General features: G+C 38.4%; 1 non-coding gene across 1 annotated transcript; it reads left to right on the top strand.

Annotated features, from left to right (window-relative positions):
* The first annotated feature begins 68785 nt into the window (after positions 1-68785).
* Positions 68786-68891, top strand: LOC118624775. Its single transcript, XR_004958446.1, has one exon. It is a non-coding gene; the product is annotated as a U6 spliceosomal RNA (small nuclear RNA).
* Positions 68892-144179: the final 75288 nt, after the last annotated feature.

The following is a 144179-nucleotide window of genomic DNA, read 5'->3' as shown; positions in this document are numbered from 1 at the left end:
GCTCTTATGGGCCGCTGGGTCACACAGGCCCCTATGGATCCCCGGCTTCCCACTGCTCTTATGGGCCGCTGGGTCACACAGGCCCCTATGGATCCCCGGCTTCCCACTGCTCTTGTGGGCAACTGTGTTGCACAGGCCCCGATGAAGCCCCAGGTGGTGGCTGGGGAGTGCTGCTGCCCAGTGGGCTCAGCTTCTGCTCAGCCTTTGCTATAGTTTTTAGGGATGGTTCTGTGCTGCTGGTCTGTGCTTCTGTTGCCTGGGTATGGATGTCTGCTCCCCAGCCTCGGTTGCTGGGGGGTTATCTTGACTCTAATCGGGCTGCTACTGTGGGGAATGGTGCTGGCTCCCAGCCGTTTGTGGCTTCCACAACTGGCACCTTGGCAGCTCCACTACTGTGCACTGCTCTGTGTTGACACAGGGTGTCTACTGGTCCAATGGTGCCAGGTGCACTGGTGGGCTCAGGTTGCTGGGCCCTAGCCGCTCCCACTGCCTCCTCCCAGGGAAGACCCGGGATCTTCCAAAATGGTGGGACCTTCCGGTGTCGCAGGGAGAAGCACCCTGAAGAGCTGCTTACTGCGGTAGCCAGCTGTTCCCGTCCACAGCACAGGAACTGTCACTGCAGGAGTTTGGTCGTCCACTCACTCTTTTTCACACACTAGCTCATTCTCTCACACACTCACCCTCCCTCAGGTCCTGCCTGCTGCCATCTTTATTTTTATTCCATATTCATAATTTATTCCATGAAGAAGAGGGTTTTGGATTGCCGAAGACAAGAAACAAAAGTGGCTGAGTGTCCTTCATAGTGCTTTTAAAACCGAGGGATTATCAGATGCATTACAACTTCGTTAAGCTCAAAGCACCTTAGTAACTTGCACACTCCAAATGATAAGAACATATAAAACAACTGAGACAGTAGCAGCTTAAGTGGGCTATTTCCTTTCTAAACACTGAGCAGTAGTAGCATTAGCCTGAGTCATAATGGAACTAAAACTCTACTCCTATACTTTGACCTTGGAAATCACTTAAGATTGTGAAACTGTAGTTATTGGCTAGGTTATCTTTGAGTCTTAGCAAGTACTTCTCTTGCATATATCATCAGAAGTGTGCGTGATATAATGATGGAGTCATATGTGAGAAACTTAGATTTGGGTCATGAGGTTATGTTACTAATGTCCCCTCTTGGGGACACATGCTTTTATATTTAATACTACCCCCTTTTGTAGGACTTCTGCTATGGCAACAAGAGGTACACGAGTTGGGTGTAAGCCTTAAGATTTTTCTATTTTTTAAAAATTTATTGGGGTGACATTGGTTAATAAAATTATATAGATCTCAAGTGTACAAATCTATGATACATCATCTGTATATTGCATTGTGTGTGTACCACCCAAAGTAAAATCTTCTTTTGTCCCCATATACTTGACCCCCTTTACCCTTTACTATCTTTATGATTTTTGTGAGTTCTAAATCTAGAAAGCAAAACTGCAGTATACATGTTTTCTTGTACTGGGATTCATGATAATAGGACTAAAGGCTCGTATAATTGAATGCATTTCCCTGTAAGCCGTATTCTTTCCTATTATCTGTCCCAATAACTCCTGAAAAGGGCTTAAGTAGAAGTTCAAGTATTGTAATTTTTCTATCCATGGTTTCTAAGTAGCTCTTTATTCAGCTGTATTTAATGACCACATCTAGGAGCTGTTTTAGTCCAACTATGTGTAACTAAGATTGTCTTCAAGGGATGTGTTTATCAGCATGACGTTTTTACCATCCAATAAGATGTTAAGGGCATATTTTTGTTGATGGGACCTTTCTGGACTTTGGCAGAACTTGAAAGTTCAGAAAGTAAGACAATGTTGTTTATCTTTGAATTACTTTTTTCCTTGACTGTTGTATTTTTGTGTTTTATGTGCGCTTAGCAGCTCTGTGCAGCTTTATTGACTTCCAAACTAAGCAAATAGAACCATCTCTGTGGTATAAAGTGCTAAGTGAATGAGCCTCAGGGAACACATTATACGAAGCCTCTTCACTCACTGGGCTCTGGCTGACAATTTGCTCTCAAGTGCAATTCAGGAAGCTGGTTATGGTCTATCAGGCCCTAAATAATTTTAGCCTTGTTCACCTCAGAAATTAGCTTCTTCTTTTTTATACCATCACCACAATTAATCATGGCCCATTCTCCTGTCGTATGTGGGAAGCTTTTGCAAATATTTTCTTGGTGAGCTTTTCCTATACTATGTCTCCCTTGTTTATAATGAGTTGCAGAGTGGAAGGGTGGTTAGGAGATGGACCTCTTTTGAGACTGGGGCTCAAACCTCAGTTTGTGTTTTTGTTTTTTAAATCCTGGCCCGAACATAGTTTTCCATTTATTTTCAGACAGAGTGTGTGTGCGTGTGTGTGGGGGGTGGGGTGGGGGGGGCGTGTGTGTGTGTGTGTGTGTGTGTGTGAAAGAGACACATCGACTGGTTGCCTCCAGCACGGCCCTGACCAGGACCGGGGACCGAACTGCAACCTAGGTACATGCCCTTGACTGGAATCGAACCTATGACCCTTCGGTCCATGGGTCGATGCTCTAACTGCTGAGCCAAACCAGCCAGGGCTCAAACTTCAGTTTTACTGCATAATAGCTTTGCGATGTTGGTCAATATGCTACAACCAATGCTGCTATTAATTATTCAAGCAGACACAGTACTTCTATGTGTGAGGTAGTATTGTAAATTTTAACAAATTTCCTTTCGTTTACAACTCCAAATCCTATCCCGCTGGTATTTTGTTTCCCCATTTTGTAGGTGAGGGCACCAAGAAAAAAACACCGAAATACTAATTTTCAGATTTCTCAACTGGAAACTGTATACCAATAAAAGTTTCATAAACATCTTCAAAATAAGAAAAGATTCCTCAACTGGAAAGTGAGAATAACAGTACTAACCTAATAGGAATGTGGTGAGGATTAAATGAGATTTTTGTATACAATAGTATCTTTCACTAAATATGTGCTAAATAAATGTTAGCTATGAACATTATTATCACAGTTGTATTTGGGTTCTCCAGAGAAACAGAACCAATAGGGATATATAGATATATTAGAATATTACATATAATTAGGATTAATTATAGTATAATTAATTTAATATAGTTAGGATACAGAAGACCCATTGAGGAGATGCCATAGGAACTTAACTCCCGTTTTATCTATTATATTGCCATAAAATTGGTTTCATTACATGTCGTTTTGCTTAAAGGCATGGCACTTATTAACAACATCAAATGAAGACTTACTATATATATATACACACACACACACATATATATATGCACACACACACATATATATTTATACACATATACATTTATTATAAGTAAGTGGCTTATGTGATTATTGATGCTGGTAAGTCTAAAATCTTCTGGTGGGCTGGTGATATGGAAGACCCAGGGAGAGCTAATATTTTAGTTCAAAGGCTGTCAGGTATTAAGAATCAATGTAGATGAAGTTCAAGGTAGCTACCTGGAGAATTCTCTTACTTGGGGGAGGGTCAGTCTGTTCAGGCCTTCAACTGATTGGGTGAGGCCCACCCATTAGAAGAGCAATCTGCTTTACTCTAATGATTAAAATGTTTATTTAATCTGATGTTAAAGTCTTCCCATTTAAATGTTAACCTTACCTAAGAACACGTTAGAAGAAACACCCAGAATGATGTTTGATCAAATATCTGGACACCCATGGCCCATCAAGTTGACATTTAAAGTCAGCCATCACAATAGTATATCTGATATAATAATTTATATGATAAATATATATTTTCCCACTAAATATAATTTTCTTAGGAAAGTGACCATGTCTAATTAATTTTTGATATTTCAGGGCTTTATTTTTACCTGAGATAAAAAACTGTGTGTGTGTGTGTGTGTGTATACATGGTTTTAAAACCATATATATATATGATTTTAAATCTAAAATTAATTTCATTTCTGCAGACAAGTATATTGCGTTTTGTTTTAATAATTTGGGAGAAGGAATATTCTTCTTAAGTCCTGGATTCCTGGGAATTTGGGCAATTATGAGGGATTTTGATTAGTGACTCTTTTTTCCTCTAGATGAGACTGTTGTCAGGTGGAGATGTACACTACTGTCATCTGCATGTGTTTGTTCTAAGGCTGAGACCCAATAGAGCATATCAAAAATATTTAACCAGGAGTTGATTTTATAAGGTCACCTTAATATTTGCAAGGACTCAGTCAACATCCACACTTTTAATACTCTATTGCAGTTCAATTCTTCAATGTTAGTTGTTTAAAAAAAAAGGAGAGGAAATAATATTTTCTATTGATTAAACTTTCCATGTTCTATAATGCTCTTGTCACTGCAACAGCATCTAGTTTTTTCTAGGCCTTGAAATGACCCTGGAAGATGTAATTTAACTGGCTTTGTGTATAAACATGTAACCATAATGAAATAAATGTGTTATCTGGTTCTCTATAACCACACAGTAAAATGTATCTTTGTATGCAATTGGAGTAATTTGAAACAAAACACCATTTAATCAGAAGACCTCTGGTAATTAATCATTTCCTATATCTATATCCCCTCCCTCCATAAACTTGTTTGCAAAAACTAATGCTCTCAAATATTCACTTCAACTGTATTTGGCTCACTGTTTAGTAGCTCATTTTCATTGCTAAAGATGTTCTTTAACTTAGTCTTTTATGTAATAATCATCCATTTTCTCCCCCCAAGCTGTTTTTGGATATTCAGAACTGTACTAATATTGAAATTGCTGCTTGTAAGAGAAACGTCAGAAGAAGGGATGAAATAATTGAAAATTTGGCTTCATACAGCAGATTGAAATGCTATTAAAAATAAGACTAGACCAGCCAGTGTGGCTCAGTGGTTGAGCATCGACCCATGCACCAAGAGATTACTGGTTTGATTCCTGGTCAGGGCACATGCCCAGGTTGTGGGCCCGATCCCCAATGGGAGGCATGCAGGAGGCGGCCAATGGATGATCTCTCTCATTGGTGTTTCTATCTCTCTCCCTCTCCCTTCTTCTCTGTCTAGAAATCAAAAGAGGAACCCTGGCCAGTTTTTCTCAGTGATTAGAGCATCGGCCCATGGTCCAGAGAGATCCAGGTTTGGTTCCCGCTAAGGGCATGTACCTCAGTTACAGTTTGTCCCTGCCCCGATTGGGGTTGTGTGGGTGGCAACCAGTCGATGTGTCTCTCTCACATCGATGTTTCTCTCTCTCTCTCTTCCTCTCTCTCTCTTTCCCTCTCGCTCAATGCAAAAATGTCCTTGGGTGAGGATAAAAAAAAAAAGAAATCAATAGAGGAAAAAATAAAAATAAAAAGAATAGAATGTGGCAAGTGGGGCGGCCACTATCTTACTTTGGGGAAGCCACGGTAGAAAGACTATGGAGAGTATGGACAGTTTAATAATGTTAGTTCTTCCAATCCACTAACACAGTATATTCTTCTACTTGTTTGTGTCTTACTCTATCTCCTTTCTCATTGTCCTATAGTTTTCCAAGTACAGGTCTTTTACTTCCTTGGTTAAGTTTATTCCTAGGTATCTTTTTGTTGTTGTTGTTGTTACAATAGTAAAAGGGATTTTTTTGTTTTTAGTTTCTTTTTCAGAGAGATCATTATTGGTGTATAAAAATGCTATCAATTTCTGGATGTTAATTTTATATTCTGCTACTTTGCCAAATTTATTGATCAACTCTAGTAGTTTTCTGGTCTGTCCACACTGCCCAAAGCAATCTGTAGATTCAGTGCAATCCCTATTCAAATACCAATGGGATATTTCACAGATCTAGAACAAATACTCCAAAAATTTTTATGGGACCAAAATAATCCCAAATAGCTGCAGCAATCTTAAGAAAGAAGGACAAAGTAGGAGGGATCACAATACCTGATATCATATTATACTTCAAAACCATTGTAATCAAAGCAGCCTGGTAGTGGCACAGAAACAGGTATATCGATCAATGGAACAGAACAGAGAACCCAGAAACTGACCCACAACATTATGCTTAGTTAATATTTGACAAAGGTGGCAAGAGCATACCATGGAGTAAAGACACTCTCTTCAATAAATGGTGTTGGGAAAATTAGACAGGTACATGCAAAAAAATGAAACTAGACCAACTTACACCATTCACAGGAATAAACTCAAAATGGATAAAAGACTTAAATGTAAGTCGTGAAACCATAAAAATCCTAAAAAGCCTATAGATAGAATCCATAGAAAGAAAAAAAAAGAACAAAACAAAACCCCTAAAAAAGGGCCAGTAATCTTGCAGTTCTGTTGGTCTCTATTTTATGCAAAAGGATTCTGCCTTATTCTCCTTTAAAATCCTTTTAGTAAACAACTGTAGGAAGCAAAAGGGATAAAAAGAAAACATCATTAATAAAGAAAGTTTCTCTCTAGCATATATAATGCCCAACTTTGTTATCTTAGAAACAATATTGTGCTCTTTTGTGACTTTCTGTGTGTTACATGATTCTTTGTGTGTATGGATTCCCAGTTGATTCTAATCTGTAGTTGGCTAAAAAGAATATTACTTTCTTCCTTTGAGATTCTGGTGGGATGCAGATTTAAGGACAATGCCTGATGACTCTTTCGGTGATGCATCTAATAGTTCTAGCTTTTGGCAGTCACTCTGAAGAGAATGTCTTAAGTTTATCAGTAACTCATTGTGACCCCTTAATGATGAGCACCCTTTGGTGTTCATGACCATAGTCTTGAGTAAGAACTCATCTTTGTGGTGAAAAATGAGCAAAGGATAAATAGAGTAGAATCTATTTTTATTAGTTGTTGTTTTTGTTTGTTTGTTTGTTTTTAAACACAATGTCTGGGTAGAGAAAGACCTATAAATAATTTAACAGGTTGACTGCTGCTATTGACCTTAAAAGTCTTCTTGACAACCATCCCTAACAATAAACTTTGGGGAAACCTTAATAATCTCTACCCCATTTTTTTTTTTTTTTTTTGGATAAAATCCCAGTTCACCAGTTTTCTAAACAAATGGAGTAGATTCATCATACCCATGGTGAGAAAAAACCAACCTAACTATTGGTGAGGTGAGATTGTTGTGGAGGTTTGAGATGTAATAAACACATTGGCCCATTTTGTGCACTCCACTGCAGTAGAGCATGATTGTGTTAATTGATGTAGGTTCTTGATTGAGACTTTTGGCTCTATATGCAGCAATAAGAAATAGAAAGCTCTCCCTGAAGACTCACACTGCATATTGGCAAAACAGTTTCTGTTGGTACCTGCTCCCCTGTTATGATCATTCCGGGAGAAAAACTACTCCAGTGGTCCCAGAGGCTCCTCCTGCCTTAGGGCTCTGAACTTAATACTCTCTTCCCCGGAAGCTCTTGACCCACATCTTCTCTAAGCCCGTGCCTTTCTGTTGTCTGGAACTCAGCTCAAATATGTACTTTTCAGAGGCTCCTTTCGTGACCCCAGCTGAAGCGGCACTTCCTGACTCTGTGACCTCAGCGGTTTTAGCACAGCACCCTTACTGCTGCTTGGTGTGTCTGCGGTCTGTGCGGCTCCATCCTACCACTAGAATGAATGAATCATAGTAACAACAGCACTGGAACATATTTTGAGGGCTGTTGACCAGGCGCTATGCCTCAGAACAGTGCTTTACCTTCATTTTCTCACATCAGCCTCAAAATAATCTTAAAATGGAGAAACTCATTATTCCCATTTTATTGATGCACAAACTGAGGTCTAGAAAGATCCCTACCAATTGGCGAAGCTCACATAGCTGCTAAGGGGTAAAGCTAGGCTGAAAAAAAGACCATCTGATTCTGAAGTCTTTGCAGTTAATGAGGTTTTTCAGGTCCAGAGGCATTTTTCTCTGGAATATGACACAGTTCCTGAACTTGACTTTTATATGAATAATAAAGAATACTTGATGCTTAGCAGTATGATGTATTATGATTATTTCCTAATTTCTGTCTGAGTTATATTGAATAACAGTCTGTGAAGATGGTTCTTTTTCCCCTTACAGACTCTACTTCCATGTTCTTAACCTTTTGCCGACTGTGCAAATGGTAATTGTTCTTCAAGTCATATTATGAAGCAAATGTTTCCTGTCTTCTGTTGTCTACTGGCAAGTTGTTTTCTATTTACGTATATCAATTATTTATACAATAGGATGCTCCATTACTTTTTGAGGCTTGTAGTAATGTTGCCTAATTGGATGGAAGTTTCTTCTTCTTCTGTTTAATTGATTTTTTTTTTTGGACAGAGAGATATGATAGAAACATCTATGTGAGAGAGAAACATCAATTGGCTGCCTCCTGCACGACCCCTGCTGGGGATCGAGCAGGCAACTCAGGCATGTGCTCTAACCTGGAATCAAACCAGGACCTCTCAGTCCATGGGACAAAGCTCAATCCACTGAGCCACACTGGCTGGGGTGGAAGTTTCTTTTTAGTTGTTACAACAGTTAAATTTGGTTCAGTCAAGGGCTTTAGGAAGAATTTACTTGTGATCTTCACATATAAGCAAACCAAAGGTAATATATTCTGTTAGAAATCCCTCAAATCTCTATGTTGAGACACTTGTCATACTTGTGTCATATGTAAGTAGTAGTGCTCCAGAGTGGTGACTCTGTTTGAATGATACTATGACATGAAAAATGTACCTTTAGCTGACCCACAAAATCATCAAGTGCCCTAATCTTCCATGAAGCTAGGATGGTGACATGGATTAACAGAACAGCTATTTGATTTTGACAGACTCTCAGAAAAAATATCAAAGTAGGTGGCTGTTCTGTATCACCATTCATAAACTCAAATGTATGGAAAATACTGCATTTCTTCATATTGTAACTAACAGAATCCCAATTAGCAGAACCCAGTTATGTGGTAGGAATTTCACACTCATGTTAAAATTTTATGTGCTCTCTGTCCTCCATGGTTGTGCAGAAAGGTCCCAGTACTATGCAACCCAGTAAGATGATGGTGTGGCCCTCCTGTCATTGATCATCAGTATAATGATGGTGACTATGAGTGACACCCTCATTTACAGACCAGATGTTTCCTTGGGATCCTCATTTTATTATTTCCATGCTATAATTGGAGCTCAGGAATCTTAAACAATGTTGAGAGTCTGGGAGCCGTGGTAGCTAGGACCTGCTCCCCCTTTTCCTCCCACACAGCAGTCCTCCTACTTGGCTCTGCCATCTGTCTGAGGCAGAGCAAGTTACCAGTCACCAGACCTGTGTCCCCTTTCTAGTCCAAGGACATTTTCCTTCCCTACCTCAGGTCCTCTCAGAATTACTTGTATTGATCTAGTCCAAATCTCCAAAATAAGAAATTATAGGAAAAGATAAATAATATTTTTTATAATTTTTTTTTCTTTATTGATTTTAGAGAAAGAGGAAGGGAGAGAAAGAGAGAGAAACATGGATGAGAGGGAACATCGATTGGCACCCCACTGGGGATTTGGCCCACAACCTGGGCCTGTGCCCTGATCGGGAATCGAACTGGCAACCTCTTGGTGCATGAGTCAATACTCAACTACTGAGCCACACCGGCCAGGGAGATAAATATTTCAACAGATTATATTGTCACGGCAAAGTGAACCCCTGTTAGAAAATGAATCTAGATACTAGGGTTCAAGATATGGTCTTAGAAAATGCTGTTGTATTCAGAGCCCTTTTCTCATCGTGCGAGAAGTCAGTATATTGGATAGTACTGAAAAGCAAATAAACAAACCAGGAAAAGCATTGGTCTTTTACCAGGGAGGACTTCATGGCTCCCACATTATTTCAGCCAATCTTCCTCTCCATAAATGAGCAGACAACTAAAGAATTCCAAGTGGTTAACATTCCTCTTAACTGGGAATTTAGAACTCACTGGCACAGATCAGAGCGGCTGGTGGTGGGGTAGGGGGAGAGCCCCACAGCACACCACTGGCCTCTTCAGGAATAGGATGCTTTGGAGATGCAATTTCTTGCATTAAGAGTGTTGAAAAGGCAAGGCTACAGACATTCAACAGTTATAATCCCACAAATACCAGCTGGCCATAGACAAATATAAAATATACCTAGACAAAAGGGCTTTCTATTGGTGTTCATGAACACTTCATTAGAGAAACTTCAAACTTATTTTCTTTAAAAATTATTTTTATTTTAAATGTTCTCATGTGTTAGGCATTTGGATAAGAATGAGTATCATTCACATTATTTACTTGTAGCTGTTCTCTTGCTTTGTTTCAATTGTTATTTAAGCCTTATTTCTAATTTCACTTTGAAAAGCAAATGATAATGGAATTAATTTTGCTTTGATCTGGGGCCTTCTCTGATGACTGAATACTATAATTTACCCAGTGCATTGACTTTGAGATGTATTTCCTGGTTAAGTTTACATGGGTATTGCATGTCACAACTGGTGTGGCTATAATAATTTTACTGTTCACTGAATGTCAAAATAGAAATGTATATGAGCTAGTTATAAAGATCCTATCCATTCATTATTCTGTTGGGATTTCTGAAATTCTCTGTCAATCAGCTGAAACATTCTGAAGACCAAATGCCTGAGTGTTTTAAAAGGGAGAGTGAGAAAATAGGCAAACTGGAAAATGCACATGAAGGAGAGTAAGATAAAAATAAATAAATATGGTGCAGTCATTTATTTCCTTTTTTTCCTTTTTCTCAATGAGGCAGTTGCCTACTTTTAGGGATGAAATCACTCTTGCTATTAATCCAAATCACTTAGTGTGCTAGTGGCTAAATTGTCATACACTGATATAACCTTCCTGTGGAAACAGATCTAGCCTCTTCATTGGATTGTAGTGCATGCTACCTTTCAGGTGAATGAATGAATGAATGAATGAGCAAATCCACAGGTTCTTTAGTCTATTGCTCTGAATCATTTTTTGATTAATTGAAACCTACGAAAGATCATGAGCTTTGACATCAGAAATCCAAAGTCTTCTCCTCATTCCAAAACTAGGGCAAGTCATTTACTTCTCTGAACCACTGTTTCATCATTTATAAAACAGGGAAAATGATTCCTACCTCCTGGTGGTTGAGATTCCAATATGTTTATTAATGTATAGTTACTATACACATTCTAAAGTGCTTTGAAATATTTTTTTTAACCTTTTCATTTGGGTTTAAATATTATTGTGCCCTGGCCAGTGTGGCTTAGTGGTTAAGTACTGTCTCATGCACCGAAAGGTCACTGGTTTGATTCTGAGTCAGGATATATGACCAGGTTGTGGGTTCAGTCCCCCATCAAGTGCGTATGGGAGGCATCTGATTGATGTTTCTCTCTTACATTGATGTTTCTCTCGCTCTCTCTCCCCCTTTCCCTTCCTCTCTCTGTAAAATCAATAAAATCATAAAAAGATACTGTTGCAATTTCCCAACATTCCATGGCCATTCTGATTCAACACAGGGTGCCTTGTAGAGTGTCTGTTCTGTGGTACTTGCCTAGTTCATCAAAGGATAATCTGAGAATTGCTTTTACTATTATGATATAGAAATAGTCACTGTGAAGTGTAGCTTCAACAGTTTAGTTTTGGGGAGAAAAAATAGACTAGAGGAAAGAATATATAATAAGAATTCCAGAGACATTATGGAAAGTTTGAGTTTGGTAGTCATGGTGATAGGATTTTTCTGTAAGTAGCCAGGTGGTCTCATATGGCAGAGAGGACCATTCTAAATTAAAGCTTTATTTTTGAAACTGCAGAGAATCTTCATTTTTAATATTTCATTCATTCTATCATATGAGTCCCCAAAAGCTTTACCCAGAAATTTGTAGATGGCTGGGCTTGGCTGGATGTCTAAATTATTCAGTTATAACATGCAGTTTTATTCTGAGAGTAAAATATCACAAAGGATTACATGATGTAATCCTGTATTGACTGTTTCTGGAGCAGTGAAGATTTTCATTTATATCATTTTATTTTTATGCACTCTGAAAATTAAGTAAAAGCAAAAGGATGGTAGAAAAGTTATATGGGCTTCCAGTGGTTAGGAGGAGCATGGGCTAAAAGCTGACAGGATCTTAGCTATCTGTCGTTTCTTATCTAAGTCTTTAAAGGCGACATTAAAGAATTAGACAGTTAAAGAAATCTAAAGAATATTGAAGATACTTTTTTGCATAATTTGAATTATTTGGGAAGAGAAGGTCGATCTCCACAGAGTTCCTTTATGCTGTGCATGCCCCCGGGGTCCAGGCTGCAGGTGCTCTGGCATGGACTGCCCTGCAATGGCCTGGAGCTCCATCTTTGGCGCTCTCCCTGCCTCTGTGGCATTCCTACCCTGGGACCTTTAACCTCCTGCTACATTGTATGTAGCGCGGTACTCGATCTGAACCTTCGCCTTCATCTGAATGTACTCATGGTTACCTTGCAGTTCTTTTTCTTCCATCTTTTCCAAACATGTCTGAAAAAAAAATGTCATATTCTTACCTTCCAGTGAAATTGTATACTGTTTGAAAGCAGATTTTCTATGAAGTTACTGATGCATTAAACTTCATTGACATGAATCTTTTCCTAGGTGTTCATAAGGAGCTGGCTATATAATTTTATATACATAATTTTGTTCTTTAAAAATTTTTTGGTTATATGTTTTTATTAATTTTTTTTTTTTAGAGAGAGAGAAACATCGATTGGCCGCCTCCTGTACGCCTCCCACTGGCCATTAAGCCCACTACCTGGGCATGTGCCCTGACGGGAATCGAACTGGGACCTCTCAGTTCATGGGATGATGCTCAAACCACTGAGCCACACTGGCCGGGCACAATTTTGTTCTTTTAAAGGGGACTCTGAAACGGGTTAATTTTTAGGTCCTACAAAATCTGTATTTGTCATGACCTCTATTGCCACACACTACTGAAGTGTTGCTAAAATTATCCGTGACTATAGGGTTTTAAATTTTGCCTCACTGGACTTGTATAGAACACTGCTCAGTAATCTCCTTTCCACAAACATCTCTTTTATTGGGTTCCTATTTTTTCCCCTTTTCTGTGGATTTTTGAAAGTTTCTCCCCATCTAGTTGTAAGCTGGTTTCCCATCATATCTACTGGTGTTTTCCAGGATTCTATTTTTAGTTCCTTCCTATTCTTTTGACACGTTTGGCGTGATACACCCATTCTCAAGTCTTCAACAACCTTCAGGCTGCAGTGTACAGTCCAGTAGCCCATAGCCACATGTGCTACTTAGCACTTGAAATGTGGCTAGTGCTATGTGCTGAAAAATGGTTTTGGATACATTAGTAAAATAAAATAAAAGTTCACTTGTTTCTTTTTACTTTTTGAATATGTTGCTTCTAGACAAGTTTAAATTTGACTACCCCTCTGTTGCTACTCTTCTATAGTGTCAGTTCTCAGTATTTCAGACTGTAAGAGCCCAGAATGTAGAGACTGAGATTGTTTAAACAATGTAATTCATGTTGGAAATTAATAAACTTATTTTAATTATGATGATCATGTTGTCATATTATTTATTAAGGCAAGCACTAAAGGAAGTGACCATTCAAATCTTCAACTAGAAGGTTCTTGGTGAGAAAAACTAAATAGCTAATCAACCGGGTATCTTCTTCAATGGTTAATTCCTGGCATATTAAAATTCCCCTCTTCTTTAGCAATGCATGAGCTCCTCCATGCCTTCACTGATTTTCTCTTTAGAGTCTGTTTTTCATGGTTAACATTCATTTTGAACCCTGCTCTGAAATAAAATTGGTACCTGGCACCTAGTGATTCAGACTTCATTGAGGTAAAAACACTGGTGATACTGCACCATCCTTACCTGATTTGGAGAAAGACAGTTGTTTTATTCATAGAAGATGCCTAGCATAGTGAAAACATTTAAAAAGGAGCAGTCATCCTCAGATGTAGAAATAAGTGATCTTGATTGTATGTCATGAATACAGTGGTACATGGCTGCAATCATGTTTTGTCTTTTAAAGGGTATAAAAGATTTCTGTTCTCCATTGACGTCCCTCTACTTTGGTGTGATTCATTTCAATTAAAAATTTTAAAATCACATATGCATTCAATTATTTTGATTTCAATACAGTTTAATAAGTATTCTTATTAACATTCTCTATTGTGAACCCTTCCATTTTTCTTCTGCGCTGAACCTGACTTACTGGAATGATTACATTAATAATACATTGCTATCCAAAATTAAAGTGCCAAGTAGGGAACATGCTAATAGATTTCATTGATTTCAACTTGGAAATGGGTGCAGGCAATCAGAAAGCAGGTTCAAACCTGACTAGCAATGAACTACTGTGGGGATATTGAGCCAGGATCAGTGGTAAGATTCATAGCTGTGATCTGAGTTGGAAAAATGTTAAGTATCATGATATTGGAGCAATTAAAGCTGCCTAGGAGAACTGTGAATGCTTCGTTGTGCTGCCTTTGAGTGACAAGAGTTCTAAACTCTGGCTGAGGAATTTTCTTGGCTTTCTTCTCTTTTTCCTTGGTGTTGTTAGCTGCACATAGATTCATTGGCATTTTAGTTTTCTACAAACTTCAAAGATGAGGTTGAAGACATAGCTCAAAATATCCAAACATCCTAACAGCAGTGCATTGTGCTTGAAAAATAATTTGGATTAACTTTCAACACTTGATGTGTCATTAAGGATACTTGTGGAATTGAGTGTATATTTGCTTTTTTATTTGTGGCTTAAAATTTGGAAAGAATAGATGATATTATAAATAAAAAGTGATTTTAGAGTTAGTTGGAGGAGGAAGTGTGTTTCAAAATGCAAGGCAAAAATAGTCATATTCCTAATTTCTCTTTTGTATTCCTCAATCCTAGATTCTTTTTTTTTTTAATACTCCTCACTGGAGGATATGTTTTTATTGATTTTAGAGAGGAAGTGGGGGGGAGAGAGAGAGAAACATCTATTGGTTGCCTCCTGTATGTGCCCTGACCAGGGATTGAACCCACAGCCTATGTATGTGCCCTAACTGGGACTTGAACCCGCAAACTTTTGGTGTGTGGGATGACACTGCAACCAACTGAGATACCTGGCCAGAGCCTAGATTCTTTTCTCTTTGAAGTATACCCCTTCTGCTTGATACACACACTTTCAGGCATTGTCCTTCTTGATGATCCTATACAGGTAATAGTTAAAATCAGCCCTGGCCGGTTTGGTTCAACAGTTATTGCATCCCCTGGACCAAAGAGTCTCTCCCAGTCAAGGGCATGTACCTGGGTTGCAGGTTTGTCTCTCTCGCTTCGATGTCTCTCTCTCTCTATCTCTCCCTTTCCATTCTACTCTATCTAAAAATCAATGGAAAAATATCCTTGGGTGAGAGTTAATGCACACACAAAAAAGTTAAAATGATTATTATTAGAAACATTTAATAACACACAGAAATTGATTCACTCACTAGAAACTAAGATGATCACTTGGTTTCTTCAAGCAGTTGACAATGAGTGATGGAAGGAAGAGACTACTACAGGTCAGACCTCTGTATTCTATACCTGAAAATATCACATATGGAGGAGGGGCTACTGTATGGGCATTGTCTTTGGAATTTGGAGCAAATACTTGGAATCAAGGTAACCTGGGTTTTAATCCCTGCTCAACCATTTGCTAGCTGTTACTTTGTGTCACAGTTTTTCAGTTAAGAAATGGGCCTAACATTGACACCTACATATGGAGTTGTTATGAAGATTAAATGAGTTAGTGCATTTAAATCTCTTGGAGCAATGCCTGGCACTTGGTAAGCACCCTATAAAGATTAATATGGCCCTGGCCGGTTTGGCTCAGCGGTTGGAGCGTCAGCCTGCGGACCAGAGAGTTCCGGGTTCGGTTCCCACTAAGGGCACATATCAAAAAAAAAAAAAAAAAAAAAAAAAAAAAGATTAATATGTATAGTAGTTACTGTTGCTGCTGTTATTATTGTTATTGTTATTATTATAAAATCCCTGTACCCTACTTTCATAGAGAATAGACTGACAAGCCTTAGAGGGAAGGAGCAGGAATAGATAAACCAAAGAATTCCTATGCATATATGCGTAACCAATGGACACAGACAACAGTGCAGTGAAGGTGGGTGGGGAGGGCAGGAGTGGGGAGGAGGGTGTCAATGGGGTATAAAAAGGAGAGGCATCTGTAATGCTTTCACCGACAAAGATAGATTTTTTTTTTTTTTTGTGGGCTAAAGGAAGATACCAAGGTGCTTATCTTAGGGTAAAATGTATCCTTCTTCAAAAATGTACAGCTTACTTACTGCCTCCTGCCTCTGGACGTCCCTCTGCAGATGCAGCCACCACCAGGGTTTCCGTGGGGCTCCCCAGCTTTGGTAGCTGTGGAACCAGCATGTTATAGGAAGACGGAGAAAGGCTGCTGGGTAGGAGAGAGGGGCTACCTGCCCAGACTTCCCAAGATGTCATCTCAGACCCTCTGCTGCAGTGACCCTGGCGCCACGTGGCTGGCTGCCCCATGTGACTATGGTCTCCCAAGGGCCAAAAGGCTCTCTGGGAAGCTTTTTGCATCCTGATGTTAGAAGGAACCCCAGGTAGAGTGACTTGCCTAGAGGGAACCCTTGGCTTTCCTAGCAGCAAGGAGGGGTGAGTGACCGCCAGCCGGTGGTAAGTGAAAACTGGGCGGTCTCGGCTAGTGTGTTCCCTCCTCCTGCTGGGTCTGTCTGCAGGGAGGGTGAGTTCTGGTGTGATGCCTGGTGACGTGGGAGCCTAGTGGGGCAGAGCTGCAGGGGAAGCCTGGCATTCGGAAGGTAAAAAAAAGTTGGCATTCTGATACCCTCCCCCCCGAAAAAGATATATTTTTAAAAAATCTCTGTAGCTGCTTCCCGTACTGGCCTTACAGCAGGTGTTACTCCATGTCGACACAGTTCCCATTGCCTTTCATTCCAGCTAAATCTCTTCCTTTTGCATTCCCGCTGAAATGCCACCCTGCATCTAGTTTCCCTTCATTCCTCAGCAGTGTGAATTTAACTTCTGACCTCGCTACCAAATCCTGAAGAGCGATGTGGATGGTGCGCGGGAATGCATTTTATTCACTTTGTTAAATGGGAAGACTGTTTTTGCTTGGGCAAGGGCCAAGTCTGCCTCCATGGCTGATTCTTACACTGGGAACGGTGGAAGCATGAAAACGGAATAATTTATTTGGTCACAAACAGGACCTGCACTCCTGAGGCTGCCTTCCTAAATCTTCTCAGGTATTATTTTATTGGTGTAACTTGAGCTCTCGATGGTCTTTTATGTACCTAAACAATAGGAGATCTCTTTGGTTGTTCATGCTACTTAGAATTTGTGTGGTTTTAATAAACTAACTTAACCTCTCTGAGGCTGTTTGCTAATCTATAAAATAAAAGATTAAAAATAGTATCTACTTTATAGGATTGTAGCTAGGATTCACGGATTCAATGAATATGAGATGCCTAGTACGTTATATAGTTCTAATCAATTGTCACTGTTATTCACCCAGAAATATCCTTTATAGTTAGATTCTTGGCAGCAGCTCTACTTCTGGAAGTGGCCTCAGAACCGGGCATGGGGAAATACACTGAGGCCAGCTCCAGACGGAGGTCTGTGCAAAGCTCATTCTGGGGGCCCCACCTTCTAACCTGCTGCCCCTGCTGGCTAAAAAGGATCCTGATCACTTCTGCTTTCTTGACACTTGATTGTGAATATTATTAATGTGTTAAGCTATCTAACTGTAAGCACTGGTCTTGGTCCGCCACTGCTCCATCTTTACTTTCTTCAGAAAAGGAAATAAGATGTTCATAGAAAGTAGTGAAAGCAAGAAAAACGTGAAGAGTAATCTTAAATGAAGAGGTAAAGGTAGCTTGATACATGGTGCCAGTAATCTTATTTGTTCCACAACCAAAAGCAGGAGTAGACAAAGCAGACTCTCACAGATCTGTATTCTTGATTATGTTCAATCAGAGGCTGGAGTTATCGTGGTAAAACATTTCCCAAGGTTCTCCTGCCTGTTTTACCTGCTGATGACTAAATACAAGTGAAGATATTGAGGCCTCTTCTCCTGTGTCAAATTTTCTCTATAGCAAGTGTAAAACCAGAAATTCAGACGTGGATTCAGTGTAATCAAATGATTCCCTTGTGGATTTCGTCTTCTGTATTGGAAAGTGCTTAGTGCCATTATTGAGCATCTTATCAAACCCTGTGTCATTGTTATTTAATTCATTGGATGGTAATGCTCATTAGAGAGTTTGTGAGGTGTAGATGAAAGGTAAAATTATCTGTTGTTAAGCTGCTGGTACACATGCCATAGCTTTCAATTATATAATAATTCCTCCAATTATTCACTTTAATTTTCTAAAGCAAGGGTCACAAGAACACATTTCCCTTGAATGAATAAGCACTAGGGAAATAATTTGAGGCCACTGTTAAAATAAACAGTAATAGTCCATTTTTCTACTCGTGCAGAGAATTTACGAAGCTTTGAGAAATAACTGTTTGATACTTTAATAAATATCTGAAGGGGAAAACAAGCTTGCAAATGATTGACATTTTCTTAGCTACATTTGAGAAAGAAGTTCAACTTGGTCAATTATGGATACATGTACTCTTCAGATATATTGTTCTCTATCAATTAGATATTTGTAGACGTAGTCTTAATTTTGTAATGCCAAAGTGAATTAGATAAAATTGTGGAGAATACCTCTGTAAGCTATGACCACTATTAGAAACAAGATTTATTACATGAATATATACATACTTATTTTCAATTTTACTCTTTCCATTAGGTGTGTGTGTGTGTGTGTGTGTATTTGTGTTATCTCACTTTGTCTTGGATTCCCTTCCTTGACCGCAATTCAGTTGAGGGAGAATCTCTGTTTTCTATTGATATTTGATTGTTCTTTTCATTTCTGTGTCTTCACTTTTGTTTGCAGTACATGTAGAAAGTATCATAGGGTAAATTTGTTTTCCTTCCAAATCATTAAATTAAAAATATGAAACAACAGACACAAAGCAGATTTGCTGGTAAGCCACTCACTGCTCCAGGAAACAGATGTTGTAAAGTTGACTTGCTATATTTTTCACCCTCCCGGCCTCCACCTCTCTGTATACTCATTGATGCTCAGTTAAGTGATGTTTTGGAAAATTTCTGCACCTCATTGTCTAGGGGAAAAGGACCTAGTGAGAATCTACATTGGGCCTGTACAGCAAAATTTATTAGTAGTTTTCAACAAACGTTGTTTAAAGAAAAATTCAGGACTCTGTACTTTGGAATTTATTTAACATTCAGCCACTTATTCATTCAACAAACAATTACTGAGTACTTGTGTGCCACTAGGTATTATATAGGTAAAATTATGTTTATGGAGTGTGGCTACATGACATTCATTTTAGTGTATCTGTTCTAAATTTTAATTTTTATTAAAAAAAGTAAACATATTTTTGGTCTATTCTGATATAGAAAAGATACAGGAATTAGAATATATAAATATAAATATAAAATTCATGTGTACAGCAACAAGTAATATGGCAGTCTCACATTTTCTTGTTTAATAATTTTCTAACACGTACACGTAGGATACTGTTGTGATTGCTGGAAAAATCTTACATTGGTAGATTTCAAAAAGTGGCAATAGTTTATCCTGTGCTTTTATTTTCCTCTGTCATGTTTTTATTTACTTATCTTGCGGTGTCTAAAGGTTTTTGTTGTTGTTGCTTTTATTGCAGTTGCCTTTATGTGAGTATCTACCTCTTGACAAGTACTGTTTCATGCCCGAGTGCGTAGATATAGACCTTGCGCAGACTCTTGCAGATGTTTCAGAGGAAAACAGTGAAATGGGAGATGGTGCGTGAACTGCCGCAGCGGTATCGATTGCCCTACCACACGGACAGGAACAAACCGAATTACTGCCATTACCTGGGCCTTTTATAATTATGGGCAAAGGCCAGGGTGAAGCTGGAAGGTGAATTGCTTTCAGAATATTATATGACATACGGATTTTTTTAAAGAAAGGATAGAGATTGAAGACTTGGAGAAATTGTGAACTTGACCCTGTTACATGAACACATTTGTTAGACCAAGATTAAAAATCAGTTGTAACAGGCAGACATACCCCCTTGCTAAATGCTATCCAAGAATTGTAAACAAGGTGTTTAAGAATTATTACCTAGAAAAAAGTCACACAGCTGGTGATTTTACACATGACTGACAAAGGTTTGTGAACCTTGCCTGGCCGGCGTGGCTCAGTCATTGAGAGTGGATTCATGCACTAGCAGGTCGCTGGTTCAATTTCTGGTCAGGGCACATGCCCAGGTTGTGCGCCCCATCTCCAGTGGGGGGCGTGCAGGAGGCAGCCAATCGATGTTCTCTCTCATTGATGTTTCTATCTCTCTCTCCCTCTCCCTCTCCCTTCCTCTCTCTCTAAAATCAATAAAGAAAAATTTTTTTTTAAAGTTTATGAACCAACATGAGTTGACCAGTTTCAAGATATATCAAACAAAACTTTGGGCGAAGTAATAGTTTATCCACTTAGGTCTATAGCAGTTGGACCTCTGGCTTATATCCTTTTAAATTTTAAATGAAAAATTTTCAGTTTTTTTCTTTGAAATTTCTTCAGAATATTTTTCTTTCAGTTCTCTGGGATCTGAATTCTTCACATGCAAACATTCCATTTGCTTACAAGCAGTGTTTAAAAATCTTGACTTTGTATGTGAGCATATAACATCTGAGACAATATCCAAGTCATTGCTTGCAGTCATCAGAATGTTGAGGTCAGCCCTGGCCTGCGTGGAGAGTGTTGGCCCGTGGACCAATGAGTTGCGTGTTTGATTCTGGTCGAGGGCACCTCGGTTGCGGAGTTGCGGTTCGTCCCCAGTCCTGGTTGGGTCATATGAGAGACAACCAGTCGGTGTGTCTCTTTCACATCGATGTTTCTCTCTCCTTCCCTCCTTCCCTTCTACCCTCCCTCCCTGTATTCTATCTGATGATAAATGGAAAAATATCCTCAGGCGAGGAATTTAAAAAAAATGTTGATAAAACATTTTTCTCTTGTTTTTCTGTAAATCAATATTTTCCTAATTTTTTTCACATTTCAGTTAAATGATCTGGAACAGTATAGAAACAGCCCTGTTGACTCTGTGGTCCTGGAATTGACATTGCAGATGTTAGGTAATACAAAGGAGCTGTGGTTATGGTCCATCCCACACATTTCAAGATTTGACTGCATTCATCTTTTAAATTCTGTCTTGCTGTTCTATATTTGAATGTCTTATCTCATACAGGGTGGTAAACTTCTTCAGGGCAGAGAGCATAGAAAATCCCCAGTATTACCAGCTTTTCTGAGGACAGTGCTCTATTATATAAATCGTGTCATGCTAAGAAAAAATGAGAAAGGGAATGAAAGAATACTAAGTCCAACAAGGTTTTAATTGGCCATAGGGCCAAGGATTGAAGGGCTTTGAGAGTAGGAATATTCCAGTCTTCTAGTGCTGGACAGGAGTGGCAGGAACTGATGGGTTACATGGCCAGGAGCAGACAAAGATGGAAGATAAGGAGGCATAGGTAAGAGGAGGCATTGGTGGTAGTGATGGAGGAGGAAGGGGACAAGGCAGTCAGCGATGGCAGTGGTTCACATCCATACATTAGAAATGCACCCTAAGTCAGGTGTGGGATTATTACCTCTAGGGGGAAGGTCATGACAATCCAAATGTATTGCAGGATTAGGTATATAATGAATAACTATTGATTTACTTGTCTAGACCAGCACTATCCAGAAATACAACACAAGCCACATAGGCAATTTAAAATATTCTAGTAGCTACATCTCAAAAATAAAAAAGAAACAGGAAGTAATTTTAATCAAATAATTTACTTTATTTAATATTTCCAAAGTGTGACATTTTTATTTTCTAGTTAAATGAAAATAATTAATGAGAGACTTTAAATGTTTTTGGTACTAAACTTTATAAATCTGGTTAATTAACACTTAATGATCATTTCAGTTTAGACTGGTCACATTTTCAGTGCTCAGTTTCTCCATGTGGCTAGTAGTGTCTGTTTTAGACAACGAAGGTATGGATTTTTAAAAAATAAAAAGTATTCTTTCCTATCTTCTAAAAATGGGTGGAATTATACATAGTTTCTGGTATTTCTCACAGTTGTACATTGCCATTTGCAGTCTTAGAAGGATAGTGTGAAAGCCTGTTTAGAAATATTAACAAAATAGCCCCAGTGTTATTAATGTCACATGGTGACCTTGGGTCTTATCCTGGCCATGGATAATTACAAGCCCTGGGAAATCCCTGAAATTGCAGGTAACATTCTGTGTTTGTGTAAAAAGCCCAGAAACTAAAGTAAAATAAAGTTGGTGAAATGAAAAATCAGGATCACAGTTAAAAATTGATCAGAAAGCTGCCATGATGACCCAAATACACGTTACAGCAAACGCAGAATCAGGAGTCTGTGTGTTTGTCTGACGTACAAAATGAATTAAATCATGAGATCCTACATGGTTATGTTCATCATTAAAATATGATAGGTAACGGTTTAGTTCTTTACAGTTTTTGCTTAGGTTTTTATGTAACTTGCAAATGATACATTAGTGAATATAACTGGTCTGGGCTCCACATTTTTTTAATGGCATATTTTTGGCAAGGCTGTTCCTTCAAAGAGTGTGAGGAGGATAACTTCAGTTCATCCAGGGTGCTTCATTTCTGGTTTAGTTTACACTCTATGGTTTTCAATCTGACCTTTCTGTGGAAGAAAAAAATAAATTCTTCAGTTCCAGCATCTGTTGTCTAAAATCTGTGTTACATTGTTTTCAAAGAGAGATTTTGCTTGTTTAAAGAGATCAGAATTACAGCAGAGTCCCACCTTTATGCATTCGGGATGACGAGAAGGCTGTATTCCATTATTTATGTACAAGAAGCATCGAGTGACAAAGCCTTCTTTTCCTTTGTAAATCGCCATTTATAAGCGTATTTGAATTGCAGTGATTGGCAAACATTTTTTTTCTTTTTTTTTTTTTAGTAATTTGTAATTATTAATTGATTACATCTGTATTATACAAACTCCCTAGTGACTTGTCTGGAGACAACTGTAATAAATCCCAGCATTAGCATAAATTAATCATGAAAGGAAATATGAGATATGCGAAGAGCTGAAAATAAGATTAGAGGTGACATTTCCTCTAGAAAATACAAAGAAAGAACAAAGGTTTTAGGAAGAATGGAAGTAGATAATCTCACATGCGAGGAAACAGCAAAGCAAAGCACAAAGGCCGGGCCATGCTGCGGGAGGAGCGCGTGGAGCGGGAGAGAGAGGTCTGCCTTGTGTGAACAGGTTGCAAAGGAGGTGGAGGAGAGTGAAAAGCCACTCAGGGGATCCAAAGGTGAGAAGTCTTATACAAAGCAATTTGGAACGGATTAGAACGTACGAAAGATAACTGTAATGGAGAAAAAAGAAGGAAATGACACAGAATACAAAAGAGGAAATTCGGGAACTAGGAGCTGAGGTCCCCAGCTTGGCAGGGCGGGGTCTGCGGAAGAGAGCTGGTGGGCTGCTTTGTTCGGGCTTCTCCGTGGGGCGGGCGTCTCCTCCACGCCTTCGGGAGGGAGAGAGGCTGCAGCCATGCTTGTGACGACGAGAAATGGGTTTGGAATAGTGTTTGTATCTTAGTTTGTCCACGCTGCTGTCACGGAACACCACGGCCTGAATGGCTGATAAAGAACAGAGAGGTCTCTCATTTCTGGAGGCTGAGAAGGCCAAGATCAAGGGGCCAGCAGATTCTTAGTCTAGTGAGGGCCCGACTCCTGGTTCACAGGAAGCCGTCTTCTTGCTGTGTCCCCACAATGGCAGAGGGGCGCGAGAACCTCCTGGGTCTCTCTCTCTCTTTTTTATCCTCGTCTGAGGATATGTTGACTGATATCAGAGAGAGAAACATTGATGTGAGAGAAACATGCCTCTCATATGTACCCCAACCTGGCACCAAACCTGCAACCTAGGTATGTGCCCTGACCAGGAATTGAACCTGTGATCCTTCAGTGTACAGGATGACACTCCACCCAACTGACCCACACCAGCCAGGGGTGGGGTCTCTTTTATCAGGGCTCTAATTCCATGCATGAGGACTCTGCCTTCATGAGTTATAACCTGCTAAAGGCTCCATCTCCTAATATCATAACGCTGAGAATTAAGTTTCACCATATGAATTGGCTTGGCGGGGTGGGGAGCACAAACAGTCTATTACAATTTGCTAGTTTTCCCCCCTGTAATTCTATTCAAGGGGTTAACTTTGAAACTCATGTTGAACACAGACACACACACTCATACACTAGCACTGAGATTTTCTGGGCTTGAAGGGATTCGAAGTGTCCGTCACTGGGCAGTGTGGCCATGCCTGCACCTGACAGATTTCATGGAGTCCAGGAGCCGAGGTGGCAGGGCCTTTCCTGCACTCACGTGACTGTTTGTGGACTGTGGGCTATGGATAGGAATTCAGCTTTAAGGTCGTCAGAATTATTAACAAGGAGATGCATTTAGTTGACAATTTAAACATTATTAAACCATCGCAGTCTCTTCCCCCTGGTGTGTGTGTGTGTGTGTGTGTGTGTGTGTGTGTATGTGTAAATAATGGCTTGGAAAGGGGAATGGATAGCTGCATATCCATCTGTCTCTCTAAACCAACACTTAGACAGACAGATGGATAATCTGCCTGGGTGTTGATTTATTAGGAGGAGTTTAGCAAGGCGGATACTCATATTTTTATAGCAAATATTGATGCATTAGAATTACAGCCAGAGAAGTCTGAATCCAGCCAGTTCCCGTAGGAGCAGTCAGAAATCAGTGCTCTGGGCCCCCGGGCGGGCGCAGGGGAAAGCTGCTATCAGAAGGTTTAGTTGTATTGTGTGTGCTCTTTCCCTCCTCTTCCAACGCTGGATTGTTTCATTTTGTTAAAATAATCCAGCAGGGATCTGAGTAGATTCTCTGAAACGCCATTGGAAGGTTCTCAACAAAACCTTGGTTAACTTCTCCCTCCCACGATGAGCATGAGATTCTCCGTAGCTCACAGCACCTCTGAGACCCCAACAATAAAGTTCTGAGAGAGACGATCTGTAGATAACCTGTTACAACTCCCATGAGCATTAATTAATTCGTTGTCTCACATCCAGAAGTTCCTAGAGACATTTATACCCGCTAAATTTTGTAGTTGTATCTTGTTAAATTTTCAATTGTTTCTTTTGGTTCTTTCCAGCTTCATTGAGATATAATCAGCATATAATATTATGTAGGTTTAAGGTATGCGACAGGATGATTTGATTTGTATTATTTCTTTTGTCATTAGTGTATATGTTTCTTCTACCTAATATCTTTGTGGAATGTGGATTGTTAGCATGTTCTGGAAGGTGGAGGCTTGTTAGATTGCCTAATAAAATATGAACATGTCAATCACCCCATCTGTCATTAATATATTTGACTTGGCATACCTAAAGGTGGATGGTGGAGCTGTGTTTTTATGTTTAGCTACTATCTGATATTTCAAGAAAGAAAATGTGTGCGGGTGAAGTCTATAACATTTAAAAACATAATAACAAAATAATAATTTCCATCACTAATAACAATAGTAAATAAGTTCAGATATTTTGGTACACAGAAATAACTGACCTCAGACATGGCAGCAGAAAAGCTATTTTGCCCTGGTCACAAAGTAATGTGCATAATCTTTTTTTTTTTTTAATCCTCAACTGAGGATATTTTCCCACTTATCTCAGAGAGAGAGAGACATTGATCAATTGCCCCTTGCATGACCCCAACCAGGGCTGGGGATCAAACTGCAAGCGAGGTATATGCCCTTGACCAGAATTGAACCTGTGAGTTTTTGTTCTGCGGGCCGACGGTCTAAACACTGAGCAAAACCTGTCAGGGCATCATAATCTTTAAAAGCTGATAAAAGCCATAAAATGCAAACCTGTCCGACCACTTTTAACGTCTAAGGTACGGAGTCAATGCAATGCGATTTGTTTTCTTCTGTTGTACTTGGTAAATAAAGTCTGAGTAGAATATAACTGTGTCTTAAAAAATAAGATTAATGAAAGTGGATAATCAATTTATCATACTCTGGATAATAAAGTTTTCCAATAGAAAATTTTCTTTCCAGTAACCTTGTCAAAGTAATATTTATTAATTTTCCCCATGTACATGGTTTGTGCTGTGGAAAAAGAATTTTTGCTCAATACTTCAATAGATTACATATTTTCTACTTAGCATGTGGTATATTTTAAGAGAGTATTGGTTTTGCTATTTTAAAATATTGTGTGTCTATAAATAATATAATCTTTCAACTTAAGCCAAAATATTTGCATTTGAGAAATAGCCCATTTGTTTTATTTATTGTCTCCCATTTATTCCTGACTGTGTCTGGTTAGTTACAAGCTCAGAAAAAGAAAAAAAAAATTATTAAGGGTACTAAGGTCTTGAATGTGGTCTACTCAAGCCAGTTGGATTTGTGTTCATTTTGCAGTGTGTTAGACAGATTGTGTTCACATGACTAATTGTAGAGAAAGGACGGAAAATAATTTAAAATTTAGATAGTATAATTTTACTTCTAATTGGGACCAACAAGTAGGATCTCTTGTACAATCTCCCTTTCACTGAATAAGGAAAAAATATATTGATTTTACTGAGTATCCGAACAGCTCTTCATCAGAAAAGAGTAAAATAAATTCACATTCTCCTCCGTTTCCAAATATTTTTGGACACTGTGTAGTGTAATAACAATTGTACCCACTGCTATAAATTTAGAGGTACTTTTCCCAAAATTATTTTTAGGAGTAGAAGGAAAATACATTGAGCATATTATATTTAAAAATGTTAACTAGCTAATTTAAAAATAAGTATTTCCTTTATCTTCTTATTTTTCAGATATTCTGTATCTATAAAACTATATTGCTTGACATGCACAGTTGAAAGATATTACCAAAGTCTCCTATTTAGGTAAATATGAATGGTAATTTTAAAAATTAGCTCCAAGGATAATCTGGACTGGCAAACAGACTATGTTGGGAAGGGAATTCAGAGTTAGTCTAAAATGAGTTTTATAAGGTCAGGATAGATTCTAGAGGGATATTTCCCCTGCACCCTACCGTTGCGTAGATATTTCCTATGTGTTCCATCAGTACCATACAATTCCCTACACTGGGATCTTCCAGATTCCCCCAGCTTGCTTACTAACGACAATCTCCTGACCTAGGTGTGTGCATAGAACCCCCCGACAGCAAGACATCCAGCCAGCAGCTTCTGTGGAGCCAGAGAATTCAGAAAACAAATATAATCAGAAATTAAAGGAACAGCCTGCCTATCAAGCATGAATGTAAATTCTAGGGACAGGCCCTCTTCTGAGTAATATACCCAGAGGAAATGAAATCAGTACCTCAAAAAGATACCTGCACTCCTATGTTTAATTGTGGCATTATTCACAGTAGCCAAGTTATGGCTACAACCTAAGTGTCTGTCTGAGGATGAATGGATAAAGAAATTGTGATATATACATAATATTTCATGTAATATATATGTATGTATATATATGATCAAATTATATATATATTTTGGAATATATATGAGATCAAATTTTATATATATGAAGTATTATTCAGCCTTAAAAAGTGAGATCCTGCCATTTGTGACAACATGGAGGAACATGGATGATATAACACTAAGTAAAATAAGCCAGACGTAGAAATAAAAATACTGTATGTTCTCACTTCTATGTGGAATATAAAAACATGGAATACATAAAAGCAACAGGAACAGGGTTCACCGGCAATGGGGAGGTAGAGGAAACGGAGAGATGTTGGTCACAGTGTACAAAAGTACAATTATACAGGATGAATATATCTAAAGCTATAATGTACAACATGATGACTGTAGTTAATAATACTGTTTTGAACTAGAAATTTGGTCAGAAAGTAATTTCAGGTGCTCTTGACACACACAAAAAAGGTAACTAACTATATGAATAGATGGACACCTTAATTAGCCTAACTGCAGTGGTCTTTTCACTGTGGATATCAAAGCATCATGCTGTACAACTTAAAATTATATTTATTTTAAAAATAAAGTACAGTTCTCCAGTCTTACCAAATTGTAACTGATTGCATCATTTCCAATAGAGTATAACTTAGAATTTGAAATCAAGATTTTTTTTCTTTATTTTTCAGCTATTGTCATTTTTAGATAATAAAGATATTTTATGAAAACTGTCCCACTCAGAGCCTGATGAAGTAGAGACTAATATTAAAATAAGCAGCTTGGAGGTCAACTGAAACTTTGTAAAATAATAGAAATGGAGTTTACCCAACAGGTATTTGGGAGAAAGAATGAAAAATATGAGTCATACAACTCTCCTAGTTTGGTCCACACATTTCTGGCAGCCAGATAAATACAAAATGGTGCAGCTGCTATATTAAATAAAGGGATTATCTCATGTAAAATAAGTCCAGGGAGTGTCTTTGGTGCCTTTTTGCAGAAAAACAAAATTCAGAACAGATCTTTTGTATTGATTTCTAGTTGAAAATGTGAAGGATGCTTACTTACCCTTTGGGATGACACTTAGTTTGAACCAGAATTTGCAAACTTGAGACTAAGAGTCCCAGTTTGTCTTAGGGAGATGTTTAGGAAAAACAATTAAAGCTGACATTTAAAAATTAGAGGTTTTAATGTAAACACTTGGGCGTCTGGCTTCCTGGAAGACTTGGAAGATCAACCACGTTGAACCTGCATTCTTACATGGCAGTATTTTTTCTGAAGTCTCTCTCACTGTCACCTTTATTTTATTTATTTATTTTAAACTTTTTTTTTTGTTTTATCGATGTTAGAGAGAGGGAGGGAGAGGGAAAGAGAGAGAGAAACATCGATGAGAGAGAACATCGATTGGCTGCCTTCTGCATACTCCCCACTGGGAATCAGGCCTACAACCTGGGCATGTGCCCTGACCGGGAATTGAACCAGCGACCTCTTAGTGCATGGGTCGATGCTCAACCACTGAGCCATACTGGCCAGGCTCTTACTGTCACCTTTAAAGGAAACATTCTCTTCAGGCCCCTAAAATCTTCTGTTGTCTTTCTCACCGAGACTATGTGCAGTGTTGTGGCAGCTGATGTTTACTACAGGACTCTAGAGAAGATCAAAACTTGATTTGTAGCATTTGATGATTTCCCATCATGGCCAATTTTAAGTTAGCAGTATGTTGTCATTGAATATGGAGTAGAGAAGACACACATACATTCTAATACGAGCTGGTTCTAGCATACCACAGGCAGTTTCATTTATCATCACACTTATATTCTTTTTCTTATGGTAAAGTAATATTTTTTCATTCTTTGATCTATCAAAGTTGGACACATGAAGGACAAATGGGTAAACCATATGTTCCCTGCCCCCCTCCCCAAAATGGAAGTATGCTTTGCTGTGGTCTAATATTCAGATAGCTCCCACAATTTACTAGTTTTTCTCCCTGTCCAGGCCTTCTGGGTATTTGTTTGCTACCTGTGGTCGAAAGGACTCTGAGGATCAAAAAGGATTCTAGGGAGTTTAGAAGAAATTGTGGTGTAGTAGAAAGAACACCAGACAAGCTCTCAGGAATTTCGAGTTTCAGTCTCTGCTAAGTCACTGTTTGATCTGCAGCAGGTCATTAACTCTGCTGGGAGGTTTTGAATCATAGGCCATTAGAAATGGAAGGAGCATAGGTTATCTGTACTGGGCCCAGCTCTGCGCTTCTTTCTTGGTAACTTGCCTGATGGAAGGCCTTGCCACCATTGCCGGACCCCCCCTCATCTCATGCTATCTCTGCTGGGGAAAGGCCTGGCCACAGTGGCTTAGACACCCAGGTCCGACCTCTAGGACTCACACAGGGTCTCTCACATCTGCAGGCTTAGAGAAGTGCATCTGCCCAGAAGGTAGGATCTGGCTTCTGTCCCAGCAGTTATGCAGAGGGCAGGATAAAGAAAACAGACCAGCCCTGGCCAGTTTGGCTCAGTGGTTAGAGTGTTGACCCTTGGACCAAAGAGGCGTGGGTTTGATTCCGGTCAAGGGCACGTACCTTGGGCCCTGCAGGAGGCAACCAGTCAATGTGTCTTTCTCATACTGATGTTTCTCTCTCTCGCTCTCCTTTCCTCCCTCCCACTCTATCTGAAGATAAATGGAAGAATATCCTTGGGTGAGGATTAAAAAAAGAAGAAAGAAAACAGGCCCTATCAGAGGTTTTACCAGGACATGGGGCTGGCTTTAGGCAGCGAGGGTGATGAGTGGAAGAAATGTGTATTTAAAATACTCTTCTAAATGATTGTCCCGAGGTGCCGTGTTCCAAATGGCCTAAGGAAATCCCCACTGTGTGCCTGAGCCACTGACTCTGTCTTCTTGTGAAGCCTTGTGTTTGCACCTTGTGTTTTCTCTCCCTCCTTCCCTCTGTGCCCTTCCCACACTTTTGCTGCGTTGGAACTGGACCTTCCACGAAGCCTCCACTGGTGACATTTGCTTCAGACTTGGGTTTTTAAAGAATCGGGATCAAGATACAAGCCATTTACCAAAACAGGAATTCTAATAGACAATCCGGTGACTTCCTCTTGAATATTCACTGTATTTTAATAAAACAATTTTAATTATTCAGAAACTATGCTTCCAATAGGTGTATAAAATAAATGTAATTTTTATTTATATGTATTTAAAGACACAGGAGATACTGCAAAAAATGGTTGAGCATGGGGACTATTGAGATCAAATCCTCTTTCCCGTGCTTGAAGGTGCGTGATCAGAGGCCAATGTACAAAATCTCTCCAAGCTTCAATTTCATGAAGATATAAGCCGTGATATTTGACTCTGCATCCCTGGTTGCTGATGGGAACTTCCATGGGCTCGAGGAACTAGGCCTTTCTATGAATCAGGGAAGGAAGGGGAGTGGTTGTGAGGTGTGGTCCAGCCTGCCTTCTGCCTCGTCAGATGGGTTCTCGTAGGTAGAGGCTCTAACACCAGAATCCGTACTGAGGACTGGAAATAAAAAGGAAATTGCAATCAAAACTAGAAACCTCTTGTCTTCAGCTTGTTAGCTGAAAAGCAAATAAGAGGTTAGCCAATGGCATCCAGGCATGGAGATGAGATTAGATGCGATAGCTTTGCCAGGAGGTCTTCTTGGGGCTGTGGGAAAAGGAGCAACAGAATAACACCCTGGAGTTGCTCTCCCCTCTTTGAGGCACAGTCTGGGGAAACATCACCTGTTTTTTCCAGACAGTTTACTAATCATTGTTTTATTTTTTTAAATGTTGAATATTTTATTTGAAAATATCCAAAGTTCTAAGAGGAGAAAAGAGATGAGAGAAAAAAACTACTTGGACATAGATTCATTTTTTTTCTGTCTGGCTGATATCAGTTAAAAGGAATCTTTGTGAAGCAGCACTCATTACTTTAGTTTATTAGATTATTATTATTATTTTTTTTATCCTCACCCGAGGACACTTTCCCATTTTTTGTTCAGGTAGAGTGGGAGGGAGAGAGAGGAACAGAGAGAGAGAGAGAAACATCGATGTGAAAGGAACACATCGAGTGGCTGCCACCCGCACGACCGACCAGGGCCGGGGACAAACTGCAACCGAGGTACGCGCCCTTAGCGGGAACCGAACCCAGGTCTCTCAGGACCGCAGGTCGACGCTCTAACCGCTGAGCCAAACCGGCCAGGGCTAGTTTATTAGATTATTAAGAATTATGAAATTGGAGCTCCATTACAAAACAATACATGTGAGGTGAAAAAAATCTCAGAAAATCTGTATATATGTATATGATATATATCTATGCTATATGATAATCTATGCTAAGTAAAACATTTTTGAAATATCTCCATTTTTTATTTTACAAAGAAGGAAATATTGAGTCTCTATTGATATTTATTGGTCCTAATACTAGGTATTTGGGTGATATTTGGCAGGGTTCTTAGGTTCAAATCTCAGAATTCATTCTAGCAGAAAGGAATTTATTATAGGATATTAGGTCACCCATTGAACATTTGAGCAACTAGAGACGGAGAACTCAAGGCTCCAGTTCCTGGGACACTGAATGAAGTCACGTTGCTTAACTGGCCTGTTTAGGAAGTTGCTGAACCAAGTAATAAATGCCAGAAACTTGACCTTGTTGCACTGATACCCCCTGAACATTGGGAACTTGACCTTGAAGTCAGCGAAGCCCCAGGAAATCGGATGTCTGCCGTTCATGATGACAAAGTATGGACGCTGCCCACAGGGCCTGTTTCTACACCGTGTACACTACTGACTTGACAGCTCCCTGGGTACATCTGATTAGTGAAGCACAGGTCACATCTCTGGAATCTGGCTGCAGTCTGAGTTTGACTTCAACCCTGGGAACATGAGATTGATTATATGGGAGTACCCCCAAATATGAAAAAGTTATTGTAAAGAAGATAGACCACTATTAATATGCCAGACTGAGTACAGTTGGGGAGCCCTCATCTAACCTGTGTGTCTGCTCCACAGCTTGTGCTCATTATCATGATGCTATGCATCCCCGGACCTGCCTTTGCCTATGCCAGTGCTCTGCAAAGTGTAGTTCTTGGACCATCAGTGTCACTCTAATACTTGTAGAAGTGCAAATGCTTGATTGTGCCCCAGTTCTACTGAATAAGAGACTCTGGGGGTGGACCTCAGCAATCAGTGTTTAAGTAGCCCATGGGGTGATCCTAAAGCCACTGAGGTTTGAGAACTGCTGCCCTATGCAATACTCTACACTTTACCACAGCTTTCTCTTCAGGAACTTTCTACTTTTTAGAAGTTGAGGAAAAAGAACAATGATTCATGTGCATTTGATGTTTTCATTTATTAGGGCTTTATAAAGTAGTAGGGACTACCACTGTTGAACTATATCGAATGGACAAATTTCTTGAGCTGAGCTTTTAAATGAAGATGATGGAGTGCCAGAGACTTCTAACTTTCTGTGTTGAAGGCCAGATGTCCCCTGTATAACTGCACTTTAGAAGCTAAATCGTTAACTTTGCATAAGACCTAGAGGAATTTTCTAGTTTGATTACTAGAAAATTTGATTCTACTCTATTATCTTCTCTCCCATTCATTGTAGATGTGGCTAAGAATTTATAGCAAACCAGCAGTTCTAAATTCATAAAGACCAAATACACACACAGTAGAGTAGACTAAAAAGTCCTCATTCATTATCCATCCATCCATCCATCCATCCATCCATCCATCCATCCATCCATCCACTATTTATCAAGCAACCAGTATTTGGAAAGCATTGTTCTAGTGGCAACCTTTAGGCTACAATTGAAAAAAAAAATTAATGCAGAACTGAATTACCCCATATGTATCATATATGACTTGATGTTCAAAGAGAAAGAATCAAGTAAAATACTTAATACAAAAGATATGTCTAAAGGCTTAGCCCAGCCTTACTTTGTGGAACAGAAGAGGAAGGTATGATTTGAGGGGCACTGGTAGTTACTGAGTCTCCTTTGGGCTGAGCTGTTCACTAGTCACTGTCAAAGATATTGTTCCATGTATTCTGCAGTCCATGTGATGTAGGCATGCTGCATGCTGAGCACTGGTGGAGCACAGACGAGGAACAGCCCATTGCCCTTGTCCTCCAGGGATTTACCCTCAAGTGTGCACAGGCATGGCTAATTTCATTATAACATCTGAGTCTCACAAGAATATTAATCTAGACCTATAGATATTTTTAGCAAAGGAGGTCACATGTTAGACATATCTGACTCTCAGCCAAGGCCCAGGGACACTGTTTTATTTGAATGTACGTGTGAGGGGCTAAGTAGTTTGTCCAAAGTCAGTGTCTCAAGGGACATTCTGCTGTTTGGGTGCTGGAGAATGAGAACCCGGGGGAAAGAGATACAGATATGTGATTCAATATCTGCAGAGGGGATGGAGGGTAGGCTCTGAGTCAGCCAGGGGGGCTCCTCGTAGCCTTGGAACAATGAGAGCATTGGGGCACGTTGCCAGGATAGGAGGAGTTAGTAAGAGTTATGATGGGGTATCTGCCTACCAGGCACTTTTGGAGTCAAAACTAATTAGTAGGCACCCCTGAGATACAGAGATAAAGTGATTTGACAAAGGTTACACAACCAGTTAGTGGTGGGGCCAGGATTACTCTAGAATGTCTGCTCTTAGCCATTCTATTAAACTGTCCATTTAATCACATCAACCTGTACCCATTTTACAGGTAGAGGAAACTGAGGTTTAGAGAGATTAAATAAGACCTCTTGCTTGGGTTCTTACAGCTCTCAAGTCTAGATCCATTGTGTTTCAAAGCCATACCATTCTTTGGCAAGTTATTATGAAGAAAAACATTTTTTACTTCAACTATGCCAAGTGTAGATTATTGTTTTGGGCATGAATTATCCAAACTCATATGGCCAAGAATTAATCATTCCTTTCAGTGGCATCACTGGGAAGACAACTTGCATGTCACTTTTGGGGCTGATGCATTCTGCCAGGCCTTTCAAGAGGTGGTTTTGTTTGCTAGGGTGGCCATAAAGGATAGTAACGTCTTCCTGTCCAATTTACTGTTTTCATTGTGTTCTCTGATACAGAACTGTGTATTCTTCGTTTAGACTTGCCTCATTACTTGAACCATTCAAACTTTTATTTCTTTAGAAAAAATTTGGCCTTTCTTCCTTGGCAACCTGTTAAAAGCTGAAATAACCTGTCATCTGGGTGGAACCAGATGCTATGGTTTTCACTGTCAAATGTCTGCTTGCCATTTCCCTTGTTTCTGAAGGCTTTTACCCTCCCTTCAATACAATATTATGTTTGTACTTTGGGCACTTACTGGAAACCATATTCTGAATTTACTCCTAGATAGGCTACTTTAAACACACATGATTCATGATTCCTGCAATATTTTAGGCAGGACTGGCTACATAGTTCCTGGGGCCCAGTGCAAATGAAACCATTGGGCTTATTGTTTTTCATGAGAATTCAAGATGATAATCAGAGGCTGTTAAACTCCAAGTGAGAGGCCCTCCTGGGTGCAGGGCCCTCTGAGCTTATCCATGAAGCTGACCCTGGTTTTAGAAAAATTGTCTAAGGTAATGACCCCCCAAAATCGGTGTATCTGTGTTCTGGTACTATTCTCTGTCAAAGCTTTCACTGGTTGTGGCAAAGAGGAAAAAACAAAAAATATGTTAGAACTATGTAGCAATCTTATCATACATTTCATAAAATTTACTAAAGGACTAATCCTTTAGCCTAATATAATCTACTTTTTTAAATCTACTCAAAATAGCCTTTTTGAAGAGACTGTGATGATAAACATAAAAATACCCTTACCTGACAAAAGTAACTTGGCACCTTCTACGTATGTTCTTTTCTCCCTTTACGTTGAATTTTACTTAGAAAGTCCTAATGTCTTAGAATCCCTGGTCTAAAGTACCTGATGAAAATATTTCATTACTTTCCCTAAATTCTTCATCAGGTGAGGTCTTCAGGAAGAAACATACTATTTAAACTGCTTGAAGTTATTTACTATGTCGTCCTTAGTTTCCTTTGCACGTTGCTACAAGAAATGGCCATAAGAAGACAGTTTTGCCATCCCAGAGAAATGATATTTCCCATCCCATTTCCAACATCCCCCTCCCATATAAGGATTCACAAAATACATTCTTCCTTGGATTTAATGCCAGCAAAATCTGCCTCTCAAATGAGCTTGCTTGCAAAGAGAACTGTAAAACCCATCACAAAATTTTAGCTGAACGCTAAATTTGATTTCCAATTGCAGAACTATTTTACACCATTTTCCAAGGATCCCTCTCCCCTTCCTCTAAATGGTTTCCGATCTCTGAGATATTTATATTTTAACTGATCTTATTCTGTTTTAATGTTCTTAGGCTAAAACTTTCCAAATTTATTTTTTAAGCATTTGGTTGACTACGTATTGTAAATAGTCGAAAATACTACATACTGAGTGACAAGACCTATAAGTGTGGAGAAACGTCTTGATGAGCTTATAGAGCTTGTCCGGAAGGGGTAATATTCAAATCAAAATTATGCACTTATAGTTATACATTTTTCTTATTCCCCTGACACCTTCTGTATCTGCCTCATTTGAATTTTCCTCATTTGATTGTGCCACTTGGGAGTAATAAAAGGAAACTGAGGATGACTTAGCTTCTTGGCTTACGTGTATGTCAGTTCCAGGTTCTGCAACACTGACAAGGAGGCCGTCGTTCTTTTGGTCAGATTTGTGGTGGGTGTGAAGAATGAAGTATTTCTTTTTCTTCTCTGGAATTTAAGCTGCTTCTCCAAATTGCATTTTCAAGCATGAAGAGCAATCCTGCATTCAGCTTGCAAATGGATGGGCAAAAATGGATGTGTCTTGAGACTCCTGCAGGAGGGAGTCTTCAGGTAGGCTGGTGTTACTTCGCTTACCTGCATCTTAAACATAGGACCTTACAAATGTTTCCTTTCATTGTTTAACAAAGGATGTATACTTAAATAGACTAAAATTTAGTAAGCAGTGCTCTGTATTCTTAAGAGAAGCTGATGCACATTCTTACTTTTATTGTCATGGTTGATTTCAGTGTGATATCCATTAGGAATCATTGCAGAATGGTGGTCACATGTTCCAAAAGAGAGGAAACTAACTTTATTAACTGACAATACTACATGCCAACAATGGTCCATAAATTATTTTATTTAATTTTCATAATTTCATTAAAATGTGTTATCTGCACTTTTCACGTAGCAGGCAAACTAGTCTTAGAGAAGTCAGTTGCCCGATGTGACACCGCTGTGATTTGCAGAACTAGTATGTGACTGTATATCTGTCTGATTGCATCTGACTCCAAAGACTGTGCACTTGGCTCGTTGAGTAATGTTGCTATAACTGAGTTGGACACTTGAGGTTTCCAGGCAGCTTGTAAGGAGGGCACTTAGACGTTGATGATGTTGGCTCTTATGTTACTGGCCTGTTGTCGCCAAGCCATACTTCACTGCACAAAGACTTACCCGAGCCAGCCTGGTCATCTTGCCAGAACTAAAGTTTTCATCTTTAACAAAAACAAAGTTAGGAAGCCTTGGATTTTAGAGAAGGCCCCTTTCTCCCACCCACAGGCCTATAGCTGTAACATCTCATTTATACATTAATTTGACAAAAAAAAAAAAAAAATCTTACTTTCCATAGAGTACTGTGTCATATTATAGTACCCTAGAAGCACATGGTCTCATTTCTCATGGAGTTCATTGTTTATTGGGAAAGAAGGCTAGTGAGCTAATAATCACACAAATAATTCATTCATTAGAGTTGTGGAAAAGTACAGTAGTTACAAGTGTGTCATAGAGGAGAATTAATAGGTCTGAGACAGAGTGGGCAGCTAAACAAAGGGGTGGAATGGGCTGAACATTTCAGGTGGAGGGTCCAGATAGGATACAGAAAGATCACAAGGACGTAAACAATGCGTTTCATACATTGTGGGAGAACGGAATAAGAGGATTGTGATACCTGGGGCCATCAGACACTATTGAGTTAATACTTGTGGTACCTTGGAATTCTACCCTTACCCAAAATAGTTTTGTAAGACATAAAGCTAGCACAGTATCTGCATAGAGTAGGGATCACATGTGTTATTTTCAACACATCTATTGCTGTGTAATAAACCATTCTCAACCTCAGTGACAAATCATGAATAGTTTATTATCTCTCATGGTTCAATGAGTTGACTGGACTCGGCTGGGTGGTTCTAAGAAACCCACATGGAAGCTGCGGGGCCCTTCTCTAGTCTTATAAGTCACAGAACTTCACTTCTGCCATATTCTATTGATCAAAAAATCACCAGGTCCAGCCCAGATTCAAGGGAAGGGGGATTAGACTTCACCTGTTGGTTTAGGAGTGGGTAGGTCACTTTGCTAAGAGTAGGTAGGGAGGAAGATATTCTTGCCACTGTCTTTGAAAAACGCAATCTGCCGTGGAATAAGGGAAGTGGATGCTAGTCAGGACTGAGGTACACTCAGGAGGGCTGGCTTGTCTGCTTCTTACGCTTTCAGGTTTCTGGTTTGATTCATTTTCTAGGAATTGCCGAGATTAGACATATCTCCTTAAAAAAATTTTTTTTCTTTATTGATTTTTAGATAGGAAGGGAGAGGGAGAGAAAGATAGAAACATCGATGAGAGAGAACATCGATTGGCCACCTCCTGCATGCCCCCCACTGGGCATGTATCCTGACCAGGAATTGAGCCGGCGACCTCTTGGTGCATAGGTAGACGCTCAACCACTGAGCCACACTGGCTAGGCATGTCTCCCTTCTTTTAATCAGACCTTAGTCTGATCCATTTCATCTCTAGGAGATGGCATTACAGAATACCTCCTTAGCAAATATTTTTGGTCAACTTATGTTATTTCCCTAAATTTTTTTTAAAAAACCTAAAATATAGACTGTAAAAGCTTCCTGATCTGCTGCATCAGGTTGTGGTAAGGCTTTCAGTGACTCACTCATTTATTTAACAAACTAAAAAAACTACAACTATGATGGCGAGGCAGACATTTAAGGTGCTCTGTTATTTAATACTAGTGGGTAGCAGTTGGGAGTGTAGAATACTATATTTTTAGCTTACACAAAAGTCTTTGTATCTTGTATTTTTGTTTTATTAGATTTTAAGATTAATCATTGATTTCAAAATGATATTGTACCTTGATATCAGTTGTTGCTGGGGCTGGCAGTTATTTTGTATGTGAGATCACCTTTTATGTAGTCCTGTGAGTAATTCACTAACGTGGTCATCTATCGTTTCAGTGACCGATCACCTTATTCTGTTCTGTGATAATAATTTTAGAGTAATACACAGAAAGTTCTTGTTATCCATTCATAAAGTTGGCAGCAAAAGCTGCTATAACATGAAGCTGTTTGCTGATATCTATCTCAAAACTGGTCTCCATTCAAACACCTTGTACAATGACTGAAAGATGCCATCTCATGATGTTCTCTTTCCCTGCTCCTGGAATTAAATTTCACAGTGGGCAGTTGCTTGCTCAAATGTAATGCAAATACAGCATGAATTACTGGAAAAGGAAATTATCATTCTTTTTGAGTGAAAAAAAGAAAAGTGAACAATGTGTTATGTTTTCCTGCAATGTCATCAGAAAAAATAGGCCTCTAAAATTTATATTTGTTTTCTTTTTGGTCCATTTAAAAATATAGGATAACTTATTTTTCTTATTTTTTAGTTCTGTTTTCAAGGCAGGCTAACAGTCTAATGTTCTCACTAATTTATTACAAGATCACAGTCCCCCTTTTCTTGTCTGCTCTTTGGCACCATGGTTCTGCAGCACAGGCACCTGCTGTGGACTAGAACCTGGCAGGCCGTTTACTAGAAAGTGTGGCAGGAGATGATGGAGATCCAGGAAAGAAATAAAATGTTGAGGGCTATGGTAATTTTCAGGAATGTGATAAAATGGATATCTATTTATTATTTGTTTAAGATGATTAATACCACATACCAAAAATAGAAGTTTCTTAAAAATAGTTCTTAGTTCAGCATAATGAATTTGGATTGTTGGTTTAATAAGAATCAGTGTTTTGTTGAGATTTGTAATTAAAAAAAGTCACGATAACTTGAGGAAGACCAAGGGAGCAGTAGATAAAAATATAACTTTTAGTTTTTCTCCTGATTAATTTGACTTTCTTATACGTTTCCCCTTGTTGAAAACATTTAGTTTAAATTATACCTTGATTACTCATTATCCTGATCAGTGGCTCACAAAAAAAGGTTCTTTAGAATCACCTGGGGAACTTTATAAACGTACCAACACCAAGACCCCACCCAGTCCAATTAATGAAGACTCTCTGGGGGTTAAGACTCAGGCGTGGCTTTCTTTAAGAATTGTTCCCATCATATCTTGATATAATGAAGGCCATATATGAAAAACCTACAGCAAAACCATACTCAGTGGGCAAAAACTAAAAGCATTTCCCTTAAGAACAGGAACAAGACACGGATGCCCACTTTTGCCACTCTTATTTATCATAGTACTGGAAGTCTTAGCCACAGTTATCAGACATAAAGAAAAAATAAAAGGGATCCAAATTGGAAAGGAGGAAGTGAAACTGTCATTATTTGCAGATGACATGATATTGTACATAGAAAACCCTAACGACTCCATCAAAAATCTACCAGATTTAATAAATCAATTTGGCAAAGGAGCAGGATACAAAATCCACGTGAAGAAATTAACAGCATTCCTATACACCAACAATAAACTCACAGAAAAAGAAAAAAAAAATTTCATTTACCATAGTGGCAAAAAAATTAAGATACCTAGGAATAAACTTAACCAAAGAAGTAAAGGACCTCTTTACAGAAAACTACAGGCCATTGAAAAAAGAAATAGAGGAAGATATAAAAAGTGGAAGCATACACCTTGTTCATGGATTGGAAAAATTAACAACATTAAAATGTCCATACTACTCAAAACAATCAAAATACCAACAACATATTTCACAGAACTAGAACAAAACTCCAAAAGTTTATATGGAACCAAAAAAGACCCCAAATAGCCACAGTAATCTTGAAAAAGAAGAACAAAGTAGGAGGGATCACAATACCGGATATCAGGTTATATTACAAAGCCACTGTAATCAAAACAGCTTGGTACTGGCACAAGAACAGGCAGGCAGATCAATGGAACAGCATAGAGAACCCAGAAATGGACCCAAGACAATATGCTCAATTAATATTTGACAAAGGAGGCAAGAGCATACAGTGGAATAAAGACAGCCTCTTCAATAAATGGTGTTGGAAAAATTGGACAGCTACATGCAAAAAAATGAAGCTAGACCACCAACTTACACCATACACAAGAATAAACTTAAAATGGATACAAGACTTAAACATGACTTGTGAATTCATAAAAATCCCAGAAGAAAATGTAGGAAACAAAATTTCAGACATCACACGCAACAGAATTTTCACTGATACAATGCCTAAGGCAAGAGAAACAAAGGAAAAAATGAGTACATGGGACTTCAAAGCTTCTGCGCAGCAAAAGAAACAACCATTAAAATGGAAAGAGAACTCACTATACGGGACAGTATAATTGCCAACGATAGATATATCAGATAAGGGGTTAATTTCCAAAATATATAGAGTACTCATACAACTGAACAAAAGGAAGACAAAGAACCCAATTAAAAAAAGGGCAGAAGACCTAAATAGACACCTCTCAAACAGGACATACAAATGGCCAAGAGACATATGAAAAAATGCTCAGTGTCACTTATCATCAGAGAGATGCAAATTAAAACAACTATGAGGTATTACCTCATATCTGTCAGAATGGCTGTCATCAACAAATCATCAAACAAGTGCTGGCGAGAGTATGGAGAAAAGGGGACTCTTGTACACTGCTGGTGGGAATGCAGACTGGTGCAGCCACTATGGAAAACACTATGGTGTTACCTCAAAAAGTTAAAAATTGATCTGACATTTGACCCAGTGATCCCACTTCTAGGAACATATCTTAGGAAGCCCGAAACACCAGTCAGAAAGAATATATGTACCTCTATGTTCGTAATAGAACTATTTATAATAGCTAAGATCTGGAAACAGCCCAAGTGTCCATCAGTAGACGAATGGATAAAAAAGCTGTGGTACATATACACAATGGAACACTATGCAGCTGTAAGAAAGAACGATCTCTTATCATTTGAGATGACATGGAGGGACCTGGAGAGTATTATCATAAGAGAAACAAGTCAATCAGAGAAAAACAAATACCACATGATCTCACTTATTTGTGGAAAATAATGAGCAAAACAGACCCTAATACATAGAAGTAGGGAACAGACTGACAAACCTCAGAAGAGGGGGTCGAGGTTGGGGGGAGGGCAGGAAGAGACAAACCACAGAACTTATATGCATGTATGAATAACCAAGGACATAGACAACAATGCTGGGGACGGAGCAGGGTGGTGCGGGGAGCGGAGGAGGGTGTCAAAGGGGGAAAAGTAGAAACATCTGTAACAAAAATAATAATAAAAATATATTTATATTAAAAAAGAAAAAGAATTGTTCCCAGTGACTCTAATGTATGACCAAGGCCGAGGACCACAGACTCAGATCCTGACACTGCGCGCACTCAGAAGTGGACTTGGGATGGCAGTTAGCAGACCTCCATCTCTGGAACCCAGTGATTCAGAAATGTCCGCAGCGTGATTCTGATTTCTCCTCAGCTGTTCTCCTGTTGCTCCCACTTAGTAGATGTAAGTATCACTGTTTCAAGCACTATTGGCCCCAGGATGCAGTTTTAGCAGGATCAAGATTTCAGCTTGGCTGTCATGGTTGACTGGAATTGCTTTCTATAGAGCCAAGCCATTTTTCTCTCAAACGACTTTAAACTTAATATCACCATAGATTGGCAAGGGTGAAACAGCTGTCTAATTTTCTGTATGCCTCAGACCCTGGTGAAGCTTTAGCTGTTATATATTGCCCTTGAAATGGACCAATACGAGTCATGCTGAGAATTTTGCTGATTTTACATCAAGGAGCCGCCCAGACAGGCTGTGAAGTGGAAAGACCCAGCTGCTGAGAAAGATGAAGCTGCCAGGAAGAGCTTTGGTGCTGAAGCCTGGAACATAGTCTGTCTTGTTCACTGCTGGGTCCCTGGCTCCTAGAACAGTTATCAACCACAGAGTGGGCACATGATGAAAACTTGTTGAATGAAGGCATAAAGCATGAAAACATAAGTGCTGAACAGCTTTGGGAAAGGCTTTGAAACACTATTCCTCCTTCTCCACCCACACAGCTGAATGACTGTAATACTAATCATGTTGATCATTGAGTGCTTACATGTGCCAGACATTGCACTAAAATTACACACACTCATATACACGGACACACACAGACACGAATACATTCTTTCCTATTTGAAACTCACTCATAACAACCCTATTAAGTAAGCACTATTATTATCTTCATATCATAATTGGGGAAACTGAGACTTAGACCAACAGCATTTCTAAAGGCACACAGCCAATTAATAGCATAATTGGCATCTAAGATCAGGTTTTCCCACTGAAAGCCTGCATGATAAAATCACTATATGATGCTAATGATGTCTCTAGCTTCGTGTTCCTTAAACATTTCCACCAGCATCATCCCTTTATAGCAGTGATCACTCTCAGAAGTTATGTTATTCCTGCGTTTATTCACTAGCCTGCCTCTATTAGAGCGTAAGTTCCATGAGAGAAGGGTATTGTATTTTTGGTTCACCACATTAACACTTAGAGAGTGGTTAGGGATGTGGTAAGTACTTGTTGAATGAGTGAATAAATGAGCCCACACTCATCTTGAATCTCTCTTTGAATGATTAGCCCCACCATCCAGGTGCTCAATCAAGACAGCTGGGCATTATCTTTGATGCATTGTTCAACCTCACACACCATCTATAATAGGTCAGGTTGTGTTCACCTCTCAAATGATACTCAAATCTTCCCCCCTCCATTCCCTATGCTACTGCATTAGTTCAAGCAGTTATTACCTCTCTTTTTGCAGTAGCATTTGAATGTCTTCCAATCTTGAGTTTCAACCTCTGATTTGCCCCCACCAGGTGAATTTTGGAACCGTCAGAGACATTTTTGGTTGTCACAACTGGGGGTTGCCACTGGCATCTAGATGGGAGAGACTAAGGATGTTGCTAAACATCCTACAATGCACAAGACCACTGCCAACAACAAAGAATTACCTGGCCAAAATGTCAGTAGTGCAGACATTTGAACAACTTTGTTTTAGAGAAAGCTTTTTAAAACCTCGTTCTAATTAATGTATAGTCAAATCTTTCAATGACTGCCCTCTGCCAACAGGGTAAAATACAAAGTTCATAGCATAGCATGGGGAGTATAATTATGATTTGCTTTCTCCTTACAACTCTAGCTATATTTCTCACTCTTCTTCCAAATGTGCATACTTCTAAGATGTCTTCTTAGAGTATCCTAAATACAATCATTCAATAAATATTGAATGAGTGCATTGTCTCACCGAATGAGCACTGAATGAGCACCGCGTTAGGTCTGAGGATACAGCAATGAATAAAATAAACATGGTTCCTCCCATCTTGGAGCTTCCTGTCTTCATCTATTGTAGTTAGTTTACAACTATTTAATGCTTAGAGACAGCACTGTCCATTATTAGACCACTAAATACTGTTCAATTATCAACTCAAAAAAACAACAACTGAGCAATAGCCCTGGCCGGTTTGGCCATAGTTAGTTTTATGTGTGTTTTTTTTTTTTTTTTTTGAGGGGGCAAGAATAAGTCATAAAGTGATTCTGTTTCACATTTCTCATATTTGTGGGTAACAGTGTCTGGTTACTTGACTTTTAGTGATACATAGATTGGGTTCAGGTAATGATAGGTGTTAGGCTACTCTTTTCATTATAAATGTTTCCATCAACTTAGTACCTAATGGTTTTACCACTTTATTATGACTAATGTATGAATCAGTTATATTATTAGATACGGAAAACTGATAGCAGTCTGATTCTTTCATCTTGTTTGTGTTTATTTGGTAGAATTATTTTATATAGAACTTGCCTCATGGTTACTGTGAAATATAATTTACATAGGGACAACAGCATAGGTTTTAATTTTTTTCTCTTCGATCATTAATTTCCAGAGAAATAAGTTCGTACCTTAACATTCTCTGGGGGTATCTAGTTAGTTTTATTTTATTTTTCTCTTTATCCTCTCTGTTCATTTCCCCCCTGTAGATAGTATTATGAACTAATGGCCCTTTTATGCCTGGTACCTTATTTAAACACACGAGACTCTAATATTTAGTATAAGCCTTTGCATTTAAGCGATGAATGCTTGTAGCTCCGTGCCCACCACCCCCAACAATTGAAGAAATAAATTTTGTTTTAGAATTTGGGGGAAAGTCTATTAGAGAATTAAATGAAATCATTGTTATTTAAGATAGTAGATTTTGCCCAGCCGGTGTGGCTCAGTGGTTGAGCCTCGACCCATGCGCCAAGAAGTCACCAGTTTGATTCCCAGTCAGGGCATGTGCCCAGGTTGTGGGCCTGATCCCCAGTGAGGGGCATGCAGGAGGCGGCCAATCAGTGTTCTCTCTCATTGATGTTTCTATCTCTCTCCCTCCCTCTCCCTTTCTTTCTCTCTCTAATATCAGTAAAGAAAAAAAATTAAAAAAAAAAAGGCAGTTGGTCTTGTGCCTGCCTTCTTGCCTCCCTCCAACAGACACTGGTTGAGCACCTCCTATGTGTCAGATACCAGGCTGGACACTATTTTTGTTGCACACGTACTTTTGGTCATAATATCTGTGAATTATCTAGAATCAGGTACCATTGGGATAACAACGTACTAGATAATTTAGACATGTCTCAGAATCCTCACTCTTTGCAGGAGTCGTGGGGACTATTGTGGGTCACACTAAAACCTCTCTAACATGTATATAATTCCTCTGTGTGAGCTAGCGTGAGAGGTCCTTGGCAGGGACAGCTTTTGAAATGTTGATTAGAAAGGATTTAGCCCAGTTAAAACAAGACCATTAATGTAGTTTTTCCAGTTTTTTTTCCTTTATTCCAATGGATTTCTTGATAAAATTTTTAAATATTCATTTCCCCCGATTGCTTCACATTTAACAAATGGAATTTCTGTCAGTCTGCTTGTCTCTCAGAGGTATGGTATTATTTCATCAGTATTGTATAAACTGCGTATACTGTGACTTCTTTTCAGTAGACTGTTCCTATATATCTTTCTGCCATATAATTTTACCTAGCTGAGGCACACTTGGAGTTTTCCAGTGCTATCAGTAGATTGCTATAAAGTTGATTACAGCCTAAATTACTTTTCATTATTGGAAATTGGAACACGAGTAACAAGCTAGCTTTTTTGCTTGTCACATGTCAATTTTAAAAATTGTTATGAATATAGTAGCAGGAATTGGCAGTAATGATAGAATCACTGAACGGTGCTTGTCCTTGTTTGATAGCTTACACCAGTGACTTTCATTTGTATCACTAGTTTTCTCATGATGAAAATGGACTATGTCTTTGGATTATCTGCTTTAAAATATTCTTAAAATTTCACAAAATAATTTTAATAAAAGTAGCTTCCATTTATTAGTTACTGTGTGCTGGGTCCTAGGATACTGAGCTATTTCATTTTTAATATGCCTTATATTATTTGATTTTTAGCTGTTGTTGTTCATCCTCACCCGAGGATATTTTTTTCATTGATTTTTAGAGAGAGTGGAAGGGAGGGTGAGAGGGAGGGAGGGAGACAGGGAGAGAGGGAGAGAGAAAGAGGGACATCGATTGGTTGCTTCCACATGCACCCCAATTAGGGCTGGGGAATCGAACGCGCAACCCAGGTATGTGCCCCCTCAACCCTTCAGTGTCCAGGCCGATGCTCTAACCATTGAGCACACTGGCCATGACTATTCTTTGATTTTTAAAGCAACCTAATGGGTTTCCAGTAGAACACTGAGTCTTACATAGGTGGAATAATTTCTCAGCGTGCCCTATATAATTAGAAATCAAGTTGGGATTAACTACAGTCTGCCTGACTCTAAAGTTTATGCTCTTTAATTATGAGCTACTGTCATCTCTAAAAAAGACAAATTCCCTTTCCATGGAGCACTATTAAGTCATCTTTTCCAGCCGTGATAAATGGTGCTTGTTTATATAAGTGAGCATGGATTTGTAAGTATGCACATATTATGTGGCTCTTAAGAACCTAGTACTTAGTACCAGGACAACATGCCATGTGAGAGGCAAAGTTTATTGCCCAACCTAATTAAATATATTTTTACTTTTTACTTGCTCTGACCTTCATCCGACATTAAAATAACCTAAATACATGGTGCACAGTCAGTATTTATTAAACTTTCCCTTTCTAACTTATAGCTCTATACATTTTTTATTTTATTATTTTCCATCCCTTTTCATTTCCCTCTTTTCTTTCCTATTACAAATTTTTGGTTATAACCCATCTAGTTGATTTTATGATTCATTAACAAGTCATGGGCAGCAATAAGAAACTGAATCACACAATTATCTTTAATTGGAGAAAGAAGGAAGTCTATGAACAAGACTAAATTAATAATTTTGCTCCTATCACCCATATAAATGTATATTACATTAATTGCTTTGCTAAGAATTACTTTAATGGGAATTTATGTTTTATAAAGTCATGTTAAAGTAATTATTAATGAAAGAAAGAAGGGTAATGATTAGGTCAGAGAGAAATGAAATAAAACCCTTTATTATAATAGGATTACATGGGTTATGGATTTAGTGTATTTTGTATCATTTAAAATTTGTGGAGTTGTTCGGAAACAGGAATTTTACATGGAAAAGAGAGCAAAGCACAACAAACAATTTTAATAAGGAGTGAATTTAATAAGAGATATTTTAAGTATTAGGAATACATATTTTAGGACAGACAATGATAAATGCTGGTGAGAATGTGGAAAAACTGGAAACCTCATATATTGCTGATGGGAATGGAAAATAGTGTGGCCACTTTGGAAACCAGTTCGGCAGTTCTTCAAAATGTTAACCGTAGAGTTGATGCAGCGTTTCCGCTCCTCGGAATACACCTGAGAGCACTGGAAATACGTGTCCAGACACATATTCACAGACACATTATTCATAAGAGACAAAAATAGGTAATAACGAAATGTTGGTTCACTGATGCATGGATAAACATAATGTGGTATATTCACTCCATCTAATGTTACTTGGCAATAAAAAGAAAGGAAGTGCTGATACACGCCGCATCGTGGATGAATCTTGAAAGCATATGTGAACTGAAAGAAGCCAGTTACAATGGACCACTTGAATGATTTCATTAATATGAACTATCCAGAATAGGCAAATTTATAGACATAGAAAGTAGAATAATGGCTGACCAGGCTGAGGGTGGGATGGGGCATAAGGACTAGCTGCTGTTGGGTGTGGAGTTTCTGCTGGGGATGAAAAAAATGTTCTAAAATTAAGTCGTGGCGATGGTTATACAACTCCGGTATTATATCAAAACCCATTGAATTGTACATTTTAAATGGTGAAATTTAGAGTATGTGAATTGTATCTCAGTAAGGCTGTTAAAACAGGAAATACATATTGTAGGATTGAGAGAAAGTATTAAATGAAGTCTATTATTTGACGATCCAAGTGATAGTCTATGTTTTGGATATAGTTTACATGCTTGCTTTTCATTTTAGACTACTTGCCCAAGGTGTCCTCATGTTCTGAAGAGTACAACCAGCATAGCAAGTTGGTTCAAGTTTGTATAAAATTTGCATCCATAGGATGTAGTCAATTAATACATAAATGGTATTTTCAGAAAAACATCAGGAACTCAGTCCAATAAAATGGCAAAAATAGCTCAAGAACAGAAGGAAAGAAACAATAACAGGATTGTTTTTACAGTGTAGGCAGTAGATTTCATGTTGCTAATTTTGGTTCAAGATTTTTATAACTGCACTTCAAAATTAATGTTTTGTTTTGTTCTCATACTTTAACTGGGGATAGGATTGCTCCTGTTTCAACAGCAGTTTAATTGCAATTTGAGGTAGTTCAGAAATAGATACCAGGATCTTTATTTAATTTCTCTTTTTGAAAAAGGTTTATTTTAAAATAAACTTTGTATTTTGGAATAATTTTAGATTTATAGAAAAAGTGTGAGATATTTCCTCATAATTCTTGCTCTTTTCCCCTAAGGTTAGCCATAGTACATTTGTCAAATCTAGGAAACCAGTCTTATCACATTAATATTAACTAAACTCCAGAATTTATTTGGATTTCACAAATTTTTCCCATCCATATTCTTTTCCCCCCATTCAATGATCAAATCTAGGTTAGCACATTACGTGTAATCATTATGACTTTATAGTCTTCTCTGACTTGTGACAATATTTTAATCTTTTCTTGTTTTGTGTGTGTGTTTCGTATAACCTTGACATTTTCAGTGATGCTGGTCAGTTAGTTTTTAGAATATTCTTCATTATAGTTTTGTCTGAAGTGTATATATATTTATTATTATTATAATTACACTTGAGCTATGAGGATTGGAGAGGAATACCACAGAGTTAATGTTCCCTTTTGCTCACCCCATAACAAGTACAAGGTATCTGACTTAGTCCTGGTGATATTGACCCTGGGCACTTGGCTAAGGTAGTGTTTCTTGGGCTTCTTCACTGGAAAGTTACTGTTTGCCCTATCTATCTGTATTCTTTGGAAGCAAGGAACATAATTGTATATGATAAAAAGAAGGCTACATTTTGATTTTTCTCTTTTGTTTAGATCCAATTTACCTTCTGAATCTGTGCAGTAGGGATCTTTTACCTTTAAATAAAACATCTTATCCTTCAAATGACAAATTATGCTTATTATACTTTTTAGTCAAGTGAATTTTGGTTTTCATAACAGACCAAATAATCCACTATAAATTAGGTAGCCTTTTTTGGTGACAGTGAAAATGTTAATGTAAGATGAAAATTCTCGTGCCAGAGGAACATCTTTTTAGGGCAACCCAATAAATGCTCTTTCATTTGTGTTTTTTCATATATCAACAATAAAGAAAAATACTTTACCATAAATGGCATTTTATGTTTATCTGGGAATACATATGGCTGCACTTTTCATGTGTTTGTCTTTCCATTTATGATTTCTTTTTATTCTTGGAAATATGAGTATTGTACATTCATTCACTTCATACACTTTGAAAGCTCTACATCAAAAATTGTATTTATTCCCCAGACACCTTTGCTTTAATTACCTCCAAGATGTCTCCTATCCAAGGCTAATTCCTCTTGATCCAGTTCCTTCCTTTCCTCTCCAAGAGCAGATTCCTTCAATAGTTCCTCTTTTTATTTAATTTTCAACCTCTCCTTTATTGTGGGTTTCTTCACCAAGCCTAGAAACAAGCTGTCTGGTTCAGCTTTCGAACAAACACGTGCAGAAGGGCATCCGCACATCTGTGTGTGCACATTCTTGCATTCTCAGGCAAAACACACAAGTTTCTGGAGGCTTAAGGGCTCATGGTCTTTGGTCTTTGTATCTGTCTTTGTCTGTGTCTCTAAGTATTTTATTCTCCTCTTATATTGTAAAAGAAGAGGTTACATTTACCTCTTTTATGTCCTCATTTTCCATCTTGAACCCAATTTAATTCCGACTTCTCCCATTATCCCTCTGCTGCCACTGTTCTATGTCACCAATCTAATTTTCGAATCAAATGGACTTTCTTCTGCTGGAGTTTGACAACCACTGACAGTGTTTACTAGATAACTATTCATTGATTGAATGTTGAAGGACCTTTGAATACTCAGTGAAATACTGGTACATATAAAAATACCCTTTACGGTATTCTGTTTTCTTTTAATTTATTTTATTTTTTAAATTCAATTAATTAATTTATTTTTGTTACAGATGTTTCCCCTTTTTCACCAACTGATTCCCCCCTCCTCCTCCCTCCCCACCCTGTCCCCAGCTTTGTTGTCCATGTCCATTGTTCATGCATACATGCATCTAAGTTCTGTGGCTTATCTCTCCCCCACCACCCCCTCTCCTGGGGATTGTCAGTCTGTACCCACTTCCACATCCCTGGGATTACTCCATTCCTCAGACTGTTATATGCATTATATTTCACAAATAAGTGAGATTATATGATACTTGTCTTTCTCTGTTTGACTTGTTTCGCTTAGGATAACACTTTCCAGGTCCCTCCATGTCATCTCAAATGATAAGAGATCTTTCTTTCTTACAGCTGCATAGTACTCCATTGTGTATATGTACCACAGTTTTTTAATCCATTTGTCTACTTATGAACATTTGGGCTGTTTCCAGATCTTAGCTATTATAAATAGTGCTGCTACAAACATGGGGGTACTTATATTTTTTCTGATTGGTGTTTCAGGCTTCTTAGGGTATATTCCTAGAAGTGGGATCACTGGGTCAAATGGCAGATCAATTTTTAACTTTTTGAAGTAACACCATAGTGTTTTCCATAGTGGCTGCACCAGTCTGCATTCCCACCAGCAGTGTACTAGAGTCCCCTTTTCTCTACACCCTCGCCAACACTTGTTGTTTGATGATTTCTTGATGGTGGCCATTCTGACAGGTGTGAGGTGATACCTCATTGTTGTTTTAATTTGCATCTCTCTGATGATTAGTGATGATGAGCATTTCTTCATATGTCTCTTAGCCATTTGTATGTCCTGTTTGGAAAGGTGTCTATTTAGTTCCTCTGCCCATTTTTTAATTGGGTTATTTGTGTTCCTTTTGTTGAGTTGTATGAATACTCTATGTATATTGGAAATTAACCCCTTATCTGATGTATCATTGGCAATTATGCTCTCCCATAGAGTGGGTTGCCTTTCCACTTTGATGGTTGTTTCTTTTGCTGTGCAGAAGCTTTTGAGTTTAATGTAGTTTCATGTGTTCATTTTCTCCTTGTTTCTGTTGCCTTAGGTGATGTATCAGTGAAAATTCTGCTGCGTATGATGTCTGAAATTTTGTTGCCTTCAGTTTCTTCTAGGATTTTTATGGATTCATGAGTCACATTTAAGTCTTTTATCCATTTTGAGTTTATTCTTGTGTATGGTGTAAGTTGATGGTCTAGTTTTATTTTTTTTGCATTAGCTGTATGTTTTCTTAATTTGTTTCCTTTGCTAGACCTGGTGACTTTGCCCCATTCCACTTTGGTTTGTTGCCTACTCATGCGTGTAAATGGGGCAGGACGGTCTTGTAGATTGTTAGACATTGTAATAGCTTTTGCAGTGTACATGTAATTACTGTGTATTTTTAGTTAGTTCTCTGCTGAGAATATTAGTAACTGTTATGGGTCTGTTTGGTCAGTCCCTAACCTTCTTTTCTGCAACCACAATATTTCTTTTTGCTCTACCCTTTGGATCCTGAAAGGCAAATTTGTATGTTCCACACAATACAAAGTGGGACCAAGAAGAGTATACCTCTTCCAGAAAAGGCTACTTGTTCTATTTCCTGAGAAAGATCATGGTCACCTGAACTCACAACATATTTAAAAACGAGGGAGTAGTCCTATTCTCTGGTCATATAGTGGCTGTAAAAAAAGAGACAGAGAGTAATCAGCCATAGTAGAGAAGTGTTTTTAAGCAATGATAAGGGAGTCTTTCCTGGTCAGCTCTTGAGAAATCTTTTTCCCAACCCCAAATAAGACCCACAAGGGTAGGCTTCTGCATCCTTATTTAGAGCCAAGGTGCTCTGTACAGTGGAGTTATGTTTATACTTGTGGGGTCCCAGTGGGTCTGTTTAGCGATTATCTCCCTTTGCTCTCTCATAATTATTTCTTCATTGAAACTTTTTTTGTTTGTTTGTTTGTTTTGTTTTTTTTTTTTTTTTTATCCTCACCCGAGGATATTTTTTCCATTTTTGGTACAGATAGAATGGGAGGGAGAGAGAGGAAGGGAGAGAGAGTGAGAAACATCGACGTGAAGGGACACATCGAGGGGCTGCCACCCGCACGACCAACCAGGGCCGGGGACAAACTGCAACCAAGGTACATGCCCTTAGCGGGAACCGAACCCGGGTCTCTCCAGACCGCAGGCCGACGCTCTAACCGCTGAGCCAAACCGGCCAGGGCTGTTTGTTTGTTTTTAATTGCAAGACGCATTGCAGAGAGCAATGGGATCGATGTTTCTCTTGGAGAGGGGGTCCAAGCTCTCAGCTCAGTATTGTCAGAATTTGTCTGGGCCCAGAAGAACACTAATAAATATTAGTAAGAGTGACGGTATCAGCAGCCATTTATTGAGCACTTGCCATGTAATTGCAAGAGTCATGCAGGCATTTTGCCAAGACTCTGTTCTGAAGGCAGGGATCATGTCTCTTATTCATTGCTGTGTCCCCATCCTTGAGAGAGCCCCTGGGACATACAAGACAGCTAAGAAGTGTTTGTTAAATGAAAGAATAGTTCTCATCTTCAGAACAATCCCAAAAAGGGCAGTTAATAAGTGTTTATTAAATGAAAGAATAGTCCTCCTCTTCAGAACTATTCTGAACAGATCTATTATTATAGGTGGAGAAACTGTAACTTACAAATAAGCAACTTGAATGAAGCCATTTAACTAGTAATTGTTAGTGTTAAATTTGAGCTCTAGTATATACAGCTTCAAAGCCAGAAGTGTTTCCTTCATACCATGGTGGTGTGTAGGTAGATGGATAAAATAATAAAAGAGTGAATGAATGAATAAATTTCTCTAGCCCTATTGTGCTTCTCTCTCTTTTTTTAAAATCATTTTTCATTTTCATTGATTTTTGAGAGAAAGAGGAAGGGAGAGGGAGAGAGAGACAGAAACATTGATGAGCGAGAACATCGATTGGCTGCCTCCTGCATGCCCCCTAATGTGGATTTGGCCCACAACCCGGGCATGTGCCCTGAGTGGGAATCGAACCAGCGACCTCTTGGTGCATGGATTGATGCTCAACCACTGAGCCACACCGGCCGGGCACCCTATTGTACTTTTTACTTAGCCATCCCTAGGCTATCTTGCTTCTGAAATATTTTTCTTTGGTTAGAGTAATATAATTGCTGTTGCCACCAGGTAGAAGGTGGTTTTGCATTTTACTTCCCTGTTCTCAAAATCCAAAGAATCTTTGAAGGTCAGAAAAAAGCCAATGGCACCAGGTTCTCAGATGCACTAATAATACTTTGGAGCCTGCTTGGGTAGCTACAGGTCTCCAAGGCTTCCCTTTCTACAAAAAGTGAGAGCTTGTCAGCAAAGGTGCTCAGGAGTATTTTGTCACCAAGAATGGGGGTGTGTGTGCATGAATAAATGGGCATCTGCCAGGTACCCCCATCATTCTTGGGGCCTTGTAAGTTCAAGTTCCAAATGTTATACTTACATAATTCTGCTGTGTGTGTGTCTGGCCTAGAAACTGCTTAACTGTTCAAACCAGGGGAGCTCACGAATCAAAACAATCCATTTTGAAAATGAGTGGCCTATTTAAATGCAAGAAGGGGGTGGAATCAGAGGGGCGGTCTATAATAGGGCAGGTCAGAGCAAAAGGCTGACTTGGGCCAGGACAGGGGAAGGGCATTTCAGGCAGAGAATAATGCAGTCATGATCACACTTGGGCAACTTCAAATGTTCCCCTTTCTTCTCTTCCCTTGGAAATCGTCTGTAAAATAGAAGAGGAAAGGTTACACAAATCATCTATAAGTTTAATAATTCATATTTGGCCTGAAAGTTTGTGTAATTAAGTTATTAGATATTTAGATGAAATGAAACGTGGAAAGAAAACTCAAGTAGCCAGCAGTACTCTGAGTGCCTTTCAGTGACGATTCCGTGAAAGACAGGCTTCTGTGTCTCAGAATCTTTTTCCAAAGAGAGTTCTAATGCTAACAAGGTATGTATAGTAGCACTACCTGTTTGTTAGAGAGTTGCCATTGTTTAGCTGGAAATGTAGGATGTTAGTTGCTAGGCAAAAATATGTGTTGTAAGCAATAATGCCTTAGCATAAATTTATGTGGGATTTTGGAAGAAATTCAGTTCAGCAGATCAATCCTTGTTTGCATCTCTAATGCACGCCTTTTGACTGTGCCTCCTGGGCTCTGAAACGTTGGTGGTGACTGCGATGGATTGTTAATTTATACAGCAGCACACAGCTGATAGACCACTGGCTGCTGGGGTTTGAGACAGTCTGAAGAAGAGCACACAGTTCTTCTTTCTCTAACCTCTTATTTAAAACAGTACACTATTTTGAGATTGCTGCTGTAGAATGTTTTGAAGATCATCGAATGTATCTTATTTTGTATGAAATCACTGGCACTTATACTTGTGTCTTTTTTCACATATAAAACTAACACTTAAGGGAAAAAAAGCATTCTCCAAAATTTTGTTTTATATCCTTTTTATGTCTATTCAACTTAACAAGTTTAAAAAACAAAATAAAGCGAGTTCTTTCATAGTTCAAGATCTCGTTAATAGTGTTTTGGTTAAAAGAGTGTTCCGCACGGTCCTGCCTGGCCTCAGCTCTTCTTAGGCCCTGCGCACCTGAGCCAGGGAGGTGGTCTCTGCCTTGCCCCTCCCCCAGAGGAAGCCCAGATGAGGCTCAGGTGGAGGCAGGGTGTGTTCTTGGCTAGGCCTCAGCCTGAGTCTGGTCCTGTGTCCAGGGGCTCAAGGGTCAGCCTTCTCAGCTGGCCTGCCCACGCCTGCCGCCAGAGTCTGCCTCCTGTCTGGGTAAAGTCTTGTTTGGGAATATGCCTGGGATCAGGGCAGGATCCTGGGTCAGAAAGGTTTTCTGCCTCCCCCCACCCGTCCCCAAGTTCCAAGTTGTCATCCTTACTGTGAGGGGGAGGAGTAGGGGGGTCTTCCTCCCCTGGTGGATTGAGGCCTTCGCTTCACATGAGGGATGGGTTGGGGTGGTGGGCAAGGGTGTCAGGCCTGTGCACCCCAGATGGGAGGAATTGAAGGTAACTACAGCAGCAACAAAAACCAAACCCCACACATTTTGTGAACAGACTGACTTGATCCCACACTAACGGCCTATCTACTGTGGTCTCGACTGTTCTACAAAAGATATCCAGCATTCAATCAAAATTATGAGATACAGAACAACGGAAAAACAACCCATTGTCACAAAAGAGATGCTGCCATGTCCATCTCTGTGGGGGCCCATGTGACCCTGGGGGTGCTCTGGCTGACACCATGTCCCTCCGTGGTGCTGGGCTCCAGCGTGGCTGTCCCGGGGCAGCCCCACCGGCAGCGTGTAGGTTCCCACTCGCACAAGTGCTCAAGGCCACCTTCCCGACTTTTCCCGGATAAAGCGGTTTTCATTTCTGCGTCGGGGATTATGGGAAGCCCAGTACTTTTTCACGTGCTGGTACCTTTTGAGTTTTCCTTTTAGTGAATATCCTGTCATTTTCCCCTTGATTTCTAGTCTTTTTCTAGGCAGGAATTCCCCCCCTACCCACACCCCGATCCTAATGATAAAGTCCCTGTTAGTGTTAGATGTTAAAGGAGAAAGGGGGAAAGACTTCTCTCAGACTGTCGCCTGGGACCAGTCCGTGGTGTCCTTCACTGAACAGAAACCCTCCCTTTAGATCTGGCCAAACCCACCAGTGTTTTGCCCTATCTCCTGTGTGTTTGGGACCTTAAGAGGTCTTCCTCACCCCAAGGCAACAAAGACAGGCTCTGTGTTACCTCTGCTGGCTTCACAGTCACTCCGTGACCCCTGACCCTCCCCTCGGGCTCTGCCCTTCCCCTTCCCTGGCACTGCTCTCATCAAAGCCACCAGGAGCATCCTGGGGCCCCCCAGGACCTGTACATTCCCTGCCCCCCTGGCCGCATTCAGCCGGGCGCTTCCTCCAGCCCGATTGGTGGTTCTCGGGCTCGGCCTGTGGTTTGCAAACTCGGGGCGACACTGACACCCCCAGAGCATAAGCCAGAAAGGGCCTCACTGCTTACTTCTTGCATGGATTGCGGTGTTGAGATAATATCAGAAAAAATGGAGTTAATGTACAGCAATATGTAGTTTGAAAATATACCTGATTTTATCTACCAGCCATTTTCTAAAAATGTCTAAGCAACGGGAGATATCAACATCATTTCCATGCTCCTTTCAAAAAAAAAAAACCACCAAAATGTGTTCTGAAGATGGAATTCCAGGGTTCTGTGTGATTCTTAAGCAACTTATGAACCTTTCTGTGCCTCAGGTTTTCCCATATAACTGGAGATTTTAATGATACCGACCTGTTAGCCTTGTTCTGAGGCTTAAATGAGAACTTTCTGATAATGTGCTAACCTGGAATGGTCTCTGGCCCAGAGTAAACATCATTTCTATTATAATATTTTGTCTTTAAAGTTCTATACTCTTTAAATAATTTTGATCGATAATTATATTTCTAGTAATCAAAATATTTGAATGTGTCTGCCTGATTTTTGGTCAAGCAGTTTCCATTCACTATATTTAATTTGGACACTTTAGCAATTTGTGGAGACGGTGTGTTGAGAAACCCCAAAGATATTGTACATGGGAATTAAAAATATATATCTATATATATCTATATCTATATCTATATATTCTATAATCATTTAGCATTATTGGATAAGAAATGTTGGATTATGCCCTGCTGGTGTGGCTCAGTGGTTAAGTGTCAACTCATGCACCAAGAGGCAGTCAGGACACATGCCCAGGTTGTGGGCCCAATCCCCAGTGGGGGGCATGCAGGAGGCGGCCAGTCCATGTTCTCTCTCATCCATGTTTCTATCTCTCTCCCTCTCCCTTCCTCTCTCTCTAAAATCAATAAAGAAAATAAGTAGAAAAAAAAACCAAAAAAACAAAAATCCAGAAATGTTGGATTACTTCAATTCATTTAATCTATTGGGACATATCTGCAGGTTAAAGTGCATTATCATTTTGGAAAATCTTGTTAAAACGCTATGCTATATTATTTTCTTGAATCTAAGCCATGTTCTTAGTGGGTGGGCACTTTAAAAGGATAAATTTACTGAAGTAGAATTATTAATCTTTCATTTTGGTAATTTATGTTTTCATATTTGTGCCCCTTGTTTAGAGGAATATTAGGAAAGTAAGCTTCGTGTTTGCAACTGTATAGAGATTATTTTTATTTTGTTTTAATAAGCCATGGAATGCAACGCTCTGAGACAGGGTATTACTTTGATTTTCTGACACATTGTCGGGAAGTGATGTATTCCAGACAAATGCATATCTCAGGTGATTTTCCCCTATCATCTATTTCTTCCTTGTCTCCTGACGCAGTGCATAGTGCATATGATATGAATTTTTCTGTATAATGCAGGGTCACCATGAGGAATTTTCATTATTATCCTACCCAGTGACACAGTGCTGTCCTCAGGCTATATTGAAATATGTAGCCCTGCTTGACCATGTACAAAATGGACTCAGACAGCTGCCTTTTTTTGAAATCTCGTGCCTACTGTTATTCCGTACCACTGGCAATGTACCTACTTCTAGAAAACCAATCCTCTTTACTTGTTGATTCTGACTGCAAGCCATGCTTGCTGGAATTGTGTCTAAAGTAACACTAGATTAGAGCTCTAGTGAGGACTTGATGTTTTCTGCTCAAGTGAAATTCAGGGGATAAGGGCAACGCAGCCCTAGAGGTTAGAGAGGTCTTGGCGAGCTTTGCTTGCGGAGCTGGAGGGCCTGAAGAAAATACCGTGGCCCATGTGCCAGACTAGCGTGTGCAGAACATGAAGTCCTGGTAGCTGGAGGCCAGGAGGTGAGAGGGAGGGCTGACATGCTTGAGGCAGTGATATAGCTGCAGACATGGTGCTGAGGGTCAGGTGCAAGGGCCAAGGTGAAGCTCCAAATGCAAAAGCTATAATCAGGAAATCACAGGTATGCACAATTAGGCGATAATGAAGTATGGCAAGAAATAGATTAAGATGTAAAGGCTTCAAGTGTAAGACTGAAAACGCCAGGGTGTTAAAACATCATTTTTGCGTGGCACTGACTGGACAGGGCGCAGGCCAGCATGAGAGCTCCTACTGCACAGTCACCCAGGCATACACATTAATTTGATTTTCTGGATGCGTCAGTGGACTTTTCATAATGCTGCCTTGTAAGGATATGCTTGTAACCAATGGTTTGCATTTACGGACAGCCTATGTTAGGGGTGCTAGGCTGAAAAAGCAATTTTGAATTCCTGCTAGAAAGTAAGCACCTGACCTTGTCCTTATTAACATTATTCTGTAACAAAATACACTCTGATCCTAGCAGTTTCTCATTCACACGCACAACAATACAGACGCTTGTCATCGCCAGCACCCTGGATTCATATTGATGTGCGAATCATCCAATTGGGTTGAATTTGTATTGAAAACACAACATGATCAGAAACTGGTGAACTTATAATTAGATCTGAAAGTGTTCTGTCAATCAGAATGAGTATTGTGTTGTTTTACCCAGCTGAGTTAAGAGGCAAATTGTGGTAAGGGAGGAAGTGTTTATTTTAGTTGATGAGTACGGCTAATCTGGTCTCTCAGTGCAGGGATGTTGTGTTGTGATAAGTGAGATAATTTGGCTCACTGGTCATGTGATGGCTGTTAAATAATTTCAAACACACCAGACTGAAGATCCTCATTGATTTCCCACTTCCTGAAAGACGAGAGAGCAAAATCTGGGTATCTTATCTTTATGAAGATACAGTCTCTTAAAGCATAATTTCTTCCTTCTGATGGGAATATGTATATATTGACTATTAAAACTGAGAGTAGCAACCATTGATTTTGGTGGGGGGTGGGGGTGGGAAGGCTTGATCCCTTTCCCATATCATACATTTCTTAATTGTTTTAAGCGTTAATATATAAATATTTAATTATTATTTTTTTCTTTAAGCATCTATTTTTCAAGACATCCCTGAAGAAGTAGTCTTATATATGAGAAATCTATCAACTTCTCATTTTTCTCATGCAACTTTCTCCATTTTCTGTCTAGGAGCCAAACATTTCATTATGATTTGCCATATTCTTCCACCAGCTGCTGTCCCTTTTGATTTCCTTTCTCAGGGTCTGGTGCTCCCATTCAGTCCCTTGCCACAGCCAAAATACTGGACTTTATGCTTGTCTCCTCCTTCTCTGCTTCTTACCATTAACTCGTTCTAGAACCTGTTCAGTGCGCTCCAGCTCCATAGCCACTACCACTAATTCAGCCCACTACCTCTCTGCCCTGGATCATTGCAGTGGCTTTCTGCATTTCCTCTGCCCCTTCTTTTCGATCCACGCTCCCTACTTGGGTCACTGTGATGTATAATTATGCCGTCTTCCTGCTTAAGACATCAATGGTCTTGCCCTTGGGATAAGCACAACTTAGCATGTTGTATAGCGGGTTTCAGGGCCTCACCTTCTAGTTCTTTAGCTTCAGACTCACCTATTACTCCCTCCTATTCTAAGCTCCAGGCACAACTTAATTTATGTTTCTTTGTTGTTGTTGTTAATCCTCACCCGAGGATATTTCTTCATTGATTTTTAGTTAGAGTGGGAGGGAGGGAGGAGGAGAGAGAGAAACATTGATGTGAGAGAGGTACATTGATGGGTTGTCTCCCGCACGACCTCCATTGCGGCTGGGGATCTAACCTGCAAGCCAGGTACGTGCCCTTGACCGGGGAATTGGACCTGAGACTCTTTAGTCCTCACGCCAATGATCTAACTACTGAGCCAAACCAGCCAGGGATTAATTTATGTTTTTATTTTTTATTTTATTTATTTTTACATTTATCTTCAGACAGAATGGGAGGAGAGAGAAGCATTAATTAATGCCTCTGTGCTGTCGGAGGCATTTATTAGAAAGACTACAAGGGTAGGAGCCACTTTAATGGCTATAGGATGGAATCATTTGAAGGATTCTTAGGTTCTTTACTTTTGACAAAAGCCAGTTTATCTGTTTTTCCAGTTGTTGCTGGTACTTTTGATGTCATATCTAAGAAATCATTGCCTAACCCAAGGTCATGGACATTTACCCCACCAGGTTAATGTGATACTTTCCACATACTGAGCCTCCATCCACATTTTGCAGGAAAAAGAAAATCTTGTAACTCATTACTTTTATCTTTAAATTGAAAATTCCTGGTTTCGGTATCCACCAGTAATTACTATTCTGTGAGAAGTGCTTGGAGAGCAGTTTGGTGAGTGTCAGTCAGAAGCATCTGAGGAATGAGCAGAGCTCAACATGTGTTAGTGGGATGGTGTTTCCCAGACAAGGATACAAGTTATAATGATATTAATGATGCTAGAAACCACCTGCTTAAACAAGCCACTAAAACAAGCAATTATGTCATTTGTGTTGACCCCGCTATTAAACAGACTCTCTGAGAAAGCTTATCTGTTTTTATTCATGGAGAAGTCATACCAGAAAACAAGATCCAAATATCTAGTGGTATCTTTGGTATTGACTGTATAAGTTAGGGTTTATTTTTTCACCCAAGCAATTAAATACTATGCCTAGTTTAAGCAAATAAATGAATTTATTTGAAGTTTGTGATGTAGGGCCCAGTATTGAAAGGTTTCAGACAGGCTGAAACCAGGCATGTGTATATAACTTTTGGGTGTAGGAATATTTTAATAATCGTTCTCTGGCAGTTTCATGACATATATGAACTCAGGTAGTTTACTCTGCCCTTGCATTACTCTACTGAATATCTGAGAGTCAGTATTTCAGGTAGCCTCCATACCTCACCTGTATACCCATGGCAAGATAGAAGAACCCATGATGAGACCTTTAGGCACCCCTTAGGAGTCTGTAGTGGGAGGGTATATCATCTTGATTTACTGGTTCACCAAGAAATCACAAAAGGAGGGAAAGTTGTTTTCTAAGATGAAGCTGGATATTGTTAGCAAAGCAAATGCCTGCCAGGCAGCTCCGAGGGAAGAACTGTTCTCTATGCTGATTCTTTTAATAAATTTAAGGGCTTAAAACCAGTCTGGCTTTGCATAATTAGTTCTGCTTTTGCTCATAGGTCCTCTTTAAAAGCAGGAATAACCACTGTAGAGCTTATCACTAAGTGAATCTATGTGTTTTAGAACTTGCTTTATAACGCTGAGAAGAGTCAATATGGTTTTTTGCTTAGCACAATACCCAGCAAATAAAGATTAGATTTTAAAACAGGCATTACTTTTGGGAAAAAAAAAATGTTTTAGGTTTGCTTACAGTTTAAATAAAGGATTCGAGGATAGAATCACAAGAAAAACTTATAAAAATGAACTGCAACCTAAAGTCTAATATTTGTAGAACAATTAGGAAATTCAGTTACAGTCTCAACAGATAATATGTTTGCTTGCAGTTGTAAACAGGAAGGAACTCTTACCTTCTGCAACAACATGGATGGACCTCGAGATTATAATGCTAAGTGAAATAAGCCAGTCAGAGAAGGACAAATATGTACCATAAGATCTCACTTTTATGTGGAATCTAGTGAACAAAATAAACTGACAAACAAAATAGAACCAGAGACATGGATACATGGTACAGACCGACAGATGTCAGAGGGGAGTGGGGAAGGGGAACTGGATGAAAGAAGGTGAAGAGAATAGCCAATGCACATATATGCATAACCCACAGACATAGACAACAGTGTGGTGAGGGCCAGATGGAGGGGAGAGTGGGGGGGTCTGGTAGGAGGGGGGCAAAGGGAGACAAAATAGGGGCTATCTGTAATAAAGTCAACAATAAAAATAAAATATAATTGAAAAAAAAAAGAAGAAGAAGAAGACCCCATAGTTCATCCAGCACAGTCACTACACATGTCTCAGATTTGGTTCATAATGTATCCAGGACCTCCTCAGAAGGTGACAGTGTGTCTCCTTTAGGCATATTTCGGAGAACACACCCCAGGTCTGACCCCTAAAAGAGAAATCCTGAAATGTGCTTGGCAGAGAGCATCTTTGAAATACGTGTATATCTTCCAGTAGACCACTTAAAGATGGGAAATGCTTTCATGGATGTACATGATCTTTTTGCTCAAAAGTCAGCTGCAAATAAAATTAATTTTGCACATCAAAAAAAAAAAAAAGCCATGGATTGTTCAAGGAGGCCAATATATTTCAAAGGGAAAGAATAATCTTTCCAACAAATGGTGTTGGGACATTTAGACATCCACATGCAAAAGAATGTATTTGGACCCTGTATACAAAAACTAACTCAGAATGGATCATCAACCTAAATGTTAACACTATAAAGCTCTTAAAAGAAAAGCTATTAGCAAAATTTCATGATCTTAGGTTAGCCAGTGATTTCTCACAGATGACACCAAAGGTACAAGCAACAAAAGGAAAAGTAGATAAAATAGACTTGATCAAAATTGAAAATTGTTGTGCTTTAAAGGACACCATCAAAGAAAGTGAATCAATGATCCACAGAATAGGAGGAAATAGTTGCAATTCACATACCTGCTAAGAATCTAGTACCCATACTATATAAAGAACTCTTAATAATTTCGCAATAAGATAACCCAATTAAAAATAGGTAAAATATTTGAATATATATTTCTCTAAAGAAGATATACAAATGTCCAGTAAGCACCTGAAAACATTATTAGTCTTCAGTGAAATATAAATCAAAACAATAATGAGATGCTGCTTCTTACCCACTAGTATGGCTAAAATCTGTAAGATAGACAATAACAAGAGTGTGAGGACATGGAAATATTAGAAACCTTAATCATTGCTGGTGGTTGCAGTCACTTTGGCAAACAGCTTGAAAGTTCCACAAAAAGTTAAGCCTCAAGTGACCATGTGACCCAGTAATTCTACTGCTAGGTATATACCCAAGAGAAGTGAAAAACGTATATCACACAAAAACCTGTACACAAATGTTACTAGTAGCAGCGTCATTCATAGTATCCAAGAAGTGGAAACAACACATGTACTCAACAATTGATGAACAGATAAACAAATGTGATATATCCATACAATGGAAGATTGTTTGATAATAAAAAGGAAGGAAGTAGTGATACATAGTGCAATACAGATGAACCTTGGAAACATGCTAAGTGAAGGAAGGCAGTGACAAAAAGCCACACATTTTATAATTACTATATGAAATGTTCTGATTTGGCAAATCCCCAGAAACAAAAAGTAGATTAGTGGTTGCCAAAGATTAGAGAGATGAGGTAGTAGGGAATGATTGATAAAGGGTACAGAGTTGGTTTTTTTTTTTTTGAGGTGACACAAATGTTCTGAAATTATGTAGTGCTGATGGTTTTGTGGGGGAGGAAGAAATTTTCCTCTATCCTTACAGGTTCTTCCAGCTGGTAGAATAATTAGATCGACATGAGACAGATTAATGAGAAAATAACCAGATTTAATTACCTATGTACCTATGTAATCAAATTTGAGAGGTTCAGAGACAAAAAGTTAAAATGAGGTATATAGGACATTCTGAGCTAAGGATGATGTAAAGCACCTTGAGGCTTCAGAGGGGAGGAAGGTCATTCACAGGATGATAAAAAGAGCAGATGTTCAGTAATTAGAAGTTTGCCCTGACCTATAGACAGGTCATAAAGAGTTATTTCTGGTAATAACTCTTATTATGGGCAAGGCCCCAAATCTAAATTCTTTAAGGGAGAGGTAAAAAAGTCTCTTGTGCCTGCAGGGTCTCGATTGCCTTCAGCTCAAAATAACTCACATGCTGAAATAGCACCTCTTGGGGAAGCCGGTTCTGAGTGCCTTCAGTTGTACAACTCCATGAATATTCTAAAATCCCCTGACTTGTTTGCTTTAAAGGGATACTTTTTATGTTTTGTGAATTATATATCAATAAAGCTGTATTTATTTATTATTATTATTTTTTTATCCTCACCCGAGGATATTTTTCCATTTTTTTGTGTACAGATAGAGTGGGAGGGAGAGAGAGGAAGGGAGAGAGAAAGAGAAACATCGATGTGAAGGGACACATCGAGTGGCTGCCACCCGCACGACCAAGCAGGGCCGGGGACAAACTGCAACTGAAGTACGTGCCCTTAGCGGGAACCGAACCCGGGTCTCTCCCGACCGTAGGCTGACGCTCTAACTGCTGAGCCAAACTGGCCAGGGCAATAAAGCTGTATTTAAACAAAACAAAGAAGACAAGGGCAGTCAGGATCTGGGCTTTGTCTACCTACTTGACTATGAGAACAGGGCATTTTTGGCCTTGATTTTCACGAGTGATGTGGTTTCCTGATACATAGGGTGATTTCGGCCATGTGCTGCCTTTGGTGCAGTGCATGGAAGTACTGGGCCTTCCTTCTCATTCTGGAGCCAAGACCAAAAGAGGGAAATACAGATGATTGTTTAGCAAAAATCTGCATGTGCTTGAAATCAGCAAGCATTTATTGAGCACCTAGTAGATGACAGCCCGTGTGATAAAACATGCAATGATAGCTGTGATGCATTTTTATTGTCCAAGAAACTTATTTGCTTTGAACCTCAGCTCCCATCTCTGCTGACAAAAAGTCAGAGGTGAGGAAGGACCTTCTCTATCCTAAATTGAAATCCAGTGGCATTTCAGCAGATATACTAAAGAGCATAAAAACAGGCATTAATTGCCATATTAAGAATAACTTATTTTTAATATGGCAATTAATGCTATAATTTTTAATGCTATAATTTTTAAAGTTCTGACAGCGACTGGCTTATTTGCTATTTAGAGTAATACAACAATAGTAAAGAGCCTTTTTTTTTTCTACTGTATTTTGTATATTTGTTAATAATAAAAATAGTCTATTTCTACATATTTAAATAATATTAAAAGTTATGGGCTTTTTAATATGTATATTTAAAATAGCTCTAAGATATGTCCATATTGGAATAAAATGGTAACATTCTCTTACATTGCACTTGGGAGTAATTAACATCATCATGCATTGTAATTTAATTCTGCCAACAGCAAAACATTGGTTGCTTCCTGTTCTCATATTCCCCTTTTTTGGTGGAAAAATGCATGCTCTATTACTAACCTAAAAAGATATAAAGAATGAGATATCAGTAGATGATTTTGACACCCATATTCATTCAGTTGTCAAGAAAAGGAGTTAAAGCAAGCGGTGTAAATGAGCTCAGTGACAAAATCGGAACAGTGAGTTAAGATAAATGTATAAAAAAATAAGTCTGGAGGGCACTGACATGTTTTTATGTCCTTAGTAACTTTAAGTTACTATTTCTGCTGATGGAATCTGGTAGTTTTAAATTTTATGGATCTGTGTTATTCAATAACTTTTCGGTAAAGGTAAAAAATTAAGTATACTTTTTAATGTGTATTCATGAAGGGCATTATATGTATGTATACATATGGTTATTAAGTATAATGGCTTATAAAATATGTAAGTATTTTTATTTGAAATACATATATGAAACCTCAGGGTAATTTCTTTACTTAGTACAATCACATGTCTGATTCTGTTGGCAAAAAGGAAAATTTAATTAGTTTTTGTGAATCTATTCTTTAGGATGACCGGATTCTGTTTTTTTTTTTTAATCTTAATAATTTGGTTGACCAAAAATAATCATGCTATACTAATGATCTGGCCTATACTAATGTAAGAAATTTGTTGCATTTTCAATTTTATAATGAGGCATAAAAATCCCTTAGAGGTCATGTGGCAATAATATAGAGGGAAGGCCTTAGTATTATTTCACCATCCATGCTATGTGATATTTTGTTATATATTTTGAGTGTTCACAACTCCTTAATTCATAGCAAATGTTATTCAATGCATACATAACAGATTCTCACTTCTAGATACCCTGTCATTTATCACATGTTTATTACATAGGCAAAAGTATCCCCAAGGGTTTTTAAAACTCTATTTTTAAAATCATGACATTAACACTTGTTAAAAGGTAAGTTTAACTAATAATAGGAGCTCCATGCTTGGTATGTAAACATTTTGAGAAGGATATAAATGTCATTCTAAGTATTTTTAATTCATGTATTATGTATTTTTTTGGATTTTAATCATAGCAGTAAGTATCACTAAATGTTTTTATAGAGAATAGTTAGGCTCAAAAGTATATTTACTATTTTTCAACATTAATACACATACATATGGGGGAAATGAAGCAGAGTCAGAAAGGGAGATGGAGGAGGAGGAGAAAGAGGAGAAGGAGGTGAGAGATTGACTTTGCTTATAAATCTGCATCTTAGAGTTTAATATATGTTTATTCAAGACGAGGCTAGAAGGTTTAATATAGCTTGAATAACATTATTATTCTTGATATAATATTTAGTATAAGCCATAAGATCTTTTTAGTCCACTCAGCTATGTTCAGCAACATTTATGTTCAGTGACACCCAATATAAAAATAAAAGAGAAGGCTGGTGAAGTCTTATTTTTGTAGTTGTTTAATCTAGAATTGGAAGATTATTGGTAGGAAAAATAAGGCACACTGTGACCTATTTCACTGTATGGTATAAAGAAAAACCTTGTTATGCCAGTATTCAATACATGTCTGTGGCACAAAATGCATGATATTTTCAGCTAAAAACATGCATATTTATTCAAATGTTTGGTGACTCAACAATACATTACTAAATTGGCATTTATACACTCAAGCTTTATTGGGTATTTAAAAGAATTGAAAACAGGATCTCAAAGAGATATTTGCACATCATGTTTATTGCAGCATTATTTACAGTAGCCAAGAGGTAGACATAACCTAAATGTCCATCAGTGGATGAATGGATAAAGGAAATGAGGTATTACAGTTGTTCCTTAGTATCCACGGAGGATTGGTTTCAGGACCCTCCAAAATCTTCTGATGTTCAAGTCCCTCATATAAAATGGTGCAGTATTTGCATATAACCTATATTTGCAAGTAGGCTATAGCAGGGTATGCTTACACATCACTTCATTTCCATAGATTCGGCCTAGTGATCAGTACGTGGAAAATTCAAGTTTCACTTCTAGAGACTTTCTGGGATTTTTTCCTGAGTATTTTTCAACTGTGGTTGGTTGAATACTTAGCTGTAGAGCCTGTGGATTTGGAGGGCAGACTACATAGATACAATGAATAGTATTCAGCTTTAAAAAGGAAGGGAATCCTTTCACATGCTAAAACACAAATGAACCTGGAGGATTGAGTGCAATAAGCCAGTCACAGAAGGACATGTACTGCATGATTCTACTTAAATGAGATTTCTAAAGTAGTCAGGCTCATAGAATAGAAAGTAGAATGTGGTGCCCAGAAACTTAAGTGGAGGAAGAAATGGGGAATCGTTCACTGGGTGTAGAGTTTCAGTTTTGCAAGATGAAAAAGTTCTAAGAGATCTGTTGCAGGACAGTATGTTATTGAATTGACTGTTGTATTTTATTACGCTTAAAAATGGTTAAGACGTTAAATTTTGTTATGTAGTTTTAAATTTTTCATTGAATTTATTAGGGTGACATTGGTTAATAAAATTATATAGGTTTCAGATGTACAATTCTATAATACATCATCTGTACATTGTATTGTGTGTTCACCACCCCAAGTCAAGGCTCCTTCCATCACCAATTATCCCCTCTTTACCCTCTCCTACCTCCCCCCAACACCTTTCCCTCTGGTAACCACCATGCTGTTGTCTGTGTCTATGAGTTTTGTATTATTATTATTATTATTTTCTGCTTAGACACTTACCCTATATCACCCAGCCCCCCCCCCCCCAACCCCTCTCCCCTCTGACAGTTACATATTTTTCATCACAGTGAACAAACAATCCTAGCCCAGCTGGTGTGGGTCAGCAGTTGAGTGTTGATCCATGCACCAAGAGATGACCGGTTTGATTCCCCGTCAGGGCACATGCCCAGGTTGTGGGCCTGATCCCCAGTGAGGGGCATGCAGGAGGCGGCCAATCGATATTCTTTCTCATCAATGTTTCTATCTCTCTCTCTCCCTCTCCCTTCCTCTGTCTAAAATCAATAAAGAAAAAAATTTTTTTTAAAAAATCCTAAAAATGCCCTGGCCGGTTTGGCTCAGCGGTTAGAGCATCCGCCTGTGGTCCGGAGAGACCCGGGTTCGGTTCCCGCTAAGGGCATGTACCTCGGTTGCAGTTTGTCCCCGGCTCTGGTTGGTCGTGCGGATGGCAGCCACTCGATGTGTCCCTTTCACATCGATGTTTCCCTCTCTCTCTCTCTCCCTCCCACTCTATCTGTGCAAAAAAATGGAAAAATGTCCTCTGGTGAGGATAAAAAAAAAAAATCCTAAAAAATATATACAGGGCATACAGAAGTGATGTGAAATGGTAGATTGTCTTTTTCCCAGAGATGAATTATATGGAAAATTTCTCCATAAATTTTTATAAAATTAGGTATTTTTCAGGTAAACAATAAAAATGATAGTTGAGTGCTCGCTTCAGCAGCACATATGCAAAAATTGGAACGATACAGAGACGATTAGCATGCCCCCTGCACAAGATGACATGCAAATTTGTGAAGCGAACCATATTTTTAAAAACAATTCAAAAGATCAATGAATCAAAAAGCTGGTTTTTTGAAAAGATAAACAAGATCGATGGACCTTTAGCCAGACTCACCAAGAAACAAAAAGAGAGGACCAAAATAAACAAAATCAGAAATGAATGAGAAGTTACAACTGACACCACAGAAATACAAAGGATCATCGAAACATACTATGAACAATTATGCGCCAACAAATAGGACAATCTAGGCTAAATGGACGAATTTCTAGAAACACACAGTCTCCCAAAACTGGACCGGGAAGAGATAGAAAACTTGAACAGACCAATAACAACAAAGGAAATTGAAGATGTAATTAAGAAACTCCCAGCGAACAAAAGCTCAGGCCCAGATGGCTTCACGGGGGAGTTTTATCGAACATTCAAAGAAGATCTAATACCCATTCTTCTCAAACTATTCCAGAAAATACAAGAATACAAGAACCTTCCAATCTCATTTTTATGAGACCAACATAATCCTAATTCCAAAACCGGATTAAGACACTGTAAAGAAAGAAAACTACAGGCCAATATCCCTGATGAGCACAGATGCCAAAATCCTTAACAAAATATTAGCAAATCGAATCCAGCAATACATAAAAAAATTATCCACCATGACCAAGTGGAATTTATCCCAGGGATGCAAGGCTGGTACAATATTTACAAATAAATAAATGTGATATACCACGTAAACAAAATGCAAGATAAAACCATATGATCATATCAATAGATGCTGAAAAAACATTCAACAAAATCCAGCACCCATTCCTGATAAAAATGCTCAGCAATGTGGGAATAGAGGGATCATATCTCAACATAATAAAAACCATATATGAAAAACCTACAGCCAACATCATACTCAATGGGCAAAAACTAAAAGCATTCCCCTTAAGATCGGGAACAAGACAGGGATGTCCACTTTCACCACTCTTATTTAACATAGGACCCAGAAATTGACCCAAGACAATATGCTCAGTTAATATTTGACAAAGGTGGCAAGAGCATACTGTGGAGTAAAGACAACCTTTTCAATAAATGGTGTTGGAAAAATTGGACAGCTACGTGCAAAAAAATGAAGCTAGACCACCAACTTACACCATACACAAGAATAAACTCAAAATGGATAAAAGACTTAAATGTGACTCATGAATCCATAAAAATCCTAGAAGAAACTAGGCAACAAAATTTCAGACATCATACACAGCAGAATTTTCACTAATACATCACCTAAGTCAATAGAAGCAAAGGAGAAAATGAACACATGGGACTACATCAAACTCAAATGCTTCTGCACAGCAAAAGAAACAACCACCAAAATGGAAAGGCAACCCACTGTATGGGAGAGTATAATTGCCAATGATATATCAGATAAGGGGTTAGTTTCCAATATATAGAGAGTGCTCATACAACTCAACAAAAGGAAGACAAAGAACCCAATTAAAAAATGGGCAGAGGAACTAAATAGACACCTCTCCAAACAGGACATACAAATGCCTAAGAGACATATGAAGAAATGCTCAACATCACTAATCATCAGAGAGGTGCAATTAAAACAACAATGAGGTATCACCTCACACCTGTCAGAATGGCCGCCATCAACAAATCATCAAACAAGTGTTGGCGAGGGTGTGGAGAAAAGGGGACTCTAGTGCACTGCTGGTGGGAATGCAGACTGGTGCAGCCACTATGGAAAACAATATGGTGTTACCTCAAAAAATTAAAAATTGATCTGCCATTTGACCCAGTGATCCCACTTCTAGGAATATACCCTAAGAAGCCTGAAACACCAATCAGAAAGAATATATGTACCCCCATGTTCATAGCAGCACTATTTACAATAGCTAAGATCTGGAAACAGCACAAATGTCCATCAGTAGACGAATGGATATAAAGCTGTGGTACATGTACACAATGGAGTACTATGCATCTGTAAGAAAGAGAGATCTCTTATCCTTTGAGATGACGTGGAGGGACCTGGAAAGTATTATTCTAAGTGAAGCAAGCCAAGCAGAGAAAGACAAATATCACATGATCTCACTTATTTCTGGAATATAATGAACTAAACAAACTGATGAACAAAATAGACCCAGAGTCATAGAAGTAGGGTACAGACTGACAATCCTCAGAAAGGGGGAGAAGGGATAAATCACAGAACTTACATGCATGTATGCATATCCGATGGACATAGACAATAAAGCTGGGTTGGGGTGGGGGGAAATGAGGAGGAGGGTGACAATGGGGGGAAAAAGTAGAAACATCATCTGTGAGAAAAATAAATTAATAAAAAAATAAAAGAATTCATATAAATCTTAAACATCTCTATATTAGATGTTGCACCATTAGATTTATATATCCATTCTGTAATATAAACAGAGCAAAAAATATATAGCTCAAGAGGAAAAAAAAATGATAGCTGAATCAAATCTGCATTATGAAAAGCTAGAACTGTAAATTTTGAGGTGGGAAATTTTTATGTTACAGAAAAATGGCCATAAAGTAAAAGTAGCCATGCAGTTGATTTCTCCAGGAAACTTTTCTGGAACTTGATCAATAAGAAATATCACTATTTTTAAAATATTGGATCTAGACAGATATGAGGAAATCCATGCTTATTCTGTCTTTGATAACACACCATCTAGTGTGGGAGATAGATACCTAAAAAAATAATGGTGATTAGAGTCAGTGCAAGGAGCTCACATAGGGCTGGAGCCCAGAGGATGGAGGGACTGACTGCCAAGGGCTGGCAAAGGAGTCTTTACAGAGGAATGGGGATTTGAAAGAGCACAGGATTTGTGAAAGAAGAGTATACCTTGAGGATGATGAGAGGTGCATGTCTGGAGTTTGAGGTATATAAGTGAGAACATTTGGAGCCAGATTATTATTATTATTATTATTATTTATCCTCACCCGAGGACATTTTTCCATTTTTTGTTCAGGTAGAGTGGGAGTGGGGGTGAGAGATGTGGCTGCCACCCGCACAACCGACCAGGGCCGGGGACAAACTGCAACCGAGGTACATGCCCTTAGCGGGAACCGAACCCGGGTCTCTCAGGACCGCAGGTCGACGCTCTAACCACTGAGCCAAACCGGCCAGGGCTGGAGCCAGATTATAATGAGGAATCCTATGTGATTTATGCTTCATTCTTAAGATGTTGAGGAGCTGTGTTAACAGTGATTATAATAGGCACCATTTATTGAGGGCAAATGATGTGCAAAGGATTAAGTTGTTTGCATATATTATCTTATTCTCATTGGATAAACAAGGAAACTAAGGTTCACAGAGGTTAAGTAATGTAGCTAAAGTCACAGAGCAAATGACTGGCAGGGCTGGATTCAGAGCTGCACAGTCGGATTCCAGAACTTCTGTTCTTAATGGAATACTTCACTGCCTTCCGTGATGGTGTTTAAGTTTGCTGTGAGATGTGTTTAAGGAAGGTATTGCAGCAATAGTGTGGAAGAAGGAAAAGTAGCATGCAGTGCAGGTGGAAAATCCTAAGTCTGAGTATAAAGCATTGGTGGGAAGTTGTTGAATCTGAAACTGTGCAGATCTGAGCTGTTATTTTACTTGTTAGCTAAGAAGCTCACTTGCTATGGTAGTGTGTGTGCATATATACACCAGCAGAAACATTTGGCCTTTGGATCATGGAACAGACATTTACTTACAGAGCATCTTAGAGCACTAATGCACTGTGGGGCGGTGCAACCTGGACTTGATATATCTGTGTGTACAGGGACAGCATCAAGAAGTAACCCCCAAATTATGGAACTCTAAGCTTATATAGGGCAGCAAGCGTATCTACCCGTACACTCCTATGCAGAGATAAATCCTGTCCAGGGAGGAGAAGGAAAGGTCTCCAGATATTTATTACCCTTAAAATGTAAGCAAATACCATTGAGGGAGATAAGCCTTTAAGTTTCTCTGAAAAAAATAAAAAATAAATAAATAAAATCACTATCTTTAACTTTAAAGAGGTGGTTACCATTCAATCATCCTTTAACCTGGCTGGTTTCCATTTTCACTGAAAAATTCCTGACTGTTCAGAAATGTGAAAACACTCATGGAGCACAGTTTCCCAAGAGGGGTATGTAAAACTTACTGAAAGTGGATGGAAATTCTACACCTTTTGTAAGATGCTGGAATTAGTCTGACGCTAGCTTAGACCATTACTACCCGTGTTGCTCGGCTCACTTCCCGTGCAGTGAGGAATGGTCGCGTTGGCCATTGGTAGCACTGTTTCTCATCCATACTCAGCAGTCACTTCCTATGACTCTTAAACCTCCTAAGCTTCCCATCTCATTGGCCAGAAATGGATCACAGCTTCATCTCTAAAGTAATTACTGACAGAGGAAATAGAATCGCCATGGCTGATGTGGATGAATCTATCTTCTCCTTAGAGCTGAAGTCAAATCTATGATCCACCTTGCATACTACCCAATGGGCAAAGGTGGAATAAGTGTGGTGGAATTTGAAAACTGCAATGCCTTTTAAAAAAAAAATTTTTTTTTCCTTATTGATTTTAGAGAGAAAGGAAGGGAGAGGGAGAGAGTGATAGAAACATTGATGAGAGAGAACATCGACTGGCTAGCTCCTGCATGCCCCCGGCCAGGGATTGGGCCCACAACCTGGGCATGTGCCTTGACTGGGAATTGAACCTGTGACCTCTTGGTGCATGGGTCAATGCTCAACCACCGAGCCACACCAGCTGGGCTGCAATGCCTTTTTAAGAAAAGGAACAATGATTTTGAATTTGTTTTTTCATTGAAATTATATAAATAGCAAATGTCTTTCTTCTGTAAACCCTTTATTTTATCACCACCACCCCCTAAATGTTAGGCTTAGTAACTTTATTCTAGGGTAACTGTTTTCAATATGTAAGAAACACCAAAGAGCAAGTTCTTCTATTATCATTTAATGAAGGTTTTATTAGGAAATTTAATTAATGTGGCACATTCAAATCACATCAGCTTGCTATTTTCTGAGAGTTTCAATACTGACAATACACTGTTGTGTCAGAGATCATGTCTGTGCTAAGAATATAGTTTTGAACCCAGATAGACATGTCTGTGTGCCCCTGGAGAGTACTCCCCACCTATGAATTCAGACATATGTAGGCAATTACAATCTTGTCTTAGTTCAGGGTGTGTAATAAATACCACAGACTAGGTAGCTTAAATAGAAAATGTTTCTGTTTTGGAGGCTGGAAGTCTGGGATCAGGTTGCCAGCATGTTCTTGGCGAAAGCTCCCCTTTTCTTGTGGATGGAGAGAGGGAGCGAGGGAGGGACGAGAGAGAAATCTTCTAATCTTTTTATAAGGACACTAATCTCATCATGGGTGCTCCACCCTATTGATTTAATCTAGACCTAATTACCCTCCAAACACCATCACATTAAGGGTTAGGGCTTTAATGAAGCCCTAACTTATATGAAGTTTGGGGTGGGGACACAGACATTCAGTCCCTTCTACCTGTTGTGTGGTAGGTGCTGTGATAGTAATGTGACCCAGGCGCTACGGGAGCTGGGTCAGGAGGGACATCTAACCAAGAATAAGAAGGTAGTGTCAGGAATTTGCAGGAAGTAATAATTAAGCTGAGGTTTGAACTTTAAGCTGAAATTAGGTAAAAAGGGGTGGAAAAGAGAGTTTCTGGAAAAACAAAGGCATGGAGAGCAGGGTGTGGTTGAGGGAAGCTGGCGTTCAGCATTTCAGTATGTTTGGGGCCTGAGGTGCTTAGGTGGGTTCCCAGCACTCGGTGATGTGGATGGAGAGGTGCACATGCCAGGTTCTGAAGGCTCTTTGTAAGTTACAGCACAGTGTTGGAACTTCCTCTCGGGGTCACTCGATGGCATTCTGAGTGAAGAAGGAATTGCCACCATGAAATCTGTGCCTTCAAGGGGTGACTCTCTGTGTGAATAGTGGGTTACGGAAGGGTAAGGTCAACAGTGTGAGTTCTTAGTGATGCAGTTAAGGAGTGAAGGAGGCTTTAGGTTGGGTGGAGGCAGCAGAGCTGTGAAGAAGTCAGGTTGAAGAGGAAGTTTAGAGGTTGGGTCAGTAGGGCCGCGTGTTGAGGTGAGTGTGGTAGTTTAGGAACAGGGAGACTGAGGATTAGTGCGCAGGTGTCTCACCTGGACCACGGCCAGTTGCTGGTGCCAGCCACTGTGATGGCTAGAAAGTGAGTGCTGCTTATGCACGTTCTTTCCTTCTGTTTTTTTTTTTAATCCTTGGTTTCAATAATTTGTTCAGATTGAGTGGGAGGTAGAGAGAGAGGAGGGGAGAGAGAGAGAGAGAGAAACATCGATGTGAAAGGGACACATCGAGTGGCTGCCACCCGCAGGACACAACCAGGGCCAGGGACAAACTGCAACCCAGGTATGCGCCCTTAGCAGGAATCAACCCCAGTCTCTCTGGACCTCAGGTCGACGCTCTAACCGCTGAGCAAAACCAGCCAGGGCTCTTATGCATGCTTTCAACACAATCATAATACCTCTAGGAAGTGAGGCTGGCAAAGTGATACATTTTGCATGATCAACTCTTTTGTCCCTAAGTTTTTCATTTTAAGCTTTATGTCAGTACTGCTAATATATTTAAACATAAAACACTTTTGTGCATATCTTTTCAATGCCTCTTGAAGACCTCCCGATTTCTGCCATTTAAAAATTATTAACTTTTGCCCTGGCTGGTTTGGCTCAGCGGTTAGAGCGTCTGCCTGTGGTCCAGAGAGACCCGGGTTCGGTTTCCGCTAATGACATGTACCTCGGTTGCAGTTTGTCCCCAGCCCTGGTTGGTCCTGTGGGTGGCAGCCACTCGATGTGTCCCTTTCACATCAATGTTTCTCTCTCTCTCTCTCTTTCTCTCTCTCCCTCCCACTCTATCTGAACAAAAAATGGACAACAATGTCCTCAGGTGAGGATTAAAAAAATAATAATAAAAATTATTAACTTTCACTTTGGCATTTAAATGTACGTGACTACACAGCTACATCAGTTTTGAATTATGTAGGTGTTTTACTTACATTTTCATGTGTCTTTGGTTTTGGCCTATTATATCATTACTTTTAAGCACTTGGGAGTGCCTTACCTTCCGTTTCTTCTGTATCTTAAGAAGATACCTTGTTTTGACTGATTAACATGTCTGTCATATAAAATGTCAGTGGGGCTGCTGGCAAAGGGAAACATTAGGTAAAGTTAAAACAACAAACATGTACTCCAGGCCTAAAAGTTTAGATATGCTGGAAACTATTGCTATTCTCATTATTAATATTTGAAGAAACTGCCAGGTAATTACTACATGTGTAATTTTTGTTATTTATCAACTATATTCAGAGCACCAAAACTAAATGAAGTATTTGTTGATAAAAGGTTCTACACAGTAATTATTTTCTCATTACTGCAATAGGTAGAGCTTTCTGAAATAAAATATAATCAAGTCTCTATCAATAAATTCAAACCAATCAGACTAGTCTCATTGAAGTGTTTTTTATTGCTAATGGCAATCTTGAAATTCCTTGCCAGCGCAAAAATATTTTACTGTAGCATCAGGAAAACTATATGGAGCTAATGAAATATATGATTATTTCTTCAGTTTTTTTAGTTGAGCATAAATATTGACAGAGCTGACATACATCAGGTCTTTCATACATACATAAGCTCTTTCATGCAAAACATCTCTGGTTTAGTCATCACTCACTCACTTTTTTATGTGCTCTTAAGTTTTGCAATTATTTTTTTCATAAAGGATCTCTTTTGTTGTTCATGTTATTTATTATAAGGTTCCTGAGATTCCACTGTCTTTTATGGTCTTTAAAGTTTTTGACAAAATAAATAAGGAAAAAAGGAAAGAAACTAAACTTGCTTTCATATAAATCCTATGAATATTTGCATTTTTAGATAAACTTACTTTATATGTACAGATTGACTCAGTGTTTAAAGTTTTGAGATTCAAGCTCATACTTGATATCCTTTTTATTTATTTCTCATCCTCTGTAATGTATTATTTCAGAGCAAATGTGTATGGCCTGATTTTCTTTTCTCTTTTTATTATTTTTTTGTATGTATTTTTATTGCAAGGGTTCTTTAATCCAATTCAGTCTCATTATTCTAGTTTATACTAATTTTGACTTGTACTCATTGAGTTTTTTTTTTATACAGAATACTTGATTTTACTTTATTTTTAATTTTTTTCCATTTATCTTCAGATAGAGCAGGAGGGAGGGAGGGAGGGAGAGAGAGAGAGAGAGAGAGAGAGAGAAACATTGATGTGAGAGAAACACATTGATTGGTTGTCACCCATATGACCTCAACTGGGGCCAGGGACAAACTGCAACTGAGGTATGTGCTTTTGGCTAAAATTGAACCTGGGACTCTTTGGTCCATGGGCCGATGCTCTAGCCACGGAGCAAAACTGGCCAGGGCTGGCTGAGTCTTTTTAACTGATTATGCAGGTCATTATTTAGCTCTAAAGTTTTAATATGTTTTGTGGGTTATTATATTTGTTCTATTTGTCTTAGTCTCTTCATCAAGAATATACCTGTCTCCTTATATATAAGAATCTCAACAAAGGATTTTTTAATGAGCATACATATAGCTAATCAGACAAAAAAAAAAAAAAATCTGGCTGATAGCCTATGAAAAATGGGGCCAAAGTAATGCTGAGTGGAAACTAGAGCACATAACCACAGACCAACACTTATCAAAAGTTTGTAAGGGGCAAAGGGGGGCAAATATATGGTAACAGAATAAGACGACTTTGGTTGGTGGGCACACAATGCAATATACAGACCATGTATCATAGAATTGTACACTTGAAACCTATATCATTTAAATAACCAATTGTCACCCCAATATATTTAATTAAAAAAAAAGAATATACCTGTCATTCGTATGTAGAGAAAATCAACTATCTTTAAATTAATCAACTCTCTTTGTTGTAGTCAACTTTCATATTTTTTCTTTCCATTTTCGGAAAGCCTATCGAATTGACCCATAATTCCTCATTTGCATTTTACACTTATTACTCACCATATCTAATGTTCTTTTGAATTCCACCATAGCTTTATAAATGACCTATCCTTCTTTTATATCCCTTAGTATATTATTTGCCAAGGTAGCATTTATGCTAATTCCAGTGCTGCAGGAATAAATCACCAACACTGAAATCTGTGGCTCAATGAAACAAAAGTATATGTTTCTCACACTACATATTCAACTAAAGATGGTGTGTGCTCTGCCCCATGCAGCCACTCGGTGATCCAAGCTGACGGAGCCCCACTGCGATTACCAACAGCACCTGAGATGTGTCCCATTCTGTCATCACAGCACTGGGATTTAATTTTTCTGACTTGGCTGGAAGCAGTCACTTAGCCCACCAAACTGTATGTGCCTGGAAGGGAAGGAGAACCAGACATAAGTGAGCACTAGGAATTCCTACCAGAGTGTTTGCAAAACCAGTGGTTATTTTAAAAAATTCTTTTGAGTGTATAGAGCAGTAACTATTTAAACTTGACCTGTGTTTTTGGTGGTAAAACTTTTTTTCAGATGTATGATTGTTCTTTTCCTTTGACTCGTCAGGATCTAGAATTCAGAGCAATAGAATATTGTACTTTAATTGTAGTTAATGTATTCTAATATACTAAAATAAGGTTGATATTATATAAAATATTTGCAGATATCTCATGTTTCTCCAGATTGAATGCTAGCCAGTTTCCCCTATACCGCTTACTGGGTATTTCTTCTCATCACTGATTTGAATTGAACGATCATCTTTGAATACTGAATTCTCATTTTTTTAAAGCAACTGCTAGAAAAAAGCATTATCTTTTTTTCTGAAATTTCTTTACTATTTACATATATTTAACCTTCAAGTGAATTTTAGAATAATTATATTGATCTAAACTAAGATTGCTGTAAAAGATGTATAAAATAGATACATTTAATCAATATTCATGATTAGTAGAAAGCCTTAGTTTTATATTTTGTGGAGTCATATCCTTGGGTTCTAATCTGAACTTTGCCACTTACTAGCCATGTAACCTTGGGAAAATACTAGGCTTTGTGTCTCAATTTCCGAATCTGTAAAATGGTAAAAGCATTGTCTACCTTTTATGTACATTAGTTGAGTTAGTACTTGTAAAGTTTTTAGTAAATGCCTGATACATATTAAGTTTTGTATTAGGGTTTTTAAAAACATAAATGAAGTAAATTGAAAACATAATGCAGAAATAAAATGTGAATGGTTTTTGAGAATACTATATAGAAAGAAATGTAGTTGTTCACATATCAGAAACATAACATCATGTGTGTATATAAGCAGGGTCATTCTTCCTGGCGTGGGTTATCAAGGTGGATGACCGTCAGTGTACCTGACATGGTGTGTGAGGTCATCAGGATTAGAACAGTAAAATTCCTGTCAGGGGATCCATATATTCTTGGGAAAAGGTTACCTAATGCCCACCCTCATAGCAATGTTCTTCGTCGTAAAGCTTGCCTCTAACAGTCTGTAAGTACTTGTCATTAGCAAAAATAAACTTGTGGGTAGTGAAATTTTTTTCGGCCAAAGATAGTAGTTCATTTAAAAAATATTTGTGTGTGCAGGCAGTCATATATGTTATTATGAATGTTTTAGTTTTATGTGTGTTAGGGTATGCTAGATATTTTATGTTGTAATGCTGTTTGTAGATTTTTTAAAAAAAATTGGACTTAACATTTGAAGAATAATGAAACCTGCAAAGGAATAGCAATATCTGATCATGTTCATTATAAGTTAATATTAAAATATGGAGAAGTATGACCTGAAATGAGTATACTTAGTATTTATATGACCAACCAAAATATCACGTGAATCATCTCATTTGAAATGTTACGAATACCTTGCCTTCCCCTGAAATTGCAAGAAGTATAGGAGATAAACTATTGTTGCAATGCTAGCACAGAGCAATAAACCTTTTTTATTACAGAATCAGGGAACAATCCTCTGAGATTCTTATTTGAAGTAGAAGGGAGTGAATTTTTATTGATTTGTTATTTCATTTAAGACATCATTTTGCCCTCTTGCTCTCTTGTAGTATGAGTGTTCAATAAATAATATATATTTTTCTTGTATATTTGACACCTAAGAATTAGTTTGGTTCAAAATAAGCCAGGTGTTTCCACAACCCTCTGTCTGGCTTCTTTGTTGTTTTGCATAACAGCTGTAAGGACTGGTCGTCTTGTTTCATGGAATATGAATTCCGGTAGTGATACAGGTGGTCTGGGATCACTGGCTGAATGCCCCTTCCCGAGCGGCATGCTGTGGACATGTGCTGCTCATTTGGTCCCTGGTTGATGTGTGATGGTGGTGGCAGACCCCAGCCTATTGTGTGTGCCTGGTAACCGATCGGTTGAGTCCACCTTGGAATGATGATCAGTAGCTGAGCCTGTGAGGCTGACAGCAACCAGATGTAAAAGCAACCTTGCAAGTAAGACGCTCATTTCATGGTCTGATTCAGCAGGGAGCATAGTTGTGACACATTTTCATAATTAGGGAAACAAATGACAAGACCGGTCTTTCCAGAGAGGGTTATTTATGTATTTCATCAATGGCTCCTTTTTGTTTTAATTAGAAATACTAGCAACATCACTTTTAGATTGTTTTGGTAGGCCTAAAAAAGGAGGGCAGAGGATATGATTTTAAAATGGCACGTAGGATTTCTGAGTGCTTAATTGATCTCAGAACGAAATTAGAAAGCCTCTTTGGTGATCTTCTGAGGTTCGTTTCTCTGTGAGGCTGCTGTGTTCTGCAGCGGAGCTGCCTAGATGGGGACGAATTTAAATGGAAGCGTCACAGCTTTCCTCCTGGTAGAGTTCACAGTCCCCACTCTGCAAGCCTTTCTCCAGGGAGGAGCTTTGGTTAGGGAGAAGAGGATGTGATTTGCTTTACATTGACTGCATTAAACCTAGAGGTTAGAGTTTTGCTGTCAGCTGACATTTTGGAAATAATATGTTCGTTTTTATTCTTACTGTCTCACTTGGTCCTTCCTTACCACTCTTATTAGAACTCAGTTTATGATGATGTTCTGTACTGGGTCCCTAGCACATCCTGGCCCAAGCTGGAAGAACAGGATTGAGTACAGCAAATGTACATCTCTTCAAAGATGTATTTGTACTGCAGGGCCTCTATGGGAGCCTTATCATGGAGCATCCTTCATTTCCCTATCCAGGTAGCTAATGTTGGATTTCTGCTTCAGATTTCAAATTTAACCTGATTCTTAAAGGGCCCCTGGCATTATACCTTAAAAAAATAATAATGTATATTTCAATTCTGAAATAGCAGTTTTGCGCAAAACATGATATCTACATAACTATCTATCTATCTCGATCTATGTTTGACAATAATAGAGATGCCCTCCATTTCCCCCCTTTGCTCCCCTCCACCCAGCCACCTCCCCTCCCCTGACCTTCACCACCTTATCGTCTGTGTCTATGGGCTGTGCATATATCCATATGTGTTCTTTGATTAATATCAAACATACATTTTGAAGCTACACAGTGAATTGTAAATAATTCTTACTAGGTTTTCAATACATAAATACCCTAGGTCATGGCTTCAACATTAGAATTCTTTTTGAATTACACAAAGGACCTGCAAATAGGAGCTAAACCATAGATGGTAATGCAAAGCAGAGAGGCCAGAAGGAAAATATACATCCAGGTATTGAGGAAGAAATTCGTATCTTTGCTGTGAATATTCATTTGTATTTCATGTGTTGTTTGTGAATAATTTAAAGGCCTACACATTCTCCCAAACTGTGAAATATTGAGGTAAAAAGATCATTGAAATAGGAAATGTTAGTAATGTTTGGTCTCCAAAGCCAAATCGATAAGTATTCTAATCACAATCTGTTTTCTTTATTAATATTGGTTTACAATTTCTGTTTAGCCATTCCTGGGCTCTTGGTGTTGCCTTGAATTCCATGTTTATGTTTGATGACATTTATCGTTTGTTTATAATATAAAAGACATAGTAATGAAAAAACTTTGGGCCCTGGCCGGTTTGGCTCAGCGGTTAGAGTGTCGGCCCACCGTCCAGAGAGACCCGGGTTCAGTTTCCGCTAAGGGCACGTACCTCGGTTGCAGTTTGTCCCCGGCCCTGGTTGGGTTGTGCAGGAGGCAGCCACTCGATGTGTCCCTTTCACATCGATGTTTCTCTCTATCTCTCCCTCCCGCTCTGTCTGAGCAAAAATAGAAAAAGTCCTCAGGTGAGGATAAACAAAAAGAAAAAACTTTGGAAATTATGCACAACAAAAATTAATGAAAAACATTTGTAATGAAATGATATATGATGAGATTTCCTCAACATAATTTTGGGTGGGAAAAGAGGTGGGGTCTTGATGCACTGATATTGGCCTTGAAAAGTTTCAGGTACACAGAGGTTTATTATGTTTACTTTACTTCTTTATCCTGTGAAAATTTCTATAAGTAAAAGTGGAAAGAAAGAAAAATACCGCTAGTCCCATTTTTCAGAGACAACTATTTCCTTTGTTGCACATATGCATATTCACAAAAAATGCACTTACCACTCTCATGCACTAACACTTTTTATCTAAATAGAAGTGGAAAGTGGAATCTCTGGATCATAAGGCAGTTCCATTTTTAATTTTTGGAGGGAACTCCATACTGGTGGGAACACAGATTGGCTGCATAGTTTTAAAAGTCTTGTTTTCAGTATAACCCATGTTCCTAGGCCTGGCCATCCTTTGAATGGATGGTTATTCTTGAATCATTTTTGCAGTGCATTAGGCAAATTCAGAGTTTCGGGGATGGGTGGAGGTGAAAGAAGGTATAGGGGGGATAAATGGTGTTAGAAAAAAATAAACAAAAATAGTTTCCAGCACCCAAATTGTACCATCCCAGAAACTGTGTATTCTTTTCGTTCCTATTTATTTTAAACATTTATTCCTTATTAAAATCTGAGTGTTATTTTATCCTTCCTATATTGTAATAATAACAAAATTTGATGTAGCACTTGTGAAGCAATTCTGGGTACTGAGCTCTGGTGGCAAGACCCAAGAAAAAAGGGAAAAGTAATGCTAAGCAAACATAGTCTAGAGTCTAGACTACAAAAGCATCAGTGAGTTGCACTGTAGAATCATAGAGCAAATAGATTTGTGTATATTTTAAACAGTCACTGACTCATGTTCATTCATGGTATAGGGCAGGGACTTAGAATACTTGAATTAATAGCAGAATATTTTAAAGCCTAGCATGTATTTTATTTTTATTTTTATTCCGTATTTTAAATTTTAGATTTGTCATGAATTCTACTCTCAGGTTAGTTGCCAGCTTGGATTTTTGGATGGGACTATGAAATGATATCACTGTACAAACATAATTTGTGACTAATGGTTTTTCTCATTAATGTCTACTTTAAAAACTTGTGCTTGTTGACTATAAAAATTAAGTTACTTTTAGTTTTAACTTTTTATATCTTATCCTGTTTTATATTGACTTTTACTATAATTCCATACGTGTTTTTTTTTTTTTTTTTCTCAATATCAGAAGATATCTCAACATTTAGGAAAAGTCTTAGCATTTCCTCCAAAGATCATTTAATATTATAAGTGTTTGTCTACTTGTATTTTAATTCTCCAACTTGGGCTCTGCAAGAAATTAGTAAAATTGTCATGTGCTTTGAAGTTTTGGTTGTTGTAGTTAATCAATTTCTGTTGAAAATGTGCAGTAGTTCCTGGATCCATGTAAATAGTAGCAGTACTTTTTTGAAAAATATTACCAAACTAAAGCAAGATACTCTTTTAGCCAGCTTCTATGAGGTCAACAGACCTAGACTAGTCCCAAAGTTAAGTTGGTAGGTTGCTTCAAGTGCACAGGTACAGATTTGTTAAACTGTTCACCTACACTCTTAATACATCTTCTACTTCTTGTTAGATTTATTTTCAAGGCCTCAGAGCTACAAAGAGCCTTGAACTGAGAGTTCTCATCTCTCCAGTTCCTTTATGCCCTTCTCCACGCTCTCCACCCTCTACTTCCTGGTCTCTCCGGCTCCTGGTCCTCATTTCTCTTCTCCCTTTTCTTTTTCTTCCTGTCTTCTTTCTCCTCCCTCTGTTCCTCCTGCTTTTCCACCCTCCCCCTCCCCTTTCTACCTCCCTCGACCTCTTATTATCTATCCTCCCTGTCCCAGAATGTGCAATTCCAAAACAAGCCATTATGTTTTGGACTCAGAAATATGTAGAGTCACTCTAGTGTTGAAATCAAATGATGAAACTACAAATATTAAACATGAGATTACCAAGAGTCAACCTTCTCTTCATGTTGTACCTAACTTCTGCAGTTATAAATTTTCATTAACTTGTGTTCTAAGGAAAGAGATTCAGTAGAGGGGGAACTAGGACAAATATGTGGCATCATAAGAACCTAGACAAGGAAGCAACTTGCTTCCCTTGTTGAAGGAGGTAAGAGCTTCACAGCCCTATAACCTTGCTCAAACTGAGATATTGCTGAGTGGTGGCAGGACAGAGCCAGCCACCGTGGTCCACGGGTATCCAGAAGAGTGAGACAGAATATCAGGCCAAATCAGGATTCTAGGCTAAGTCATGCCAACAGATTTATCTAAGCAAAACTTGGAAATGGAATATAGTTCAATTTTCTGGAAGGCGGGGGTGCTTGGTAAGAGTAAAGCAGACTCAAATTCTAAGTAAGACAGTCACTGGGATACTCCTAGAGATGTCACATGGAGTAAGGGTGGGTAACGGTTAAGGTACAATCCAAGTTGCTGTTAAAAATAATTCTTCCCGCCCAGCTGGTGTGGCTCAGTGGTTGAGCATAGACCCATGCACCAAGAGGTCACCAGTTTGATTCCCGGTCAGGGCACATGCCCAGGTTGCAGGTCCAGTCCCCTGTCAGGGTGCTTACAGAAGATAACCGATTGATGTTTCTCTCACTTCGATAGTCCCCTTTCTCTCCCTCTCCCTTTCTCTCTTGCTAAAGTTAATAAAAGCATATGCATGGGTGGGTTCCTCTTTAACCTTGATGTAAGGCGAGGCTTATCTATGACTCAAAACCAAAGAACAAGAAAAGAAGAGAACCAATAATTTTGAACACACACACACACACACACACACACACACACACACAGAGTTCATGGGATAAAACAGCACAAGCAAAGCAAAAGCAATTTGATGAACTGGCAGTTAAATACTTGCAACATATGTCACAAAAGGTTTTGTATGTCCTTAATATATAAAGACATGAGACTGAGTCAAATGACCAAACACTAAAAGATATTGACTGACTATTCATACAGGAAAATATATAAAAATGGCCTTCCGACATAGGAAAAGTTCAAATTCACTCATAATTAGATACTTGTTAATAAAATAATCTTAAAGATTTAGTATTATTTTAATGAGATGCCATTTCTCAACTGTCCTGTTAGTAAAATTAAAAATTATTATGACGCTTTCCATGGTGAGGCTATAAGGAAACAGACACTCTCAACCGTTGCGGGTGGGAAAACAAGCCAGAACAATCCTTTTGAGTGTGGCTTTGACAATACTTAGCAAAAATATTTCTGCTAATACCTTGACCGGCAACTGGACCTTCAGCAATCTCCCTTATAACGACATCTGCAGCATTATGGAAACACCTATACAAGGTTATTCATTTCAACTTCAATTGGATTTTCAGAGTACTGGAGATAACCCAAATGTCCATATAGTGGAATAGTATGCATCTGTAAAAAATAAAGAAAGCAAATGCAAAAGACTGTATTATGCTACTCTTTACATAACAATAAGGAATATAAGAAATATAGTGTGTTTGCTCATTTGTCCAAAACACATATGGGAAGGCTAACCTGGAAACTGCCGAGATGGTTATCTGCAGGGGTTGAGTGAGAAGAGGACTGAAATGAGGACACTTCTCTTAGCATAGATTTTGTACAGTTCTGACTCTTATAAACAAGGTAATATTTCCCCCCAAATAAACAATTCAAATCACCCAGGATTTGGGGAGAACTCAAAATGAAATTTAAAGAGTAACAAATGAACATAACTCTGCTGCAGATGAATAACATAACCAAACTGCAGGAGGGTGGAAAGAAGAGATTTAACTAAGTAAATTTGGAAAATAGTATCTGGCTGTGTACTGTAAGATTAGAAACAAACAAAACAAATGTTATACCAATATTATACTCCAGTTAAATACATTTCTCAGAGGGGTCTGGGTTAGTAATTCTAAACGACTTCGTGTGAATATAGAACTGAACAAGTAAGTAAATATATTGTGAATAATGAGGAACAGATTTCTTACTGTCAAAAAAGTTACAAATAGAAAAGGGAGAACAGAAGGCTAGAATGAGCTCGTGGTTTTGGTTAGAATCAGAATTATTATTACGCTCTCATGGCTTTTATTTATTTGTTTAAAAAAATTTTTAAATCCCCACCCGAGGATATTTTTCTATTTATCTTCAGATAGAGTGAGTGGAAGGGAGGGAGAGAGAGGGAGAGAGAGAGAAACATCAATGTGAGAGGGACACATTGACTGGTTGCCTCCCACACAACCCCAACAAGGGCCTGTGACGAACTGCAACCGTGGTACATTCCCTCGACTGGAACTGAACCCCAGATTCACTGGTCCATAGGCCAGTGCTTTAACCACTCAGCAAAACTGGCCAGGGCATGATCTCATGGCTTTTAATATATAAATAGTTATATAGATGCAAACATAAATATAGATGTATGTGTATGCATGTGTTGGTACACATATATATATTTCTCATCTTTGTTTGCTTACAAGTGACATCCTGGTGGGAGTGAGTACCCCTAACACCCAGATCTTGGTTTCTAATACCATTCTCCATTAAAAGGCACCATGGCTTCTGGGAGAAATGGTTGATTTCAGGATTGGGAAAGGAAAAATATATGTTAAGCCTATAACATCTAATTTCAGTAATTAAATATTTAAAGAGTGATGTTTGATAAAAGGATCATCAAGAAGGTATAGCAATTGTAAATTTATATGCACCCCACCACAGAGCACCCGAACATATGAAGTAAACATTGACAGAGCTAAAGGGTGAAACAGATAGCAACACAATAATGGTGGGAGATTTCAGTACCACACTCACAAAATATTTTGTGGGATAGACCATATGTTGGGCCACAAACTAAATCTCAATAGATTTAAAAAGACTTCAGACAAAGTATCTCTGACCACAATACGATGAAGTTAGGAATCAATAATATAAGGAAAATTGACAAATACCTGGAAACACAGAAAATTCACCATATTGTGGAAATCAAACAACTCACTGTTAAACAATGAATGGATCAAAGAAGAAATCACAGGAATATTTGAAAACACTTAGAAATGGCCTGGCTGGTGTGACTTAGTGGTTGAGTGTCGACCCATGCACCAAGAGGTCGCTGGTTCAATTGCTGGTCAGGGCACATGCCCAGGTTGTGGGCCCAATCCCCAGTGGGGGGCATGCAGGAAGTGGCCAAACGATGTTCTCTCTCATCAATGTTTTTCTCTCTCCTTCTCTGTCTCTAAAATCAATAAAGAAAAATAATGTATATTAAAAAAATACTTAGAGATGAATGAAAATGCAACATACCAACTTTTAGGGGATGCAGCAAAAGTGGTGTTAAGGGGAAAATTTATAACTATAAATGCTTACATTAAAAACAAGAAATATATCTCAAATCAACAGCCTAACTTTACAACTTAAGGAATTATAAAAAAAGAACAAACTAAACCCAAAGTTAGTAGAAGAAAGAAAATAATAAAGATTAGAGCCAAGATAAATGAGAGAATAAAAAAATAACAGGTAAAAATCAATGAAACAAAAAGTTAGTTCTTTGAAAATATCAAAAAAATGGACAAACTTTTAGCTACACGGAATGAGAAAAAGAAAACTCAAATTACTGAAAGTGGGAACATTACTACTAATTCTACAAACATAAAAAGGATTGTAAGAAAATACTATGAATAATTGTAATCCACAAATTAAATAACCTAAGTGAAATTGACAAATACCTAGAAACACAAACCTCTCAAGACTAAATCATGAAGAAATAGAAAATCTGAATAGACCTGTAACTAGGAAGGAGCTTGAATAAGTAATTAAAAAATCTCCCCACAGAGAAAAACAATGAGCCTGATGCTTCATTGGAGAATTCTACCAAACATTTAAAGAAAACCTAATACTAAAAAAAAAGAAAAGAAAAACAAATACTAATTCTTCTCAAATTTTTTTAAATAATTAAAGAGGAGGGGCACTTCTTAACTAATTCAGTGAGGCCAGAATTACTCTGATACCAAAGCCAAAATAACAAAAAAAAACCAACAAAAACAAAAACAATAAAAAACTACAGGAAAGCTTGAGACCAATAATCTTTATGAACATTTATTTAAAAATTCTCACATAGCTCTCCCCCCCCCCCCACCGGCAAATAGAATTTAGCAATATATTAAGAGGTTTATATACCATGACTAAGTAGAGTTTACTCCTGGAATGCAAGCATGCTTTAATATACAAAAATCGAACAATGTAATATGCCACATCAACACAATGAAAGAAAAAACACAGAAGATCATTTCAATTGGTGCAGAAAAAGCATTTGGAAAAATTTAATACTCTTTCATGATAAAAACACTCAACAAACTAGGAATAGAAGGAAACTATGTCAGCATAATAAAAGCCATATATGAAAAATCCGTAGCAAACTTCATACTCAATGGTGATGGACTGAAAGCTTTTCCTCTAAGATCAGGAATAAAGTAAGGATGCCCACTTTCACCGCTTCTATTTAATATAGTGTTGGAAAGTATAACAGAACAATTAGGCAATAAAAAGAAACAAAAGATATACAAATTGGAAAGGAAGAAGTAAAATTATCTGTTTGCAGATGATATGATCTTATATGTATAAAACCCTAAAGATTCTACACAAAAACTGTTAGACCTAATAAATGAATTCAACAAAGTAGCAGGATACAAAGTCGACACACAAAAGACAGTTGCACTGCCCTGGCTAGTTTGGCTCAGCAGTTAGACTGTTGGCCTGCAGAGGGAAGGGTCATGGGTTTGATTTCTGCTCAGGGCCACGTACCTAGGTTGCAGGTTCGATTCCCAGCCCTGGTCAGGGTTGTGCAGGAGGCAATCAATCGATGTGTCTCTCTCACATCAATGTTTCTTTCTCTTTCTCTCCCTCCCTTCCACTCTATCTAAAAATCAATGGAAAAATATCTGCAGGTGAGGATGAATAGCAATAACAACAACACCCCCCCCCCCAAAACAAGCAAACAAACAGAAATACAGTTGTACTTATATTTATGAACAATGAATAATCTGAAGAGGAAATCACAAAACAATTATATTTGCATCAGTATCAAAAAGAATAAAATACTTAGGAATTAGCCAAGTTTGTGAAAGACTTGTACAATGAAAACGACAAATCAGTGCTGAAGGAAATTAAAGAGGACACAAATGAAAAGTCAGAGGGGAGTGGGGTGGGGGGAGTGGAGTGGATTAAAGAAGGTGAACAGAGTAGCCAAAGAACATATATATGTAGCCCATGAACACAGACAACAGAGTGGTGAAGACCGGGCAGGTGTGAGGGGGGCTGGGTGGAGGTGGCAAAGGCATAGGTAGGGGGGCATCTGTAGTAATATCAACAATCAAAAAAATTAAATAATCAGGCCAAAGGGGGAAACAAAACAAAGCAAAAACAAGCAAACAAACAAAAGACATGCCCGTGCCTTTTTGCTGGGTAGCCATGAACAAACCATTTTGAGTTAGAGATTCATAGCAATTTAGATGTCCTTTAGGCTTCTTATTTTACAGAGGAAGAACCTGAAGACCCGAAGGAAACAACTGACTTAAATCGTAACTCCTTCCTGCTATTATATTGTTAATTATTGCAGTTATTTGATGTTTAAAAAGGATTTTCTAGTAACACAGAGATGGGAAAATACCTTGAAAATTCTGACATAATATACAAAAGTGGATAATAAGTTTCAAAAACCAGTTCTTCCACTACATCTGCCTTCCTTTCCCTCATTCAGCCAGTACTCTCTGAAGGCTCCCTGTCCCAGAAAGGAGAGACAAGTGGGTAACAGCCCACTTGTAACTCAGAATCAAGGTGTCGGCTTCCACCATTTACTACCTGTGTGACCTCTGGTAGGTTATTCTACTTTCATTCGCCTCAGTAGCCTTGTCTGTAAAATGGACAGGATGAAAATCTCAAATTTACAGGTTTTGATGAGAAGGTGATGAGAGTACTTAGCACAGAGCATGGCTCATAGAGAATGTCATACGTGTAAGCTATTGTGATCTGTAGGCCATTTGAAAGGGGAGCATCAGGCTGGATAACTTTCCACTACCCACAGCAGCAATAGACTTTTTGGTCGGATTACCTTGGAAGCAGAGTTAAATCAGATAGAATTCCTTTTCCCTCCTTTGGGATCTCTATATGTTTTTAGATCCAAGAAGAACACTACGTAGTCCTCACAAACACACCAAGGAATGATCTTTATTGAAGTGCTAAAGAGTTTTTCTGTCCTATTGCTGAGCAAATTGAGTAAGAAATTAACTCTATGAAAGCCATCAAAAGAAAATATATGTAGTACCTTAAACTAATGTAGCCATTTTTGGGTTAATCTAAAATGGTAGTCTACCATGTGCACTAATGTTGCTGAAATCATTTATGTAAATAGATGCATGTTTATATTTTACTGCAGAAGGAGGCAGATATTTCTAGTGTCTCCTGTTTCTAGTTTAAGACAGTAAAATATGCTGTCCATCGGAACCAGTATTTTCTTCTAGAGGAAAAGAAACAAAGTCACCTTTTTGGGGTTGCTCTTTGTTTACTTTGTTTTGTTCTAAAATTGCATCCTGCCAGCTGCTCTACATAACTTGATTGTCAAAGTTAAAACAGTACCATTTAATGAGGAAAGTTATGGCTTCACTCTTCATGAATGGATATAAATTCACACAAAAAGTAATATCTGTTCTCCAAACAAACCTTCACCATATCCTCTATTGGGAAATTTTTCCTCTACCTTTCTGAGTCAGGGGTTGCAATATCAAATGCATTGATCAAGTTTAGGGAATAGGTAATGATTATGAATGTGTAAAGTGGTTAGTTGTAAGGCAATGGCCAGTGGAAAGGCTTGTAGCAAATGGAAAAGGCATGTTTTGCCTAATAACTATGAAAACAAACTAAAGCAAGAAAGTAAAACCGTAACATCCCTCCTGACTAGCCCACACCCCCAACACACACTCTCTGATGCTTCAATTGCTGGCTGAGGAAACTGTCATAAGCCCTGCGATATGGCTTCTTCTTTCTTCAAGACTAAGCTGAAGAGTTATCGTTCCTCTTGATCACTTCCCCATGGTCTTTTCTCATTTTAAACTGTGCCACAAAATTTTAAGCCTAACAATTTTATCAACGTTTTGCTAAAGTAGATCATTGGGATCAGGATTAGCTTGCCATTTTCAAGTCTTTTTTTTCTAGAATACATTTGAGAAAATGTTATTTCATTGTGCCCTTATAAAGAAAGTAAAGTTAATGCTTAGCATTTAGTAGGTGCTCAATGCATGTGCATTGAATGAGGGAATACCTAGACTTGCTTTGCTAAGTAATAAGAGCCATTTGTAATGAATGCATTCATCACTTGTAAACAAATTAGATGTAGCTGGCAAGCTTAGAAGCAGTTAGTGCTTGTCGAAGTACCATTTACACTATTGATTTGCTCTGAAATCCTTTTCTAAACTAGTATTAAGGAAAATTAAGTCCAATATAATTCTAATTACTGAGTACAAATTATGTATCAGTGTGGCTAGATCAATGGTGATTTGGATATTTTTTAATACTCTATTTCACCATTGTTAAAAATCTTTTTTTGTTCAATGCTTTTTATATTATTATACATAATATATTATTTTATATTGTTATAAATAATATATTATTTTATATTATTTATAAATATATAATATTTATTTTCATAAACACAAGTGTAGGATAATCCACAAAAGAATTGACTATTAAATTTTTTTGGTTGGCTGACATAGTCTTCTCTTTTTCCTTTCTCTCTTCCTTTTTACTTTCTTATTTCCACAATCCTTTGTTAAATTATGTGTTAAGATAACTTACTCCTGAATTTTAAATACGATAGTCTTAACTGTCACCTTAGTAACTCATTATCTAGAGGGGTTACTAGAGTATATGTGAATATATCTCATTTGGCTATATTTCATATTTCTCAAGATATTTGTACTCAACTTATCATGAATGTTTAAACATGGAAGAATTTATCTTTGTGTCTCATTTTTATGACTTGATATGTAATGGTTATGAGTATATTAAAGCACATTATTTAGTAGTTATTGAAAACTTTACTATAGTGATATTAAGACTCAGTATGCCCTGGCTGGTTTGCTAAGTGGTTAGAGTGTTGGCCCACTGACCAGAGAGTCCTGGGTTCGGTTTCCGCTAAGGTCACATACCTCAGTTACATGGCCCCGGTTGGGGTCATGTGGGTGGCAACCACTCGATGTGTCTCTCTGACATCGATGTTTCACTCTCTCTCTTCCTCCCTTTCTCCCTCCCTCCTGCTCTATCTGAAGATACATGCAAAAATATCCTCAGGTGAGGATAAAATAAAATAAAAAAAAAAGACTCAGTATAAAATTCTAGTCCATTTGGAAATTGATAAAATTGCATAAAACATACTTGACAACTGCCTGAATACCCTGTGCAATGCATGTTGTATATGCCAGCGTAAATGGGAACTTAAAATATTGTGTACTGTTTTCTTTATTCTGACTTCATCAGGCCAACCAAACTTCACTGCTGTGTGTGGAAACAAAAGAGAATGGTTTTCAATATGTGATGGCAACATCTCAGTAGTGAAGGTGACGAGCCTTGCAGTGCTAGGGGTACTGGGCCAAGGGATCCTGCTGTATTGGTCAGGATAACTGCAGTACTAAAATCCAGTGTCGGTGTCTTAACACAACACAGGGTTATTTCTCACTTGTATCACTGTCTGATGCGGGTCAAACCACTCTCCTGGTGCCTGTTCATCAACAGTAACTCAGGGGTTCAAACTGTTTCCCTTTCAGTTGTACAGATGGGAAAGAGTGTTAGGAACTCACATTCAAACATAGGTGTTTAACTGTCTGTTTCCTGAGGTGACACCTCACTTTTGCTATTGGTGAGAACTAAGCAATATAGTCTTAACCCTGAAGAAAACAAAATACCCTGGGTTTGTACTGGACACAAAATATTACTACTGGTCCCCAAAGGACTTCTATTCTTCCCAGACTTTTATAAATTCTACTGCATGAAGAACCTCCACAGAGTGCTAGTCTTTCTTTGATATCTCTTCAAAATATGCCATCAGTCCTTGTAGTAGAAAATTTCCAGTTTTATATGCTGACCAGACTTCTGATTCTCTATTTACCATAGAGTTTATGATATTTAATAGATAGCATTTTTGCCCTGGCCAGTTTGGCTCAGCGGTTAGAGCATCAGCCCACAGACCAATGAGTTGCAGGTTCAATTTTGGTCAAGGCCATGTACTTCGGTTGCGGTTCATCCCTAGCCCTGGTCAGGGTCGTGCGGGAGGCATCCGGTCAGTGTGTCCCTCTCACATTGATGTTTCTCTCTCTCTCCCACACACTCTGTCTGAAGATAAATAGAAAAATATCCTTGGGTAAGGATTAAAAAATAGATAGCATTTTCTATTTTGTGTTTCATGAGTGCCCAAAGGTTGAATAATAGAAAGTAAAGTGCAGATCATTGGGTTATAACATGGTAACAAGTCATGATTTATGATGATCTGAAACCAAGGAGAGCTGAGAACATCTCTGAAAGAGAATGCGCTTCTATTCAGAGTGTCTGTAGTGAAGGGTCTCAGTTAAGAAAGTGGCAGAAATTAGGAGGCAATGTATAATATCTTAGAATATTCAAGTTGTAGGGATCTTTAGAGATTGTGTATTTCACCCTTTTATGTTGAAGATCTGGAAATTTAACTGAAGCTGATGTCCAGGCACAGGGAAGAGAGGCCAAGGTAGTGCTCGATCCCATACTGGGGACCAGGTTCTTGTCACAGAACAAGAAAGAATTGAAGAGTGTTACAGAAAGATTTAGCAAAGCACAGTAAGTTTATTAAAGTGATAGGATACACTTGAGAAGTGAGATGGGAAACCTTGGAGAAGGAGAAATGCTGATGGGGTTGGGTGGAAGGTTTTTATTAAACATTGGTGGGGGTGGTCCTCAGCTTCTGACGCTGGTGGGGTGACTGCTGGACCAGCTCATCTTTGTCTCTCCTCTCCAGGTAGCATTTCTTTTTGGTTCCCCCGGAACTGTCATGGCTATTGGGGAAAGGGGGTCCCAGAACCGTAGCAAATTTATTAAAAAGATGTTAATGACCCTAATTGGTCACTTTTAGGTCTGTGTGGCTGCTGAATCTGTTTGAAACTGGTTTTGTTTGACTTGATTACAGGAAATTGGGGAGGAGTGCTGGTGATGGTTGTGGTGCTGGTGGTGCTGGTGGTGGCGGTGGTGGTGCTAGTGCTGGTGGTGGTGCTGGTGGTGGTGCTGGTGCTGTTGGTGGTGGTGCTGGTGATAGTTGTGGTGCTGGTGGTGGCGGTGGTGGTGCTGCTGCTGCTGCTGCTGCTGCTGCTGCTGCTGCTGGTGGTGGTGCTTCTGCTGCTGCTGGTGGTGCTGGTGCTGGTGCTGCTGGTGCTGGGGCTGGTGCTGGTGCTGGTGATGCTGGTGCTGGTGGTCAGGGTCAGTTAAGGTCATAGCTGTGATGTTCCCAGCCATGACGGAAAAGGGGAGGGGTAGAGCTTGAGGCTTTTGTTCCTTTTCTAACTTTCCTGCCTCAAAACCATGACGAGTTACACATAAACATTTTTAGGACTTCTAGTTCAAATTCATGAAGTCCAAATTATTTCCTTTAATATGTCATTAGTCCTTCGTTCTGTTCAATATTATATATTGCTTCAATAATGTGGCCTGTCCCCTATTTCCTTCCCCTAACTCCAATAGCTTAGAGCAAGAAGCATTTATTTTCTAGTTAATGGGTCTGCTGTTCCTCAGCTAGGCTTGACTGGGGTTGGCATCGTGCTGTGGGTTAGATTTAGCTGTTTTCCGTATACTTCCCCTTTCTTTGTGGACCAGTGGCTACCCAAGGTATGCTCTTCTCATGGACAACCATAGGGAGCAGGAGGGCAAGCCAGTTAAAAACCTCTGCTTGCATTATTCCACTCTTCTTTTACTGGGCAAAGCAAGTCATTTGGGCAAGTTCTAAGTCACTGGGGAGAGGAGAAAATATTTACTGGAAACAATCCAGTCTCCTCTGTTCTCTGTCAGGCCAAGATTTCTGTATTGTTTAGGGTAAAGACTATTCTGCTGTAACAAAAAGAGTACTATGGTTCAAACAAGATTGAAGGTTTTTTTTTCACTCTTATAACAATTTACATATTTGCAGGGAATGAGTGTGGCTAGAAATCCCTTCCTCTAGGAGGAAATATGTAGAAAACAATCCTTCCACAGGAAGAAAACTAGACAAATTTTAAAAACTTTTCTTAGCTCCTCAACTTTCAGTGTATTTACGTGTATGATTACCTAGATAAAATGACTGTCTATTTGCTGTTGCAACAAGAAACAGCTATGTGTTCCAAATCTCCCTTATATGGGAGTCCACATATAAATGTGAGAATCTGATCAAATCAAAAGTTTGATTAAAATTACATGATAAGGCACTGCCTGTTTGTAAGCATACATCATAATTTTATCTACATAATGTGTGCCATATATTGTCTGGGCTGACCCGAGTTATTGGAAATTCTGTGTTTTCCCCTTCTTTGGAGCTTAGACATTCCATTTCAGAACTATTACTGCAGATTGAATTGCTGTCAGCCAGGAAACGGCAATTTCCTGTCACTTGGCCTTAAATTACTGCATTGAGTTTTCAAGCAATAAACAAATTTAGCTAAAAGATGCAAGCTTTTTTTCTATTTATCATTAGTACCTAAGACTATGTACACTTTATACTGTTCCATCTCCATTACACGTACAGTTATTGGCTCCGAATGATATTCAACCCTCCTTGTGTCCTTTAATCTTGAGCTAATCAAGTCCAAACTTCCTGCTGAAAACCCATGTATGATCTTATAATTGTGGGCTCCTGAGCCAATTTATCTGCTAGAGGCAAATAACCTACCATCTCTAGTCGACAGAAACGAAGCGGGCAGCCAAGTTGGGGGAACAGAATGCTCTCCCCTGCTGTTTTTATGTCTCCTGCAAGTCGCAGGTGGGAAAGACCGAGTTTTATAAGAACTTAGTTTGTGAAGCATGATGTCGTTTTTTAAGAAACTACTTTTTCTCGAATACTTGGTATACAAGAGACAACACTTTTGTCTTACAAAATTGGGTTGCAGTTTTCTAAAAAGTAACTCACAAAATTTGTGTTACATGACTGTTGACTTTGCCAGGTTTTCTGTGACGCCACAAAAAGGGATACATTTGTATGTGGGGCCATGTATGAGGCAACCCATAGCACCAAGGCTCGGTTTAATTCTCTGCAGCCGAGTCAGGTGGGGTGTAATGATTTCTTGCGGTTAACTTGATGGAGCCCAACTCCTTGCCTCGAGGGAATGAGCCGGGAACTCAGTTTAGGGAGTAGGGGGCAGGGCAGAGCCTTATGCATCTCTTCTCTTCCTGGTGCTAGAACAATCTCTGGGACATAGGGTGCTCTTGAAAAAAAATCACACACATACTAAAACCCAAACATTATTAAAGGAAGGAGCCTAAGGAAGAGGCCATCTTCTCATGGTGAGAATTGTGAGCTCACACTGTGGTCAAGTCAGGCATGCTCTACTGTTTCTCTCAATGGGCAGTGTGGGGACCATCTTTCCTTGTGCTGGATTATACCAGTGCATCCAAAGACATTGATCATCTCCCCCTCCCTCTCAGTAAATACCGGCAGTGCTTTCCAGTTAAAGAGACAACCAGGAAAGAGACCTCTTTCTGGCACATTGTCTAATGCCACCTATGGAGCAGTTCTAGCTCTGCAGAAAAACATTTGCTCTATTCCACAGTTGGATATTGGCTGATTGATTTATCTATTATAAATGCTTTTACAGTCTATAAGGTCTCACTTTTGTTTTATTTTATTTTTTCACATTTTTATTTTCATTGTGGACTATTTCAAATGCCAAGAAGAGCAGAGTGAATAAGCAGGAATATACAAAATTAACTTCTGTTCCATCTAACTTGGCCACATCTTAACCTTATGCTTTAAACTGTTTTAAAGACATGGAATACTGCATCATTATGAAAACTCCCTTTGTGGTTCTCCCAAACTCATCTGTGTGTCCTCACACCAGGAAAAAAAGTCCTGCTATCCTGATTTGGAATTGATTGTTTCTTACATGTTTTTATGCTTTTACTGTATTTGTATGTATTTCTGAATGGCATTTAGTATTTCTTAACTTGTTTTGAACTTCTTACAAATAATATCACACTCTATTCCTGTGTAGCTCCCTTACTTGATGCATAATTCTGTTATCAAGATTGTCTATGTGGATATGTGGGGCTTTAGGTCATTCATGTAAATGCTGTAGACCATGTCATACATATATGCCATGATTTACTTATTTACATTTTTGATACTGGATATTAAGAATCTTTCTAATTTTTTTTTTACCAATACCAAGGGTGAATATTCTCATACATATTGTTTAGTGTATGGATTTCTTCCTAGCAGTTCAGTGAATGTCTCTGAGGGGCTGCTGCCAATCACTCACTATAGTGCTTGCACTGGATCGGCACAGCAGTTCCATACCCAGCAAGCAGTTCATGAATGTTTAGCATTGTCTCATCTTTTCCAACAGTTGCTAATGGTAACAGTTACAATTTTAACCATCTGTTAGTCTTTTTTAAAAAATTGCATTTCCCCAGCTACTTTTTTTCATATGTGTATTGGCCATTCATGTTTCCCGTGGTGGGAATTGCCTGTTCATATACTTCGCTCCTTTTTCTAGTAGAGTGTATGTCTACTTAGTAGTTTTTTGTTTTGTTTTGTTTTTTTGAGGGGTGGGGGGTTAGAATTCTGTGTTTTGGATGTACACTCATACATATATGTAAACTATAAATGCATTTTCCTAATTCTCCTTGGGTTTTCTTTTCTATGTTATGTGCTTACTTTTTGTTGTATAGATAGCCGCAGTCAGTATTATCATTCTTTTTATTAGAGCCTTTATTTTTTATGCATTGTATAAGTAATCTTTTTCTATTAGCCATATATTTTTTCCCATGTGGATAACCAATTGTTCCAGACTAAGTTTTCTAAGTCAATGTTTTCCTCATTGGATTGCATATTAATAATAGTCTATATGGGTGTGTCTGTTTCTTTTTCTGAGATGTATATTCTATTCCAATTATCTGTCCTTCTCTTTGTCCATGACCTCTCTATCTTAAATGTCATTGTTTTATATAAATCTTGGTATCTTTGAAAGCATGCATTAAAAAAAATTGTCTTGGCTAGTCTTATCCCTTTATTTCTACATATGAATTTAATAATCAGCTTTTCAAGTTACATAATGAAGTTGTATATTGACATTTTGAGTAGAACTGAACTAAAATTATAGAATAATGGGAAGAAGACAGTTGACATCTTTATTATATTGAATTCTCCTACACATTATATCTATTTATATAGATACTTTTCATGTCTTTCAATTTTAAAAATTTCTGTATAAAAAATTTAATATATCTTTCTAGTTTTCTTCTAAGGAGCAGCATATTCAATCTTTCTCTTGCTAATGAAATTTGTTTTAAAATTATGTTTTCTTTCGTTGTTTTTACTGTTGTGGCTGATATAAAGGTATACATTTTGCCAGTGTATTGTAAATGATAGTCTTGTTTATTCTAAATAATTTGTTTATAAATTTTCTCAAACTCTCTCTGGTCAATAATACTATATACAAATAAATTTTTACCTTTCCTATCCTTATATTTATTGCTGTTTTTTTGCCCTACTATGGCAATAGGTTCCTATACTATACTGTTTTGTTGAAATGATAACAGGCATCTTTATGTTATTCCTGACTTGTGATTTATAACTTCATACATTAAATTATACTTTTACTCTATTTATCTGCATTTATAAATAACACTGAGTAATTACTTACATGTTTTTAAACTCCATACAAATGATACCATAGTCTATATATTCTTCTAATAGTTGACCATTAAGTGTGATATGTTTTGCGGTAGCTACTTGACTTCCTTCTGTTTCTGCTTCTGTTTGTTTGTTTGTTTGTTTTTTAGTTTTCTTTTTATATTTAAGTAATGAGTGGATATTGATGTTCATGAAACATTTTAAACATTTGCACGACAGTCATGTCACTCCAGTGCTTTTAAAATATTTTTACAGTGGTAGCGTTCTTTAGCATATGTGACAGTGGAGTGTTGGGTCTGGGCCATATTGGTAGCAGGGTTGGTGAGACCTCTGACCCAACACCCTCTTGTATTGGGCCAACTTCCTAACCCTTTCCATTTGGTCCTGGGCCCTTTTCTTGGCCCTTTAGAAATACCAATCGAGCCACAGAGTGATTAACAATTCACTATTAGAATTCAAAGGGTATACAATGGCCATTTCACTCTTGACTTATACTTAAAAATCTAAAATTAATTCTCAGTCATTTTTTAATGGTTTCTGGATCTGTGATTTGTTATTCTGCCAACAGCCTGGGTGCAGGAACTATTGATTCTTTTGTGTTCTCTTTGACTTGAATAGAGGTCACAGAGCCTGGGAGGAATATGTGAAATAAAGCAAACATTTTAATTTTCTTGATTTGTAAGCATAAAGAGTACAGAAAGCCTGAACTGGAATATAGATTTCAGGATGGTTGAACATCTCAGTGCTGAATCGGGCATTGTTTTGGTCAGTTACGTGAACTATGACACGTAAGCACCGCCATTCCACCGCAGAGCAAAGAAAGGAATGAATGACTGCTACTTACAACTCACAGATGGACCCTCCAGATTTAATGTTGAAAAAAGGGAGAAACAAATGAGTACATGCTGTATGATTCCACTTAATATGAAGTTTCAAGGACAGAGAAAACAAGTCTGTGGTGATAAAACAGAGGAGTGGTGACCTTTAGGACTATTAAGGGAGAGGGGGAATGAGGGAGTCGTCTGACATATTCTTTCTCAGAAAGAGTGTTGTTTAACTGAGTGCGTCATAGACTGTACACTTAAGATTTCTGTACTTTACCTGTACGTTAAATAAAATGAGCCAACTATGGACACACATATCAATATGGATGGCTCTCAAAAATGTTAAGAAGTTAAAGAAGTCCAAACCAAAATAATATATACTGTATGATTCCATGTATATAAAGTTTAAAAAACACTTGTAAATCTCAACTATGGTGTTAGAAGTCAGGATAGCAGTTTCCTTTGGTGAGTGGAAAGGGAGTTTGGAGTTAGATAAGAATTTGACTGGAATGCTAGCAACATTATTGAAATATTGATGGACTTTTGTGTTGTTTCAGCTTTTTTTCTTGTCATTCTGAAGGAATTTTCTTGTACAATTTTTTTGATACCAATATTTGTGTATTTTTGAAGAGTACATGTTTAGGAATATCACTGCTGGGTCATACAATAATCTGTGCATCTTCAAATATAGTAGGTAAAACTTTTTATATTTTTTGCAAAATATTTGTACCTGTTTACACTTTGACAAGCAGTTTTCTTATTGTTCTGTGTCTTTGCCAATATTTGGTATTCTTTTTTTAAATATCCACTTTTTTGGTAGATAAGAAGCTATATCTCACTATCTCATCATGGTTTACAGTAACATTTTCCTGATTATTAATGAGAGTGTTCACTTTTGCTTCCATGTATTTATTGGTTATTTGTACATACTCTTTTTTTCCCCACTTTTAATTCTTTTTTATTTCTTTAATTTTTTTTTCTTTATTGATTTTTAGAGAGGGAGAGATAGAAACATCAGTGAGAGAAAACATTGACTGGCCACCTCCTGCATGCTTCCCACTGGGGATCGGGCCCACAACCTGGGCATGTGCCCTGACCAGGAATTGAACCTGTGACCTCTTGGTGCATGGGTCGATGCTCAACCACTGAGCCACACCAACTGGGCCCCACTTGTAATTCTTAAATAATTGCAGATTCACAGGAAGTGGCAGAAATAAAAACGTATAGGGAGGTTCTCTCTACCCTTCACCTGGTTCCCCTCACTGATAACATCTTGTGTAACTAGTACAATTTCAAACCCAGGAAATTGACATTGGCACTATCCACAGAGGTCATTCATATTTCACCAGTTTTATATATGCTTATTGTGTGTGTGTGTGTATTATTTTATGCAATTTTACCACATGTATAGATTCATATTACCATGCCCACAGTCAAGATACAACATGGTTCTGTTACTACAAGGCTTCCTTGTACTCTCCCTTTAGACATACTATCCTCTCCCCCCATTCCTAACCCACAGCAACCACTAATCTGTTCTCTATCTCTACTGCTATTATTATTATTATTATTATTATTTGGAGTGCCTATTCAAATATTTTTATTTACTGCCTGTCTTTTCTTCATTTTTGGATATTTTCCTATGTAGTGATATGTATAACAAGTACCTTTTTCTACTCTCTGGGTTGCATCTATATTTTCTTATTGATGTAATCTGCTGAATAAAGGTTTTGATTTGAATATAATCATAGTTATTTTTTTCTTTATGTTAAGTGTTTTTAGGCTCTGTTTAACAAACATTTCCTTCCCCTCAGAACACACAAACATTCTCCTAGAAATTTTATTGTTTTGTTACATGTATGTAGATCTACAATCCACCTGGAATTGATTATTATTGTGCAGTAGAGGTCAAGTTTCATTTTTTTCCACATGGATGTCCAATTGACCCAGAACTCTTTATTGAAAAGACATTTTCCCCACAGGTTTGTGCTTATGCCTTTGCAATAAATCAAGTGGCCGTATGTGTTAAGAGTCTCTCTGGGCTTTCTGTGTTTTATTGGTTAACTTGTCTATCTTTGCACTAGTTATAGGCCATTTTACTTACTGGTGTTTTATAACATGTCTTAACATCTGGTAGAGCAAATAGTTGCAATTTGTTCTTCATGAGTGTCTTGTATTTTCTTGGCATTTTGCATTTTCATGTATATTGTAGAAGCGTCTTCTAAAATAATAAAAGGAAAACTGGGGATTTTGATTAGTAATGCATTGAATCTGTAAATCTGTTAGGCATGCATTGGCATTTCTGCAGAATTGAATCTTACAGTCCATGAATATGGCATAGCCTTCTATTATATATTTATTTTTATTATGTTTTATTGCTTTCTCTTAAAGTTATTACTATCTTCCATAAGATTTATTCCAAGATATTTGATAATTTTAGTGGCTGTAGAGTGTTCTTTTATAGTTTCATTTTTTGAATATTTATTTGTTATAAAGGAATGTTGTATATTGAATTTGTATCGAAGAAACTTGCTAAACTCACTAATTCTAGTAATTTTTCTCTTGACTCTTTAATATTTCATATATTTATCATAGCATTTACAAATAATAACAGTTCTTTCCAATGCTTATATTGCTAGACTGCATCTCTCTTCCTCCCTCTCGACCTCCTCCTCCTCTCTCTCTCTCTCTCTCTCTCATTTGTTTTTGTCTCACTGCATGGCTAGGACAATGTAATATTGGATGGAAGTCGTGTTAGCAGGTGTTCATGTACTATTCCTGAGCAAACAGAAAGTTTAACTTTTAACCAATAGGCATGATGTTTGCAATAGATATTCTGGGAATACACTTTACCAGGCAAAGTGTAAGCTTTATCAGATAAACCTGATTTTCCAAGAGATATTTTTTTGTCGTGAAACAATGCTTAATTTGTCAAATTATATTTCGGCACCAATATAGATGATCATTTTTCCCTTGTTTTACTTATGTGGTGAATTACACTAATTGTTTTTCAAATACTGAACCAATCTTTTATTCCTGGCATGAAGCCAACTTGGAATTGATGGGAGATTTATTTTATACATTGCTGAATTCAGTTTGTTAATGTTCCTTTAGGATTTTTACTTTGTTGTCCATCAGTGAAATTGGCGTGTACGTTTCTAGGTTTTAGCAAGCCTCTTGTGTTCACTTTACAAACTCTTTTATCTTCTTCTGTCCAAAGTGCTTCCTCTTGTGAGATTTGCTACCTTTGATAATGACATCATCATCCATATGCTCATGCACCCATAAACCACACACTCCACCCATGTCCAATCAATCACCAGTTCTGCCAACTTCCACCTTCTAAATACCACATCACTTAGTTTCGTCACCCTTTCCATCCCATCGGCTGCTTCGCCAGTTCAGGGTGCTCTTGTCCAGTCCTTTGACTGTTTTAGTGACCCATAAGGTTTCTCTGTCACAGTTGTGCTCCTTCCTATCTATTTTCCAATTTGCAGTTCAAGGAAATTTTAAACTGACTAATTCTATGACATTCCTTCCTAACATTTTTTCAGTGACTCCTCATTGAATTCCTTTGAGCTCCTCAAATTGGCCACATATTCTGTCATATCCAAGCCTTTGCCGGTGCTGTTTGCTTTGTCCGTGACATTCATATCAGCACACACTAAAAATACCTATGCGGCAGAGCTGAGGAGTTAAAGAGGGAACAAGGGTTGGTGGAGGATGGCTGGACAAGAACCAGTGTGTGGAGAGGGACAAAAGGCAGGTCAAAGAAGCTGTTTTTCAAACACTGTCTGTCTACTCCACTGTTTATTGTCTGTTTAGAGGTTCTTAAAGAGACCATGCCCTGCCTGACTCTTGTGCTCACCTCTGGGTAGCACAGTTTATGGGTTATGTGCAAAGAGAAACCCCTTCTGAAGAAAGTAACCAGGGTGATCAGGAACTGTGAAAGGTGCTAGACGTAGTAACCCTAAAGGGATACTTGAATAACTCTCAAATAAAAAGGGAAATGAAGAATGTTTTGTGTATATTGATGGCCACAAGAACATAAATAGTTACACATGTACAGAAATAGTCAGTAATGCAGACTTCATCTCCATGTTAGGAAGAACTGTCTAAAGGCCAGAACAGCCTCAGTGTGGAAAGAGCCACCTCCTGAGGCGCTGTGTGCTCGTTTAGTGTATGCAAGCTGTGGCTGGTCAGTTATGCAAAGGGCATATATATAAAGTGAGGGCAGTGGTCCCGAGACTCAGGCTACATCCCAGACTAATTATGCTCAGCGCCTGGGGATTGGAGAGAAGAATCGGTAGTTTTGAAGTTTCCCAGGTGATTGCAATCTGCAGACAAGTTTGGAAGCTGCTTCAGAGGGAGGTTTCAAGTCCTTAGTGTTTATCCTACCTCAGAGTGTCCAGAAGAGCTGAAAACTACAGACTTCCAAGTGCTACCCTGTAGCTTCTAAATCAGCAGAGTTGGGTGGACCCCAGGAATCTATGTGATTTTTTTTTTTTTTTTTAATCCTCACCTGAGGACATTTTTCCATTTTTTGTACAGAGAGAGTGGGAGGGAGAGAGAGAGAGAAACATCGATGTGAAAGGGACACATCGAGTGGCTGCCACCCGCACGACCAAGCAGGGCCGGGGACAAACTGCAACCGAAGTACGTGCCCTTAGCGGGAACCGAACCCGGGTCTCTCCAGACCGCAGGCCGACGCTCTAACCGCTGAGCCAAACCGGCCAGGGCCTATGTGATTTTTTAAAAATGTTTTTCTTTATTGATTTTTGAGAGAGAGGAAGGGAGAGGGAGAGAGAAATAGAAATATTGATGAGAGAGAAGCCCTGGCCGGTATGGCTCAGCGGTTAGAGCGTCGGCCTACAGTACGGGGGAGAGAGAGAACATCAGTTGGCCGCCTCCTGCACACCCCCCAGTGGGGATGGGTCCACAACCTGGGCATGTGCCCTGACCAGGAATCGAACCGGCAGCTTCTTGGTGCATGGGTCGACACTCAACCACTGAGCCACACTGGTCGGACAGGAATCTATATGATTAAGATAATTTTCAGGTGATTCAGTTTTCTCTCTGGGTTTGGAAACCACTGGATTATATGACCCCCTTGAGGAGAATGCCTTGTACATTCATAATTCAGCAAGGTATGTGCCAAACCCATTTATGGTATCCTGTGGACAAAATAAGTAATATGAACTGAGAAAAGTATGTCTAGAACAAAAAAAAAAAAAAAGGAAAGGTTTTGGATTCAAAGGTGTCTGAATTCTAATTCTGTTATTTACTGCTCATTTAAAAGACTTACAAAAATTTACTTATCCTCTCAGTATCATCTTAAAAGAGAGTATTAACCATTTTATAGATTGATTTTGAAGTTTAAATGAAATTATTTATGAAAAGTGTCACTGCGGAATCATGTCTCGTTTTATTGGGCTCTTTTCTAAATCCTGTGGTGCTATGAATGCTGTAATTAAGGAGTGGAACTATGGAGCATATACACACATTTGATGAGTGTGTGTGTATTCCCTGTGTTTTTAAAATATGTTTTTATTGACTTTTTTAGAGAGAGAGAGGAAGGGAGAGAGAGAGAGAAACATCAATGTGAGAGAGAAGTATCCATCAGCTGCTTCCTGTACGCCCCCTACTGGGGATGGAGCCTGCAACCTGGGCGTGTGCTCTGACTGGGAATTGAAGCGGAACCTCTCAGTCCATGGGATGCTGCTCAATCCACTGAGCCACACTGGCCAGGCCAGACTATTCCCTGTTGGTTTTTAGCCTCAGTGTGCTGTGAATCCCTACTTTTAATATTCTGTTTGGGTTCAGGTATTATCGTTGGTATTTTAAAGTTAGTAAGAGTGAAAAATAATGAAGAATAATGCCTTTCATTTGCTATTACTTTTAGGTGGAATATAACCCATGCCTAATTTTTTTTCCTAAATTGGACGTTTTAGGTAAGAATTTTGTGTTAATTGTACTGTAAATGATGGGGAAGAATTAACTGTGTGCTTATTTTATTTTACCACAGGTTTATAGGAACTGTGTAATTATTTATTAAAATGGAAAACTGTGAAGAAAGAAAAAGATAGCAGTTGGAGTTAAAATTCCTGGAGGAATATTTTGCTTTTGAGACGTCAGCATTTACAAACGATATGTTGATTTGGAAAGTCCTGGGAGTAAATTGCAATATTCACTTTTTCCATTCGCTCGATGGATTTCTTAATCATTCCTTGGAGCCGATGAAGTTCAGCGGCGGTGTGTGATGGGCAATGTGGCATGCCGGTGTTTTCCCAGTGAGTGCGTCTTGGATTAGTTTGCCGTCCTTTTGAAGAGATTCCATTCTGAAGGGTGAGAACCTAATGTGATGGATTTATCTTCAGAGATGAACAGACATGGGAAAAATCCAGTGAGCCACAAACTAGAAGATCAGAAGAAGGTAATACAAATACATTTCCTTCCACTTGGTCCTTTTTTGTATGCATAGAGGGAATTGGTAAATTGAAAATGAACGTGTTTCAGTAGATAAAATAACATACCATTTCATGGAAGTAAATCCTGCCATGTAGCCAAGTGTTGCTATGGGTCTGGATTTTATTACCAGCTGGTGGTTTTGTTCCTAAAGTCTTCTGAATTCAGCCATACAAGAGGCTGGCAAAGGATTCCACTTTGCTCTTTCTCTTGCCTTCTTTCTGGTGACCTGCTGGCCTGATTTCTTGTGAATGGTTTTCTGCGATCCAGGGTGCGGTGTGTCATGGGGCCTCTCTGGAGTCATGGAGCAAGCAAGAGCTCTCCCAGAAGAGAACACCTGCCTCCCTGGCATTAGATGCCATCATTGGCATTTGAAATTCTCCAATTTTCTTTCTGTGGGGAACTTCAATTTAAGCCCTCTCATTTTTACAGCTGGCCCGGAAAGAGAGTCATGAGGCAACTGTGAGCTCTGACTCTTCAAGTGTGATGTTGAAGGAACTAATGGAAAATATCAAGAAACGACTTTGCTAATATATTTTTTAAAATGGGTTTGGAGAGCTTCTGGGTGAGAAGCTAGGGATTGAAGACTAAGGGTTGCACTTAAGCCTCATTTTTCTACTTTTTAAGAAACTCTTAGCTGCTAAACTGAGAACCATCTAGAGTACTTACCAGAAGGGCCAGAGATGGCACCCAGGAGAGCAAGCCCACATAATGAAATGTATTATCTTTTGTGGTGCTTTCATTGACTCCATTAGTGAGGAGAGGTGTGTGGGGACCAGGTGGCTAAGGCACAAAAGCAAGGTACAACGAGATAATAGAAAGAAGATTTTTTTGATAGACCCGGATCTGAGGGGCATGATTAAGGTTTGTTTTTATATCTGTTCTGGGAAATATTTGTATTCCTAGAAGACAACTGGTTCTTTCACAGTTTTTGAGGTGAGAAGTTTGGAAGAGACCATACAGATACAATAGCTTATTAATTTGCTCTGACATTATGACCAGTGCCACTAGAATGGGGACCACAGTCATGATCCCTTTGCACCAACTCAGGCAGAAGTCGATGGGTTATTTATGTCTAGTTTGGTTCATTCATGGGGTTTACCTGTAGCATAAATAAATCTCAGAAAATACCAAGTACTGTAAAATCCAAGATGACTGAATTCAATTTTCACATCACTGTGGATATAAATTTCTACACAAATAAGAGTGTTACCAAAAATATTGGTGCTGCAAATGGTCTGCATTTTGTTTTCCTGCTGTTACTAATGGTGTTCGTCTAAAAGAGATGGCAAGATAAATGTCCATCAAAAGCATGCTCTGTAGTTTCTCCTGAGGAGCCATTTCATTGTTTTCCTCTATACACATTCTTAAAATATCCTAATTTTGGTGGTGATTTGCCTACTGTTTTGTGTGAAAGAAGTGGGAAATGGATAATAAGTAAGCAATTAATATTATGAGTTCTAATTTTGGATAGAAGAGCTGCTTTTCGGGCAGGAAAGAAGACTACCTGTGCAGGTGCTATTTTTTAATTTTCTGAATAAGAGATCTTCTCTGCAAACACAGGGATTGCAAGCTGAAGAAAGAGATGCATTGTAAAAGTCATTCTGAAAATTCCGTGTATGGAACTTTAAACAATGGTTTCTGGTGATGCTCAGTTTCCCAGGGCAGTTCACAAAGGACTGTTCAGTTCATGAGAATAGTAATAGAATTTAGACAAGCTATAGACAGCCATGATTCTGTGGGAAAATTTAGAAGACCCACTTGATATTACAGGATAAGAGGATCCCATTTCACTGTAGCCTCACCTTCTAGTCACTAGGGAGGTGTGTGTGTGGGGGGGTGAATGTTAACAATGAGCAGTTAAGATGGAAAATGGGGTTGTAATGAATTCCTGGCCACCCAGTTGGTATAGGCATTCACACTAAATAAGCCTGAAACCTAGATACTAGTCAATCAGTTGATCAATACGTACGGTGCAAGATTTGTTAAGTGTCAGCAGGAGCATCTAATCTCAGTGACAGATTTGTGAGTTTGTCTTACAGAGGACAATGAAATATAGCATCATAAATCTTTGTAGACTAAGCTCTGGGCACAGCCCTGTCACCACACAATTGCCAGTCGAGGTTATAAGATCATTCGTGTAATTACTTCAAGCATTTGTAGTCTTTCATGATGAATTAATTTAAGAGGCACAGGGTTGCACATCAGAGAAATAAAATACATTTATTCTAACTTGTGACTTAATCCAGTGGGGAAGCATCATTTTGGTATTACTGAAAAATGTGTTGGTTTTTTCCACAGTTTGACATAGGGCAGATATTAAAAAAGATGCATTGAATGGCTTCAACATAGCTTCTCTTTTGAACACTGCACACTTTCTGGTTTGGTCTACAATAGCGTACTAGCTTTGCTCTTAATTTAAAATATGTGGATGTGTACTTATGCCCTGCTTTTAAGTAGAAACTGTTAGGACACTGAGCACGTGAGTTCGGGAGTATGTGTTTGTGAATGTGTGTTCTCCTGCAGTGAGTAGGTGAATGTCAGGGAAGCGGTCATTCATGAAGTGCTTACCCCATATCAGCCATAAGCTTGCTTCTTTCCGATTCATTAAGAATGCATCTTCCTACAAAGAGAAAAGCTACCTTTACCTCTGTAAGAGATTTGGTCCTGTAAAAATAATAATAAGTTGCTTAAGAACATATATACTAAGCCCTGGCTGGGTGGCTCAGATGATTGGAGTATTGTCCCCTACACCAAAAAGGTTGTGGGTTCCATTCCCTGTTCCCTGTCAGGGCACGTACCTAGGTTGTGTGTTCAATCCCCAGTCAGGGTGTGTACAGGAGGCAACCAATTGATGTTTCTCATTGATCTCTCTCTCTCTCTCTCTTTGTTTCTCTCTCTCTCCTCTTCCTCCCTCCCTCTCCCCCTTTATCTCTCTCTAAAATCAATAAAAAGATATCGTTGAGTGAGGATTTAAAATATATACACACATACACACACACATACATACATACTAATAAAAGAATGTATCTTGTGTGTGTGTGTGTGTGTGTGTGTGTGTGTGTGTGTGTATAATTATTCAACATTGAAGCATTTAAATGTATATATGACTCCTTGGGCTTTTAAAAAATAATGTCTCTTACATTACAAAATTTGAACAAAGGAAAACCTACTGGAAAGCTGAAAGGTATCATATCCACAAATCCTATCTGATATGCTCTTCATTATGGATAAACAGAGGTGTGGATGTTCTAAAAGTTGAAAATACTTTTAAGAATCTCAAATCTACTTGGATTAGTGTAGGGCAAGGTGAAACTCAATTGCACTTTTGATTCCTGTGACTTTCTATCTGCAGGACTTGCTTTTAGCCCTCATGGGTTATTCTGTTCTTGGCGTTCAGCTCCTGGGCTTGTCATGGCATCTTGAGGCTCCTGAATGCCTACGAAGTACTTTATTTAAAACCTTGACCTTTGATCCTTGTTTGCTCATCGATGCCAGTGAGCAAACTAATTTTATTGCTTTGTGGGATTTTTTTCTGCAAAATCCCCTAGAACAGTGAAAGCTCAATAGGCACAAATGTCACTACTCTGTAATCAATTGCGACCTTGAACTGAAAGGCAGAGCTCAGGAGATTTTGCTGTCAGCAGGCACTCAGCCTTGGGACATTGCTTTATCACTCCACAAGTATTTTGTGTATTAAACCAGAGCATTTGTCATAGTCAGCAATTTATTAGGTACTACTCAGAGGGCAGCAGGATACACATTTTGAAATTACGGCAATGATATACAATAAATATTTGGTGACCTGTTGGGATTATTTTGTTTCTGTGTTCTCTAACCAGAGGAGGATGGACAGTATTATTGCATATACACAGAGATACTGACTTTTATGGAAACGTCCATGATTGATGTCGTCTCTATTTTTTTACTTCCTAAAATTATGTCTTTTGCAATGTTAGTTGGCATTCTTGTCACACTGCCAGACACAAAGCTGAAGGTGAATTCCAACATACCACGTCTGTCTTTCTAAGAGATGGCAATTATTTCTGAAATGACACACTCCGGGTACAGTAAAGGAGAGTGTTTGCAATGTGGAAAGTCATATAAAATGAGAGAAATGATTATATTAATTAATAGGAAAGAGGATGCTGATATGGAGAGAGCCTGTTATTTTAAGGGCAGCCCTGTGATATGGTAGACTTAAAATCGAGTTTAAGCAGCTTAAAGCATCATCTTTAAGTGACAGTGAGTTCGTCATCAATATCTATCCACACAGACTAGTTTTGTTGTTATTTTTTTTCAGTTGACATCAAAAGAAGTGTGGTGCAGGTACATATTTATATATACCTGTGTTCAGCTACTCTAACAATTTTTTTTTTAGTGAGTGAAAATAATTTATCAATTTAAAGGTGGTGCAATCCTTATTTTAGTGTTTTTTTATTTTTTTTTAATGTGAATTCCTTTAAGTTAGATTACACTTTTTGCATTTTCTTGCAGTGCTGGTAAAATAGTATCATCTAAGAATCAAGAAGTGCATTGGGATGATTCTGCCAGGTATTGAGGACTATGAAATTGTTTATGCTGGAAAATGATTAAAAATTTGTCTTCTTAAGAGCAAATGTGAAGATAAATCATGGAAATAGAGAAGTCAAGATAGATTCAGCCCTTTCATTCTCTGATCTTCTTGAAGGATGGACTCAATAATTGGTGCTTTATTTTTATATCTGCTTGACCCCTTTTGTGTTCGTATGTATGAGGTATGTTAAAAGGACCATGAGGGAGGATGAGGTTTCTGAAGCAAAACCACATCATTTATTAATCATCTGATTCTGAAGTATGACTGCTAATATGAATGAATTGTCTGGGGTTTCAACAAAATTGGTTAGTCATTCAGTACTGATTATCCAAACTTCTAATTTCTGAAATACATTGGGCAGCCATTCTGCAATATTATTATTATTTTAAATGTTTTGTTGTTTTTTAGAGAGAGAGAGTGATAGAAACATCGATGTGAGAGAGATACATCAATTAGCTGCCTCCTGCACGCCCCCACTGGGGATGGAGCCTGCAACCCAGGCATGTGCCCTGACCAGGAATTGAACCAGGACCTCTCAGTCCATGGGACAGCGCTCAATCCACTGAGCCACACCAGCCGGGCTGCAATATTACTATACAAAGCTGAAATACATGTCCAAACACAAATATGCATGTCAATTTCAGAAAGAAAGTAGTTCTGGAATTGCAATGTACTGTGATGCCAATTACGAGGGCCCCTGATTTCTCCCTCTCTCCTGTCGTTTTCATAAAAGAATACTACAAACAGCCATCTCCTGGCCACTTAACCTGGAGTTCTCTAAGGGTAAATTAGATTAGGTGAGCTCTTTTTCTGCTCAGAAGTGATTCTAGAAACTGCTCTTTCAGATCTGAATTTTAATAGGTGGGTCTCAAACAGACATCTGAAAGTTTGTATGGCCATTTGTCTTTCTGCTCCTGGCAGTGTATATTTTCAATGTCAGCAGACTGGGGTAACAGAAGGAACTGGACATAGATAAAAGCGATTACACTTACCATGTTGCATGCTTCCACTCCTTTGTTCTAAATTAGACCAGGCTCTTTCTCCCGACTGGTGGATGTAAGATGTCAACAGATACAATAACCACATAATTTTCATATTGATAAAGAGGCAGACCCAAGATACATGATAGTTCAGCTATGTGATATATATTTTGAACGACAGAAGACAGGATGTGTAAATTATTATTAATGGTGTTACTTTTCAATAATTATGGTGTCATTGATAAAACAATGATTACCAACACAAAAGGTTTGGTAAGTTTTAAGTCCTGTTTCTTCTTTAATACCTTCCTCTGTCTTGGTATCCACATATGTGTTCATCTGGCTTTTATCATTTCATAAATGAATGACAGACTAATTTGTTTCTTCTAAAATATTGAACAGACTGACCCACCTCAGAGGGAAGGGAGATGGGAGCGGCAGGAAGAGATGAACCTAAGCATTTATATGCATATGTGCATGGCCAATGGGCACCGCAGAGCCAGGAGGGCCTTGGGAGCAGGGGTCCCTGGGAGCAGGAGGAGGGAGTCAGCTGGGGGTGGAAAGGAGGGACATCTGTAGTACTTTAAAAATAAAGATAAATTTAAATATAAAAAAGTATTTCTTCTGTACCATTTCTGTACAAAAATTTGGTTTAAAAAATGAAGAATGGTAGCCTAATTTTACAGTCTTGTGTTTTTAAAGAATTGGAGGGTCGAATAGTTAAGAGAAATATTTATGTAAACTATTAGCAATCATCATTAGAGTCTTAAAATTCTGCGTGCAACAACGTGGGAGGAATCACCAGAAGTCCAGGTGCTTCTTGCCTCGGGTCATCATGCCACAGCATGGGCCCAGCAGCTTGGCTGGTTCTGCCAGATCCTGTTTGTCTGAGCAGTTCACTGTGTCTGACAAGTCTGGAGGCAAATGTAGTTGCTCAGTGCTTCCTTTTAAATTTAAAAACCAAGTCTTTGACATTTGACACATACCAATCAAGTTATTAAGCCAAGGAATCTGCCATATGTGAATCAAACCATGCTAATCCTTATATAATGGGTTGGTTTCTCTCTGCGAACCAATTAACAACTCCAGATGGGAACTATGTATATATAACTGTATGTGCACAAAGCAGAAAACTTGGAATATTCCAAGGCACTGATTTGCTCTGACCTTTCTTTTTTTTTTTTTTTTTTTTTTTATCCTCACCCGAGGACATTTATTTTTTATACAGAGTGGGAGGGAGAGAGATGAAGAGAGAGAGAGGGAAACATCGATGTGAAAGGGACACATCGAGTGGCTGCCACCCGCACGACCAACCAGGGCCGGGGACAAACTGCAACCGAGGTACATGCCCTTAGCGGGAACCAAACCCGGGTCTCTCCGAACCGCAGGCGGATGCTCTAACCGCTGAGCCAAACCGGCCAGGGCTGCTCTGACCTTTCTATGCGTATACAGCATTAGGTTTTTACATATTTATGTCTAGTATGCATGTTTATGTGTATATATGTATCTTTTTAAAGCAAATCCTATACTTTGTGACTTGTATTGAATGGCAATCATATTATTGTCAGTTTCTTTTTACAACTGTGTTTCTAAAGGGGCTAAGACTTTTCTCCCTTTGACCATATGAATACATGCACTTCAACATAGCACCATCATTTTAGACATTGGTTCAGCCGCGCCCTGCTACCTCTCTTGAGGTTTCAAGTGCGTATAACCAGCTGGACTGAGATTCCCCAAAGCTTACCCTGAGGCAAGTGGGTAGAGCCTGTGAACACACACAAAGGTACCATTAGAGTGCTTGTTGTCAACACCAGGAAAACAGACTTCTGCTCATTTCGAAGGGCCAACGATTTTAGACTAATCACAAAATCAGAACATGAATTGGCCCTAGAATGGAGTGCGGAGCCAGGAACAAGATGTATAAGCAGAGAAAGAGTCAGAGCCGTGTTGGAAGTGGGCTGACGTGCCTCATCTGTTTCTGTGGACAGTGGGCAACCTGCTGGTGAGCAGACCATGCGATCTAACAGCATTAGGACGGGGTGGGCAGAATGCTTTGCCTCTTCCTTACATAGAGACTGACTGAATGTCTCCAAGACTGATGATATTCAATAAATACGCGATGCCTGGGGTTAAGAATTACATGAAACCCAGCAGATTTAATGATATTTTATGAAAACAGTGAATGTAAGAAATTTTGTCAATTTTTTTATGCAAATTTAGAAAATTTGAATGCGAAATAAGCAGAAAAGCATTGGCAGCTTTGATCTTCAAAGTGTGTTGTGAGAAGCAGCAGCATTCTTCTTATCTGGGAGCCTATATGCCATGCGGAGGCTCAGGCCCCACCCTAAAGCTGCTGAATCAGAATGTGCATTTTAACAGGATGGGTGGCTCTCGCACAGCACCCTTTGAGAAACACTGCCCTAGAGATGGCCTGAGAGCTCCTCAGTGGGAGTCAGCTCAGTTACTCACTGTCGTGATAAAATGCCCTCTATTTTTTATCTTCAGGTTTCTGTCTCCCCTTTCTGACTCCCCTCCATGTATCTCCTGGAATCATCAACCAAATAAGCTACTTGTACTTGAATCATTGTTTCAGGGTCTGCTCTGGAGAAACCTAAACTAAGACATTCTGTATCTATTATTCTGGAATCCACATGTGTATTTGCTTCAACCAGCTGGTATTGCATTCTATGTTAGCCCAGATCTTTGGAATGAACATTTTCAAGAATTCTTCTGTCTTTTCCATTCATGCCTATTTTATTCTTGGGTGTCCTGAGTGCATATCCAGACAGACGATGATACCAACACTGATACAGCATGGCTGACCCTGACTTATAAACACTCACGACAGGTGACTCACTCAGGACAGCTGCTGCCACCACCCATTCTCACCCCTCTGCTGATGGCCTCTGCAGCTGAGATTGTCCCTGCAGTTGCTGAAGGAGCTGTCCACACCTCTTTCCTTCACCCCATTCACTGAATATGAACAACACACAGTGATGACACTGCTGGTGTTTGGGATTTGGGGCGGGTTTTTATGTGACATCCTCCTATTCACTCTTTTCCTCTAGGGTTCCCTGCTGAGGAGTTATATATATATACACACAAAAATGGCTAAATAGGATCAAAGGACTAGCATTATAAAAAGAATATGCACGCGAATGCTCCCAAACTCTCCTAGAAATAGGTCTGCTCTGAGGAGCTGTGGTGCCTTAGGTCCAGAAGCCAAATATTAATTCTCTTGTTCCTCGAAGTGGAATCACTTCTCCACTGAGCAGACTTGAAAATACCAATCAAGTGAGTTGTGTGGATGAAGATGGACAGAGAAAGCCTGCCCAAAGAGGAGGACCCTGTTAGGGGAGCTTATCACAAATGAGCAATGCAGTGGAGAAAAAGGGCAATGCCCATACCTTTAGCAGGATGAAACTGCCCAGTAATAAAACATGGCGCACGATGTCACTCATGACCTGGGGGGATATGGTAAAAAGTAATGTAGTATATAGTCAATAGCAAAGAATCTAGAATAAGACTGCCCGAGTTTGACTCTTGGCTCTGGGACTGTTTCAAATTACTCAGCTTGTCCTTTCCTACGTTTCTTACTTGTATTTCATAAGATGGAAGTATTGAAAACAATGATATAAAGCATTTGGAACAAGGCCTTGTGCCTAGAAAACATGCAATAACTGAGATCATTACAGGGGGTGAACTAAAGAGTTGGATGTGATCTCTCGCCTGTGGGCAGGGGCCAGAATGTGAGCTGAAGGGCAGAAGAGTCACTGGCCTCTCATCACCTGACTTTCTGTGAGGGCCCCGAAGTGCTGGTGCTGAATGACTTCCAGGATAGCACCAACAAAACACACACACACACACACACACACACACACACTCTCACAGGAAAACAGGGAAGTAGAACCAATCAACTGATCCTAGATTATCAACCCACGCCCCAGAATGGGGCCTGTCTGAGGGTTCATACTGGACTTGGTGTTAGTAGTTCACCTGAGATCAAGGCTTGGCTTGCCTTTCTCCTATTGTCACAGGATAGTTGGTGATCAGGATACTTTATCTTAAAATATGCATGCAAAGTCAACCACAGGTGACTAACTCAAACTTAGAGCCAGTTAGAAGAGAAGTCTGTGAATTCAAAGACCTTATTTCCCTTAGGATAACAAATTTGATAAGCCAAAATATTTTTTGGCCATGGCATGATGACAAGTACAAAGTTATCCTTAATTCATGGCAAATTTTAAATAAAAATTTACTTTCTAAATCCTAACTGTTAGTATGAATTATGTTTCTGTTTTCAAGAGGAGAAAAAGAACATTGTACATGGGGAAGATTCTAACTGCATTAACCGAAGCATACCTTTTCTCTATTATTTTTCATAGTGAGGTTGGAATGTAAAAATTGTATATAACAAAGATGTGTGATAAGATAAACATACATAGTGAAATATTAATTGTAGCATCTAGTGGTAGGTATTTGTGTTGACTATAAAATTCAACATTTCTGTGCGCTTGAAAATATGTATAGAACAACATGAGGGAATATATTAAAAAGAAGTGATGCTTACTTTCCAGGTATTTGCAGTCTAGTAGCACATCTGTAGATTATCTGACTTCCCTGAGCTTGAGCCTTGTCCTCAATGTAACTTTAAGGATTTTTGAAGAATTAAGGGAGACTGAATCAGGATTGCTAATACTAGTCTTTTAGCTTCACAAAATAGTTTTTTAAGTAGGCTTGGGATTCTAAGCAGCCTTTCTTACATGATATATATGGGAAATACACACACAATTTTCAATAACTATCCTAAAAATAAATTTTAGCACTTCATTCCATATGTATTCAGTTTTCCTTGACGTAAAAATAAATTTCATGTTTTCAATTATTTGTGTGTTTTATAGAAGAGCATGATGATTGTGCTCCAATTTGAATATGGAGATGTCAGTGCCAAGCATTTATGCAATAAAAATAATTACCTTTTTTATCATTTTTGGAATAATTTTTCATGATCACTTTTTTTTTTATAATAAACTATCTTTTATAAACACTTCATGGCACATATTACACTGGACATAGTAATGGTTGAAATTTATTTGAAATGTGTGGTGTTATATTGCCTGTTTAGAACAATTTTTGATGAGCATTTTTGCATAATGATAAAGTAGTTCCTTAGGGCCCAAAGGAGTACTTCTTGGGTAGGAATATTCTATAGTATATTCGGAAGGCTCTCCCTAATGCTTGCTTTCTTGCAGTTAGCTAACCAAGCTTTCTGAGTTATTGTTTCAGAGGCAGAGAGGGAGGCTAGTAAATTCAGGCTAGTAATGGGATCTTAATGTTCTATATATTGTATTATAGCATGATATTTTCTAGCATAAGATAGAAATGATCAATTTAAGAATTGAACCAAGATTCAAATGATACACGAATTTGGCTGAATTCACTGTGTGTTTGTGTATTTATGGAGAGTCTACTAGTGCTGTGTGGTGGAAAACAGGAATAACATTTTACTGTGTTAACTACATTACTAATGAGTTTATCCATTTATATTCATCAACTCCCTCTTGCATAACAAAGTAGGTTAAATTCCTAAATCATATTTGAGTATCAACCTATAGTTGACGAAGCACTTTTTTCCTTGCATTTCTGTCCACCCTCAAAGAAGGTGAAGCTGTAGATTAGATAGTCTTTATAAGTCTAGTCACAGGCTTGCCCAAGATTAGAGAGCTCACTGGGTAGCATGTTTTTAAGTTGCTTAGTAGTCTCTGGTTTTAATATTACATTTTTATCTACCTATGTTTAGCATGTTTTCTCTGTGCATGAACATTACATATCAAATTATTTCTTTAAAAAATCTAAATGTTTAATGCCTTGTTAGGAAGCTGTTTGAAGGATATGAGTCTACAGAAGCCTTTCTATTTTTCCATTGAATTTTTGTGCTACATGAGTCTGAGCGTGATATGCCTCCTTGAGCAAATGTTTTTCACGAGCCGTTTCCAAAATGATTTTGAATGGTGTGAGAAAGGAGAGTCCAGATTTAGGAAACTGCTGTGTTTTGTTGGCATTCAACCTGGTTTGGTCACATTAGATGTGTCACATTTGGGAACGTAGATTCCAGGTTCTGTATCTATCTTATTTGAGGTAACCGATTTCATTAAGTCATATTAGGAAATTCATTGAATTGCTAGGGAAATACATTGTAAGGAACACAGGCCACACTTTAGTTTGATGGGCGACACAGAGAAAATTGTCAGACCACACAGGTAGGGCCACACTCCACCTCGGCTCAGTTTTGCAGTCATCAGCCACCAGCTGAAGCGTAAAGCTTGGCTGCCTGGTCTCCTGGTTGTGCCAGTGACACGTGTGAGTACACGCAGGTATGTGAGCCGCTGGGCTCTCCCATAGTGAGGCAGGATGTCCTATTGGACCATGTTCACATTCAGCCTTTGCTCACCCTTGTGGATGTGAATGAGAGGTGGGCTCGTCCTAGAGGTACAGTTGCTCACCATTTCAAGGCGTAACCACATCATGTTTAAGGGAATGTTAAAAATATAAAATGGATATGTGTCCATTTGGGAACCTAATTTACAGTACGTCTGATTTGTCTGAAGCAAAATGAAGATGAGAATAATGTTCTATGTAAATGGTCCTTTTGATGTTCTGCTGTGATAAATATTTTTAAATGATGCTACACTTACAAGCATCACATTTTTCTAATGTTCATGCTTTCACACATGCTAATAGCTATAGGGAACTAATCAAAATGTGCATATTTAGTTCTGAGGCAAGGCTGGCTCTTCTTGAGAGTGTGACGGAAGCCACATGAATTCTGCTTGCTTTTCACATTTTGCTGCTGGTAGTTAATTTTATACTTTATGTTTTTCATTAAAATTAGGAACTCTTACTGGCTGCTTGATTAAGCAACACTGTTAAGTACAACGTAGCAGTTTTACCTCATGCTATCTCAGTAAGAAGGGTCTGTCTTATAACAGTTCTTGGTATTGGCAAATCATAATGTTAGCAAATAACCAGTAACACCTTGTATGTATATGTTATTCTCTAACACGGGCAAAAGATTTAGAGTTAAAATTTAAAAACAATGTGAACTTTATAATGTCTTAATCTACTTCTGCATAAAATGTTTTTATATAATTATAACTGAGGCAGTGATTTCCACGTTGCTTTGAGGGAAATGTGCAAAATAGTATTAAATAAAAATGTAAATGTGTCATAGTATTCCATAGCACTTGGCATTTTACAAATATCTTTCATCTCCTTTCCCAGTGGTTCCCCTTATCCACAGGAGATGTCCAAGATTCCCAGTGGATGCCTGGAACTGTGGATAATACTGAACGCTCTATATAATGTTTCTTTCTATACAGAAATACCTATGATAGAGTTTAATTTATAAGTTAGGCACAGTAAGAGATTAACAACAAAGGGATGATTCACATCCTGGGCAGGGTGATTCAAGATTTCATTATGTTACACAGAAGGGCTCACTGTATAAAACTTATGAATTGTTTCTGGAATTTTCCATTTAGATTTTTCAGACCACGAGTAACTGACACTGTGGAAAGTGAAACCACGGATAAGGGGGAACTCCTATTGTATTTAATTAGTGGTCCAGGTAAATACATGACACGAAGAGTATTCCTGGGTACATGGGTGATTTATTTAAATGCACAGTGCGTCCTGGTTATCACCCACCTTCCTAGAACGCTTCCACACCTTTCAGTGCATTGGGAGGACAAGCTGAACTCCTGAGCAGATCTGTGGGGCCCTGCATAATCGAATTCTGATTCCCCTTGGACCTCGTCTCCTGCCACTCTTCCTCCCCCTCATTCTGTTCCAGCCATAATGGTGATCCATTTTTAAGTTCTTTGAAGAAACCAAGGGCTTTCTCCTGCCAGGTCCTTTGCCATGAGTGATCTTTTCTTCCCCTTGAGTACTCATTGCTCTCCTTTTCGCATGGATGGCTTCTCATCATTCAGGTATTTGGTATTAATGTGATTTCCTCCAGAAAGTGCCTATCCATTCCATCATTACATTCTGTTCTAGCACCCTGTTGGCGTCCTTCTTAACAATCATTTCAATTTGACCTGTGAGCCAGGTGTTAGCTTGCTTGCTTCTAATCTTCGTCTGCTAGGCCAGGGAAGCTGCCTGACTTGGTCCTCACTTAGTTGGAAACCTTGCATGTAATACAAACTTAGGAACTGTTACTGTGGAACAAGGAAGAACAATCGATGTGAGCCCATTAACAACCATTGATGCAGCAAAGGTTTAATGAGCACTTACCAAATTGCAGTGTAATTTTTGATAAAAAGCTAAAGGCAAAAGATAAGAAGATAAATACCTCTCTTGTCCTAAAGAAACTCCCAGGCTAGAATATAATTAAAATAAGAGAACTGTAACTCTGCCCTGGCCGGTTTGGCTCAGCAGTTAGAGCGTCGGCCTGTGGTCCAGAGAGACCCGGGTTCGGTTCCTGCTAAGGGCATGTACCTTGGTTGCAGTTTGTCCCCGGCCCTGGTTGGATCATGTAGGTGGCAACCACTCGATGTGTCCCTTTCACGTCAATGTTTCTCTCTCTCTCCCTCCCACTCTATTTGAACAAAAATGGAAAAGTGTCCTTGGGTGAGGATAAAAAAAAAAAAGAATAAAAAAAAAAAAAGAAAACTGTAACTCAAGAAAAGGACCTTTTGGTTAGAGTGAATGCTTGTGAGTGTCCTCTGCCTGCGTATACCCTCGGCTCCTTATTTCCTCCTCTGAGGGAAGAGCCGAACTTGCAAAACAGGACCATCTTTATGGCCTCCTGCATTTCCCCTGACACCTGAAGACGTCCAGCTCTCCAAGGTGAGAGAAATGACAAGGTTAAAAGATTTACGATTTCCATGGCAAATTATCCAGCTACTGTATTTTATAAATTCATACATCATATTTTATAGACAGAAGTGATGTCATCTTCAGTATTTGAAACTGTTGGATACTGACTTGATACCAGTATTTATGTGATATTTAGACTCGCTCTGTAAAGGCTACATCAAAAATTAACGTTCGTATTATTTAACATTTACGATTTTGATTGTTCCCTCCCCCAAATGTAGGGTAAGAGGATAACAGATTTTATTTAGTTTTGAAATAATTATGAGTGCTGCTGCCACCATTTGGCACAGACACTAGTATCAGCTTCTCGAGGGGTGTTCCGTTCAGTCCTCTGGGATGCACATGAAGAGGGTAAGGATGGCTGGTCCTGCTCACACAGCAAGTGGAGATAAGCCCCAGTGTCCTCGGGTGACGGCATTGCTTTTCGTTTCCAGATGGTACTGCAAGGTGTTTATTCATAGCCTGAGTGGTGATGCCCTGCTATTGCTGGGCCAGAATGTTCTCTGAGACAATGATCTTGCTTCCTAGGGCCAAGCTGGATAGCACTTTTGCTCCTGTAGCTCCAGTGTGTAGTGTCCCTTCTTTTCAGGACACATACATACCCACCTCCCAGGTATTGGCTGGCACCGGGGACACTGCATCAGACCTGTTTCCCGGTCTCTCTTCTCCAGCCATTTATCCCTAGACATCGCCCAATTATCTTTTCTACTACTGAACACAGTGGGCTTGATCACCCTCCCTTTACCTGGGTAGTGGGCTTGTCTGTTTCAGTGACTGAAAGATCATTTCCGTCAACTCTCTTATTAGGGAAAAGAAAAGACAAAACTGAAAACAAATTTAAATTTTTCTTCGATGAGCCATACTGCCACATGATGTCAATAAGTTTGTTGGTTTTCTTACCTCTAAAATACCGTGCATGTCCATTCTCAAAACAGACTACAATGTTATAATTTACACAGCAGCTCCTTGCACATGAATTGTATTCTGTAAAATCTTATGATATTTATTGGCCAAAAGTATAAAGATTTTTTTTCCCTGCAAGAATGACTTTATTATTGGAGCTTAGGAGAGCAGTTTCCCTGGTAAGAAAATGTAATCAACCTTTTATATGCCTGTTTTATGTGGCTAGAGTCTTTCCAGCGCTTAGGAAGGCTAGGGGTCCATTAGCACACACTGTTGTTTTATTTTTTTTCTCAAAGATAATGGGCTTTTCATACTCTTGTTTACAAACATAATTAAAAATAGGCTTTTATAGAGAGCAACTTAATTCTAATAGAATGTTGATTAACTGAAGTGTTATTTAGGTTTTTTCTAAAAGTCTTAGAGAGTACCTGATAGAAATCTAGAATTGTTTTTAAAAGCAAGTAAAGCCAGGGCAACTATTGCAAAACAGCAACCAGGGCTTTAAAAAAATGGAATTCTGTAACTGTGCTTATTGATACAGTAACCACTAGCCCCTGATGCTCTGAAAATTAAAATTAATTAAAGTTAAATAGCAATATTTCAAGTGGTCAATCATCACATGTGGCTAGTGGCTACCATGTTGACCAGTACCCATATACAACATTTCCATTATTGCAGGAAGTTCTACTGGACCTCGCTGCTGAAATGTTATCTTCGTTAGAATGCAGTGTAGAATGGGAAGTCAGGGAATCAGTCAGAGTTAGGCCAACAGAAGTCAGAAGAATAAGGGCATGAAAGGCGTTTTGGGTTCTTTTTAGAGAATAAAATTGGAATGGGAGGCTATCATTGTTTTGTGAAAAAGAGGACAATAACTTTTACTCTACCATAAATTTAGTAGAATCAAGTGATTAGAAGGATCTTAAAGGTCACTTAGACTAATTTCTAAATTAATATCTGAACTGTTTATATTGCCTATATTTGTTTATATGAAATAACCAAAAGCTCCTGCCTTAAGAAGCAATATACATTGATCAATGACATCATAAATTGTTATCCATAATAAATTATTTGATAATGAATTTTCACTACTGAGCCAGCATGAAGACTTCCCAAAATGCTTTCCATTATCTCACAGGAAACTAAATGCTGTTTCTGCTCTTAGAACACAATAAGGTCAGCCAACAAATTCGTAATAGGGCAAAGGTATTGAGGTAAAAAATAATAATAAAATACTTACAAAAATACATGCATAATATTGTCCATCATTTTAGCAAAGAATTTAAAATCACAATTGGAGCCATTGATATCGAAGTTCAACTCATTTGTCATAAATATTTATTATCTTCTTGCTAAATGATAATATCAGCAGAGCCATGTTTCCTGATATCCTCATGGACAGAAATTTTATTAAATCTAGAACAAGTAAAATGTTAGTCAGCAAAGGTATCGCTAGTTAAATTTGTGTTGTAGTCAATGTTGTTCTAAAATATATGTTATGAAAGCCCATTTTAAGTGAATTTATATCAGACCACTTTGGGTACAGAATGTAAAAACCGAAGGGGCCCCAGAAAAGCTTGGTGAAACTATTGTATTCATTAAAGATTAAAGGAGTAGCATGGAGTTTAAATAATTATATAAATAAGATACATGAACTTAATTTACCAGCAATGTTGCATCTTAGTAGACTGAAGTATCTACCTCATGTAATGGTTACAGCAATTTAAAGCCAAAAGAACTTTAGAGATTATATGGTTCACTCTTAAAGAGGTAAATCTGAGGCCCAGAGTGTCTGTGTAACTTTCTCAAGATCACACTACTGAACAACGTCAGAGATGTGATCAGACACAGATAATAATAGTTTCAATTCCAATAGTAGACTTAAAAAAAAAAATCAGGCTGTCCATTATGCTGTTTAACAGCTTATAATTTCCACATAAATTTTTTAAATATAAATTTTATATACCAATCATTCCCAAATTGAATACTGTCAGAGAAACTTGTCTTAAGGATAGGAGCCCAAACATGTTTACCGTTACATTTGACCAGTGATAGGATGGGAACAGCTCAGTAGATTGAATTGAGCTTCATTTGCCATCTCCTTGGTGCTTCCAGACACTTGTGTTTATACCCCATCTTCTGTTCTAGTTCTTCATGGATACCTTTGCTTGAAATCACAAGGGTTCTTGCAATTGAAGCCCCAGGTTTTAAGCATTTCTGTATTCCTAATGCCTAGCAGTAGGCCCAGCGCATACTACCTACCCTGTTTGTTGAATGAATGAAAGAATGATCATCATGCATATCCAATAAAGATCTTATTTGGTAAGTACTTATAAGGAAGTAATCCACATGAAAAATATAGGTCAGAGTCATAAAAAAACACCCTTTTCTCTCCTTTTAAAAAAAAATTGTAATTTTAACACAATGTTGCTATTTTTTTTTTTAATGAGAAACCAAAAGTAGGTAAGTTTGATTGTCTTTTTCACATTTTAAATCCCTTTTGAAGTGGAGGTGTAGCTGATTCTCTGGAGGCTGAGCAGTAGAAGGTGAGAGCAGTGGGCTGTAAGTTGGGATTGGGCACAGCAAGGCGAAACCTGAGAACAACTAGAGAGCTTGTCCAGAGCTTTGTGGAAAGACAGTCCAGCTTTTACAGGTGGTATGAGTGTCAAGCTTCATCAAAGACAAACAGCCTGGGTTAACTGACAATGGAGATAAAGGATCTGAACACTAAGACACACATTGCTTTAGGAAGGAAACAGTTTATAACTTTGCCCCTATTGGAAGATCTTGGTAACAGGAAATAATAGGAACATCATGGATCTTGGAAAGAGACAGAAAGAACTTCAAATGCTGGCACCCTTGCTTAATCGCTCTGTGAATTTGGTTCATTGACGTAACCACTCTGAGCCTCAACTTTTCTCAGTCTGTAAAATGGGTTTGTAACAATAGTGCCCCTCTGCGGAACATGGCCTGTTCAGATGTTACTTGTCAGCAAACATTCTCTGACGTAGAGAAAACGTGAGTACTTTTTAAAAATCACTTTTATTGTTTCTATTTTGTAGATGACAGAAGCAACAGTAAGGGTTCCAACAAATATATTGGACATCATCTTAGCAAAAAGAAATCTGCAAAAGTATACTTTTTTAAAGAAAATATACAAATAATATTTGTCAGTGTTGGTAAGAACAGAATATGTGTGTACATTCATGCACTGTAGGTATTCAAACATGAATATTTGAACATGACAGCTAAATTATGATCAGAGAAATATCATATACAGAGGTGGGCTAAAGTAGGTTTACAGTTATGAGTATGTGAAACAGAGTTTATTCTTTTATTATTTCTTAGTTATTATGTTATTTTCCATACACACAACTGTAAGCCTACATTTGCTAACATCTATACAAAAAAATACAATCTACTGATTTAAGATATAAAAGTCATAACTTATATTTGTGTTATAGTTCAAAAGAAAATTAGAACTGTACTCTTTTTATAAATGAAAAATAAAAAAATTATTGAAAAAAAAAAGAAAATCATTTTCCACTGTTCTTATGGAGAAAACTTCATCTTTTTCTGGATTCTTGAGACACTTAGTTGGCGGCATGTAGGGTGGGAAGGATTGCTGCTACTGAAGTCCTAGAGTTATGGCAAAGGGGCCACTGAGAAGGGCCACAGAACCCTTGTCCCTAACATGGATGTCAGTGGACTTTGGAGAATAGAGTTTTAACTCATAGTTGACTAGTTTAAACTTTACCACGAAACATATGGAGCCCCTTGCTGAAGGCTTACTTTAAAACACTTTGTTTTGTACACAGAAACAATTCAGTTGTATGATTTGCAAAGAATAGAGGTTAAAAGCACGGGCTCCAGAGGCAGACAGGCTGGGTTTGAACATCAGCTCTGCTCTTTCCAAGCTGCATCACCTCGATCCCATTACTTCATCTCTTTTTTCTTCAGCGTCCTCGTCTGGAAAACAGGGACAGTCTTTCCTCAGAGGGTTGTTGAGAACATTAAGGGAGATAACACACATCGGCTTGGAGGAGAGTAAAACATCTAGTACAGACTAGATTTATTGGCTGCTATAATTCCTGAGTGATACAAGACTAAAACAGTCTGTCTGGGTATAGAGTCATCATTCCAGGGGATAAATAACAAAGAATCCCCAGAAGAGATGGTATACCTGAATCTGCATTTGGCACTTCAGGCCAGGCGATGGCAGAACGTGGACAGCTGGAGGACAGGGATGTGGAGGATTCATCAGTGATGGGTTGTTTCTAACCTGCCTTTTTCTCAGGCCCTCCATGATTAAGATGAGAAAACTCAATAGCGGTTTCCCCAGAAGGAAGAAGAGAATTAAAACTATGTAGTTTTAATTATTCACATTAGTTTGCTGAGATATAGATCATCAAGTTTATACACAGAGCCCTGGCTGGGTGGCTTAGTTGGTTGGGGCATCATTCTATACACCGAAAGGTTGCAGGTTCGATTCCTGGTCGGGGCGATATGGGAAGCAACCAATCTGTTTCTCTGTTGCATTGATGTTCTCCCCCCCACCCCAAATCAATAAGCATGTCCTCAGATGAGGATTAAAAAGAAGAAAGATTATACAGAGAAGCTTCTGTGAGCTTTGTGCATAGACAAAGAATTGTATAGTAGTTAAAAAGGAAGGTTGCAGAGTCCTACATATCTGGGTATGCATGCCAAGGTGGCTCCCTCTTTTCTATGCAGTCATACATAGCCCATTTAGCTTTAGTTTATTCATCTGGAAGGTGGGGGCCATGCCAATACGCACTTCATTAGATAGTTGTGATTTCTTTTTCTTTATTGATTTTAGAGAGAGAGGAAGGGAGAGGGAGAGAGAGATAGAAACATCAATGAGAGAGAACATTGATTGGCCATCTCTTGCATGCCCCCTACTGGGGATTGGGCACACAACCTGGGCATGTGCCCTGACTGGGAATCAAACTGGTGACCTCTTGGAGCATGGTCAATGCTCACCCATTGAGCCACATTGGTCGGGCTAGATGGTTCTTATATTAAGGTTGATAGCTGTGATAGCATGCATCCCATTGTACAGTGATTGCTGTATAAGAATGACTCAGGAAAAGAGGAAGAGGAGGAAATATTTTTATCAGACAGGCAGTGGTGACTTATTGAATTGGGCCTTTCATTCAACTGGAAAATTTGGGGGAGAAAGCAGAAAGGGTATGAGACACTGTTCTCATATGTAGTTATCTTACCTAAAACCATCTTCATATTTTTGTTGTTGTTGTTAATCCTCCCCAAGGATATGTTTCCATTGATTTTTAGATAGAATGGAAGGGAGGGAAGTGGGGAGAGAGAGAGAGAGAGAAACATAGATGTGAGAGAGACACATCAATTGGTTGCCTCCTGTACAACCCCAGGGGCCAGGGATAGAACCTGCAACCTCGGTACATGTCTTTGATCAGGAATCAAACCCATGACCATCTGTCCAAGGGTTGACACTAACTTCATAATAAAATCTCTCAATGAATCATTTTCAATTTAAACTTTTATTTCTTAAAAGGAAAGTTATGATTAATAAATCTGTTACTTCTATTCATCTCAAATATTGAACATTGTCTATTTTATTTATTTTGGTGGATAATGGGATAAATCCTATCATCCAGATCTCTTTTATAGGTTTCAAGGATTATTTCCTGTTGGAAACTTTATAGCATGGAAAATGCATGTGATATTTCTTATCTAATTATTTTGTACAAAATCCGAAGTTGAAGATCTTTCTGGAAAGTGTATAAAATTTATAGTCAGTCGTGTCAACTCTACACAGATGGAAAAAGCTGATGCTTGGAGAATAGCTAACTTCTTGACCCAGGCAACAGAGATGAACTAAGTGAGCAGGGAACCTTATACATAACATTTCAATCAACGGTATTCAGTGTCAGTTGATTTCAAAGCCATTTAAACATATAGTAAATTATTCTAAATTTGCATATCTAAAAAGTAAGCCAGGGTGCAATTCTAATAAATATAAAATATATTAATATATGTATATACACACACATATATGTTTAGATTTGTGTGTGTGTAGTATGTGTGTTTATATATATGCAAATGTATCTAAATAATTGGTTTATATACGAATTTACTGTGTTACTGTTTAATAGGAAAGTGTACCCAATATTTAATAAAATATAGAGAGTGTAATGAGTTTGAGATGGTTTGTGAATGGTGAAATACACTTTTCATTCTATTGAAGAAATTCTGGGCCTCTCCATGGGCAGGCACTATGGATGCTTTGTACAGTGTCTGGTTTGCAAACCAGATTTGGATCCTGCCTACCTCATTGGGCTGTCCTCCCAGGTTTCCTGATCAGAAAATTGAAGGCCAGCTGCTGCCTGTCATTAGGAAGCTTAATGAAAGTCAGCAAGAGGCTGGAAGCTGGCGGGGGGCCTGATGGGGCACTGACCACCGTCCTACTGAAGGGTCACCTAGGGAGGGGCTTCGCTGATGCTGCTTGGTCTTGCTGTGCAATGCTCCTGCTCTAAAGCAGGCCAGAGAGGTAATAGATCAGTTTCAGAATGTTTTACGGTTGTAGATAGAAGTCATAACAGGACTTTTTCAACAGGTTTGGAAATGAGAGAATCCTCATTCTTTGGTCTCATGCAAACGTTATTATGACTGAATTGAGAAATTCCTTGTGTTTCTCTGAGGCTTCACCAGCTCCCTGTCTTTTTCCTTTCCCACAGGGGTCTGATCATGCCCACCCAGTTCTTTTTGTAAAGGAAAGCCTCCAGGGGTGATTATTTTCTGACCTCCATTCATGAAGGAAATCGGATTATTCCCTGCAGCCTGACAGTTCAGTCTTTGGCATGAAATTTTGGTTGGTGCTGTATGTTGCACTTGTTCACATCGGCTGAATTGCTAAACTCTCCTAAATGCCTCTAACTGTTTTGGCTGAGTAATTTCCTCTGTCACTTAATTACCCAGGTTGCCCATACACTGGGTGTCCTGAATGTGTTCTGTTTTTATCAAACAGTTTCATCTTTTGGTTTCGCAAAGCCTATCAAATGAAAAGAAAATGCTGACATTTGAAGGAAAGGCCAGAGGGCTCCGGAAATGACAGAAGAATTCTACAAATATTCTTTCTCAGTGGCCTAGACCATTGGGATCCGGTTCCTGGGCAGCAGATGGAGGTGGTACCATCAGAGCTTCTAAATGGCACGAGTCTCTGAGTTAAAGGGCTTGGGGCTGTGCCATGCACACAGCCCTGCTTGCTTCCAGCCTGAGCCAGGATGGACGCCAGGTTTCAGAGAAGACTGGGCCTCTCAGAGAACACACGAGCCCAAATCGCCCTGGGGTATCTAGAAATGATCATAGTTTACAAAAATAATGGCTCTGTTGAATAGGAATATGACTGTTTATACACATTTGATGATCTTCTCTCAATCTTTTGCCTCCTCCCTAATATTAAGTGATTCTTCTACGTTTGCAGTCTCGAGCATATGAAGATTACGTGTATCCTAACACAGCTTCTGTCACATATGTAGTTCCTCATTTTACATCATTAAAAACATTTCACATAATTTCTGCCTCTACTCATTTTCAGTAGATCGACTTAATGCCCATGACTAACGAAATCATAAAAGGAAAATCTTACTAAGTCTCCATACTGTTGGAACAACAGTAAACTAGATGCTAATAAATTTTGTCTTTTACAGAGGAATTATGGGTATTATCACTCATAATTGCAGACACTTTATTTAATAATTCATATTGCCCACAGGGCAGTGGGGGTGGGGTGAAATAGCTGGGCTACTCTGTTGAAGACATTGTCATGGAGAAGAGAACATCTACTCAGAATTCTATAATCATCCCCTATTATCGTCTATCGGTACTAAGAAAAAAAAGAAAAACAGCTTAGCCCTTCTCCCAGAGTTTAAATAAATGTGCCCAGGTATTTTAACCAATTGCCACTGACTTGTCAAAAATCCTTGTGTATGATAATGGCGGCAAAGCCGGACAGAAGTACTTGTATAGGAATCGGTATTGTTAGTTGAACATCTGGCCGAACAGCCTGGATGTTTACTTGGAAGTAACATTCCCCAACCAGAGTAAGTTTGCTGTGGGGTTTCAGGGCACTAAAGTGCTGGATGAGGCAGCTCTGGGCATAAGGTAGGTAGATGGTGGTGATAGGAAGCCAGGCAATGGAAGAAAATGAGGAAGAGATGAGACACTTTTCACATATAGACTGAAGGATAGATGACATTTCTGCAAGACCTCCTTACTAGAATTTAAAATGGAAATTAGGTTCCCCTGGCTGGGTGGTGCAGTTGGTTGGAGTGTCATCCCATGCATCAAAAGGTTGCAGACTCGATTCCCGGTCAGGGCACATACCTAGGTGGTTTCAATCCCTGGTCAGGGTGTATGTGTGAGGCAACTGATGCATGTTTCTCTATCACGTTTATGTGTGTGTGTGTGTGTGTGTGTGTGTGTGATTTTTTTCCTCTCTCTCTCTCTCTCTTCCTCTTTCCCCTACCCCTTCTTCTATCTAAAATCAATAAACATATCCTCAGGTGAGGTTTAAAAAAAATAAAATAAAATGGAAACAAGGCAATACACAGTAGGATAATTGTTTTTCTTCATATTATTTATAATTAGCTCTTCTTTTTCTTAAATGGAGTTTTGCTTTTTAAATAAATGCCAGTAAGGAAAACCCAATTCCGAGAAAAAGATAATTGTTTACCAAAATATAATACTTGACTGGAATGCAGTACTGGATACAATAAATACTGTCATTTGGCTTGTTTCTTGTCTAACAGTCTGGCATGTGTATCTGTATGTTGGATAGTTTAATTATTTTTCTCATAAATATGTGATTTTGACAACAACTGAAAGTGCACAAGTGTGTTGTCTCTCAACTGCTTTCTCTAAGTGAGCTGCAAGTTACAGATTGTGCTTGGGACCATTAAATGTTGCTGTGGATATTTTTGTTGTTGATTTCATTCTAAGGATCTTGTGGTGGCCATATATTTTCTTGTGGGACATTACCGAAAAAGTTTTCCAAGGAATCGGTCAGTTGTACTAAGCATGAATGGTAGGTTGTGGTGACATGACCTCCTTATTTGTATTCCTCATATTGCAGCAGTTAATTCATTTACCTTCTAAGATGGACTTCCCAATAGACTGAGACTGCCTAGTGGGTAAGAATATACCCTACTTATTTTTATGTTCTAGCCCAGTTGCTGACATAAAGTAGATGTTAAGTGAATACTTATTGACAAATCCCTCCATAATTTGTGTTTATTTTCAGCACATCTTTTATCATATCAAACACACGTTTATGGAAGAAACAAATCATCATATACAGTTGACCTTTGAACAATGTGGGGGTTGAAAACTCACATAAAACTTTTGACTCCCCCCAAAACTTGACAACTAACAGCCTACTGTTGAGTGGAAGTCTTCCTGATAACATAAACAATGGATTAACACATATTTTGTATGTTATGTGTATTATATACTGTATTACAATAAACTAAGCTAGAGAAAAAAATGTAAGTAAATCTTAAGGGAGAGAAAATCCATTTATAGTATTTATTGGGAAAAAAAATGAGTGTAAGTGGACCCACATAGCTCAAATCCTTGTTGCTCAAGGTTCAACTGTAAAAATGTGAAGTATATTTGCATTGCTATGTATATGTTTATCTTAAATATTTGTTACATTCACATAGTTCTAATGAGCTCTATGACAGATACATTTGTCTGGCAGATAAGTAATAAGGAAAGGAGGCAAAGCACTGAATTTTAAAATTGTTTTAAGTAGGAGGAAACTTGCCTTGAGAACACTGGAGAGCCACTGGACTTACAGTTTTTATTCAACAGTCTGGTCCATTCTGAAAATCTCTGAGCAACATGTCATTTCAGTCATATAACTAGAGACTAAAAGGTTGAGCTCTGGGGCCAGGAAAATCTGAGTCCAAACCCCAGCTCTACCGCTTTCCTGGCTGTTTGACACTGGACAAGAGGCTTGATTTTATGAATTATAATCAATATGTATAATAATAATATAATACATGGGACCATTGGGAAGATAAATGAGGCAATGTATGTAAAGCCTTTAGCAAGTGTATGATGAGTGGTGAGTACTCAAAAAATGGTGATTTTTATTATTTGAGCATATCAAACCAAGTGGCTTTAGTTTGTACTGACTCTGGATTTGATAAAAGTTTAGCTTTTTATCAAATCTGTTTGAACATTTATTGGTTGATATATTGGAGCATAAATATTTTACTGTTTAAATAACAGTAAAATAAAAATTTTTATGTAATGCTTACTAGGGTATATAAATAAGTCAAAGTTCAGATTACTTACATATGAAGTAAAATTGCATAAAATTGTATTCTCAGATTTCTTTCTGATAATCACGTTAAGCCTGTTTTATAAATTATACACTAAGTCAAAATATTTTAGTGTACCTTTGTACTTTCAAATTAAAGATTGGTTAAACAATTGTTCGGGGTCTGCACTAGATGCTGAGAACAGAGGATATAGATGACATTTCGCAGCTTTCAAGGCACTGGAGAGTAAGAGAGAAAAACATTTTAATAACGTGTTCAATGAAAGAAGATAAGCTTGTATAATGAACAGAAGTAACACAGAGGAGGTGGTTAACTACTGAAGGGATGGACTTGGGTGGCTTTTTTGGGGGTTGGGGAGGGGAACAAAGTCATGGTTGTGTTTGAAGGTGCAGAGACCTGAACTAGGTTGGTGTGTTTGGGTGTCCATATGCAGTTGGACATTGCCAGGAAGTGAAGTTAATAGGTAAGAGGGTGAGAGGTAAAATAAAGTTGTTGGTAAAAGTGAGATCTAGAAGGGCCTTACAGTCAAGGTGTGGCTAGTTCTCTGTGCACCTGTTCATTCCATTCTCTTCTATTTCAAGAGCATGGAATCACGATCACTTTCTACCACTCAAAGAGCAATATGCTGATAGAGATCTATGCCCATCATTATTCTAAAACTGGACAACATTTGCTGGGCTTGAGATGAATCATGACATTTAACATGTGTTGTTGAAACTCTGAAAACTCTTATAGGGCAATTGTAAGAGTTAAATTATATTTAAGGGCTGAATGAACAGCTTTCTTTAGTGTGTTCTCTCTTTGTTGGGATATGTTGTTAATAAGTTATGTTGTTACTTACTTCTATGTATTCCCTTATTAAAATGCAGTGGCCTCTATTCAGTAATAGTCATGTGATATGAAATGACTTTTTTCTATGCCTGTCTCCTCCACTAAGCCATTATGTCTTGATATTCCTAGTGCACAGAGAAATTACTTGATAAATATTTAAACTCTTTATTTTCTACGCTTAGTAATTTTCAGTGATATTAAGAAAAAATCACTTTTTGAATCAATTGAGTAAGTTTTTGGCTACCATAGTGATTATATAAATGATTACATTTTAAACTATCTTGAGTTACTCAACTGTATTTTAAGGGAGGAATGTTAATAGACTCTTATTCAAAATTAATTGAATAGTAGGTGTTGGGCACTGGCCTGGATGCTGGAGATTTTAACATGAAAATACATGTTTTGTGGTCTCAAATAGCTTCCAGTTTCTGTCCTCTGATTCATGCAAACAATTGGAATACAACAAGAAAACAGAGATGTGTACAAAAATGCAATAAGATAAAGCTATACCCAAGTCAGTTTGAGATGATAAGACAGCTTTGACAGAATAGTGAACATTTAACCTGGTAGCTGGTAGCAAGATATTAATTTTCAGGTGAGTGTGTAAAGACCGGGAGTTTATTGGTGGCATTAGTCTTGGAGAGAACACCTTTCTAAATCTCTGACATGGTGGAAGAAGAAAAAAAGGGAAAAGGTAGGAACGGACAGGTTTAGTGGAATAAATTTATGAAGAAGGCTCTGAGCACTAAAGAAACACGTGCCTGGTAACCAGTGTACTTCAACTACATAAAAGTCTATGCCACCTTCATATGCGTAGCCTCACGTTTAAAATAATTAAATAGCCATACATATTCTTCTGGAAAGCTAAACCTTTCTTTCCAGAATGTTACCTTTAAATATACCTGTATGTAGATTTTCAGCAAATTTGTGGTCATATTATAGCTGCTATTTTGTCACTGAACTTTTTTATTTCATGATAAAGTGGCCATTTTACAAACACAGAGTGGGGCAAAAGTAGGTTTACCATTGTGAGTATGTAAAATAGTTTATTCTTCTGTTATTATTTATTAATTATTATATTATTTTCCATTTTAACAACAGTAAACTTACTTTTGCCCCACTCTGCATATTTGAATTATTCTATAATATCAATTTTTAACAAATCCTCACCTGAGGATATTCTTCCATTTATTTTCAGATAGAATGGGGGTGCAGGGGATGCGGGGAGAGAGAGAAACATCTATGTGAGAGAGACACATCGACTGGTTGCCTCCCGCATGACCCCGACCAGGACTGGGGACCGAACCACAACTAAGGTACGTGCCTTTGACTGGCATAGAACCCAAGACTCTTTGGTCCACAGGCAAATGTTCTAACCGCTGAGCCAAACTGGCCAGGGCAGTTATTCTGCATTATCATTTTAAATGGTTGAATTGTCTTCTTTGTATGGATGTATCCCAATCTATTAACCAGTTTATTATTCTTGGGCGTTTAATTGTTTCTATTTTGATTTGTGATATATCACACCATTGACATTCTTAAATGTTTGCTAAATACTTCAACATACCCTTCATTTTTTAGGATAAATTATAGAAGTGAAACTATTAGATGATAGTGTATGTGTTTATTTGAAGATTTGGTAATGGTTTCTAGTTGTCCTTCAGGAATTGTGTAACAAATGTTAAATTTTAGGCATTTTTTTCCTTCTTTTCTTCCTTATTTCCATCCTTTCTAACAGCTTAATTAAAGTATCATTGGTATTTAAAAAAACTGCACATATTTAATGTATACAGTTAGATGAGGTTGGATATATATGCATATACCGATGAAACTATCACCACAGTCAAGGTGATAAACTTAGCCCCAAGTATTTCCTTATGCTCTTTTGTTTTTGTGTTAGGGACACTTAACATGAGATCTACCCTCTTAACAATTTTTTTTTTTTTTATCCTCACCTGAGGACATTTTTCCATTTTTTGTTCAGATAGAGTGGGAGGGAGAGAGAGGAAGAGAGAGAGAGAGAAACATCGACGTGAAGGGACACATCGAGTGGCTGCCACCCGCACGACCAACCAGAGCCGGGGACAAACTGCAACTGAGGTACGTGCCCTTAGCGGGAACCGAACCAGGGTCTCTCTGTACCGCAGGCCGACGCTCCAACCGCTGAGCCAAACCGGCCAGGGCCAAATTTTTAAATTGTACAGTACAATATTGCTATCTGTAGGCACAGTGTTGTATAGCAGGTCTCTAGAACTTATTCATCTTGTATACCAAAAAATCTCTATATATTGGATAACTGTTCCATCCCCCACTCCTGGAAATCATCAATCTGCTCTGTGCTTCAATGAGTTTAATTATTTTAGATACCTCGCTCTTCTGTGACGGCCTCATTTCACTTAGCACCATGCCCTCAGGTTTCATCCATGCTATAAGGATTTACTTCATTTTTAACTGCTGAACAATATTCTGTTGTATGATATACCACACTTAAAAAAAAAAAATATGTTCATCCATCAATGGACATTTGAGTTGTTTCCATATCTCAGCTATTGTGGCAATGAACACAGACTGCAGATATCTCTTTGACATACTGATTTCAAAATGTTTAGAAGTAAGATTTAAGTATGACTTTTGAATATTCTATTCTAGGATTGTTTGTCTGGTATACTACTTACCAGTAATGTGACTTAGAAGGGTAATGCTTATTAAGTATATATTTTGCATACCATACATTTTTCACTCATCAAAGAGAAAAGAAAATTCTGTAGGCTGAAAATCATTTCAAGGTATGATATTTAATATTTTGTTAGTAATGATATATATTTGTTTAAGTATTTCCAATACTTATTTCAGTTATCATAGTTCTCTTAACAATTACAGTTTACAATGTTCCAGTATTTTCCTCAGGTTTTCTTATTTCTTTAAACATATCAGGATTATTATAAGAAGACTCAAACCTCCCGGCTGGTGTGGCTCAGTGGATTGAGCGTCATCCCATAGACTGAGAGGTCCGGGTTTCAGGCCAGTCAATTTCTCTCTCACATCCATGTTTCTATCTCTTTTTCCTTTCCTCTCTCTCTAAAAAATCAATTAAAAAACATATTAAAAGAAGACTCAAACCAGATCTTTTTTCCTAATAAATGTTATCATTTACATCGAAGAGATTGTAAATTTTTAATCTGGTTTGTTTTCATTTTATAAGAAGCTAAACACAAAGAAATATAGAGCAGGGAGTCACATAACTGATTATCCAGCTTTTAGTCCAATCCTCTCACACTGTGACTAGAAACTCAATTTGCAGAAAAATTTTGCCATTAGGCCAGTATAGCAGCTTTTTAATTATTGAAGAATCTTGTCAGATCTTTGAAAATGTACACAACATCACAGATTTTCTTTTCCTTTGTAGTCATGCTTGCTGTCGGAATATATTTAGAAACACTGATGCTTAAGCAAGTGTGTAATACACGCGGTCAGAGTAATGCGGCATAAGTGTGGGCTTACCCCAGGGAATGAAAAACGAGAGTTTTGATGTTTGTGCTTAAATATTTAGTACCTAGGCCAGCTCTAGGCAGAATTAGTAAAGCATATTTTTGGCATTCTCATCTTCTTTTAGCTCCTTTCTATGTGGAATTGCTGATGTACTGGGGAGAGCTCTGTGATCCAGTACTGAACACTGCCCCGCTACATCTCAACTCTCTCTCTTACTAACATTTCCAACACAGGTTCTTCTGCCCTCCAGACTGTCTCTTCTCCAAATCTGTCTTTCCACCTTAAAGTCCTCTCCAAGCTCCATATCCAAAATCTGAAGTAGGAATTGGGTAAGGCAATGAGGTCTGAGCTGTTTAGACTATGGGGAAAAGATAAGGTCATGATATCAGATCAGAGGCAAGAGAACCCAGCAGAAACACATCGAGCAAGGGTATAAAGACACATCTTAAATCAAGGATGAGTATGTGGATTGGGAGTTAAAGGAAAAGCGAGCATTGGATGGTAGAAATGAAGAGAAAAGTACAGAAATTTGGTCAGAAGGATCAGTTAGGTTGATCCCAGGAGAGCTGATGATGGATGACCTTTAGATAGCGGTGGAGGTCTAGTTCAAGACCAATCCAGCAGACCTTGGGCTCTGGCTTCCAGTGTTTTTATAGATATCTCTGTAAGCATTTTTACATATGCTGGGCCTGAATGTAGCAGGCTTCTTCCAGGCATCTTATAACCCTTGAAACTCAATAGATAATTTATATAGCAATTAGTCAGTTTTATAAATGTATCCCAACTAGATAATAATAGGAAAAGATAATAATAGGAAAAGATAGGAAATAATAGGAAAAGATAATAATAGGAAAAAAAATAGCCACATTTGTTCATGAAATCACCCAGGATCCTCCTTGGCCTTCCATGTGTTGGTTCCTTTTTGAAACTGTAGTAACAGATAGCCCTTACATAGTGCTTAGTGTGGCAGTTTCTGTTTTAAGTGCTTTATAAACTCATTAATTACCCAGTTCATTTCACATTTCATTATATATTGACCTACTTACAACTCATTACATATCCAAACTCATTCTATCCTCACCAGTACCATATAAGATAGGGACAATTATTATCCTCACTTCATGCAAGGAAACTTAAGCACAGAGAAGGTAAGTGACATGTCCAGGGTCGTATAGCTGAGGAGTGGTAGAGTTAGGAGGTGAAGGCACTGTGGCTTCAAAGCTCACACACTACAGAAACAAAGAGAGAGGTTATGATGGTGGGAATCCAGGATGAATATAAGGGAGGGTTATCACCACTGTATATTTTCATACTGATAGGATGCTTTCTTACATTCATTAAATCAATCTTTATAGATGTACTTGAACTTTTGAAGTTATTCAACAAATATTTGCTACATGCCAAGGTGGTAGAGATACACAGATGAATATGAAGTTATTTTTATCTTTCAGAAATCTGAATGAGTCAAATATGCAAACAGGTAAATTAATATATGATTTATGCCCTGGCCGGTTTGGCTCAGCGGTTGGAGCATCAGCCTGCGAAAGAGAGTCCTGGGTTTGATTCCCACTAGGGGCACGTACCAACAACAAAAAACAAAAAATACATAATTTATTACTGCTGTTAATAAAGTATGGGCAAATAGGGCATTGATATCTAGTGGAAGATTTCTAAGCGTCTTCTTTGAAAATAATGACATTAATACTGAGCCTTAAGGATTAAGAAAAATTTAAAAAATTAGTTTTTAAATAGTTTATTTATTATTTATTATTGATTATTTATTTTTTTTAGAAAGAGAGGAAGGAAGAGGGAGAGAGAGAGTGAAACATCAATGAACGAGAGAAACATTATGGCTGCTTCCTACACACCCGCCTACTGGGATCAGGCCTGAAACCCAAGCATGTGCCCTGACCAGGAATCAACTTGTAACCTCCTGGTGTCCCGGATGAGGCCCAGCCAACTGAGCCACACCAACCAGGGCTAAGGAAATGATTTTATGACCAAGAAGAGGGAAAGGGATATTCCAACCAAAGGGACTCCATGAGCAAAGGCATATGTCAAAAAGGGCTGAGATCATTTTGGAAAAAAGTAGGGACTTGTGTGTGGCAGGGCACGTGGTGCACAGTAAGGAATAGTAAGGAGTGGGAAGCATTTAAGATGTCTGTATACCAAGTTAAGGGATTTGGATTGTATTTGGTAGATACTGGGAAGGTTTCTTCAGAAGTTTTGATGCAGAATAGTGATATCAAAAGATTTGTTTGATGGGAAGATTATGCAATAGGCTGCTAAAGAATAGACCATCATGTAAGGAGCATCAGGTATGAGACTTAAGAAATTCTAAGCCAGAGGCGTTGACAGCAGTGTTTATGCACTTGTAGAAGAGGAATTGAATTGAAGATTTTTTTTTCTCATATAGAATCAATAAGATTTGATAAATGATTAAAGGTAGGGATTAAAGGTATTGAGGAGCAGTGCCTTTGAAGCTTCAAGCTTGTGAGATGGGTGTGTTATTTAGAATTCTGACTAGCTGCTGTACCAAAAATCCAATTTGACAATAGTAATTTAGACAAAGCAGAAGTTGGCAGACTGGATCAAAAACATGTGATATGTATACATACACTATGGAATATCATTCAGCTTTAATAAAGAAGGAGATCCTGCCGTTTGTGACAACATGGATGAACCTAGAATACATTGTGCTAAGTGAAATAAGCCAGATGCAAACCTGCATGATCTCAGCTGTATGGGGATCTAAACGAGTCAAACTTGCAGAAGCAGAGAGAATAGAATGGTGATTGCCAGGCTCGGGAGGGGTGGGGTGGGAATGAGCAGATATTTGTCTTGGGCTGCAAAGTTTCAGTTACACAAGATGAGTTTATGTTCAACAAAGTTAACAGAACTATCGTTAACAGAACTGTGTTGTATATGCAAAATTTGCTAAGAGGGTATCTGTTCTCACCACATTTGAAGAACAGGAAAAAAGGAAAGGAAAAAAGGTAATTGTGAAGTGATCGTATGTTAATTAGTTTATTTTTTCTTGTTGCTCTACCTTCCCTTTGGGTGGCACTCTCATTCATATCGTTGAAGTGGTCTTACCATCAAGATAGTTCATTCCACAGTCTATCAAATAGGAAGGAGTAAGTGAGACAAGGGACAGTCAGGACGTCTAGTCATATTCTACTGGCCACAGCTTAGTCATATAGCCATTTCTAGAAGGAAGGAAGGCTGAGAATTGTAGTCTTTATTCTGGATAGCTATTTCCTGGCTTTGACTTGGGGATTATATTGTTAAAGGAAGAGAGGGAGAGTGAAATTGAGGTACAATCAGTAGTTCAATTACAGACAGAGTGTCTGATGGCCATATTAATAGAGATGTAGAAGGTAGAACAGATTTAGGGAAACATGGCGAGATAATGAGTTCCATTTTGGGCATATTAAATTCTAGGTGTCAGTGAGACCATTTGATAGCTATGTCCAAAAGGTAGTCTGAAAGTAAGATTTTTTTTTTTTTTTTTTTTTATCATGACAGAGGTAAAATTGACACAGGCATTTGAAAAGCTGTGTCGAACTGGGGAGGGCATTAATAGTGAAGATTGAAGACTAAAAACAGAATCTAAAAGACACCAACCTTGGAAGCAATAGACTGGAGATAGGAGCAAAAGCCAGTCAGAAATGTTAGCAGAGCTGAGGAGGAGATGGGCAGAGAGACAGGGAAGAATAACAGAATTCTCCTTCAAGGTTGTGGACCCCATTTCACTGTTGCTATGGTAACAGTCTACAGCATCACTGCCTCGAGTACCATGCCCACAAAGTGATTCCACTCTGCAACCTCCTCCTAACTATCAGAAAACAGCTTCCAAATTCCCTGAGAGTCCAGTCACAATGGCCTTTATACAGGGCCTCGTGCCAGTGGCCCAGATGGAGTCTGAAACCATCAGTTGTACAATCAATCTGCATAGACGATTTTCTTCAACAGTGCTTTTCGTTGAAAGCATTGAGGACAGAATGGGCACTTCTGTTTCCAGGACAAAGGGGTCAATGGGCATAGCCGAAGGAAAAAAAAGAAAAAAAGAAAACTAAATGTGAATCAAGAATGCTTGAAAATGTGAGGTCCTAGACTGGCTAGGAAAATAAGTGCAGTTTGGAATGAAATGTAAAAGTGATGGGAACAAGATAAGCATTCTCAGAAAGATGAAGAACACTTCAAACCACACATGCTGACATCCTATTACACCAATGAATAGGGACGCTGATGTAGAACCTAGAACAGTGCCTAGCATAGAGTAGTCACAAATAAATATTCTTTAAATAAGTGACTTTTTTTTCCTCTAGGAACCATAAATCTATCCTTTTGTAGTTTGGGGGGGGGGCGTTTTGGCAAAAATAGATCCCTAGAATGCATTTGAGATGCAAATGGACATTGGCTTACGTATTGCTTTTCCTTTGACATTTCTTCCTTTTGATGTTTAGTTTGTGCTGCAATAGTCCTCAGCTCATTTCTGGTTTGTTTGTTCGTTTGTTTGTTTGTTTGTTTTACCTTACTTAAATAGACAGGTTTAAATTGTATATATAAATGTTGCTTATTGGTAAAATTCCAACTATCTTGGGAATGTTTGGGTGGCTTATTAAGAGCATTTATTGACTATCTCTCACATCACTGATTCATAGGAACACTGCACAGTGTGCAGAAATAAACTTTGCTCCTTTAAACTCTAAATTTAAACAAAGACTTGCTTAACTATTTCAAATGGAATACGGAGAAGTGGTTGTTCACGTTCAACTCATGTTGCCATTCTTTGTCGTGTTGGTCAGAAAAATGTTCGTTGTCAACAGAGTAATATATTAAAGTGAACATTTCCCGGGGGTCACGCAGTGTATGACTCCAGGTGAGCTGTCAGGAGGAAGCCCACCACCAACTTCTTGTGCTCGTATAGGTCTTGCTGTATCTATTGGGATGAGAAGGCCCTGACTGCTTTGTTATTTGGACCATTGTCCCAGATTATTTATACAGCTCAGGTGTTGGAGAGTTAAAGTCATGTCTTTCTACACAAAGGTTAGGCTTGCTTCTTGCTTGTCGTGACATCAGTGGGGTTTTGGTTCTCAGAGTCCCTCTCCTTTGGGGTGGCCCAGTGCACATATCGGCATCCGTTCATGTTTCCATTCTTCATTCAGCATTATTGAGAACCTAGTGTTTAAATTAAGCTATAGCTTAAGCTATGAAAAACGGACTAAAGATTCAATGCCTAGGGAACAAGAGAGAAGGGGCTATATTATCACTTATGATGAATCATTTCAAAAGCAGTTCAATTTTTTATGCTACATTTTTTATGTCCCTTAGCTATAGCATTATAAATAATAGGACTATAAAATAAATTAGAATAGTGCTTAGCAAAATGTCTTACAGTCATTTATTCAGTCAAGTCATTAAGCTTTCATAGGCTCAGTTTCCTCATCTGTAATATGGGAATATGTGTAAATAAAGAATCCTACTTTGTGGAAATTCATTTATTGCTGTAGAGTCTGGAACTGATTAACCACAATAAACGAGGGCCGGCTGTAATTGTCTAAGCCATGGTAGTTTTGAGAATAAAATCAATAGCACTTTATCCTGTAGTAATTACCTCTAATATTTCTTTCCTACTTCCCTGTTATACTAAAAGACTCAGTTAAATAATTAATTCTCATTGTATTTCTTTGATAGTCAAGGGTACAAAGCTCCAAACTGTTTGGTGGTATTTTAGAAACCCATGCAAGAAGACTCGGATGACATTTCTTTATTTTAGCACACTAATTTGTATTGGGGCTACTTTAACCTCTTCATTTTGTCCTCTAGGATTAAATATATAATTGTTTTCTAGAGGTAAGTGCATGAAATAATCACACTTCCTGCATCTCTGATTATAGTAAAAGTGTACGCTCTGGAAGAATGGCAATAACTGGCATTTTCTTCAACTTGCTTTTACGTCCTTTATTGCATGTGATTCTACAGGGAACATTTTGTTCACACAGGAATATCTTTTAACATCCAGCTACTATTTTATCACCTTGGCTTTTATTTTCTTTAATCCTCACCCCACGATATTTTTCCATTGTTTTTTGTTTTATAGAGTGGAAGGGAAGTAGGGAGAAAGAGAGAAACATTGATGTGGGAGAGACTCATGGATTGGTTGCCTCCCACATGACCCTTGACTGGAATCAAACCCTTGACTCTTTGGTCCATGGGCCAATGCTCCATCTGCTGAGCTAAACTGGCCAGGGCTCACCTTGGCTTTTTAAAATGGCAATTAACTTTTGCCTCACTGAATTTGTTGACTTTGGGTCCCCAGAAATTTCATATGAAAAAACTCACAGGTAAAATCAGTTACCTGGTAGTGGCCTAAGGGCTAATTCTTTGCATATTGTCCACTGGAATGTCTTTATTATGCCACACAACAAATAAAAATTTGTATCAGGAATGAGTTGGTGTTTTCAAAGGCTCATGTTGGGAGAAAATATTAATATTTGGTATTTAGGCCACAGGCATTTCACACTGATAGACGGTTATACTATATAAAATATTGATGTGATTTAGTCTGACTTTTTATGTTAACTTTATTTTTTATTATTGACACTATTACAGATATACCTCAGTTTTCCCTTTGCCCCCCCACATCCATGCCCTACCCCCAAGCCTTCACCACATTGTTGTTTGTGTCCATGGGTTATGCATCTATGTTCTTAGGCTAATCCCTTCCAGTCCTCCCCGCCGCTGCCACCCCGAGATGTCAGTCTGTTCTACGTGTCCATGCCTCTGGTCCTGTTTTGTTAGCCAGCTTATTTTCAAACTTGTTATTATACCAGTGCTGAATTAGGTGCCCTTTCTTTGTAACATTTCATTATTACCTGTTTGCCTTTTAATTTATCATGACACTATATTGGTTTATAGTCTTTTACTTTTCTGCTAGAAAATGAGCAACCTTAAAGCAGAAATTTACTGCAGCCCCAGAACATAGGACATTGCGTACACTGAATAAAAACTCTCTGAGTTCATGAGACATATGTATTTAGCTGCAGGAAAAGGGAAACCTCCTAAAAGTACCTTGAATGATAAAGGGATTTGATTTAATCATTTAGGTCCAATTGGATCAAGACCCCACTCCATCTCTCTGCAGTTTGTTTATCCCTTTACATCTCCAGGTCAAATCTTCACCCTTATTCAGGGTTCTCTCAGGAAGCAACTTGCCTGCAACATGAGCCCTCACATATTTAGGGCAAGAAGCTGTCCCAAACCGCTAGGAACAGTCCTGAAACTCATTCCAGTTGGACTCTTTTAGGTCACACCCCACCCTTGAGCCAATAACTGTGGTCGAGCATAGAATGCATTGATTGCCCCCCAAAACTGATTGGAATCAGGAGACAAATGAATGCAAAGAAATTATAAAAATTATTCACTAAAATGAATCAATGGAATTTTCAGTCTTTGGTGCATTTTAATAAAGTGTATGGAAATGAGACGTTTTTAAAAAGTTGTTTTAAATCTGAAAAATATCACTCTTAAATAATTCAAAAATAGTTGCACACATGTTTACACTAGTCTGTTAGTAATAATTTGGGCTGCCTACAGTTAACTGAGAGCCAAGACTTACCTTAGCAAAAAGTATAGTGGGCAATTATCTTTATACTGTAGGGGAAAATCTACCAACCCCTACCAGTCTATCCCTTTAGATCTATAAGGGATTTTAGCAATGGATATTTTCCTTTTGACAATAGGAAAATGACTGAGTAACTGGATAAAGGAAAATAAACATGAAAGAAGGAAATGGAGGCAAC

The sequence above is a fragment of the Molossus molossus genome, unplaced genomic scaffold (genome assembly GCF_014108415.1).
Source record: "Molossus molossus isolate mMolMol1 unplaced genomic scaffold, mMolMol1.p scaffold_m16_p_10, whole genome shotgun sequence".
Classification (NCBI taxonomy): Eukaryota; Metazoa; Chordata; class Mammalia; order Chiroptera; family Molossidae; genus Molossus; species Molossus molossus.
The sequence above is the reverse complement of the archived record's forward strand: the minus strand, read 5'-3'. Positions and strand labels throughout refer to the sequence as shown.